The sequence below is a fragment of the Antechinus flavipes genome, chromosome 3 (genome assembly GCF_016432865.1).
Source record: "Antechinus flavipes isolate AdamAnt ecotype Samford, QLD, Australia chromosome 3, AdamAnt_v2, whole genome shotgun sequence".
Classification (NCBI taxonomy): Eukaryota; Metazoa; Chordata; class Mammalia; order Dasyuromorphia; family Dasyuridae; genus Antechinus; species Antechinus flavipes.
Window position 1 is genome coordinate 109,459,325 of NC_067400.1, and position 144,179 is coordinate 109,603,503.

Consider the following 144,179-nt stretch of genomic DNA (forward strand, 5'->3'; position numbering starts at 1 on the left):
TATTGTTTTAATGAGAGTAGTTTTATCCTTTTGATTTTATAGTGTATGTATATATGTATGTATAACTTTACATGTATGTATTTGTACACATACATACACAGAGGCACATATATATCTAATCTATATTATTATGTATGAATATATTTTCTATTAAAATTATGAAAGCAAGATCCTTATATTTTTATTAAGAAAAGAAATAACTGACAAAATTCAATCTACTTATTAAAATTATTTCATGTACTATTTATATTTAGTGAGTTATACCCACAAAAATTTCAAGTAGAGAGAAATACAAATCTTTATATTCAAAAGCAATTTATATTTTTAGTAATGTTTTCAATTATATTCCTTAAATTCTTAATTGGTGGGAAGTTGGAAAATAGAAACTAAAAATAGCTACTATAAATTATTTGCAAATGCATCATTTTAACTATTTTCCTTCCAAGAATTCCCACAATAGTCTAGCCTGTTGTAATGTAGTCAATACTTTCCTCTAGAAGATATTCTTATTTTCTCCATTTAGTCATTAACAATTAGCAGATTATTCTTTATAGTTTTATGTTAAAAGGTTTGTCTGGCAGTTGGGGAAAATACCATTAAATCAAATGTTAAAAGAGCTAAATGAGGTCTTAAAAGTCCTCTCTCTTAAAACCATTTTACAGATGAAAAAACTGAGGCCCACTTTACCAAGTGACTTGCTCAGAGTCACACAGATAGTAAATGGCAGAGCTAGGAACCTAGGTTCTCTTGACTCTAAATACAGTACTCTTCGTTGCACTATTTAAAGAGCAAAAAGTAATAATAAATCTTTTTTTTAAGTTGGTAGAAGACTGCCAGTATTTAAATTATTGGCATATATATTTCAATTTGGGTAACACTGATAAGAATGTACATTTGTTAGAATGTGAGCTTCTTGAAAGCAGGAACTGATTGCCTTTGTCTTTGTGCCAAGCTTTGCACAGGGCTTGGAACATAGTAATTAGGAGCTTACTACTTAATAGATTGAAAAGCTTCTTAAAAAAAAAAAAGTTTTTTAGAAATGAAATCAGATTTTAATGGGGCTGGAAGAAGCGATCACAATGGAATACTGAAAAAGTAATCAGTCATCTAAAATGTCGAGTTACAGAAATCTGAATTTCTTAAAAGAAAACTCACTAATTTTAAGAGTATATATTCAAGAAATAAAATTCTCATTATTTTTTCCCAGTTACACATAAAATGATTTTTAACATTTGTTTTTCAAGCTTTTGAGTTCCAAATTTTCTCCCTACACCTTCCCATCTCCAGCACCTCCCACCTTATTAAGGCATATGCAAAATAAACCAAATTATTAAAATAAGTTCATGAAATACACAGCTAGAATTTTTGAGCCCATATAGTATCTTTGTAGCTGCCAAAATAATTTCTCAAAAAAAAAATGTATCCTCCAAAAATATCCCTATATAAGAACCAACAGTGGTTTATCTTTCATTATCTTTTGAACGCTTGACATTCAAAAGTCCTAAAGTAACTTATAAAATTATATGTATCTGCTGGCTAAGTTATTTCGGTTTTAAGCCTTTTTGGTTTTGTTTTGCCTTTTGGAATATCACAAGATCTGATTACCTTTATAATAGTTACACAGAATGGGCCTATTTAATTTTGATTGTAGTAGCCTAGTTAATTAAATCCTTTTCAATTTTTGTTGTTGTTTTGACTTGGAAGCTGTGGATTTTGGCTATGATATTCCTGGATTATTTTCAATTGAGAATTATACTTAGGAGATGATTAAGGGATTCTGTTCTCATTGTAATAAATTTGGGCAAGGTTTTTCTTTAAATGATTTCTTGAAATATCCAGATTCTCTATTTGATGCTAGTTTTTAGGGAGTTGGATGATTAATTTTTTTTTTTTTTTACTTTATACCATTTCTAATCATTTGTTTATATGAGAAAAGAACATATAAAATTTTCCAAATTTCAATTTTGTTCTTAATATTTCTTGTTTCATTGAATCATTGAGTTCTGATTTCTAATTTTTTTTTCAGAAAGACTACCACTTGGATAAGGCTTTTCTATTTGTTCTGAACTATTCTTTTAACAATTTTTTTTTTCTGCCAGAGATCTTAATTTCAATTCTAATTTTATCTTCCATCTCTTTTGTTTCAATTTCCTCAAATCATTCTTGAGTCCTTGTGGTAAAACCATTTTTTTCCACCTACTGTTTTAACTTGTACTTGTTATTTTGAGTTTATTCCAAAATACAGTATTTAACTATGCTATATTTTCTTCTATTGTCAATATTTTTCTCATACTAATTTTTCTTTTGAAAAATATATTTTGATTTTCCTACCTCATCTGATCTAGCTTATAAACATCTAATTTGAGTTAAATAATCTTATGAGAATTAACAAATGATTCATGTGTTGATGTTTTTCTTTGAGGACTATTTTACATAGTAAAGCCATTACATAGTGAATCAATCATTTTTGATAATCACAATAAGATGAAAGTTATTGTATTATATGTTGGTACTATTGATTATATTCTAGGACTTCTGCTCTTCTTTCCTGACTTATTTCTCTGGAGGTTTAGCAATTCAATTTAATTGAGCAAACCATTTATTAAATACATAATATAGTCATTAAAGGTAATAGACAACATGCTATATATATATAGTAGAGAAAAGGTATTGGGAGTCAAGAAGTAAATTAAACTCCTTTTGCTGACATCCCATTAGCTATGAAATCCAGGAAATTCTTTAGGAATATAAATTACAGATGAATTGCCAATCTGTAATGATGCAAGGATTTTTGCTAAACAGAGTTGTCTACCGGGCTGAAATCACAGGACTAGATTTTAAAGTAAATGTTTAATGAAATATTACAATTGGAAGGGATTTTCTAAGCTTTTTGCGCCATCGTATACTGGAGAGCTCTCCCCAGACTGATACTAAACATTGTGAAAGGGATTTAAGTGTTCAAATCATTATTCTTTATACTTAAAAACCATAATAAGGCTATCAAGCCAATCAGTTTGCTTTTCTAAGCCTCAGTTTCCTAAAGTTGTAAATATATAATAGCTATAAGCTATAGAGCCTCTTCACATTTTTGTGAGGAATCAGTGTTAAAATATATGGAGAATATTTTGAAAAACTTGAAGTACTCTATAAATGTCAGCTGATCATGTTATGACTTGGCCATTTCAGTTTTAAAATTACCTATCATCTGACCCATAATCTTTATCACAAAGATATCACTTAAAAGGATGTCAGATAATTTGGAGAAATCCAGATTTATGTCTGTGATACTTCCCTGATTTAATAATACAGTAACTGTAAAAAAGAAATGAGGTTAGCCCTGGTATAACTTGTCCTTGATGAACCCATGCTGGTTCAGAGTGAGCATTAGTTTCTTTTCTAAGTACTTACACAGAACAGACATCTAGAATCTAGCCAGAAATCAATGATAAGGATACTGACTTATAGGTTGAATAATTAATCAAGCAGCAAAGCATCTGTACAGTCTGACTTCCTCTGAATCAGGCATGTTTTTTATACCACTCCTCAGGTTTCCTGGATACTTTTGAGAAATTTAAGGTTTGGCATTTTCTCTACTGCCATTGGATCTTGTCCCCACCAGTGGGGCCTCCTTCCCCTTTGTGACTAGTACAATACATTTTATTTAATCACCACATCAAATAGCCTTTTACAAAGGAATATTTGCTTAGACCTTATAGAGAGGACAAATTGGCACTTTCCCCAACACTTTCTTAAACCACCTTAGTATTGAGTGGCTCTCAGCTCAGTTCCTACATAGCACTGAGTCTTCCCAGTTCATGTCCATAGGAAGCATTGCTGCCAAAGGAGACCTTGTTCAATCCCCCTCTGGGATGAAACTCTGATGGTCACTCCCAAAGTTCACTTTTTTGTTCCTCACCATGAGGATGCTAAAATGGCTGCCAAACATGGACCCTAGAGCTCTCTGGATCTCTAGATCTAGTTCCTTTATGACCTTTTGAAATTCACAAAGTTGAACACTCCAATATCCTTCACCTAAAATGGTAAAGTGCAAATGCAAAGGCCAATGACAGGGTGGCCCGTCACATGGTCCCATGGTGTTCGAAGGAAAAAGATCTCAAGTTTTCTTTCCCTTACTACATTGTGTCTCACCAGAAGCCTTGGTAAAGGAGTCCAACAGATCCACCAAGAGCACAGCAAAAAAGAGAGTTGCTCAGGCTGACAGGGCTTTTTCAATGTCTGTGTGGCCAATCAAAGAGCCTCCCAAAGAGCCTCCCATTCACCATATGGTTAACTGACCAGAATGAGTTACACAGTCTGTGTGTGCTGTATGGCTTCTCCAAGATACTTTAAATCAACATCATCACAACTCTCCCAGAAACAGAATCCTATGCTTTTCCACATAAGGAGACTACACCCAGGCCCTCTACATGTACCAAAAATAGGCTATAAATTAAGGGCTTACCATGTTCCAGGTACATGTTAAGAACTGAGGAAACAAAGAAAAATAGAAATTGTCCCCACCTTCAAGGGGCTTACATTCTAGTAAGGAGAGAAAACATGTAAATAATTACATACATATACAGACTAGAAGAAAGACAGCCTTATAAGAAAAGACTTTATCTTGGATGACTAAGAAACCTCCTGCATTAAGTGATGTTTTTGCTGATTTTTGAAGGAAGTCGGGGACTCTTAGAAGTATAGGTGAGGAGGAAGAGAATTCCAGGCATTGGGAAATAGCCAGTGTGGCAAAAAGGCCAAGTTTGTCTGGACAAGAATACATGAAGGGGAGTAATGTGTAAGGAGACTGGAAAGATAGGAAGTAGCCAGATTGTGAAGACCTTTAAATGCCAAACTGAAGAGTTTGTATTTGATCCTAGGGCAATGGGGAACCACTGAAATTTACTGAGTAGGAAGTTTAACGTGTTTGAAATTGTGCTTAAAGATAGATGGAGGAGGAATTAACAAAAAGTGTCAAGACATTTGAGGCATAGAGATAAAATTAGGAAGCTATGACAGTGGTCAAAATGAGAAGTTATGAAGGCCTGATAGACCTGAAATAGCATGGTGATGATCCAAGTAGAGAGAAGCATATACAAGAGATAATTTAAATGTATAAACCTCAAGATGTGCTAACTGATTTCATATATGAAATAAGGGATCATAGTCAAAAATGATGCAAAGGTGGTAGATCTGAGTGACGAGAAGGATGATAGTACCCCTGACATTAATAATAATAATGTTCAAAAAAGGAGTGGGGTTAGGGGAGATAGTTTGGATATGTTGAATTTGAGAGTCCCATGGAATATCCAAGTGTAGAATGTCCAGAAGACATTTTATGATAAATGACTAGAATTCAGGACAGAGATTAAGGCTAGATCTGTTGAGTTTGAAGTTATATTCACTGCAGCAATAACTGATTCCATAGAAATTAATGAAGTCACTATATGAGAGCCTATGTAAAAGAAAAAAAGAGGGAACCAGAAAAAAGCCTTGCAGGGGAACACTCTTGTAAGAGTCCAGAGAGAATATAAGAGGAAGTAAAGAGGCTTTGATGCCTGAGGCACCCAGATGTGATCTCTGCAGCCGAGAGCCATCCTCAACGGGAGCCGTCTCTTTCCCTTATTGGCTGTGCGTGTGAGGTATATAGACCCTATATAAGCAATGGGGACCAGGAAGATGAAGGGGAGTTCAGTAAGAGTGAAGGAGGAAGTAGAGTTGTGCAGGATGTGATCACACGGAATAAAGCCCTGGGTCTGGGTGCTCTGTTTGACAGGAGAACCACCGCTCCGAGAGGCGGTGGCGGAGGTCTCTGACTAGGTCAGGTTTCTGAAGGCCGGGGACTAGGCAAGCCTGGCCATCAGGAACCTCGCGGGAGGTTACAGAGTACCCTAAGAAGTTGGAAGTTGCTCAGCATTTTCCTAACATCATAAGATATTTCTTTGCTTTCAGTTTGGCCTTTTTCTTTGAGGAACATACATTAGAGCCCTGCTAATGTTTTAAGAACCCTCATTCCTCTTGGTTGTGAGAATTCCCTGACAAGGGCTTGATAACCTGGAGTCAATGATAACTAATTCATTGTAATTTTGTCTCCACTAATTTTTTTTTTTTTTAGACATTTAAAAACATTCTAAGAAGAGGCCACTCTTTTCAACAGATTACCAAAGGGGATCCATAACAGAACAAACTTTAATAAACCCTGTTATATGGAATTCAGACAAGAATGAGAGAAGTGGAAGAACTATGTATATGTATTTTATTTTTATAGCTTTTTTCAAAAAATTCAGCTGAGAATTTCTTGAGAATTTAGGGAATAATAGAAGGAACATTAGAATATAGTGTATTTTTTTGTTTTAAAGATGAGGGACTTTTGGCTAGATTTTTGGCAGTAGGGAAGGAGCCAATTATTAGGAAATAAATTTCTCATTTTGAAAATTGAGAAAAATATTTTTTCATCTCTAGCACATTAGTACATCCTTTTATGACTTTTAAAAGATCATTGAGTTGATTCCAAAGTCAAAAGCTTATCTGTATAATTTTTTCTAGATTTCTTATACTATATGTCTATCTTGATAATTTCATTGAGAAATTTTGAACTCTGGCTAATCCCTATTATTTTTAGCTTGATTTTCTAGTGACTTATATATTTTCCAGTTTCAACATCTTTTCTCAGTAGAAGAGTAGAAACTTAGAAATTTTGCCTTTTCTATATCATCTTTTATCATTGTCCTGTTCATGCCTCTGGAGCCTCTAACAGTTATAAAAGCCCTTTTATTTTACTTAGACCTCATCAAAAAGCTTCCATTTGTTCATGTAGCATTTCTATAGTGCCTTATTCTTATCAATGACAATAGGTGAATCTGTTACATTAAGACTCTATTAAACAATATTTTGTGCTATGATATACTATGCAGATAGCACTTAACATGTGGTTAAGTAAAGTGGTTTGAAAATGACCAAATAAAGGAGAAATTTTAAAACCACTTGAACTTCTTTTAAAGATCTTTCAAATAGAAGATTCTGAAAGATTGGAAAGTTGAAAAGATATCTTTGAAGATTTGCGTAACGGTATTCTGACCTTTTTATGTGCATAAAATCTTTATTCAAATGGTTTATTCCTCAAAGATTACATTCTTAAGAACATAGTTTTTCTCAATTTTTCTAAACTAGATTATATTCAGTCATATAACTGATTTAATTAAGAGTGCAAAGAATTACAATATTTGTTAATTATTGTAAAGTATTTCACTTGGTAAGAAAAAGTACACTCTAGAAAGTCATACTTTTAAAACATGTCTTCCAAACATGTGTTAAAATCTTGCAAGTATATATGACAGATGCCACCTTAGAGGTAAACTTTTCATTGAAACACTGAAAATTTTTTGTATCAAGACATAAATAAAAACTTAGGCTGAAGCCAAATTAGGCTGAAGCCAAAGTGTTTGTGCCTTTTTTACTCCCCAGATATAGAGCTTGATTACCAACTTCCCTGTGAGTAATGTAGGCAAAAACTTAATTCTACTCTTTCAATTTCCTCTCATATTTGTTTAAGACTAGTTGATAATAGAAGGGAAAAAAAAGAGTATCTTATATGTTTAAATGAAGAAGGTAGGACACACTGATGAAGCAGTTTAATTTGCACTGCAGGTGCAATCAGTATTCAAATGGCTTCAACTGGACCACAAACATCAAAGAAACTTATTTTTGTATAGATCAAATGTGACACTAAAGAAAGTCATTTGACCCAAAACAAAGAGGTAGAAGAAATTGGACTGTGGATTCAAAATCTGTATTTTGAAATTATATGTGAAGTGAAAATAAAGATATCAGAAGTGATAATATTAAATACATCTGGAAAAGAATAATTGTAAGAACAAATAGTATTGTTCAAATGACAAAAATCATGACAGACATCACAGATTACAAAGGTTTGTCTATTATGTGAAATAGCTCATCAGGCTCGGGAGAATCATACTGATTGAGCAACTTGCTTTTGAGGGGAATGGCAAATTCTCAGGGGAATGGAGGAGGGTGAGATGGAAAGGGCAGAATTTAAAGAGTAATTTTGAGCTCTGGGAGGGGATCAAGGGAGGAGGCCAGGTGTGGCTGTTCAGGCCTCAGATTTGTCTATATGCTGATCAAGGGAGCCAAGATGGCAGAGTATAAGGTTAGAAAGTTGTTTGAGCTCTTCAAATTTCCCCAAAAAAAATCACCTGAAACTAAGCCTCTGAACAGAGTCTGACAGAATGAAACCATTCTCCAGCTCAAGATAGACTGAAAAAAATGTCAAGAAAGGTCAGTCTCACTGGAGTGAAAAGAGTATTCAGCCCAGGTCAGATAGACTCTGCGAAAATCTGTGAGAGGGTCTTAATCACAATAAATCAATAACTAAGACCCTCAGTCTTGGCTCAGTAGAGGAACAGATCAATGAGGCAGCTTCCAGTCTCAGCTCAGAAGGCAAACTCTTGACACCAGCCTTTTTCCTGAACAGAGCAGGCAAAGCTACTCCCTACAAAACACAAAAGGCTCCTGTGCTCAAAGCCAAGGCTCAAAGCTATGCAGGAAGCTTGGGACAGGGTCCCCTTTATCCTGGAAGTGGAGTTCCACCTTAAAAAGTAAGATATGCTAATCAAGACAGTCTCTGAGGCTAGAGATTGGATGAATGGATAAGAATTTCTAAAAGTGGGAAGCCAGATCAACTCCAGCTTCACATCATTTTAGGCTTAACACAACAATCAGGGCTTGTTTTATTATTCCTGATAACGAGAATCGAATGAAGAATGAATTTGGTTAAGAGTTCACATAATATCATAGTAGTATTTGCCAAAATTCATGGTGTGCCATTGTTACAGTAACCATAGTATGGGGGGGAAAAGATGATGGTGGTACAAGGCTAAAAAATGAGGAGCCTTGTTCTATGGGGGCAATTTCTAATTTTTAATTTTATTGCACCTCTAAATCTTTTAGGAAATGCAGGAATCTTGGGATCCTTGGGGCTTGGCCTTTGCATTACTTACAAATCCATATTCTTATAAAATTACATAGTGACTCTCTTTCCCCTTCTCCCCTCCCCTCAATATAGCTAATTATAGAAAGCAATTTTCTTAACTATTCTTTAAACTTCTAAAAATCTTAAAAGTGTTTGCATATATATTGTCAATAAATACATGAAAAAAATTATATTCAAATGGTGAAATGTTTCTGCAGACTATTTTGTTGTGAATTTTTTGGTTTCATGGTAGGTTCTGAAGCTTCCCTTTCTCCTTCTGCAATCTCTACAGCTGTAATAGTTTCCTCAGGTCTTCATTCAACAATTCTTCAAGAGTCAAGGAACTTTTCACTTCTAACTAGAAATTCTTCTACTTTGACACTTGTTACTCCTTTCTTCAAAGTTTCATCTTTGTTAAAAATCTATAAAAATTGAGAATTGCAGGCACACTTCTTCCCCCCCCTAAAAAAAAAAAATCAAATTCAACACCATCACCCTTTATATTTCTGTTACATCTTCCCATGCTTTAGCAACATTCCAGATTGCATGGTTAAATATTGTAGGACTTCCAAAAAACACTCAATGTCAAATCCTTATCTTCATCCAAAGCTGCAATTGTCTGGGCAAATGTACTGTAAATAATATACTTTGAAATTCACAATCACTCCCTGATCTTAGATTATAATAATGAGGTAGTTTGGGGGAAAGTAGACCACTATTACATTTTCAATAAAATAATCCAGTAGGGGAGGGATGACCTGGGGCAATATCAGAAATAAGTAGAATCTTGAAAGAATTTCATTATCATTATAAAGCTCTGAATGAAGCAATACATAAACCATTTTTCAAAGATGATAAGGGTTATCCATGCCTTAGGGTTAGCAAAATAATGCACAGGTAGTGTTGCCTAGCTGATTTCTTTCAGTGCTCTGGGATTTTCTGAGTGGTGTACAAGAACAGGTTTTAATTTGCAAGTCCCAGATGTATTTCCTCCAAGCAAAGAGAGTAACTATTTTTTGAAGCTTTATGCCCTAGCATAGTTTTTTCCTCCTCTGAGATGTAGATTTGAGATAGCATTCTTTGATGAAATAGGTTTGGTTTCAGCTACATTAAAGATTTGCTCCAGCAAATAGGGGCATTCATCTATTATTTTTTTTTTGCAGGAACTCAGGGAACTTCTTTGCTGTTCTTTGCTGCTTAATATCTGCATTATCAACCTCTCTCTCCTGACACTGGCACATTATGAAATTCTGCACGATTTTTAAATCATGCAAACCATGGCTTGCTGTAAATACCTATGTTGTTGCAAGGTTAAATTTTCAAAGAGGCTTTGAGATTTGGCTTAAATGTCATCAAGCTAAAGGAATATTCCTCTGAGTTTCCCAATTATATAATGGTTTTTCCATCAAAAATTCTACATTCTCTTTGTTTTCTATTGATTTCATGCAAGCACTGCTTTTTGCATACTGTCTGGGTAACATCCTTTACTATGGTGATCATAGTGGACACCATGAGATTTAAAGTTCACATGCTATGAAATATCTTGTTTTTGAATTATTTTCATTTTCATTTCCAAGTCTATTGGATTACACTTAGAAGGTTCATTTTTCCCAATAGCAAGTTTGCCAATCACTACTGAACATAAGAAGAGAGATACAGTAAGTATCACTGAAGTGTTTGAAGAAACAAGGAAACTGACTTAAAGAGAGATTTTTCAAGCTTCCCAACACCATTTTTGCTGCTTTCAGTTTTACAGTGTCTTATTGTACATCATATAATCTGTGTAAGGAATTTTTGTTATTTTTTTTCTTGTAATGTGGATTTCTTTCAGAATTGTTTGTGTCAAGTCTAATTTGCATAATTTCAATTTATGTTAAAGCAAGAACTGTCCTTAGTTTTGATCTAGAGCATTGTTTCTTAATCTTACTCTGTAGATAAGATTTCAGGGATTTGTAAACTTGAATGGGAAGAAAATTAGCTCTTTTAAAAATATTTTGTTTCCTTTGTAGTCCTACATATTTTGTGCATTTAAAACATTCGAGAAACTGGTCAATAGGTTCATGAGCCTCTCACATGAGTCCACCACATACAGAAGTGGTAAAGAACCTCTTTTCTAGAGAAGTGTTCAAGTAGGATAAATACAGAGGGAAGATGTCTTATCTCAATAATGAACATTCTAATCTAGCCTAAGTTTGAACTTTCAAGCAAAGGGATCATTAGAGGAATCATTAACTAAACATTCATGCCTCAATAATGATGTCTATATACTAAATATCCAGAAGAAGATGGAGGTAATATAAGAGCACTGGATTTGGAGTCTCAGGACCAGGGTTAAATTTTTTTTACCTTGAGCAAATCATTGGACTTTTCTTGACTTCAGTTTCTTCATTTGTACAGGGAGTTAAACCAAATGGCAAGAAAGGTTGATTCTAGCTCTAAGTATATGTTCCTAAAAATCTAGAATAATATATAATTATCTCTTATAAGAGCATTGAACAGATTTGCCTCTCCTAGGTCCAAGTTAGCCAATCATGCATTAGACTTTCCTATGTCATACCATGGAATACCAGAAAAAAGAATTAAAAAAAAAAAAAAAAGAAGGAATCAGATCATAAATTTATGGGGAGAAAATACTACATCCATTAAGCTTGTGTATTGGCTCAACTCCAGCTTAAGAGAAGATTCAGGACAGCAAGAAAGGCCTGGAGGAATGAAACTAAGAAAGAGCTCAGCCAAAGGTTTGCAGAAAGAAAAAAAAAATGAAAAATAGAAAAAACAGGGCCTTCTAGGTCCCTATTCCCTCAGCAGTCAATGGAGAAGACAGTAGGAAAATAAAAGCCAAGCTTGGTGATTTTCTGTCTTGGTGCCAGGAAAGGAAAAAATCCTTGAACTCAGCCCAGTGTCTTTTTTTTACTACTATCACAATGGGGACGGGAGGAAGGGAGAAAGGGATTGTTGATATTTAGCTGACTACAAAAACTACCCTTCTTCCTCATATCAGACCCCCTGAGAGAAGTGGATCTACTCTCCCAACTCCTCTCCCTTGTAGTTTTGACTTTCTAGTTCTTGTTTCTTTCCTCCACTTTATGAGTGAAGAGATTTCTTAGTTCTTTTTTTAAAGAAAGAACAATTTTCATTAAAAGTGTTAATTTAATTAAGTGAAGATGACCTTAGACAATCCTTGGGAGAAAGTTTTTCCTTAGCAAGTTTCTGTAGGACCTGATGCTGCTAAACTCATCTGTGGCCAGGGGTTTCCATACTTGTCCAGATTAGAATGGCTTATTCCTTTTATTGATTTTTGGAGGTTTAATATTTATGAATAAAATCACTTTTTAGTGATCAAAAAGATTGTGGACTAGACATTTTCTTCAGTTTTCTTTTTTTTTTTTGAAAATTAAATTAATTTTTATTTTCAAACAAATATCTTTCCCATTTCTTTCATCTGCCCTGTCCTCCAATGAGAAAAAAAAAAAAAAAACCTGTAATTTAAAAGTATAGTCAAGCAGAACAAATTTTCTGCATTAGCCATATCCTATATATATCTATATATGTATATATATATATATACATATATAGATATATATAGATATAGATATATACATAGGACATGTCTCAGTCTGCAAAAATATGTCCGTAAATTACCTATCAGGATTAAGCAGCAGGTTTTGCCATGAGTCTCCCCCAGGATTTATGGTTGGTCATTTTGTTGATCAGATTTCTCAAATTTGTATGTGTGTTTTCTCATATATGCATTTGTATGTATGTGTGTGTGTGTGTGTGTGTGTGTGTACACACACACATACACATTGATTATATATTTATATTTTGTTTTAATAAGTAAAATTCAGACATCCTTTTACTTTACATCCTTTTAACTTTACATCTTTTTACTTTACTCCATTTGAGAATTCAACAAAATCTAGTATTAACCATGCATATTCATTCAAAACAAATGTCCATAATAACTGTGCCTAAAAATAATTGTTTCATTCTGTATTCTGAGTCTTTCACTTTTCTATCAAGAAATATGTAATATGTTTATTATCATTAGACCTCTAGAATCCATCATATTTATATATCAAATATGGTGTTATTATATGCTTATGGCATATAAGATAAATTGTAATTTATTCATTCTTTCCTGATTTGTGAACACTCTCCTTCCTCAAGATTCCCTTTTTTTGCCATCTCAAAAAATGAAAGAATTAGTGTTTGTGCTTGTGAGAAGGAAGCAAGATTTATTTTTTGGATAGAGCAGGACCTAAGTGAGGTTAGGGAGAAATTAAAGCTTGTAGGGAATCTCTCTAGAATACCCAATCCACCCTCCCAGCTCTTCAAAAAGCAATGGAGCTTTTTCAACCCAGAGTAGAAGATGGATCTAGGAAACATGACTCTGTGTGTGTGTGTGTGTGTGTGTGTGTGTGTGTGTGTGTGTTTCTCTGGGCTAATCTAAATGGGACTAGTTATTTTCTCAGAATCTAGGGGGAGGATGGAGAACCAAGGAAGGTAAGAAGTAAATTGTCCAATATGGAAGGAAGATGAGATAATAATCAAGTTCAGGTTGACAGTATGTCTCCCTAATAAAAAGGAATCAAAGAGTGCCAGATGGTAAAAAGGAAAAATGGCTAAAAAAGATTTTTCAAGAGGAAGACTATACAATTAAAAATTTAGAGAACTATTAGAATCAAAGAGAGAATACTCAAATTAGGAGAAGTGCCAAACATCTAAAAGATTACCTTCTAAATAAAGATTACAAGACAAAGAAACAACCATTCCTGATGAAAAACAGAAGCCTATGTATTATTTTAAAGAGCAGGAAACATGACGATTTTTAGTATTCAAAAGAGAAATTTTTAAAAAGCATAAAGGAATGAATTTAAAAAGCAAATAACTCATGTTCTGTCCAGCAGAAATAATTACCATATTAAGCAAAAAAAGTGAATTCATGTTGGTGATCCTCTCCAAAAAAGAAATCTTTGGTTTCTTGTGATTAATAAGATGGAGGATTATATACTTTCTTCAGTTCCTTTAACTCTCAAAAAAAAAATCCCAGAGAGGTTGTAACCAAATGTAGAACAATTGCAGCTGTTTCCAGAGAACAAGAAATCAGGAAGCTAAAGAACTGGAAACTAACTTTTGATTTTATAACTGAGAACATTATACTGTCTACCTGCTTTCTGGTGTACTACTCTCTTACCAACTGCCATGGTTTCGGTATGTATATAAACAATCCAGCTAATTTTGTTCTGTAGCCCCCTTGAGAATTGTCCAACTACTATATATCTAGTCTCTTCCCTTATCCTGAAATTACATTTCACCAAGTATGAGACCTCATGTTTAGCCACATGGATAGGACCATGTTCTAATGAGGGAAAGACCAGAGATGTGTTGGGACAAGTAGTTGCTAGTTAACACCAAAGGCAGCAAAAATTCTTCCTTGAATGCCTGTACCATCCCTCCCAGTAACAAACACTTACTCAGCCCAGCCAAAGAACTAAATAATGGAGAGAACTGGGGAAAAAAAGCCAGTATATGATTCTGTAACTAGGCTTGAAAGAAAGAGAAATGTTACTTTTCTTTTTGGTTAATTTTTCCATCCAGAAACCAGATAGTCAAGTCAATAAACATTAAGTGCTTTCTTCTTTCTATTAAGTGGGTAATAAGCACTGGGGATACCAAAAAAAAGTAGCAGAAAAGTATAGTCCCTATCCTCAAGGAGCTTACAGTCTAATGGGAGAGAACATGTAAACAAATATATAAAACAAGCCATATACAGGATAAATAGGAATTAGGAAAGAGAAGGCTTTTGAATGAAAAGGGTCTGGGGAAAGCTTCCAGTAAATAATGGGATTTTAATTGGGATTTAAAGGAAGCCAATAAAATCAGTTATCAGTGAAGAGAAAGGAGAACATTCTAATCATTCTTAACCAGAGGAAGTAAATGTCCAGAGCCAAGAGATGAGTGGTTTTGTTCATAAACAGTAAAGAAGCCAGTGCTGCTGGATCAAAAAGTATGGCAAGAAGTAAGGAACAAGAAGATTGGTAATATAGAAGGAGACTAGGTTATAAAAAAATCTTTGAATGTCAAACAGGATTTTATATTTGATCTTAGACACAATTGGAAGCCATTGGACTTTATTGAGTAAGGGTGTGTGGTAGGGTTGACAAGATCAGACTTACACTGCAGGAAAATTATTTTGGACACTGAATGGGGGATGGATTAGTATGGGGTAGGGGGCAATCTTTTAGACAGATAGATGCACCAGTAATCTATTGCAATAATCCAAGTTTAAGGTCATTATTAGGGCTTAGAGCAAGTAGTGAGAGTTGGGAAGAGAAAGAAGCATGTCAAAGGTAAAATACACAGGCCTTGGCAAGAGTTTGGAATTGGGAGAGGTGGGTGTGAGAGGGGCATTGACATGGCCATTAATTCTATTGGAGCTGAAGCGTTCACTTGAAGTATTACTGAGGGAGAAGAAAAGAGGGTCCAGTATAGAACTCTCTGGGAAAACAATTAGAGGATATGGTCTGGATGAGAATGCAGCAAGAGACTGAGAAGGAAAAGTCAGATAAGTAGCAGGTAAACCAGGAGGGAGGGGGTGTTGTCCCCAAAACTGAGTGAGAGTTATCAAGGAAGAAAGGGTGATACCAAGTGTCAAAAGGTTATAGAAAAGTTGAGGAGAAGGAAGCTTGAAAAAAGGCCTTTGGACTTGTCAGCAAAGAGATCATTGGTAGCTTTGGAAAAGTACTTTTGGTTAAAATGATGGGTCAGAAATAGATCACATAGTATTAAAAAAGTGAGAAAAAAAATGGAAGTACCTATCACTGACAGACTTTTAAAGGTTTCTAGCCACAAAGAAATATATGATGATTGTTAGCTGAGATAGAAGGATCAAGTGAGGTTTTCTTGAGGATGCAGTAGACAAGGCCATATTTGTTGGCAATCGGGCAGCAGTCAGGAGACATGGAGAGATAAAAAAAAAAAAAGTGATAACAGCAGGGACAACAGAGGATAAAGCAATACAATATTTTAAAAAGTTTCATTCTGTTATTTGTTGCCAACCATATAATCTCTCAGCACGAATTATATACTGGGCAGGTATGCACTGAGAATATAGTTTTATATGAATATATCAGTTTTTTGAAGTTGGATGAAAATCATATTAAAATAGTGATGTAAACCAAACCAAACAGTGATGTGCGTTAGGACATATAAACACTCTTTGTGGGAAGCAAAAAGGGAAATTTCATCATAGGTAGTTCTTGGCAAATACAGTAATAGTCTTTACTGTTTTGGTTTGAAATGGTCCCATATCTCACCTTTGATTATAAGAGCATTATTAAGGTCAATGGTAGCAACTATGAAGATGATGCTTAGAGCCCCAGAAATTCTTCCCATTTCTCTACTGGTTATTCCATGAGAGAAGCCAGACAATTATTCATCTTCTAGTCACCTTCTGGTTCAAACTGCTTAGGGTATAGAGGTGGAGGGCAGGGGAAACCGGTCCCCGTCCTCTCCCCCTCTCCCCATGATCTTCACATGTTATTGCAGTTGCAATCTCTCTTTTTTGCTCTTAAGATCCAGGATCTCTGATCCTTGTTAATTTTCTCAGATTGCTTAGGTACACTTCCATGTTGGGGGAAAAATCTACTTTTTTAGGTACAAAGTCCCTTGACTCTGAGGTATTTGCATAAACAGCCATTGGAGACTAAGTTTCTGCTAGTGAACATTGATATAAAATACTCTTCTGCCCCAATCAGCAGGAAAAAGAGGTAAACTCATCGTGGAGTCATGGGAGTCCTATGCCCTTAGCAATTAGAGATAAAGAGGAATAATAATGTCTAATATCAAAACTCGAATAAAGGACCTACATATTACCTTTAACCAAACTAGGTCACAGGCAAGTATTCAAATTGACTCTAGTTTTTTATCTTCTTGGAGGTAAATAAGAGTGATGACCTTTACTGAGAGTTTGATAGTGAGGTAGTCAATTTAGAATATTGAAAATCCTGTCCCCATTAGGTGACTAGAATGGAAGTCTGACCATGTACAATCTAGCTGATATAAAATTTGAGGTTATTACTCAATTTGACAATGGATAGTTTTAATGACCCATTGGTTAGTTAGGTAGAGGTAGGTAACTATTGCTCTCATCATCTCTTCTTCCTCATATTTAATTTGATCTCCTCAAATAGGAAAGTATCAAGGAGAGAGGGATCAACCATATCAAAGGCTGAAGAGAGAGGCTGAGGAGACTGAGAAAAGGTGTTTAATCTTAAAGAGGCCTCTGGGAACAGTTTTGTACCTTCAACTGCTATTCCCAATATCTCCAAGTTTAGGAATAGCTGAGGATACAGCTCTTAATTATTATAATATTACTAAGGAAATGATATCTCATACAAATTTTAAAACTGGGGAGGGGTTAGATGGGAAGCTAGCAACATAATAATATCTGATGAGAAAAATTCATGTTTTTTTTAGTGATAAGGGAGGGATCTGAGATTACCCAGAAGATAAGGGGGTATTTGTAACCTTATTTCATTATAGGAAATTGTGCCAAAAATATCCCACTTACCCCCCATCCCCAAGAAACATATAGATGATTTATTCATTAACTCTAAATTTATTATTTGTTGTTCATTCAACATACTAATAATTTCTGGTTTTTAGTAATGACAATTTTGTGAAAAAAATATTTTTAAATTTCTCTTCCTTATGTTGACATTTAATATCAATTAGAACTCTGGTTAGTATTAAGATTGGACAGCTAGATTTTTCAATAATTAGAATTGGATATAATCCATAATACATGCAAAAACCGATGCTATACTAAAATAATCACAATCCTCAAGGGCTTAGGGAACCTGCTTTTAAAATTTTAAATGTACAGTTGGTGAATATGGTTTAAGAGTAGGCTTGTTTATCTTTAAAGAAAGAAGTTCAGGAATGATGAACTAATATTTGCAGAGTTGAAATGCAGTGAAAGTATTAACACTTTTACAATGCTATTTTTAATGATTCAGCTATCATTTCAAGATTTTAAGAATTTTTGATAATAACAAAATGTACATTTTAAAAATAGACTTTAAAAAATATATTCAGCTTTGTTCTCATTCTTTTCTTGCTTTTTTGGAACAATTCATTCAGGCACAAGAATCTATGAAATGGGATAATTACTCTGGCTTCACAAAACTGGTAGAAAAGGGGCTCCAGAGTGGACTTTTTGCACAACAGACTCAAATCAAAAATATATGTGATGTAAAGGCAAATTAGAACAATTTATTTTTATATTTATCACATTTTGTTATTTTTAATAGAATTCCATTTGCCAAGATTTGGCTCCAAAATGTAAGTTATTTAACAGATATAATTATGTTGCTAAGCATTAACACTTAATTATCATATTAATAAACAGTTATTACTCTCTCCTACACTGAGCTATGTCTTTACCTCATTAGTATGCATGCATTGCTCTCAGGAAACGTAATTGTCCTTAAAGGAAATCATTACAATTTAAATGAAATTGGGAGCTACTGGTTAGGGAAGTCTGTAGGGCATACACAATACATACTAAACAAGGAACTGTAATTTCCCCAAATCACATCTTTTGAGTAATTTCACATCACAGTGCTATATCTATTTGGTTAAGGGGAAAACAGTTTATTTTTTTTTGCCTTGCAATTTTACAAGGGCAACATTTAATCAAGGACACACAAGCCTCTGAAATGGAAGCAAATGCAGCTTCAGTAAATCAAATCATTTCACTGGGACTAGTAAACTGTTGTTGGTACTTGGAACAGAGTTACTGAAGCAGTAAGGCATGGCATAGAGGGCAGCCATCAGCCACCATGCCTGCCTCAAGGATGTAGGGTGGCTGAGGGCCAAAAATCCTTAGAGGAATACACTGAATAAATTCCAGATGTTGGAATAGCTGCCCATATGGAGTCAGCTGTTACATCTCCCCAAATATGATTTGTTTGTTCATTTCACTGTTGACTTGCTTTACGTGCCATTATACAAATAAGGAAAAGGACCCATATCTTGCCAAACAGTACTTATTTCTCAAGAGTCAAGAGCTCATTATTCTGTCCCCCCATACAGTAAAGTGATTTGAGTCAATTGCTCCTCTGTTATTGTAATACAGTTGAATAAAACATTTCTGTACTTATTTTTTGAGAGATAATTTACCAATGTTTTCCACAATCTTAAATAGCTCTTCATTTTAAGTGAGTGCCTGATGAGGAAAACTAATAGAATCAAAAGTTCATTTTATTAAAAGTATTGAAAATAGCACCCTGCCCCCCCCCCCTTCTTACCCTCTTGTAGACACAAGGGTTTATTGGAATAACTATTCTAAAAAGACAGTTGCTATAGAAAGACTTAAAGCAGTGCAATATTGTTTCATTTTTTTTCAGATGAAAATGGAAACTGCTAGATGAAAATAATAGGTATAAGCATCAAGAAGTGAATTATATTTCTTTGTTAGACTTAATATACCACACCAAACAAATTCCATGCAATGTTCTGGATGTATATTAAATCCTCCTTGCTAGAAACTAAAAAAAAAAAAAAAAAAAAAAAAAAAAATTGCTTATGAAACTGTGCGTCTCCCCCCTTCCTAATGGGTTTATGAAGTCATTATTGAAGGATATCTAGATACCATCTGGCTATTGAATAAGAAACTGAGTTGCACAGACTAATAAGTTGTTGCAGTTAACACTCCACCAGTAGAGAACTAAATATATTCTTATTTTTACTTTCATATACTTCAAACTCTATTACATCTCTTTGGTTTTAGTATTGATGTGGATAATTAAAAAAGATAGTATATAAGGAGAACTAGTTTTATATTTCAGAATAACTGAATCCAAGCAAATACTATTCTTTTAGTTTTAGGAAAAGGGTAGCCTCTTGTAGAGTTATCAGAATTTTTTTTTTTTGGTGGTTGTTCATCTTTTCTAAGAATGTATTTATCAATTCATAGTTGGTAAATGGTCTAGTGATTTCCAAATATCAATACAGAGTAAAATGCAAAGATTTTTGGCCTGGTATTTAAGGCCATAATTTTGGCTCTTATCTACCAGAGAGTAGTCTTATTTTATGTTACTCCTTTGTGTGAATTCTGTTGAAATCAAAGAGGTCTACCAATTGTTTTCTGACGTCATTATTCTATCCCTCTTCTATGTGTCTTTATACACTTTTAAACTGGCTATGATGTCTGACACACTTTCTTACCTTACCCTCAAACACTCGAAATCCCTGCTTTCCTTCAAAATTCAATTTGTCCCTCTTCCTCTCCCTTTTCCTTCTCATTATTATACTTTTCTCTATTTTTTCAGATTATTTTTTAGTTACTTGTCTATGCACATGTTATTTATTCTCAATAAACTCTAAACTTTCTGAGGACAGAGTTCTATATGTGTGTGTATCACTTTTCCTTGCACTTAGCATATTGTCATATTCAATAAAACCAATATTTATTGCATGGAAAATTTTCACTGAATTGTTATCAATATCCAATACATGAGAATCTATAATGACAAAAAAGTTAACATTGTTTCAGTAATGTTTTTGTGCATTTGTTCACTAAACCATATGTATATGTATATGTGTTTATGTATATATACATACATACATGTATGTATATATACAGATATGCGTATATGTTTGTGTATGTATCTATAGATACAAGCAAAAAATAAAATATTTAGGCAATGTGTTATTTATACTATCCAAAGAATATCACATTTTTACTTGCTATTTTTTAATACTATCATGCTGTATATTTTGCTTAAAAAGCAATTATTGGTATGCATGTAACTTTTTTTTAAAAATTCAATTTGTTTTGTTTTCAGTTTCAAATTTCCTCCCTTCCCCAACAAAGAAAAATAGAATGCATTATTACAAACATGTACCTATATATATATAATATATATGTATTTGTAGCCATGCCAAACCAATTCTTTCAATAAAAACACCAATTCACACACAAACACATAAATGCACACACATCTTCAGACTACAAATTGGAAACCACAGATTTAAAGAAAAATCAGTATTATATGAGGTTGCATGACTATAGCAATCTGTTTTCAGGGGTAATTATCTATTACAATGAAAAGTTCTTAGATTCAAGAACTAATGGCTTTTGAACAAGAAAGAGGATCATGATGGTAACTTGAAGTTTTGTAACTTTCGAAGTTTTTCTAAGGTTATGGCTTGAGCCAATAACTGAGCCAATAACATAGCTCTAGAAGTATCTAATGCTCTAGTTTTCATACTATGTATAAATACAATATAGTAAGATCTCTCCCCTCCTACCCCTCCCACCTCTGCCTTATAAATGCTGTCATTTCCTTTTAAGTTTTCTATTGGTTCTTGAAAACCAGATTTTTATTTGAAGTTGCAGATTTATGACAGACTATATTAAAAACAGTTTTCTCCCTCTGACATTTGGATGTGTTTTCTCTAAAAACAATGTAAATAAAGCTTTCAGTTAAAAAGCTATGTCATTGTAAGGCTGAAACAAATTTTGGAGGAAAAAAGTCCAATTATTTATGGATCATAGACCATGTACTATTTGAAATGGGTATGTGTGTGAAAATATTAATTACCTTAATAGATAGTAGTATCTATCTGTAGATACATACTATATATAGTATAGTAATAATGTTATTCTCAAAATTATCTATGGCACCAGTATTCTACTGAGTTTGGAAATCATAGGATAATTTTTTTTTTTTTAAATAGTGCAGTAGCAATTTAAAAATAGTGAGGAAAAATAAAGAGTCTGACACATATGCAGTGTTTCAGACTAATATGATGGAGGCTAGGAAGCCTGTTTTCTGGGAGAGTCATGTGGTTGACTAAGGAAAATGCCTTGGAGCTTCTGAGGAACATGTGTAGACATTCTCTACATGGTTCTGAGTCTGCCAGGTAAGTGGTGAATGAGAGACTCTTTGATTGGTTGCAGAAGCATTCAGAAGTCTCCACCACACTTCCTTTATGTTTGTCTTGTCTAACTAAATTTTTTTCGAAAGTGTTTTTATTTGGACTTGAGTTCAGCCACTCAAGTCAATCTGGTAAGAGACCATGCCATAAGGACCTTAGGGCCTTATCATTCATTGCTGAGACCACGCGGCCCCAAGAAATGGACCTTAGTCCTGGGCCTCTGTGTTTGTTCTTTTCTGTTTTAGGTGAAGACAATGGAGTCTCTGAACTTGTGAGTTTCAAAAGGTCAAGAGAGTGAGCTGCAGGAATCTAGAAGTTAAGAGTCCAGACCAGGTTCTGCAGCCACCCTGGCATGAATAAGATAGATTTTCTGGACCCAAGCCAACTAGAAGCTGAGAGAGGACAGTCATACCACATTTGAATGTGAACTTGGTGGAACCAATGCTATGTAGGAACTGAGTTATTCCCCCTAAAGACTGAGGTCAGTATAGAGGAAAATGTATCCCTAGGTGGGGGGGGGGGGTGCCCTTATTGAGGAATGTTCCTACATTTGTTCTTGCTATATCTTTGAAGTAAAACATCCCTTTGTAAAAGCTAATTGATGTTAAGTGGCTAAATGGAACCCTGGCTTTAGTCCCTGGTGCCTAACAACTGAGGAGGAACGCAAATGGTTGGGTTCTTTGTGCAAGACAGTAGTAGAAAAGGGGAAGAATTACTTTCCAACTCTCAGGATACCCTTAGGAACAGATGTAGCCAGTCTGATTCTGCGATACTGGACCAGAATATCCTTATTACAACAGGAATATAACATTTAGAAGAAATTTTCAGCTGTTCTAAATTCACCCCCTAATTTCCTAACTGAGGAAACAGAGACCCACAGTAGTTAATTTTCTTTCCCATCAACAATCACAGGTGGAACTTAAGGTTTCTGACTTCTAGTGCACTTATTTCTAAAAGGTGTGATTTATTCACTATTTGTTAAATGAACTTCTATAATTCACTGGATTTGTGTTCCAATCTGCTAGTTTACCCTGTATTTTACTTTTGAATTATTGTTTTATGCCCTTCTTTAGGGAAGCAAATAGGTCCTTTTGAGGAAGCAAATAGTCACATGGTGGGTTTTTTCTATACTTAACATACATATTCGTTTGTTTTTTGTTTTGTGTGTGTTTTGTTTTGGCCTGGACCTATGATTTTATTGATCTATGGAACTCACAGTGAGGAAACTCCCTCTACCAATGCAGATCAGCAACTGTTCTGCAACTCACAATCTTAGAGAGTCGCTTGGGGGACTGAGAAGTTCAGTTGCTCAAGGTGAAAATCTCCTTAAAACTTTTCTTTTATCATGCCATTTCCCAGTTTGGGGATAACTTATCTTCCATTTTCAATCTGGGATAGAAGCTAAATTCTGTTGCCCCAATGAGAAAATACAATGATTCTGTTCCCATGGGAGTTGAATTGTAAAATAAGGGTATGAATGTCAATATTAGGAAATTCCTGACAGGTACCTAATTAGCAGATTAGTTAGCTCTGCTTGGAAAGCTGTAACTTCAGATTAGTAACATTATTAGGTTTCCCATAAGAATATGTAGATAAGGTTGAGTTGGGGAGAATATTTGTGGGAGACAAATTGTTAACAGTTTTTGCTTTTCCCTCTGTTTGGCTTTCCAGATTTTATTCTGCTGAGGCCTTTTTTCATACTTCCTCTTCATTCAGTTTTGAGAATCTATTTCACAACTATTTGCTTAAGCTATATAGAATATTTTTGCACTCCTTGGTTTTGGTATGACTTAGGGTTCTTTTTAATTCTAGGTTGAGTCAAATCAATTTCTCCTCTCTTTTCTTTCTCTAATCACTTTCATGTATCACCTATCTATTGTTTTGATTTTGTCTTTGTACTTCCATGCCTGGCACATGACATGGTAGGTCCTTATACTTAATTTAATGAATGGAAGCCAGGGATATATCCCTAAGGAGAAAGCGATAGATTCTGTGGGCAGCAGAGAAAATACTTGTTGGGTAGGGGAAATCACTATAGCCAACCTAAGTCTTGGGGTGACCATACTGCTTTAGTGATCATGACAGTTAAGAGCAGTGAGCCTGTCATTCCAGCAGAGTGCTCTGTGTAGCAGATTCTGAATCAGTCAAAAGGCTCACAAAATTCAGAGAGGTAAAGATAGTTCATCTTGGGACTCTGGAAAATACTCATTACAAGACTCTTTGGGACTTAGAAGTTATATAGTGATTCATTTGTGGCAGAGAATATATTCATTGCTTTTCTTTATCTTGAATAAAACTTTATTTTGAAACATTTTGGTCACATGCTTTCAATTTGGAATTGATGTTAGTCTAGAGAACTACTGAGAGGTTTCCTTATGTTTTTGGACAGTGAGAAGTGTGACACATATGAAATTATTTTGTATCTCAGGGCTTTAGGAAGAAAAATAAGAAAGTTGAGAGTCACTTTTTATTTGTTAAAGTATTAGAGGGACAGCCAAATGACAGGAATAAAAGTAGGATATGGAGAGAAATTTACAAAATCACTCATATTACATTTTCCTAAAAAGCTGCTTTTCATCTGCCTTAGTGTTAGGGTGTTTTTTGAGCAATATACTAGCTTCCCTCTCCTACACAAGATAAAAAATTTTCCTTAAAAGGTCTTGAAACTATACAAAGGATTTAATTGCCTCAGAGGACAAAAAATAGGCTTAGTGGAGTTACTTCCTGATAACCTGATAAAGTAAAAAACCTTTAAGACCATATGGGTGTTCTCTGAAAACTTGGCCTGAAGACCATTAGGAACTCAAACAAAGAAGCTTCACTCACTAAAGCATGTCAGTGTTTTTGATAATGACTACCCCACCCCTTCTCTTGATAGTGATAAATCTTTTGTTAACCAAAACCTCTGGCTTGAATCAGTCCCAGTCTAGAACACAACAGATGAAGGTAGGCCTGATTATTTTACTTGGTAGATTACTGTCATTCTAGATAGAATTATAATAATAATATGTTTAAGTTTTAATCTTTAAAATGCCTTGTGATTAGCAGTGTTTAAGTGTCAACCCTCACATTTAGCCCTGAGACTAATCACCTTTTCCTCTACTTTCTTGCTAGATCATTTTCCTCTTAATATTTTCATTCTAGCCCCTAAAGTACTTTAGAGGTTATTATGGTATTTTCACATTACTAAAATTACAATAGCTCTCCCATTAAACTAGTTAGTACTGACCACCCACCCCAAATACATTTTTATTTAGCCATTTATTTGTAAATGTTTTAAATTTTTTAAAAAGAGGAATTAGAGCCTGAGGGAGACAGGAAGAAAGTTACAGGTGCTATGGACAGCCAAGAGAGCAAATTTGCTAAGAGATGCCACTATAAAAAATCATGGCCATGGAGTCATCCTGCCGCCAAAGCAGCTATAACAATTGAGAGCAATCAATCAATAAACATTTATTAAGCACCTACTATGTGCCTGATAATAATCTAAGTGCTGGGGATTCAAAGTCAACATATCCCAACAACGGGCTCTAGAGACAGTCCTATCATTTAATTCTACCAGGATATCAAAATCTCCTTTCATGAATTCTCATGTCTCTTCAGAAGATAAGGGTTAAATTCACTTCTCTCAGGAAATAGTATCTTTGTACTATTTTTTCCTCTTTCCCACCACAGCTCTCATAATTCGGTGTTTCTCCAACACACGTATGCTCCCAACACGAAGTCCCAACAGACTTCTTATAGAATGATGAATCAACTGTAACTGTCCAAGATTCTATTGCCTCTTAAAGAAACAGTAACAGTAAGGTGTCTTGTTGAAGCAACTATTGAAGCTGGTGTTTACAATGGTAAACTAATTTTGGGGCTTCTCCGATTGTTTGCTTGGTGATGTCTTTCAGATAATTTTTATCTTTGAGAAGTCTGCTCAACCTAAACTCTAATTAGAAGTTTAATGGCATTAATAGAATCTAGAGAGGAACCTGACATTTACCAGCTCTACTAATTTACTTATATTACCGCTATACCATGAAATATCTCATAATTAAAAATGTATGTTCTCAGAATTAGGGAGGATTGTGGGATAGGCTGTATTTGTAATTCACCATTCTTATTAAGGAATAGTTTCATTTTCCTGACTCCTTGCTATTATTATTCTTTTCTATACAAATGGTCTCAACAGGTAGGTGGTGCAGTGGATAAAGCATTTAACTTGGAATCAGGAAGATTCATCTTCATGATTTAAAATCTGGCCACACACACTTTCTAGCCATGTGACCTTGGGAAAGTCACTTAACTTTGTTTGCCTCAATTCCCTCATCTGAAAATAAGCTGGAGAAGGAAATAGCCTTTCCAGTATCTTTGCCAAGAAAACCTCAGATGTGGCTGTGGAATAACAGCATTCATATGGTGGGCACTTCCTTTAAAAAGAGGTCTGTGATTCGCTAAAATTCCTCTTTCCCTAGAAAACAGAAGTTAGTATTAAGTTGCTACAGAGATTTAATTCCTTAATTCTGATTTTAATATATTAGAACCTTCTGAAAACTCAGAGAAAGAAATAAATCATTAGAATTTTCTGATAGCTTATTTTAAACAAAATAGGTGCAGAGTAATCTCAAGTGCAGAATTAAGCTCATTTCCAAACAGCATCACTGTAAGTTTACAAAACAAAAGCCTATGGTGCAGGAAGTCATTACTGCCTTATTTTCTTGATTGAAAGGTTGTATAAACAAATCAAACACCCACTAGAGACTTTGTTGACTGACTTAAAATTTAAATTTGAAGATCCAATTATTTTTCACTATAATTAGACCTGCTTAGCTCTTCACATTAACTTCAAGACTATCATGGATTTATCCTTTCTCATATCCCTTACTTTCCTCTTCTGCTGCTCTTTTGCTCAATTCCCAAAAGCATGCCTTTTTCCTTTTGCATTCTTGACCTGCTCCATATCTGTGCTTGATTTTATCCCACTATATATAAATATAGAAATATCTAATATTCATCTAATTATTCAATACATGTTGATTGAATGTTATTTACACGTAAGATACTATCCTAGATGGGGCCATACATATCGAATTGGACTCTACTGATTCTCAATTCAGTGCATTTCAATGTGTGTGTCATAGCCTTGATTTTTAGAACTTTATATATGAAAAAAAAAAAAAAACTGGGTTTGTTTTAAAAACATACATTAAAGAGTAAGCTGTTTACTTTGTGAAAAAATATTTTTCAGATTCCTTGCATAGTAAATTCCCCTTGGAATTTAAAATGCAATTTTACTTATCAATTATTCATATTTTCACTTGTCACTAACACATTTATGAACTAAGATCTAGTTCTTGTCCTTTAGAAGCTTACTAAGTTCATCATCCAATAAAATATTGTTTCATTTCACTTTCAAAATTTCCTATTTTGGTGGTGCAGTGGATAACTATCATAACTATCATAACAAATAGAGGACCCTCTGGGATATAGCAGACTTTTGGGTCATATAGTAAAGCAATTTTTTTTCTTGATTTTGTGTATCTTCATATTTTATCAAAATGTCACTCAAGTTTTCTTGAGTTATTTTCTAACTAGTTAATTGTTTTTTAGGTATTTATGATGACAATTATGTTGAAATTAGATATATTAACACTATAAACAAAATTTAAAAATACATTTTCATATTAAAGATATTTATAAGGTTGTATGATTGATTTTGATGAGAAAAGCAAACAATCTAAAAGTGATGAGGGCTGAGGGTACTAAAGAAGAGATTAGGCAGGAATGGGTGAGGGTCAGTTGTCCAAGATGAGAGTTTAGGGTGAAGGGATTTCACTAAACCCAAAGGCTATGGCAAAAGAAGCTTTATTATTAAAGAAACATCAAGAGGGATTCTCTTGGAGGGCAATCATTCTCAAGAGAGAAGTGATCTGCTAAGAGTAATTTTCGAAGACCCATTTTATACATGAGTCTAAGGGAAGTCTGGTGAGTGAATGTGAAATCTTGCCAGGGTCGGTAGTGACTTCCTCCAAGAAAGCTTATCTTGCTCGGAGAGGATGCAAAACCATTTGGGTTTGTTGATCAAAGAAGACATTTTGTTGGTGATTTTACATAATTTTACAGGGCTGACTCAGATTAAGCAGAGTTTTACTCTCATCAAAAGGACATTTATACCCAAATGAGCATTTCTTATCTAGATTAATTGTCTTGGGATACTATATAATTATTTAGTGAGGTCACCATTATAAATCTTTTTTGTTTTTAATTCACATAACACATTCTTTTTTTTTTTTTTTCCTGAGGCAATTGATGTTAAGTGACTTGCCCAGGGTCACATAGCTAGGATGTGTTAAGTGTCTGAGATCACATTTGAACTCAGGTCCTCCTGACTTCAGGGCTGGTACTCTATCCACCTAGCTGCGCCCCACATAACACATTCTTGAGGAAATCATTTTTGGGAAGGAGTCCTTTTTGAGATGATTTTTTTTTTTGAAACAGCCAAGAATTTTTCAGTGCTCCCCAAATAAGTTTGTACCTTTTGTACTTTATTGAATAAGAGATTTGATCAATTGACCTTCAGAGTCCCTTTTTGTCTGAGGTTCTAGCAGGATTATTTAACATTTATTTATGCTTTATCTCTCAAACTAGGTGATGAGAAACTTAAAGTCAGGTGATATATCTTGTACTTCCTCATATACCTCTCTCTCCATCATCCCTCTCATCACTTTTCATAGTGTCATGCCCACAATAGGCACTAGTTATATATTTGGTGCATTTGATTTGATCCATTAATCATTTATCTAAATATGAAATTAATGTTGGCAAAATAAATGCTAAATATCTTACTCTTACTTATTTTAATAGTTAAGTTTACAGTTTTAATTTTGTAGGTAAACCACTGTAATATAAATAAATTTTATATGGCAATAAACGTTTATGGCTTTTTCTCCTTTGTTCTTTTTTTTTTTTTTTTTTTTTTCTCTTTCCTTGTTGCTTCTGCCAATCATGGATAGCATAAATTGATTCCTGATTTACTTTTGGGTCTGACTCTTAGGACATTACTTCTATAGTTAAGTCTCTGTTATTCTTGTATTTTGCTCATTTGGCTCAATCTCTCTCTCTGTCTCTCTCTCTCTCCCCTCCCCCCTCTTTTTGAGTGTAAATGTTATAGATTAATAGAAAATATAATAGCTGCCCAATTAAATTATAGAAAAGATGCTGAAAAAGTTAAAATATTGAAACAAATGATGATAATTTCTGTAATGTATAAAGCCTCATTGTGGTATGGAAGTGACCCTGGATCCTCACAGGCTATGCCAGAAAACCATAGGTTCTATCAAACTATAAAGGCTTCTAATATCGATCCTGTGATAGACTGTATATTTAATGTCTACATAAGGGCATTATTTAAGGAACTGGTTTAGTTATATAAAGAAAAGCTCATCACCAGAAAAGTTAATTTGGTGATTTAAAAAGAAAATCAGTTTTGGTTTTTAGTCCTGACAACCCAAGAAAAGGAGAAAGAATAACAAATTATTCTCTATCTTGTGTAGTCAGTTCTCTCCTGTTGCTACAGAAATGGTGTTGGAGTCCAAAAGGAAGCAAAAAAGGGAGAAGATTGAAGCAATGATTAGATCAATTATAAACATTAACTATTGAAACTCTTAATGTGAAATTTTTCATTTAGTACTCAACAGCTGATAATAGTACTATAGGAAATGAACCATGAATATCAATGAGAATAATATCAGTTTATTTATTTAGTTTATTAACTTATTTACAAATAGCTTAACAAGTGCTAGTTAACTATTATTCTTATTGATATTTCCACAATTTGTGAAACCAGAACACATCAAGAATTAATTGAATATTGATATCAAGTAAAATGAAAAACCAGGAAACACATTCACGATGGGTATTTGCTAGGGTCATAGCAGTCCTGTGTACAATATCAAAAAAAAAAGAGAGATTTCCTGTTATGAGATTCTCCAAGTCCTCTCCTTCACAGATGTTATTAAGATACCACTGTCCTTTTCTCCCTCTATTGTGCCTCATTTGGTGTTGTTCTCAGCTCCCCTGGATTTAATTACCATTTTTATGTTGATGATTCTCAAATCTATTTATCCTTCCCTAATTTTTCTACTGAGCTCCAATCAAACATTTTTATCTACCATTGAGATATGTTGAGCCTGATATCCAGCACATATTAATGGTTCTGATCTTAGAACACTAATAATGATCACTAATATTTATATAGAATTTATTATGGCCCAGGCAGGCATTTTGCTAAAAAAGTTACGATTCTCTCATTTGGTTCTCAGAACAATCTTAGGAGATAGGTACTTTTAACTTCACTTTACAACAAAACTTCCTCCCTGAAAGTTTCCAACAGTTGGTCCTATCAATCTATGTGGAAAGACCAAATCTATGACAATATCATCCAGGCATTCATATGTAGTTGAATAAACAGCCCAGAGAGCTGGGCCATCACATGGAAAATGACCTCCAGAATGAAATGCTGGGAAAAGAATGAGCTGAGTTGTCTTTGATTGTAATTGTACAACATTTTCAATAATCTTAAGGCTTTTCCTAAAAGAAAAACATCCTTCTGTCTATGTGTTTATTTATGTTTATATCACACACACAGAGAGACACACACACAAATATTTCAGTCATGCAATCTGGCCAGGAATCATGAAACACCATAATCTCAGAAAATTCAAAATGGATGGCAGTTCAAATGATTATGACAGGCATAAATAATTTGAAACAGGGTAACAATGAGAAATTGTCTATAAATATCTAGCAAAAAATAAATGACCAAATATGATTGATGAAGTTAGTGGGTTGGTCAAGCAACAGCAAGAAATATTAGATGATGAACTGTACTCATTTAAATTTAATTTTGGTACATTGTTGCTTTATATCATGGTCATTTCCTCTGATTAACACTTCTTTTCTCTAACCTCTTCTTTGTAACCAACAAAAATATTTAAGCAAGACCAATCAAAATATAAACAATATGCTATGGTGTGTATGACATACAGTTCATTTCTGCAGTCTTTAATCCTCTATTGGGATGAGAAAGATGGGTTTCCTTATCAGTTTATTTTAATAAATTTTTTTGTAAATTTAAAATATAAATTATTTATATATGTACATTCATCCATTATTTATTTATTTATTTTTACATATTCCCATATGAATCATGTTGGGAGAGAAAAATCAGAACAAAATTTTTAAAAAAAGAAAAGAAAAAACAAAACAAAAGAAAAAAATGTGGAAAACAGTATGTTTCAATTTGCTTTCAATCTCCATACTTCTCTTTATGGATGTGGATGACATTTTCCATCTGCATTAGGATTACCTTGGATTCAATCCATCACAGTTGATCATTCCATAATCTTGCTGTAATGTTTTCCTGGTTCTACTCACTTCACTTGGTTCATATAAGCCTTTCCATGCTTGACTAAAATCAGCGTATTCATCATTTCTTATTCCTTTACTTTCATATATCATAACTTATTCAGCCATTCCCCAATGATGGGCATTTACTAATTTTTTTGTTTATTTATTTTTAATACACATTGTTTTATGAATTATGATGGGAGAGATAAATCAGAACAAAAAGGAAAAAGTCATGGAAGAGATAAAATAACAGAAAAAAGAAGTGAACATAGCATGTGTTAATTTATATTCAGTCTCTTTAGGTCTTTCTCTAGTTGCAGATGGCATTTTCTGTTCAAAATGTATTGGGATTCCTTTGAATTATTGAACTACTGAGAAGAACCAAACCTTTCATAGTTGATCATGGCATATTCTTGCTGTTATTATCTACAATGTATTCCTGGTTCTGTTTGTTTTGTTCAGAATCAGTTCATGTAAATCTTTCCAGGCCTTTCTATAATCAGCTTGTTTATCAGTTTTTATAGAACAATAATATTCCATTACCTTCATATATTGCAACTTGTTCAGACATTCCCCAAGTGATGTGTATCTACTTCTTTTCCAATTATTTCCTACAACAAAAAGAGCTACTATAAACGTTTTTTGCATGTGGGTCCTTTAACCTCACTTTGTGATCTTTTTGGCATGCAGGCCCAGTATTGGCATAGCTGGATCAAGTTCCAAATTATGTTCCAGAATGATTGAATCAATTCACATCTCGACCAACAATATTTTAGTGTCCCAGTTTTTCTACATCTCCTCCAACATTCTCACTATTTTTTACTGTCATCTTAGCCAATCTAATAGATGTGAGGTGATATCTCAGAATTGTCTTAATTTGTATTTTTTAAATCAATAGTGATTTATAGCAATTTTTCATAAGATTGTAGATGGCTTTAATTTCTTCATCTGAAAATTATTAATATCTTTTGATTATTTATCAATTGGGCAATAACATATCCTTATAAATTTGACTCAGTTCTCTACATATTTTAAAAATGATACCTTTAATAGAAACACTATCTGTAAAAAAATTGTTTCCCAGCTTTTTGCTTCCCTTCTAATCCTGGCTGCATTGGTTTTATTTTGTAAAAAAAAAAAAAAAAAAATTGAAATTAACATTATCAAAATGATCCATTTTTTGCATTTCAAAATGTCCTCTATTTCTTTTTTGGTTATAAATCCTCCCTTCTCCAAGGATCTAACAGGTAAACTAGCCTTTGCTCTTTTAATTTCCTTATAGTATCACCCTTTACACTTAAATCATGTGCCCATTTCAACTTTACCTTGGTATAGGGTTGAGATAATTGGTATATGTGTAATTTCTGCTATACTATTTTCTAGTGTTCCCAGCAATTTTTGTCAAATAGTGAGTTCTTATCCCAGAAGCTGGAGTCTTTAGGTTTATCAAACACTGGATTACTATAATCATTGTGTACCTAACCTATTCCACTAATTCACTATTTTATTTCTTAACCATTATCAAATGGTTTTGATGACTGTTGCTTTATAATACAATTTCAAGTATTCTATTGCTAGTCCACCTTCCTTTGCATGTTTTTTCCTCCCTACAAATTCCTTTATAATTCTTGGCCTTTTTTTTTCCAGCTGAAATTTGTTATTTCTCTAGCTCTATAAACTATTTTTTGGCAGTTTGGTATGTCACTGAATAAGTGGAATAAGTTAGGTAAAATTGTCATTTTTATTATATTAGATTAGCCTACCAATTGATATTTTTCTAATTGTTTTGATCTGACTTTATTTGAAGTGTTTTGTAATTGTGTTCATATAGTTCCTAGCTTCATTTTGTAAGTAGACTGCCAAATATTTTATAACATCTACAGTTATTTTAAATGGAACTTTTCTTTCTCTCTCTTGCTTCTAGGCTTTGTTGGTAATATGTAAAAATGATAATGATTTTATGTGGGTTATTTTATGCTGCAACTTTACTAAAGCTATTAATTATTTCAAATAGTTTTAAAGTTGGTTTTCTAGGAGTCTCTTAGTGTACTATCATATCTTCAAAGAGTAATTGTTTTATTTCCTCAATGCCTACTCTAATTCCTTCAATTTCTTTTTCTTCTATTACTAAAGCTAATATTTCTAGTTCAATATTGAATAATAGTGGTGAAAATAGGCATCCTTGTTTCACCCTTGACCTAAATGGAAATGTCTCTAGCTTCTCCCCATTACATATAATACTTGTGGATTTGGATAGATACTGTTTATCATTTTAAGGAAAACTTCATTTATTCCTATGTTCTCTAGTGTTTTTAATAAGAATGGGTGCTGTGCTTTGTCAAAAGTTTTTTGCATCCATTGAGATAATCATATGATTTCTGTTAATTTTTTTATTGAGATGGTCAATTATGCCGATAGTTTTTCTAATATTGAACCAGCCCATTCTTTGTTTAAATCTCACTTGGTCATAGTTTATGTACATCATATTATCCTATTGATAATAAGTTGTTCAAATCTTTTTGTTAATATTTTATTTAACTAAGGAGATTGGTCCAAACCTTATCTTTATCAATTCTTTAGGACCAGAATTGTTTAGTTTCTGAAAGGTAGTTAGAAATGCTTGATTGGAGGTCAGCAGAGAATTTAAGGAAGAACATGTAGATTTGAGAATCATGAGTAGAGACGTGATAGTTAAATCTAGGGGAACTGAAATCACCAAATAAGGCATGATAGAGGAAGAAAAAGGAAAGGATTTAGAAAATCTCACCCTCAATAGAGAATACATCTTTTGTTGTATCATTATGATCTTAGCAAATATCTATGGTGAATGTGCTTTCCAGTTTTTCATTTCAGTTGATATCAATATTCAATTAATTTTTGATGTGTTCTGGTTTCATAAATTGGAAAAATGTCAATATGAACAATTTAATTAGCATGTGTTAAGCTATTTATAAATAGCTTAATAAACTAAATAAACTGACATTATTGTTATTGATATTTATGGTTCGTTTCCTACAGTACTATTATCAGCTATTGACTATTGAATGAAAAATCTCAAATTAAGAACTTCAATAGTTAATGTTAGTAACTGATCTAATTATTTTAGCCTTTTTCCTTTCTGCTTCTTTGTGGAATATTCCCACACTCAGCTCACCTCCTGGAGATGATATCATGTCTGAGTATATCTCTCTCAGCTAAAATCCTAGATATTTTACTGGAAGCTTTTTCTAACTCATCTTAATTCTAGTTCTTTCTTTTTCTGTATATAGCTTGTTTTGTTAACATCCATTTGCATGTTGCTCCCAGACTGATAGTATATATATTCCATTACCTTTATATACCACAACTTATTCAGTTATTCTCCAACTGATAGTAGGTCTGGAATGGAAGATTGGACAGGTTTTTATGAGGGTTCTGGATCGAGAGGTGCTGGGGAAAGAAGTTTATAGAATAGTAAAGCAAGTTGAAAGTAGATGTGATGTCACAGGAAGAGGAAATAAGGAAGACGCAGGATGTAAACATAAAGAAGCAAGAAATAGACATGATGAAACATGAGGAGGCAGGGATAAGATGAGGAATGAGGAAGTAAACCGAGGGAGATATGAAGAAATAGCTGGGGCAATGGAAGGAAGCAGGGATAAGGGACACTTGTCATGTGTTTGATGGCCCCCAGAGAAGGACATGAGCCCCATTAGAATGGAAGAAATTTAAGGAACTGAAAGAGGCAGTTGTGAGGTTGAATCTCCATATGTTAAGGGACTGTTGGCTCTCCTAGCCTCCACCAATATACTAACCCAGAATGATTGGGAGACTATTGCTTAAAGTATGCCTTACACCTGGGGAATCTCTGCAATGGATGACTGCAGATTTAGCAAAAAAATTTGTAAACAAGGTCCAGATAAACCTTTCTCTGATTTTGTGGCCCACCTACAGGTGGCTATTGAGAGGTTAGTAGGTAAAGGAGAAGTAGCTTGTCTTCTTATCCAGAAATTAGCTAGGAAGAACGCTAAGAGCCACTGCCAAAAAGTCATGCTCTCTTTAGATGGGGTACCGACTCTTGGGGATATGATAAAAAGATGTAAGAATGTTGGCTCCAGTGTCTTTCAAATGGATGCCCTTACAGCTGCTGTTCCTAGAGGAGTCATGGAGGGATTGAAGGCTAGTGAAACTAAGATATTTCAATGTGGGAAGACTGGCCACTTCAGTGCCCAGTGCTGTCAGGCAGGTAGGGGAACTTGCCCAAAAGTGATATGTCATAATTGCAATAAACCAGGACATTATGCAAAGGAATTCCGCAAAAATAATTCTGGAAATGGTTGGTAAGGGGCTCCTTGAGGGCCCTGCAACAAGCCTATCAGGTGGAGGAAAGGCATTCTCCAGCGACTCAGTCAGGACTAGAGTAAGAGTACCTCTGTCTTCTGCCAAGTGGTTCAGGTTTCCCTTTTGCAGTGGGGAATTTCCAAATTGACCCAGGACATACAACCAGGCTAGATCCAACCTTAGGAGTGGTGTTTGTGGTGGGCTTGCATTTTATGCCCACACCACAATTATTACAACAGAACAGTCTCAGAATGTGGTAACTAATCCATATCACACACCAGCATTTTTAGATAAGGGTGAGCTAATAGTACAGGTACTCCCTCTCTTAGATGGTCCAGACTCTGATATGAACTGGGTGCAGCATACAGAGCCAGGCAAGCCTTGCTAAAGGAAAAGCATTTAAAGGGCTATTTGACACCAGAGCTAATAGGTCTGTTATCTCACAGCTCTTCTGGCTCCCTTTATGGCAGGTTTGTGCAGATGCTACGATGGTTAATGGGGTGGGAGGAGCATAGCAGGCATGATTGCAGCAAGAAACCTACTCTGACAGTTTGCAGATAAAAAGGGGATATTCAGACCCCTGGTGGTCACAGGTCTCAGGTATACTCTATGGGGTAGAGATATATTGAAGGCTTGTAGAGTCTCAGTATACCATCGCCACAGGATTTTTAATTGGAATCATTGGGTGTTTGGGTGCCACCTTTCATATTAGGCCCATACCATTAACTTGAAAATCTAACACACCGGTTTGGGGACCTCCATGGCCCTTCCCAGTGGAAAAAGCCCTAGTGAAATGGCCCATCGCATCCTGAAGGCCACCCTTGTTAAACAGAAAAGGAGAGGAAGTAGACAGAATCCCCAATGTCCCACCCAGGCTGACTTGGATAAGGCCTTATATACTTACAATTTTGGGGGCTTGGATAGGAATACAGGTCTGTCTCCAGGAATGATACATTTTGCACAATCTTATAGACAGGTCAGAAAACTAGACCCCATGAAAACAGTACTTCAAGTGCTGGAGAACATTCAAAAGGTCCTTTGGAAGGATGTGGAAGGATTTGGCAAGGTCCATCCTTAGTACTTTGGAGAGGGCCAGGATATTTATGTCTTGCAGGTGTTGATGCGGAAGGCCACTGGATTCCAGAAAGAAGAACAAGAAAAGTTGATTCTTCCAGACTCTGAATCATGAAATGGGAGCCACTTGGTCATCCTGAAATCACCTTAGACCTGATCCCGACACTCAGCACTAGAGGCTGCTGCCACTGCCTACAACTCACTCCTCTTCCCTCTTCAGTCCAGACCCCATTGGGTGGGCCCAGCTCTACTCCCCTTGTCAGCCTGAAGCAGTTCCAGATGATGAGAACTTCGTCCCTTTGCTACAGAAGAGTCTGCATCTGGACTGCTTTAGATTACCTCTTATAGAAAACTTGGGAAAATCCTTCCCTAGCTCCCCCAATACTCTGGTACCAATACCTGCTTTGGTGCTAACATGAAGCTGATGACAGCAGCTTATTGGATCAACATCCTTCCATTCCCATCCTCTCTATTGTGTATTATTGCTGCTTCTGCTTTCACCTACTATGTTTTATACATATTTTTTTAGAAAATCTCTAGAGGTACTTAAGGCATAAGCCTTATTAATAAAAAAGGGGGAGATGTTAGGGACATTTTTCTCTCTCTGAGAATTGCCATGTTGGCCACATCAGCTGGTAGGGTGGGCCCAGGAGGTAAAAAGGGGCTTGGCCTCTGAGGCAGGAGGTTGTGTCTGGCAGGAGTTAAAGGAGCTGCTAATAGATTCCTTGAGATGGTGAGGGGAGAGCTCTCTTGCTAGATCTCCTCCTGGTATGCAGCACTAACTCCAGGTGTCTCTTTTCTGCAGATCCACCCATGTGGTACTGAATGAACTGGGCACAGGATAATCCTGGAAGAGAGTAAGTATAAATAGCTAGCTTTGAGTCAAACTCAGGGAGAGATGCAGGCCCACTTGCTCTTCCTCTCTCTTGCACTTGCTTCCTGCTAACCCCTGCTGAAATTACTAATAAAAAAAGGCTGTTTTGCATCTCAATATCGGCTCATCTCTGTGTATATCTGGGTGGCTTCCGCAGACTGGTATGTATGGCCCTGGAAGTCTAGGATAGTGTGCACAGATGATCCGGCACAGTTCATAAATATATAAAAACGAATACCCATTCATGAAGAAAGACCATCTTGGCCCAGGTCACCTAAAGGTGAGGGGAGGAGGGAAGTTGGGAGAAGAATACGTAGGATGTTCTCCATTCACCAGGTAAGAAGCTCTGGTGAACCCAATGTACTATAGACAGGGAAAGCAGATTATTCCATGTCTCATTGAGCTAGATTAAGACAGAGGTATCAATTACAAATAGAAATAGGAACCATTAAACTGAAAGTAAGGATGCCTGTAGGCAATATATTAACTTATGTTTAAAATGTAGTATCATCTATGTCATGTTGTATTTATTTTTTGTTAAATATTTGCCAATTACTTTTTTTTTTTTTTTTTTGCTCAGGCAATTGGAGTTAAGTGACTCACCCAGAGTCATACATCTAGGAAGTGTTAAGTGTCTGAGATCAGATTTGGACTCAGATCCTTCTGACTTCAGGGCTGGTGCTCTATCCACTGCACTACCTAGCTGCCCCTTGACAAAAATCTTGCAAGCCAACTGGGGTTAAGTCATTTGGTCAGGGTCATACAGACCCTGTATTAAATATTAAGTAGTAAATATCTGAGGTCATTTGAATTTAGGTTTCCTAACTTGAAAGCTGGTGCTCTATTCACTGTACCATCCAGCTGTGCCCTGCTGATTACATTTTAATTGTGTCTGCCCTAAAGAATCTTGCTGGCCTCATGTTTGACATTTCTCAGTTTAGAGATTACTTCTTGCAATTGGGTAATGTTGTCAGGTCATCAAAAGCCTGACTGGTTATTACCATGGGTCCTGAAGACTCTGGGGACTTGCAGGTTGACCAGGAATCCTACCAAATCATGGGACTTGGAGTCACTCAACATTCTTAAGTGGAAAGAGGAATGTTTTCCTAATTTGGGTCTCTTGTCACAGCACTTAAAACATTTCCCATTTTCATTTTTTGTCATCTTTAATATTTATTTCTCTTAATAATATAGATAGATATAGACCAGAGGCCAAACTGAATATGAACATGGGTCTCTTTAGGTAACTAAATTCTATGGGGCTAAGACAAAACAGAGAAGATATTCATGGGAAGTATTATTTTGAGAGACAAAATAAAGAATAGATTGTCAGCTTGGCTCAATGTATCCCCTAATGTGCTGCCCTTTAATCATGGCAAGGTTTTCTTTTTTCTTTTTATAATGAATCTAATCACCAGCAAATACATCGAAAAATACAAAGGACAAAAATACAAAGTAGATTGTATATGAAGCTGTGAACTTCTATTAAATACAGTTTTTAAAAGTACATATTAAATTCAAAAATTGTCCTATTTCTTCTATGTCTTCTTCAAAACATTTTTTTCCTTCTGTGCATTTAAAAAATCTTTTTTTATCAAAGCTGTTTTCTTTTTTCTATTATCATACATACATTTGGAACAAATAATCAATTCATTGGTAACACTTCTTTTTTCTGTTTTTTTTTTTTTTTAATTTCTGCCATAGTTTTTCCTTTTTGCTCTAATTTTTCTCTCCCAACATAATTCAAAATTCATAAAGTATTAAAAATAAATATACTAAAAAAAATACATTTTTGAGAGCCTTTTGTGTTTAGCATTTCTTTTGTGTGGAGAAAAATAAATATTTGTTCCATACTTAATTTACATTATACATTAAGTATTTTATTTTACTGCTCCTCTGGGGAGATCCTAAACATGAGTCAATCTAATTGGAAGTAATTTTTTTAAAGTACATAGATGGGAATGAAACAACTCTCTCTCTCTCTCTCTCTCTCTCTCTCTCTCTCTCTCTCTCTCTCTCTATATATATATATATATATATATATATATATATATATATATATATATATATATATATATATGTAAAAGGATGATTATCGTTTAAGTTGGTCAGGCGTTAGTACTGAACCTGGTCTGGTCACTGAATTCAGGTCAAATGTACCAATTTAATGAAGAGGGAGAAGATGCAGGGTTCCAGATGCCTCAACAAAGCAAAAGTTCTAATAATCAACAAGTTTCTTGGCATACTTTATACATATATATAATATATCATTTCTTTTAATACTATAGTACATATTCAAAATTTCTCTGAAATTCTTTAATTGATGGATGCTCATTTGCTTTTCCAATTCTTTGTTACTATAAAATAATTATAAATATTTTTATACATATGAATCTTTTTTATTTCTTTGACTTCTTTGTTATATATGCCTAATAATGGTATTATTGGGGCAAAGGGTTTTTATAGTTTAGTTACTTGTCATTTTTTAGAACTATTGGATCAATAAACCGTTTTATCAACAGTGCATTAGTGTAGCTATCTTGCCCATTTTCCCATTTTCATTTTTATCATCCTTAATATATATTTCTCTTAACTATTAAAGATTTGGAAAATTCTTTCATATAATTATTCATCATATGCATTTTTTTTAAAGACTATATGCTCATATCCTTTGGAAAATAATTCTTGTTCATATATATTTGTTGTAATATATATGTCCATACATGCATATATATTCATTAAAATCTTAAAGCTTTTATCAGTTACTCACTGCAATTATTTTTCCCAATTAAATAATTGTTTTCTAATTATAATTGAATTTGTTTAAATTAATAAAGCATTATCAGTGTGTATATACTGCCAATGTAAATCTACATGCAAGTGATAATTAATAAAAATATAATTGTCTTCTAAATTTACTATAATAGTTATGACACATATGACCTGAAAAAAGAAGTCCCAATCATTTAATAAGACTAAAAGATAACAGATAGAAAGTATTGTAACCCACAAAATAATAAAATAACCAATGGAGATCTTAAATGCATTAGGTATCTTGATGGAAAATTGATAAAAAGAAATGGACATGAATCATACAGAATGAGAAAGTATAATGTGAATTGAAATTGGAATCACTGATCTGAACCAAAAAGATCACAGAGATCCAGAGAATAATTTAACTAAATATAAAATCCTTCATGGAGGTTAAGAAAAATCAACTGTCCAAGTACTATTGGGTGAAATATTAATTTCAGAGGTAGTGTGGAAAAGTATCAATGCAAGGAAATAACAGAGAGAAAAATCAATCTTAATCTTTATTAAAGGACACAAATTCCAGATGAATAAAATTAAATCCTTGTAAAGGTCTGAAACTCTGAAATAGGTGCACTTGAATGAGACAACTCAGCACTTAAGGCTAATTACCTATTTGAAAATTACTCTATTAGCATATGTTTGGAATTGCTCTTCTCCCAGTTAATGCTGGCTCAATATTTGCAGTTAAGAGAATTGTAGGTAAGGATTAGAGGGTGGGATGAGAGAGATGAGAGAACTTCACTTTGCAGTAGGACCAGGAGGAGAAAGATTGGTGGTGTGCTTGTAGCAATTTGTCTGTCTCCTTCACTTCTCCCCCTAAAGACCAAGGACTTTTACTTATCCTGACTCTAGCTGTTCCTGAGATCTCCAGGGAGCTAGTCCTAACTTTACATTTTGTCACCCAACTTGTGAACCAAGGACTCTAATTTCACTGAAGAAGTTCCCGGTGACCAGGAAATAGGGTGAGTATTTTGATTGACAAAGAGGGAACTTACTTTGTTAGGAGCTAAACTAGTAACCTTTTCCAGCTGAAATGGAACAGATATTAGGAAAAGATTCTCCCCACTCCCAAACTCACCCCCATTCCCACCCTGAGGGAGCTCTATAGAAATCATACTTAGGTTGATAAAGAGACAAGGTTTGCTTGTAACTTGGGAGCAGATCATTGGACTCTTGGATACATTAGAATGCAAGTCCCCTTGGTTCTTCAAGGAAGGAGAAATAGAGGCAGATAATTGGAAACTTGTAGGAGATCAACTATGTGAATACGACAATGATAAAGGTCCTGATTCAATTTCTAGGGAAACATTCTACATATACAACATAATACAATTGGCCTTAAAAAAATCCCACAAGTTATAGAAAAAAAGAAAATTTTAAGAACAGCCAGATGAGGAAGTGTGAGGAAAAAGAGGAAGAAAAAAGAAAGATTAATGGCAATATGACCAGAGGGCATGAGGACTTAAGTAAACTTGAAGGGTGTGGTGATTCTCACTCTCACAGTCCAGTTTCAACTCCACCTACACTAGAGCAGATCTTTGACCCTCCCCATCAACTTCACCTTCCAAGGTGGAGGGAGGAGGAGGAGTGAGAGGGGCAGTGATATCACTAACACCTCCCCTCCCAGCAACCACCCCCTCCTATGACTAGATTGCTAAAGGCACTACTTAAAGCCACAGAGGAAGGGCAAAACATGGCTGATTTAAGAATAGAAATGTATCCTGTGATTCAACAGTTTAACTCTTCAGGTCAAGGCAGTAAAAGATATACTTCTTTTGATCTAGAAATCCTCAAAGACCTGAAAAAGGCTTACACTCTTTATGGAGCTACATCATGTTATGTTAAGATGTTATTACAGAATTTGGCTTATGAAGTCTTGACCCCTAGTGACTGGAAATCTAAAGCAAGAACATGCTTAGAACCTGGACAAGACTTGTTGTGGCTTTTGAATATAGTGAGTTCTGTAGGACACAAGCCCAACAAATAGTGGATTTAATACTCCAGTCACCTATGACCACAAATAGGTGTAGATTCTTATGCAGACACTTCCGTACAGATTAATTACCCCATAGAAGCATATGAGCAAATTGCTTCTATTGCTATCAAAGCATGGAGTTTTATCCCAGATAAACAGGACAAAGGAGAGGCCTTCACAAAAATAGCACAAGAGCCAAATGAACTCTTTGCTGATTTTGTGGGATGTCTACAGATAGCTGTTATATGAACTATTGGTGAAAATGCAGCAATAGAAATTATAAGTCAATTTGCTAAAGAAAATGCTCATGTAGAAGAATTATACTCTGACTACACAAGGATGCTCCTTTAGATGAGATCATAAGACACTATGCCACAGTGGGCACAAATACCTTTTATAGCCAGGCTATGATGCAGAATTCCCAAGATCCAAACATGGGAAGATAGGGTCCCTTTTGGCAAGGGACTTCCAGAGAGGCTCATCAATGCTTTCAGTGTGGTAAAGTAGGGCATCCAAAAGCTCAATATTGGCATAGAGACAGAGTGAGAAAATAGGGTGAAAGAACAAGACCCAAAACCCATGTCCAAAATGCAACAGAGACTTCTATTGGGCAGCAGAATGTAGACTGATTCAGGGAAACAGGGTGAGTGGCCCATCCCCAGGGCCCAAGACAAAAAACACCTGAGGCATGATGGCAGCCGATGCTACACCCAGAGAGTCTTTAGAAATTCAATACCCAGACATGAACAATCAGCCAGAAAGCAACCTGATGGGAGAAAGGGATTACAATTGGGGAGAATAGAGTTATATGCAGCTGGGATTACTAGATAACCCCTGGAGAAGTGAAATCTGTTCCTCTCCAGCTTATGGATCCCTTGCCTCCAGGCACAGTAGGTTTGACCATTTCACCTCCTGAGAGCACTTACAAAACAGTGTCATCCATACACTGATGTGGGAAACTGGGGAATGTGTAGATAATATCCCAGTCACTAATACAGGTAGACAATGTGTGACTTATCACCCAGGAGAAGTAGCATCAAGTTTTCTGATACAGATTCCTAATAAGCAATCTGGTGATAGTCACTCAGATTCTGACTCCAAGCAACAGAATCCATGAATATTCTAGACTGCAGCTGTGACAGCTGACCGACCTATGTTCACTATCTATATAAATGGCATATCATTGGAAGGGTTGGTAGACACAGGTGCATATCGTACAGTCATTAGAGGTGACAACTGGCCCAGTCACTGGCCAAAGATTAAGGCAGAAACCTACATGTCTGGCATAGGGGGATCAATAGCAGCTGAAGTTAGTACTACCCCTTGGAGATGGACTTTTGAAGGTGAAAAGGATGGACTCCTTTTGTGCTTGAGAAAATCCCCATCAATCTGTGGGAAAGAAACATTTTATAATAATTAGGATTACAATTGAATACTTTGGTTTTTTTAGGCAGGGCTGCTGTTGAAGGCTTGCCAACACTCTTACCTGTTCCTATTCAGTGGAAGATTGATACACCAGTGTGGATAGAACAGTAGTCCTTAGCCAAAGATAAAATTCAGGCCTTATTAGATATAGTACAGGAGCAACTTGACCAAGGACACTTGTAATCTTCTCTAAGTCCTTGGAATTCCCCTTGTATTTGTTGTAAGAAAGAAATCTGGAAAATGGAGGATGTTGACTGATTTAAGAACAGATGGAAACTACGGGAACTCTTCAGTCTAGACTTCCATCTCCTACTCAGTTACCTAGAGAATGTCCGCTTTGGGTTATAAACATTAAGGATAGTTTCTATTCTCTCCCTTGAGATAAGGAAGATATGAAAGATTTGCCTTTTCAGTGACCAGCATTAACTTAGCTGAGCCTTATAGAAGATATGAATGGAAAGTTTTGCCACAGGAATGAAAAACTACTATGTATTAAATGTATGTTGCTGCTGCTCTTACTCCAATAAGAAAAGTTTTATTCCCAAAAGTAATGTTATTGCATTACATGGATGATATATTGGGATGTGCACCTGAGGAACAAATGTTAGAGGCATGTCTACAAAAGACCATAGAAACATTAAGGAACTACAAATTGCACATAGCTCCAGAAAAAATTCAAAGACATGCTCCTTTTCAATATTTAGGATATGAAGTATACCCTAAGGTACTTACAGTACAAAAACTTTCCTTAAAAACAGAGAAACTAAACACCTTAAATGACTTTCAGAAATTGATAGGAAATATCCAATGGATGTGTCCAGTGTTAGGCTTGACTACCCATCAATTGCAACCATTATATGACATTTTAAGGGGAGACAGTTCTTTGAACTCATCACGCCAGCTTACAAAAGAGGCTCAAGAGGCTTTGAGAGAAGTTGAATTGGCTTTATCCAATGTGATTGAAAGAGTCACTCAAAAACCCTTGGAAATATCAGGTTTTGCTACAAAAGAGGCACCCACAGCAGTCCTTCATCAAGGAGACAGTGTGATAGAGTGAGTGAACCTCCCGGCACAACCAGAACAAAGCCTTACTCCTTACCCAGTGCTTGTGACTAGAATTTTATTAAAGGCCATTAAGCGAGCAGTACAATTATCTGGGATAAGATCTGACAAGATATACACCTTTTATACTAATGAACAAATAAATGTATGCTGTGAAACCATGCCAGAGTGGCAAATTTTATTGGCCATGGCTCCAAATTTTACACATGGGTCTCCATTAAAGATAACCAGACTATTATATAATTGGCGATGGATTCTTGAAGAAAAAGTTCCTAAAGTTTCTCTTAAAGGACCAATCCAAACACACTATTTGTGCTGTATATTCTCGTGACTTAACTATAAAAAGAGTAGTCAGAACTCCTTTTCAGTCCACTCAGCAGAATGAAGTGTATGCAATCATTCTAGCTCTTACTTATTATCCAGGAGATATAAATATAATATCTGATTTGGCCTATTCAATAGATGTGGTACAAAGAATTCCCACAGCCCAAATAAAATTTGTAGCCTTTAATATATATCAGCTCTTTAAAGAACTTCAAGAGCAAGTGAGAAAACATCCAGGTAAGATTTATATCTTGCATGTCCACTCTCAGAGTAGGCTTCCAGGTCCTATTTTTGATGGTAATTCAAAGGCAGATAGCCTTCTAACCATGTTGGCCAATACTCCTTTATTTCACGAAGTCCAAGAATCTCATTTTAATATCATCAGACTGCTTGAGCTTTACATGTACAATTTGGAATAACAAGAGAGGAAGCAAGGAGCATAGTAAAAGCCTGTACAGCTTGCCTTCCTTTCCATGCTCCTACACTGCCTCCAGGGAAGAACCCTCGTGGTTTGAGACCCAATGAAATTTGGCAAATGGATGTGACCCATTATAAATCTTTTGGTCCCCTGTCTTTTATCCATAATGTGGTAGATACCTTTTCAGGATTCACTTTTGCAAAACCAGCAGCAAAAGAGACAGCCCTAGTGGTCACTGAATTCCTCACACACTCATTTGAAATTATGGGTGTGCCACAAGCAATAAAAACAGACAATAGACTTGCATATACTTCTAAACAGTATCAAATTTTACACACCACTTAATCCTCAAGGACAGGCAATAGTAGAAAGGAGAAATAGAGACATTAAGACACTCCTCCAAAAACAAAAGAGAGGGGGAGCCACAGGTAACCCTAGAGAACTTCTAAATCTAATCCTTTATACTATTAACTTCTTGATTTTTGACAAAGATGCACTGGCTCCGACAGACAGGTTTTATAACCCACTAGAAGGGCAGTGTCCAGTGTGAGCAGTTCCACTATCTTTAGATAATCACCAGGTGATGTGGAGAGACCCAGAAAGTGGTGAATGGAAGGGACCAGATAGGCTAATTGCTTGGGGGAGAGGGTTTGCTTGTATCTCTATAGGTGGAGAAGGAATCAGATGGGTGCCAGTGAGCTGTATTTGCCTTGTCCATGGGAGAGAGACAGAGCAGACCCTTGAAATGAAAGAGAAGACATAAGAAACATCGGGTGGTTCCATTGCTGACTGTGCCCACCACTGAAAGAGCTTGGCAGTTATGGCATTTGATTCCTGGACATAAAAAATTGTTGGACTTCAAAACCCTCAGGAATCATTGGAATCCCTGAGACATGAAAAGATTGTGGCAGGACTTCAAAAACTTGCAAGGATAATTGGATTCCCTGACTTGTGAAGTAATGGACAATAGATTGGTTTTGGACTTATCTTGGTTGAGGAAAGAGGCGTATGTTTGATTATTATTTACATACCCTCCTTTTAGGACTTCTGGATATCTTTTACAACACCATGTTGATTCATATTGTTTGTTATATCACTATTTGCATGTACAATTCATATTTGTTGCACCACATTGAGCCTGCACTGGTTGTGGGGAGAGTCATCACTAATAACCCCTGTGTTATTGCTATGTGTTTGTGTAATACCTCCCATGCTGATGGCTTTGTGCATACCTGTTTCTAATAAGACCCTTTAGCTCAGAAACCTGCTAACAATATCTGGCTTGACTCCCCACTTCCCTTTGGTGTTCTTCATCTCTCTTCCTGAGCAGTCAGGGATGGTGTGACCATCTGTGTTCTAAAACAAAAACAAAAAAAAAGTGGGATGTATAAAGGGCTGAAACTTTGAATAGGTTGAATCAGACAACCCAGCACTTAAGGCTAATTACCTATTGGACAATGACTCTATTAGCGTGTTAGAAATTGCTCTTCTCACAGTTAATGCTGGCTCAATGTTTGGGTTAAGAGAATTGTAGGTAAGGATTAAGGGCGGGGGTGGGGGGAGGTGGGGAGGGGGTGAGACAAGTGAGAGAACTTCACTTTGCAACAGGACCTGGAGGAGCAAGGTTGGTGGCGAATCTAGTGGCGGTTTGTCTGTCTCCTTCATTTCTCCCCCTAAAGACCAAGGACTTTTACTTATCCTGCCTCTGGCTGTTCCTGAGGCCTCCAGGGTATGTGTGTTTTCTGTTATGTCATAAAAGGAATTCCTACTTCATACTTGAGTTTGAATAGATTACTTTGATTTCCTTCCAAATTTGATATTCTTTGATCCATACTGTTTTAGAATTAGTGTTAAGTGAGAACAGTCAAATAATTTACCCTAGGTTACAAATAGCAGAACTAGGATTTTACCCAGATTTTCTGAGTTCCATTACCTTTTGAAATCAACCAGCTTTTTTTGATTAAGAAAGATAGTTAAGAAGGAACCATGATTCATACACAAGTAGGAGTAATTTTTAATCTCATTGTTGTGGTTGTCCATTTTTTTTTTCCTTCAGTGTTTCACAGGGGCATGAGTTTTATCTATTCATACATTGTACATTCTACTGAAATGGAACATGGTATCCATTTCCATAGACCTAATTCATTGCTGGGCAAAACTATTGTCATCACCACAGTGGATATTTTCATAATACCTACTATGTGGCAAGCATGATGTTAAGCTTTTTACAAATGTATCACTGAGTTCTCATAGCAATCAATGGAAGTAGATGCCGTCATGAGCTTCATTTTTTTTTTAATTTTAATTTTAATTTTTTTTATTTAATAATTACTTTATATTGACACTCGTTTCTGTTCCGATTTTTTTTTTCCCTCCCTCCCTCCACCCCCTCCCCTAGATGGCAAGCAGTCCTTTATATGTTGGATATGTTGCGGTATATCCTAGATACAATATATGTTTGCAGAGCCGAACAGTTCTCTTGTTGCATAGGGAGAATTGGATTCAGAAGGTATAAATAACCCGGGAAGAAAAACAAAAATGCAGATAGTTCACATTCGTTTCCCAGTGTTCTTTCTTTGGGTGTAGCTGCTTTTGTCCGTCATTTATCAATTGAAACTCAGGTCTCTTTGTCAAAGAAATCCACTTCCATCAAAATATGTCCTCATACAATATCGTTGTCGAAGTGTATAATGATCTCCTGGTTCTGCTCATTTCACTTAGCATCAGTTCATATAAGTCTCGCCAGTCCTCTCTGTATTCATCCTGCTGGTCATTTCTTACAGAACAATAATATTCCATAACATTCATATACCACAATTTACCCAGCCATTCTCCAATTGATGGGCATCCATTCATTTTCCAGTTTCTAGCCACTACAAACAGGGCTGCTACAAACATTTTGGCACATACAGGTCCCTTTCTCTTCTTTAGTATTTCTTTGGGATATAAGCCCAATAGAAACACTGCTGGATCAAAGGGTATGCACAATTTGATAATTTTTTGGGCATAATTCCAGATTGCTCTCCAGAATGGTTGGATTCGTTCACAACTCCACCAACCATGCATTAGTGTCCCAGTTTTCCCGCATCCCCTCCAACATTCATCATTATTTTTTCCTGTCATCTTAGCCAATCTGACAGGTGTGTAGTGGTATCTCAGAGTTGTCTTAATTTGCATTTCTCTGATCAATAATGATTTGGAACACTCTTTCATATGAGTGGTAATAGTTTCAATTTCATCCTCTGAAAATTGTCTGTTCATATCCTTTGACCATTTATCAATTGGAGAATGGCTTGATTTCTTATAAATTTGAGTCAATTCTCTATATATTTTGGAAATGAGGCCTTTATCAGAACCTTTAACTGTGAAGATGTTTTCCCAGTTTGTTGCTTCCCTTCTAATCTTGTTTGCATTAGTTTTATTTGTACAAAGGCTTTTTAATTTGATGTAATCAAAATTTTCTATTTTGTGATCAGTAATGGTCTCTAGTTCATCTTTGGTCACAAATTTCTTTCTCCTCCACAAGTCTGAGAGATAAACTATTCTATGTTCCTCTAATTTATTTATAATCTCATTCTTTATGCCTAGGTCATGGACCCATTTTGATCTTATCTTGGTATATAGTGTTAAGTGTGGGTCCATGCCTAATTTCTGCCATACTAATTTCCAATTATCCCAGCAGTTTTTATCAAATAATGAATTCTTTTCCCAGAAGTTAGGGGCTTTGGGTTTGTCAAACACTAGATTGCTATAGTTGACTATTCTGTCTTGTGAACCTAACCTTTTCCACTGATCCACTAATCTATTTCTTAGCCAATACCAAATGGTTTTGGTGACTGCTGCTTTATAATATAATTTTAGATCAGGTACAGCTAGGCCACCTTCATTTGATTTTTTTTTTCATTAATTCCCTTGAGATTCTCGACTTTTTATTGTTCCATATGAATTTTGTTGTTATTTTTTCTAGATCATTAAAATATTTTCTTGGAAGTCTGATTGGTATAGCACTAAATAAATAGATTAGTTTAGGGAGTATTGTCATCTTTATTATGTTTGCTCGGCCGATCCAAGAGCACTTAATATTTTTCCAATTATTTAAGTCTGACTTTATTTGTGTGGAGACTTTTTTATAATTTTGCTCATATAATTCCTGACTTTCCTTTGGTAGATAGATTCCCAAATATTTTATGGTATCAACAGTTATTCTGAATGGAATTTCTCTTTGTATCTCTTGCTGTTGGGTTTTGTTGGTGATGTATAAAAATGCTGAGGATTTATGGGGATTTATTTTGTAGCCAGCTACTTTGCTAAAATTATGAATTATTTCCAATAGCTTTTTAGTAGAATCTCTGGGGTTCTCTAGGTATACCATCATATCATCTGCAAAGAGTGATAGTTTGGTTTCCTCATTGCCTACTCTAATTCCTTTAATATCTTTCTCGACTCTTATTGCCGAGGCTAGTGTTTCTAATACGATATTAAATAATAATGGTGATAGTGGGCAACCTTGCTTCACTCCAGATCTTACTGGGAAAGGTTCCAGTTTTTCCCCATTGCATATGATGCTTACTGATGGTTTTAAGTATATGCTCCTGACTATTTTAAGGAAAAGTCCATTTATTCCTATGCTCTCAAGTGTTTTTATTAGGAATGGATGTTGGATTTTATCAAATGCTTTTTCTGCATCTATTGAGATGATCATATGGTTTTTGTTTGTTTGGTTATTGATATAGTCAATTATGCTAATAGTTTTCCTAATATTGAACCAGCCCTGCATTCCTGGTATAAATCCTATTTGGTCACAGTGTATTATCCTGGTGACGATTTTCTGTAATCTTTTTGCTAATATTTTATTTAAGATTTTAGCATCAATATTCATTAGGGAGATTGGTCTATAATTTTCTTTCTCTGTTTTCAGCCTACCTGGTTTAGGTATCAGTACCATGTCTGTGCATGAGCTTCATTTTATAGCTGAAGATTGAGACAAAAGATTGATTAAGTGATTTGCCCAGAGATCAGATCTGAATTCAAATCTTCTAGATTTTAGTTCTGAGAGCTCTATATGCACTGGGCCACTTAGTTGCCAACATTATCTTTGTCTCCATGGTCCTCATCATTTTTTATAATTATCATAATTTTCATCATGTAACAGAAATAAGCATCTTGGCCAGTCTTCTCTCCATATTAACCTATTCAAACTGAACCAGCTTTAGGATAAATATCTATTTCTTTCTAGACCTATAAATCGTTTCCCACCTCCCAAAAATTGGCGGAAAGGATTTGCTCTTTGTCAATAGATCCTTCAAAATTCAAGAATCACTTACATGCCATATTACAAATAAATAGAATAGGATTTTGTCATGTAATTTTGAATTATTATTTCACCCTCCAAACCTCTCCCCCACAATATTATATTCATTTGAGCTTTTACTTCATTATATTTAGGCAAATGATATAGACTTTATCAATAATATATATATATAAACATATAAGAATAACTTATGGCAAAGAATTATTATTAAATTTTTTAAAGGTGATATGTAGAAGAAGTCAATCCAACTCTACTAACTCTACATGGGTTATATAAATAAATCATGGTATTTATTTTTCACTACCATAAAATATAGGACAAGGGCCTTATTAAGTTATGAAGTGAACATAAGTTAGAAAATAAGTGAAGGAACATACCAGCATTGTAATGCCCAAGGTATAATGTAGAGCAATGCAAAAAGACAAATATCTGGGTTCTTAACATCATGATACTGAGAATCATGATTATAATAATTTGAAATGTCTTCAAGTTTACAAGTTTAAAAATAAGACCATTGAACTCTAGTGGAAAAAAATTATGACTTTATAAACATCTTTAAAAACTTTATAATCACAAACACATAAATACAAAGCATTATAATATTGAGAAAGTCTAATGATTTTTATTAAAGCCTTTTATTTTCAAAACATATTCATGGGCAATTTGTCAATACTGACCCTTGAAAAACCTTGTGTTCTAATTTTCCCCCCTTTTCCCCCCACCCTCTCTACCAGATAGCAAGAAACCCATTATATGTTGAATATGGTAAAATATATGTTAAATCCAATATATGCATACATGTTTATATAATTATCTTGCTGCACAAGGAAAAATCAGATCAAAAAGAAAAAAATTAGAAAGAAAGAAAATAAAATGCAAGCAAACAACAAAAAGTGAAAATGCTATGTTGTCATCTACACTCAGTTTCTATGGTCTTTTCTCTGGGTGGAGATGGCTCTCTTCATCACAAAATCATTGGAACTGGCCTCGATCATCTCGTTGTTGAAAAGAGTCACATCCATCAGAACTGATTATCATATAATCTTGTTCCCAAATATGATGATTTCCAGGTTCTGCTCATTTCAATTAGTATCAGTTCATGTAAGTCTCTCCAGGCTACTCTAAAATCATCCTGCTGACCATTTCTTATAGAACAATAATATTCCATAATATTTATATTATGTATATATATAATCTATCTATCTATCTATCTATCTATCTATCTATCTATCTATCTATCTATCTGTAACTTATTCAACCATTCTCAAACTGAAGGGCATCCATCCAGTTTCCAGTTTCTTGCCTCCACAAAAAGGGCTGCCACAAACATTTTTGCACATGTTCAATTTCTTTCCCTCCTTTAAGATCTCTTTGGGATATAAGCCCTGTAGAAACACTGCTGGATCAAAGGGTATGCACACTTTGATTTTTTTTTTTTTTTTGTGAAGGCAATTGGGGTTAAGTGACTTGCCCAGGGTCACACAACTAGGAAGTATTAAGTGTCTGAGATCAGATTTGAACTCAAGTCCTCTTGATTTCAGGATTGGTGCTCTATCTACTGTACTGCCTAGCTGCCCTCTTTGATACCCTTTTGAGCATAGTTCCAAACTGCTCTCCAGAATGGCTGGATCTATTCACAGTTCCATCAACAATGCATCAGTGTCCCAGTTTTCCCACATCCCATCCAACATTCATTATTATTATTATTTTTTTTGTTGTTGTTGTTATCTTGGCCAATCTGAGAGGTGTGTAGTGGTACCTCAGAGTTGTCTTAATTTCCATTTCTCTGATCAATAGTGATTTAGAACACTTTTTCATATGACTAGAAATGGTTTCAGTTTCTTCATATGATAATTCTCTGTTAATACCCTTTGACCATTCATTAATTGGAGAACGGCTTGAATTTTTATAAATATGAGTCAATTCTCCACATATTTTAGAAATGAGGCATTTATCAAAACCCTTAAATGTAAAAATGCTTTCCCCATTTATTGCTTCATTTCTAATCTTGTTTGCATTAGTTTTGTTTGTGCAAAACCTTTTAACTTAATATGATCAAAATTATCTATTTGGTGTTCAGTTATGAGTTCCAGTTCTTTTTTGGTCATAAATTCCTTCCTTCTTCACAGACCTGAGAGGTAAACTATCCTATGTTCTTCTAATTTGCTTATAATATCACTCTTTATGTCTAAATCATGAACCCATTTAGACCTTATATTCATATAAGGTGGGTCAATGCCTAGCTTCTGCCATACTAGTTTCCAATTTTTCCAGCAGTTTTTGTCAAATAGTGAGTTCTTATCCAAAAATCTGGGGTCCTTGGGTTTGTCAAACACTAAATTGCTATATTGACTATTTTGTCCTGTGATCCTAACCTGTTCCATTGATTGACTACTCAATTTCTTAGCCAGTACCAAATATTTTGACAACTGCTGCTTTATAATATAGTTTTAGGTCTGGCACTGCTAGGCCACCTGCATTTTTTTCATTAATTCCCTTGAAATTCTTGACCTTTTTGTTCTTCCAGATGAACTTTGTTATTATTTTTTCTAAATCTATAAAATAATTTCTTGGGAGTTTGATGGTATGGCAAGGAGGATTCTAATTTCAATATACTGAAATTTAAGGCGAGAAAATTTTACTGGCTGTTCTATTCCTCTTCCATACAGTAAGTATAATATCAAAACTTTTATGTTACTTGGTTCTAGTTTGTCATTCATATGTGAAATATAGAAAGGAGACTGATTGATTAAATATTTTAGAAATTGTAGTCACAGTATGTACTAGTTAGTATATACAAAGTACTTTAAGATTTACAAAGCACTTTGCTTATATTATTTCATTTGATCCTACCAACAGTCTTGGGAGATAGGCAATACTATCATACCCCTTTTATGGATAAGGAAATTAATGAGACATATTACTTGTTCAAGGTCCCACAACTAGTGCCTGAATTTTTGTTGGGGGGCTGAGCTCTTTGAGAATTTTTTATAGTGGAAGAAACTTTTGTGGTACAATTTGGGCTTGTTGCTTTGTGTGCTCTGCAAAACAAAGAAAATAATTAGATAAAGAGAAATTGCTTTGATTTACATGATCTTGATTGTTTCTTCTTAGGATGAGGAATTGGGATAGAACATTTCACAGTAATAATTGGAAATGAATAAAGAACAAGTAGAGGATTGTTCCTTATAAAAGATTGACTGTAACATGAGGTAATGATCCTTGAGAGGATTGAAAACAAGCAAATAGTGGGTAAGAGTTCCTGCTCTTGGGGTTGGACATTAACTATAATCTATTTTTTTTCTCTTTCTGGGCTATTGCTTTTGGGATAATATTATAGTGTTTTGCAAACCTTAAAGTGGCATATAAATTACTATTATAGCTATTTTTGTTATTAATAGTAATAAGCATTAGCTTAGCTTTGCACTTTTTCCTCTCATTGGTTTTAGCCATTTTGTGGCTCAGGTCAAATACTTAACTATGTTATTAATATTTTCATATAATTAAGTGACCTGAAGTAAAAGAATATTCTCCTTTATACGACAGAACTAAGTAGGTATGTTTTCAGGCATATTAATAGCAATATGTGGATGCCAGTTGTGGTAGCAATATCTTACTTGGGTGTCTGCCATGTAGATTAAATTTTTAAAAATTGTTTTGTTTTTCTGTAACAGGCAGGAAACACTACCTTTCCCTTTTAGATATACTTTATTGTCATGTTGACCATGATGTCAAAGGCCTAGGAAAGGGAGGGCCCCAGTGCCAGAGAAGGAAGAATAGAAGTGGTCATGGCTCTTTGGATTGGGACCAGATAAAACTAAGAGAATTAAGAGAATTGTAGACAAGGAGGGATTGCTTGGTAATGGAATTTAATCTGGATTAGCTCATTTGGGCAAGATTAGCCATTTGCTACTGCTTTTTCTGGTCCAGTCAAGGCTGTCAGTATACTTCCAGTAGATTTTCTTCTAGGGTGTAGCTCTCCAAGCTTGTTAAACCATCCTTTATCCCCTTCAAGGAAGTGTTCTTGAGGCAGACAGACAGATGAAGCCGAGTTCAATCATTAGAGTTTCCATTCCAGGGTTACAGCCTCATCATTGAATGGCTGACATCTCCTTATAATTGATCTTCACCGTGCATGCAGGGCCTCTTTTTAGGGATAAGATGTTTCATTTGGTACCTATACATATAGCGTGTAGCATCCCAGAAAAAAACAGTATGAAACTTATGAGGTTCAGGAAGCTAAAACTGGTACCTTTGACAGGGTTTCCTAGTTGCCTAGCAACTTTTCATGTAGGCTGGGCTAGTTTTTCCTTGAAAGAAAGATAAGTGGTCCCCAAGACTTGATTGGCCTAATTCGCTAAGACTTATGGTATCAATATGATTTTTTGGTCACATAGAAAATAAAAACAAAACCTTGTCTACAAAGAAACAGTATCCCTCAGACTTGGATACACCAGCCTTAAATATTTCAAAACAGCCTGCTGACTAGTTGCATTTCCATATGAAAACTGATGGGGACTAAATATACTTGAACAAGTGCTGTGTCCTTGCTTAGTATGTTTTCCATACTATCATTTATTAACTTTTTGTTGTTAATTACAGAATTATCTCTATCTCATTTTAATCTATCAGGCAAATCTGAGTTAGGTATATAACAACACACTAGACAACTAGTAAAAATTCCTTAAATGCCCATAGAGCCTTATATCCATCCTTTCCAATTTATTTTAGCCTACAATGGGGGCTAAATGAATTATATATATTTTAAAGCCTCTAAACATGAAGGAAATTATTAATGGATTGATAACTTTTGCTGATGGGTTTAATACTCTTTTCCATTGAGTCATCAGTAGAATAACTCTGGAGAAATTTATAAAACTAGAGAAGCAGAAGGTAGAGTGAATCTCAGGTAAATTGGGGAAGCTGAGACATTCTATCCATATCATGTACTAAGTATCCTTTCAGGCACTAAGAATTACATCTTAATTTCATTTTGTATATGATGCTTAAAACTCCCCACTATTAATACATTAATACAATATTCAAGAAATGTTTTAATTAATCTTACTATTCTATCTATGGTCATTTCTAACTCCTCTTGTTCTCACAAAATAAATCTTCATTCAGCATTCAGAATTTTCTGCTCAAAGTAAAGCCAAAGGTGACAAACAAATTTTAAATTATACTTTTTTTCTTAGTATTTGTAGACTACATTTAACCAATAATACTAAATAATTAATAGTAATTCACTTGACAAAAGAAAACTGGCAAGAAAGATAACTTTATAGTCTAATATTTGATTGATGCATCTACAGTATTTAATATGAAAAACTATCTCCCTGTGATATTTCAATCCCTGGAGTACTGCTAAATACATGGAACAATTGTGTAAGCATGTAGCTCTTAAACCCAAGAATTCACAGCAAATCAAAATATTTAGTTAAAAGAGAATAAAATGAGTGTGTCTTAAATTATGTGAACTTTTAGTGGTAATACAAAATTATGGAGATTGATTTTTATTTGGATAATTTAAAGATATTTTTATAAAACAACCTTCTTTGATGCTGAATAAATTAAAAAATGCAAAAAGCCTTTTATTAAATACTTGTTATATGCGAGATATTGTTCAACATAATAGGAATATAAATACAAAAGAACTATAGTCCCTGTCTTCAAGGAGTTTTTATTTAAAAACAAACAAAAGAATCTCTTTGCATCAGCATGGACTTTACAAGCATAAGTAAATATGAACATTTCCTTAAAAGAATAACATAATGCCTAAAACAGGAAGTGTCTTGAGTGAAATGTGATAAAAAAGTAAATTGAGGCAATCTCTGCGCAACATGTTAGTGGACAACAAAAAGATAACATGTTATTTAGTCCAGACTGAGGGTCAGCAAACCAGATATCCTTGAAGGATAACTTGGTGGAGTAAAGATGTTAGGTCCAATTCCTTTTCTTTCACACAAATTTGCCATGGTTAGAAAAATTCCTTGAGGCAAGAATTAGATTTTTAAACTTAACCCAATAAAGGCACGCTGAACTCTGAACAAAGTTCATAAATAAATTAAAAAAAAAAAACATATGATTTCAGAAGTTATAGGGCAAAAGCAGTTACAGGAGAAAACCAAAAACTTGTAAATAGGATCAATAAGAAAATGATGAAGGATTGATCTTCATCTTCTCAAAAAGACAAATCAAAGTAAGAAAACTATTCAGTATAATTTTAATGAATGTAGCTTCAAAATTTCTAAATAAAATCTTCACAAAAGACAATATACTTGTGAGAGAGTATGTCCCATTGTTGGAAAAAGGTTTTTATAATTACTCTTCTTGTTCTGATATTTGAGAAAATGTCTTCACAAAAAATTAAGATTATTAGGATTGTTAAAGGAAAACATAGCAATATGTGTTTGTGAACTAACATTAAGGAGGGGGACTAGCAAAATAGTTAGTTGAAAACCAAGGGGGTAAGTAATTCCCTCTTAGGTTTCTCTCACACAATGCATATATAAATATAAGGAACATATGAAGTATTCCAGGAGGACTAGTACTTCTGGTGTGAGAGCCAGCTGAGCCCATTTCAGGGCTTCTCATTTACTTCTGGTGCCCTTCTTTCACCCAACTCCTATCTGTGACTCCAAGAAGTTATAGCCTGTGCAGTGGCCACACCTTGGTAAATAGTCTCCATAGATAGGTTACAACAGGTTGGAAGTCAATGACAGACCTCAAACCCCTCGGTGTGTTAAGGTGTGTGAAGACTTTCCTTGGCAGAATGGAAGATTGAGAACAACTTGTTCTAGTAGTCACGAAGGCAGCTAAAGCAGAAACTGTGGAGCACTTAGAGCTTGGTTGGACAACAGAAACGTCAAGCTCATCCACTAAATCCAGAGCCATCACCAATCATCTTGACTTGTCCTGATACTGACTTTTGTGACTCTGGAAGAGACAGTGAGACTGTGCAACTCTGCATCAACTAAATCCAGTCATACATGAGTCAAGACCTCACCCTGTGATGCCATTGGTTCTTTTTGAAAATGAGGGACAAATACTAACATCTAAGCATAAAAATAAAAATAAATATAAAGAAGTAAATATAAACATATGCACACATCTACCTATTTTATTTAATAATCAGTGAATTTATACCAAGGATATAAGAATGCTTCCACATCTATAAAATACATTAAAATCAGGAATAATTATATAATTATATTAGTAAATATGGAAAAATTGTGTATACATATATGTATATGCATATAGATATAAATATATAAATTATGTGTGTGAATGTAAAAGACAGAGAGACAGAGAGAGAGAAGGGAAGAAAAAAAAAGGAGAAAGAGAGAATGAAAAAGAGAGAAAAGAGAGAGAGAGGAAGAGATGGAGGGAGGAGGGAGAGAGGGAGAGAGAGAGAGGGAGACTGGAGATAGGAAAAAAGTTCTAAAACTAATAAGCAAACATTATTCTTAATTGAAAATCCTTATGAGCTTTTCCAATAAATAGAGAAATAAGACAAGGATGCTACCTTTTCTTACTATTACTTAATAATTTCTAGAAATACAAACAATAGCAAAAAGACAAAAAAACAAACAAAAAGTTATGGTTATAGACAAAGAAAAAATAAAACCATTCCTATTTGCAGCTGACATTGTAGTTTACTTAGAAAGTCCCATTAACAACAACAAAACTATTTGAGACCATTAATAAGTTCAGCCATATAGGAGGCTATGAAATATATCCCCCAAATCAACAGTGTTTCTTCATAATAACAAAACTGTGAAGTTAGTAATAGAAACAGAAGTCCTATCCAAAATAATTACTCAAACTTGCAAAAGTATTCTCAAATAAAGAACAACTCAAATGCCTGTTGGTCGTGGCTGAACTTTATAACTAATAAAATCAACAATATTACCAAATTTTTATGTATGTATATATATGCATACATATATAATATATAGCTATATATAAATGTGTGTAATAGAAACATGTAAGATCATAATGCAGATAAGTAGTCAAGCGATATGAACAAATAATTCCCCAAAGAATTATAAATCATTAGCAATCTTATAACAGAATGCTCAAAATCATTAATAATAAGAGAAAAATAACCATAAGATTTCATTTATCAACGGCCAATGTGGGAAAGGTTGTAGAATGACAGCAAACTAATCCATTATTGTTAAAGCTATGGATTACTACAATTATTGTATGAAACAATTTGAAATTATGTGAAGTTACTAAACCATTAATACTATTTTACTTAAAAATTGTACAGATAGGATTATAGACAAAGTAGATTACTGAGGCTGTATTTGAACTCAAGGTTCCTCCTGACTTCAGGACTGGCGCTCTGTCTACATGTACAAAATTTTATAGGAATGAATGAAAAGTGAAATAATAAAAACCAGAAAATTAATAATACAACATCTAGAAAAATGCAAATGTAAAGATCAACAACCACAAAACAATTGAAACTGAATGGTTCAAAAGTATAAAAACAAGTTTGTGGCTAAGGAATTAATATGAGAACATACCTTCTTCAAGCCTCTTACCAAACTGAAGGCCTATGATATGTATTACTACATGTAAGTTCAGATTTTTTGATGTCTTGATTGGTTTTGTTGATTTTTTTTTCTATTCCTTGTTATAAAAATTGGCTTTCCATCTTTTTCTTCCTGTACTGGTTAAAAGATCTGTGCAGGTTATTCTAAGTTTCATAATAAAACATCAGTAGAACAACTCATATATTCACTCTCACCCATTATCAGTGAGATGACTTTTTATTCAAGTATTCACTCATATTCTGTCATTCATAGAACTAAATAAGAGATCAATATCAGAATAAACTTGGTTGTGTTTTTATATCTGACAATTTAAAGAGGATAAAGAGAATGCAAATCTTGAGAATGGCATTTTCTTGTTACCAGAATCATTTTAGAAAGAAAGTAAAGCTGTTGACCTATTGATATTCCAATAGTGGTTCATATTGAGAGATTCTGAAATTTGTTCTTAAAGTGTCTTTTTGTGACTATCCAACAAATCTAAAATTTATCAAGAAGAAAAATTGATGTTTTGCCTAATATTTTTTCCCATGATGGTTACCAAGACACCATAAAACTATTAGTCAATGTGTGTGGGATGGAGCAATTATATTTCAAGAATTCAAATTGCTTTCCAAAATGTTCCTAAATGCTTCCAGTCTGATTTTCTTCTCTCATAGAGAGGACAGATTCACATAAATATGTTCAGAGTAAATGCATGTTCATGCTGAGAAGTATAAAACATCTTTCCCTCTTGGGAGGATGGCAAGTTTTTGTTCAGTCCAAGAAGGGGGTATAACCTGATACAAGAGGCCAGTTGCTCACATTTTCAAAGCACCTCTGTTTTTCTAAGCATCCTACAAAGGTCAAAGCTCTGGACTGAACCGACTATAGATTTCTACCAATTTCTATCTTTTATGTTTTAATGAAGGGGTGCTTAAAGTAGCCATAGACTTCTATCTTAATTCCCTTGGCAGGAAAAAAAAGATGACTGGCTGGAAAACTTTTATTGTGAGTGTACTGAGGGAGACTACAAAATAAGATGTCTCTTCTAAAAGGCTGTAACAAGAACAGAGAGGAAACTGTAAACAACACCAAGAGATTCTGCTGAGTCCAATTTCCTTTGCATTTTACAGTAAAATTACCACCAAAAGTTTATTATTCAAGGAAGTATTTATTTTCAAGAGCTATCAAATATATCTTTAAAATTTTTTTGGCATTGACAATTTCAGTTTTTTAATGAAAAAATGTTATCCACCTCCAAAAAGAGAGAAGTAGAGAACTGATGAACTCTGCACGAATGCTTTTTTCACTTTATTTTTCTTGGTGTGTGTGTGTGTGTGTGTGTGTGTGTGTGTTTTATTTTGGAAAATGGCTAATATAGAAAATATTTTGTATGACTTCACATGTATAATCAATATCATATTTTCTGCCTTCTCAAGTGGTAAGAGGGAGATAATTTGGACCTCAAAATAAAAAAAAATGAATTTTAACATTTAAGAAAAATATATTTAGGAAATATTTAATGAAATAAAATAAAATATATTTAAAGGCTAGGGAACAATTGAAACAAAAAAATCTCCTCTTTCACCTAATCTAAAAAAAAAAAACAAAAAACAAACCCGAAACCCTAAATAAATAAATAATATGGAAGGGGAATATTGTTAGGATTTCTAGCCAAAGAAGAAATGATTGCTATTTACATTCAATCTGAATCATTCAGGACCAAAACAATGACCAAATGGGGCTTGGCTTGGTACCTATTGGTTTTGGTTCCAAGCATGGTCCTTAAGAAGGAAATCTAGCCAATAAGTCCAGAATAAGAATTCCCACTATAACTCCCCCATACTGTCTTCTTGAAGGCCTTGAATGCTGCAGAAATATGTAGTATTTGCAATATATTGCATTGTTGAACACCTCTGATTGCTTAATTTTTCTATTGAACCAACATTTTCTTCCCTATTATTTCTACCTGGTTAGGTGGCAGAGTATATAGAATACTGGGTTAGAAGGCAGGAAGGCCCAACTTCAAACCCTGCATCAAGCTCTTAGCTATGTGACTTTGTTTACCTTAGTTTTTTCAACTGTGAAAAGAAAATAATAACAGCATCTACTTCTCAGGATTATTGTGAAGATCAACTGAGACAATATTTGTCAAAAGCACTTAGCAAGTGTCTGACACAAATACATATACACATGTATACATATATGTATGTAATATATAAAAATATGAGATATATAATAAACAAAGCATAAATAAATATGAATAAAAATGAATGCTCTTTTCTTTCCCATTGGTCCTGGTTCTGCCTTGTAGGGAACATTAAAACCTGCTATAATTATTCTTCAACATGACAACTTTTTAAGTTTTTAAAGATATCTATTATATCCTTTCAGATTTTACCTAAACTAAATATTTACAGTCACTTCTCTTGATTCTCATATGACATATAGTTTTCAGTCGTATCACTATTATCTAAATTTTTATAATGAAATTTCCCCCTAAAATGTGGAACCCAGCACTGAACAATACTCCAGATCTGGCTTGACTATTGTGGAGTATATTTAAACTACAAGTGTCATGGATCACATTGAATAGAGCAGACATGTGACAAGAATTAGAAAAATTACTAGTCAAGAGAAGTGTAATTCTCTCCTTGAAAAGGAATATGAGAAATGATTTGGGGCAAAGAGATATGGGACCTTAATGGAGTGAGTGAAATGAGATTTAAGACAGATCAGGTAGGTGACACAGAGTAGGAGATATAGTGCTGGTCCTAGAGATAGAAAGATTCACCTTTCTGAATTCAAATTTGGTCGTAGGTAATAGCTATGTATCCCTGGACAAATCACTTAACCTGTTTGCCTCAGTTTTCTCTTCTATAAAATGAACTGGAAAAAGAAATGGCAAACCACTCCAGTATCTTTGCCTGGAAAGCAGTATATGGGGTCAGGAAAATTTGGACGCTACTGAAACATGAGTAAACAACAATAACATATGAGATCTGTGTTGGGAAGAAAGTAGGGTAATCTAAACAGCTAGTTTAAGCTAATTTCTAGAGTATTGAGGCATGCAAAGATGCATGAGAGTGAAGCAAATGGTTGAACCTGTTGTGGATCACAGAAGTCAGCACTGAGGAGGCCATCTGCCAGAGATTAGGAAGTGAAAAAATCACACTTGGCAGCCCACAAATGTTGCATTAACTTCAGAGGAGATTGTAAGAGAAGAACTTTGAAAATCTTAAGGAACTATGTAAATATGAGTTTTTCTTGTTACTTGTTTTACAGAGAGAGAGAGAGAGAGAGAGAGAGAGAGAGAGAGAGAGAGAGAGAGAGAGAGGAGACAGAGAGAGAGAGAGGAGAGAGACAGAGGGACAGAGAGACAGAGAGAAACAGAGACAGAGAGACAGAGAGAGACAGACACAGAGAGAGAGAGAGACACACACAGAGACATAGAGAATTGAGAGAGAGAAAGACAGAGGGAAAGAAAGACACACACACATATATAATATATTTAAAGAGAGAGACAGACAGAAAGACAGAGAGAAGTGAGAGAGACAAAGACAGAGGGAAAGACAGAGAGAGAGAGAGAAGAGAAGAGAAGAGAAGAGAAGAGAAGAGAAGAGAAGAGAAGAGAAGAGAAGAGAAGAGAAGAGAAGAGAAGAGAAGAGAAGAGAAGAGAGGGAGAGAGAGAGAGGAGAGAGAGAGGAGAAGAGAGAGAGAGAGAGAGGAGAGGAGAGGAGAGGAGAGAGAGAGGAGAGGAGAGGAGAGGAGAGGAGAGGAGAGGAGAGGAGAGGAGAGGAGAGGAGAGGAGAGGAGAGGAGAGAGGAAGAGGAGAGGAGAAAGAGAGAGGAGAGGAGAGGAGAGGAGAGGAGAGGAGAGAGGGAGAGAGGAGAGAGAGAGAGAGAGAGAAGAGAGAGAGAGAGAGAGAGAGAGAGAGAGAGAGAGAGAGAAAGGGGGAGGGATGCATTTTTAGATGCAGATAGAGGTGAGGATGGAAACCTTGACTAAATATATCCAAAACCTGTAGAAAAGTGATTTGTAGAAGGGGTGTATACTTTCTGTCTCAGGATCCTGGACTATAAAGGGAAAGTTCCTTATGCTTAGTAGTCAAATGGGATTTGAATAGCTTCAGTCTTCATTTGTTCAGAATATTGCTGTTCCATGATATGCTACTGCTTTTCATTTTAAATGACTCCCACTTATGCCAGGATCCCCACTCAAAAGTTTGGTTCATGATGCTGCAGTTTTTGCTCTCCCATTCTATACTGCCATCTTAGAGCAAGTTCCACTGAAGGTCAATGGAAGGAAGAAGAAAAGAGAAAAATAGAATGCTTCAAAGTACAGTTGGCTTCTCATCTGCTAAGTTACTACTTCTCATACTTCAATTAAGATCTCTGTGGAGAGAGGAAGGAGTAATGCATTTCCTACAAGAAAGTCTTCAACCCAACACTTTCTATTTTGGCTGCCACTGAAGAAAGGCATGCTAGGCTGCATTTCATCCATCCCTCAAGGTCTTCAGTACCCTGGAATGTAAAAATCATGCATCAATGGCTTTATCCCTCATTTATGACTCATTTATGATGTTCTCTCTGATTATAGGGGTGGTCTCCTATACCTTGTTCTATTTAAGCACCTAACAGTCAAATTTATTTTTATAAAGGAATTTACAAATGTTTAAAAATAACAAATATATAAAACTGACTTTCTATAGGAATTGGGTTTCCGTGGGAACGGCTTAATCCTCTTTTCCCTTTGGACTACCTTGGTGTTTGGGAGGAAGAAGGAATTAAATTCATAGTTTACCTTAGTTCTTCTAGTGCCTAGGTTATTAAAGTGCGGGTTATGATTCCATATGGGTTCTTGTAACTGAATGTGCAATTGGCAAAAATTTGGCAATAGTAAAAGGTGTCAAATAGTCTGCCAAGATGTAATTCTTTATGGAAAAATAAACAAGCACATCCATCTCATTAATATGTAAATTTGCTTTCATTTTTAATAAAAAGCAAAATTATAGTATGCCAAAGAATTGTTTTAAAATAAATTTCTTTATGATTTATTATCAGTAAATGTTTGATTTATGTAACTCTTTTATATACTTATATACCCACGGTTGTGTAAAACTTCGTGTGTGCTAGTAAAAAGGTGTGCTAGTGGAAAAAAGTTTAAGAAGCCCTTTTCTAGAGCACATATTTTTAATTCCAAGACTAAAGCCCCATTTAGTCTTGAGTCCTAGGTACCTGGCTTCTTTGCTGAGCTGGCTTGCAGCAGCATCTCACCTGGAATCCAGGCTCACCTGGAATCAAGGCTGCCATGGCTTGAACTCCCTGCTCCAGCAATCTGCGGACTTAAAACTGTGAGGGACAAATGACAGACAACAAAGTAAACAACCCTCAGACTAAGAGAAATCATTGTCAAAGTAGGAAAAGGTTTGGGGGATGAAAATCTTTCTCCATTCTCCCGTGATCTTCGTCCTCTAGAGGCAGCAGGAAAAACTTTAACTATTCCATTCTAGCCTGTTTAAAAAAAACGCAGCCTACTGTGGTCCAAAAGCCAATAGAAGATTACTTAGACCTAAGTGTGAGGGGACTCAGGGTACCCTTCTTTTAGGCAATTTGGACATGCTCCAAAGGCAAGACATTTATATATTTTTTCTGTTTGAAATCTGTCATCACTGGCAAATTGGCAAAGATACATTTATGAACATAATTCAACAAATTCAGAAGAGTCCTCTATGATCTTGGGGGAGGCATAAGTTCATTCACTTGCTTCCTCACCCTTAAACACTAAAGTCCCAAAATGATGTATGATTATGTACAATAATACTTTGTATACAGATGTGTATAGCAATTATTCCCCAATACAAAGTTTTACCCATTCAACAAAATAGGAAGCATTTTTACAAAATTGACTAAATGTCTCTGTTTGCTTAGTTTATATAGATTTTTTATATATACAAGCAAAAGAAACAAATTCAACTGGCTTCCATTGTAGATAGAAACTTGGCCCATATCATGTTTTCCAAACTACAGGGAGTAGTAGTTTTCCCACAGGGATTTGGGATGTGGAATAAATTCAGTGTCACATCTTTTTCACATAAGAACACCCCAAATTTCCCCTATGGATCTTTGCCACTGCCAGGGTAAAGGAAAAAGATTTTCAAACCCAATAGCAAAGATAAGAAGACAATAAAGAATGTCAGCAACTTGTGGATTTTAGATACAGGTATCTCATTCTTAGAAGTTGCAGAACATTTTACTTTCACAAAAGATAAGCAGTCTGTTTATGCAAAATAACATTATATATTTTTCTATTTGAAAACAATCTAGTGATTTTAGATGTCTCACACTAAACTAAATATAAATACTCTTACAGAATTCAGCAATACAGAATAATATCTATATTAGATATCAGGATTAGATATCTATGTGTATGCAAAATTCAAAATGTAAAAAAAAATTAGTATTTAAACAGTTAAGTAATCAACAAATGAAAAATTTGCTCAATTATACCAATAAAGCTGAATTAGAAGGGAACATACACTAGAAAAAAGAGTATATGTTTACAGTCTTTAAAAAAATGCCCAATTTCTCTTGGATCTAGCAGTCTAGATATCTCTGCAATCAAAAGTCTTAACCAAAGAATCTCTCCAAGGGTCCCATTAAAAGCAAAGGGTCCATTTTGTCCCCCAAGCAAGGCTCCACATATAACACTGACTGCCCTGCTTCCCAAAGATTGAAGGCCAGTTTTACTACATTTCATCTCTTCTTCAGTGTCTCTAGTACCCTTAAAGGTTGTTTAAGCTCTCTGCCCTATTCCCCATCAATAGCATTCCCCCAATTGTAGGGGATCATCCTTTGTAACCCAATTTCATTTAATTACCAACATAATAATGGAATAATACAGATAAACATACTTTTACTACAACTAATCTCAGTATTTTAACATGTAGCTCAGACTTCCCTCGAATATGAGTTTCCATAAAATTGTCAAAGCTTCAAGGAACACTTTGGGTCAGTATTTGTGCAAAACAATGGCATATAAAGCCCAATGATCAATAAGCATTTATTAAATTCCTATTATGTGTCAGGCACTAAAGTTGATGAAATGACAATGATGACAATAACTAGCATTTATATAGCATTTACATGTCAAACTATGTGAACAATTTATAAATATCTCATTTGATCCTCATAACAACTTTGTCAAGGTAGGTGCTATCATCATCCTGATTTTACGATTGAGGAAACTTAGATGTTAAATAATAATAATAATAATAATAGTTAACATTAATATAATACTCCTTATGGGCGAGGCTTTATGCTAAGTTTTTGCAGTTATTATTTTATTTAATCTTCACAACATCCATGGTAGGTGCTATTATTTCACTCATTTATAGATTATAGATAAGAAAGCTGAGGCAGAGTTTAAGTGACTTGCTCAGATTTTCACAGCTAGTTAAGTATCTGAGTTTTATTTGGAACTCAGGTTTTCCTGATTCCAAGTCCAACTCTCTATGAATTGTACCACAGTTGCCATTATGATATCATTCTATCAAAGAAATGATTTCACCTTTTAAATAGTCAAAACAGTACTGGTAGGTAGCAAATTAATTGTAATGCTCACAGTCCAGATAAAATTATATTGTGGGCTCAGAGCACTTGGCTTTAGTCACCTTCCTTATTACACTCTGAATGGGTCAGTTTGGCGTCTGCACTAGTTGTAATAAGACTCCTGTCCAAGTCTTAGTTGCCACTCTTTCTCCTCAATCTAGGCATTAGTCAGCCAGCCAATAAAAATTTATTTTGTTTACTTTGTACTAGTCACTTAGCTTAGAGCTGGGAATACAGCTAGAAACAAAAAAGATACCCCCGGTCCTTAAGGAGCTTATGTTTTATTGGAGAAGAATACATAAAAGGAAGTTTAAAAGGAAGAGGAAGAAAGATGTAGAACTTGGAGGGAGGGCGTGGAACTGGGGTGGACTATTGGAGAAGTCTAGCCGATAATGAAGAGTTGGCTGTCCAGGACACCCTTCTTAAATGGATGTTCTGGGAAAAGCCTTCCATCCTAAAATCAGGAGGAGAAGCTCTAAGGACAGAGGAGCTGTGAATACCAGGATTGAAATAGTCTTCTACGATAAAGGAAGAACTTTCTGGGACCTAACAGAGAAACCCAGAGGACTGCAATCTGATGGGGATTGAAGAGATGGCTGTTTTGGACATCCTCTTACAATGGAGATTTTGATAGAAGCCAACCATTCTCTTATCAGAAAAAAAGAAGTCTAGGCTAGCAGGGACACAGGCTACAGTGCTGTGGCTGGTTCTGGAAGGAAGAGGGGCAGGCTCTTGTTTTTCTATCTCTAAGCTAGAAGAGTAGGGGTGAAGCAGACCAAAAATGTTGGGTCAGGTTCAGAAAGATAAGGGTTCCATGCAAGGGCCAGGGGTCACCCATGTCTACTTCTCTAGACTGAGTAGATGGTGTGATAAAACTGACCAGATCAGGTTGATTTGACACTACCAATACCTAATCAATGAAACAGAGAAAGGAAAACTGCAGTTTAGTGCCCTTGGAGTGCAGGTTACACTGAACACTTAACAATAAATCAATGAGCTCTGTGTATCAGTTTAATCTACCTCATGTAGGATTTTGCTACCTAAGCAGCATGAGTACAATGTAGTTTTATAGAAAGCAGGAGCAGATAAAGATTTCCACATCAGGAAAAACAAGAAACTAGTAGCTTCAAACTGCAGCTATGGTTGATGTCTCTAGTTTGATTTTTGTTTTTAGCAGTGTATGTTATATATTTACTTAAAGCAAATATTGATGGGAAATTTAAAATGGATTCTGAGCTGAAGCTTTTCTTATAGTGATGTTGAAGCTCCTTCTGTCTGAAGAGGGTACTGAGGATGGCTTTAATGTCCTCATTTCTCCTACATTCTTCAGGGCTGGGTGAATAGAGTTGTAGCTGCGTACAGTCTTTGCTAGGCTACATTTTGGTCACCCTACCTCTTCCAAGTTGATTGTGTTGATCACTGGGCAGCCAGAAAAAAGTGGAGGAGGAATCACAATCACTGAGACCTGCTTCTTTGGGCAGTGAATAATAGTTTTGCAGCCTCCTTAGGCAGAAAGAATATTCTGGGCAGGGCTTTAGACATCCCACCTGCTCCTAAGGGATCTATGGCATTGTTATTATTGAGATTTTGTTACTGCTAGAGCCCTTCTTTGTACTGATGGTTTCTTCCTTGTTCATGTCATATACTGAAATGTTGTCTAATTGATATTATTTTTATAAGAAAAATTAGAAGGTATGATATCAGGAGGTCTTAATTCTGTGTGTGTGTGTGTGTGTGTGTGTGTGTGTGTGTGTGTGTTGGACTTCATTAATAGTCTGGTAAAAACATAGCATTTCCACTCTTTCTGTTTTTGTTTGTTTGCATTTTTGTTTTTCTTCTCAGTTTATTTTTACCTTCTTTCTAAATCTGATTTTTTTTGTGGAGCAAGATAATTGTATAAATATATATACATATATACATTGTATAAATATATATACATATATACATGTATATATACATATATACATGTGATTTAACATATACTTTAACATATTTAACATGTATGGGATTACCTGTCATCTAGGGGAGGGAGTGGAGGAAAGGAGGGGAAAAATTAGAACAGAAGTTTTTGCAAGGGTCAATGTTGAAAAATTACCCATGCATATATTTTATCAATAAAAAGCTATATTTAAAAAATAGTCTGGTGAATACTAGGGACTTTTTGAATGTTGTTAAATTCATGAAAGATTGTTTTACAATTGAAACTAATTATATTGAAATATAGTTATCAAAAAAAGACATAAGATTAAGAACACCTGGGCCAGTTCAGCATAAAGATTAACTGAGGAATTGGAAGTTCCACTGTTGTCTGAAGTATCAGTATCCAAATTTCCAATGCAATGCTCTAATGGCTATGTAATCTCAGAGTCAGAGTCAGAGCATTTATTTAGCATATGCTATTTGCCAAGCACTGTGTTAAGACCTAGGAGGGTGCAACAAAAAGTGAAAATACTCTCCTTGCTCTATAGGAGCTCACATTCTAATGGGAGAAACATCTTGTAAAAACCTGTTTGTATAAAATATACACAAAGTAGATGGAAGATTATGTTAAAGGGAAAAGACTAGTAGATGTGATGTAAATCCTCCAGTGATGGCAAACATAATCCTATCTTTCTTGCCTAACTCTATAATTCTTATAAACCTGCAACAAGCAGTCCATTCAATATGTCTTTTCTCTTTCATTATATGGATAGCAAATGTAAGACTTGTACTATCTTCTATCCAGTTCTTTCTTCCCTCTCCTTATACCTCAGTGTATAGCTGTCTCAATTTTTCCTTTTTGGGCAGGGGTAGGGAGTGAGGAGTCAGGTATTTTCCTGATAATTTCCTTTGTGCTTTTACTGCATAGTTCCTTGTATGTCTCCATACCCACCCCAGATCTTTCTATTGCTCCCTCCCGTCAGTACTTTAAAGGTCTTTGTTCCATGATTTACAACCATACAGTATCATTAGACACTGGTGTCAAAAAAGATGGACTTTGTTTAATTGAGATGGTACACCAATGAAATCAGGGGTCCTTGAATTAGTGAAGAAATCCATCTTGATTGCACAGAATTTCTTATCTAAAGATTTTCTTTTATATTCTGTCTCTTCTGACTTTTGTAATTTCTTTGAAACATGATATAGAAACTCATAAATAGCTGTTTTATTGACATACACAATTTTTTTACCTAAACAATCTCAAGAATTATTCCATTTAAGAGAGTGAAAATAAAATATTTTTCTTCCATTTTATTCTTTAATTAACATTCATCTATTCAATAAGGTTATCCAAAAAGCACATATTTGAACATATGTGATTTTATTGCTATTCTCTATCTTTAGAAATATCCAGTATGTTTTAAAAATTTCATCATTGCTCCTTTTTCTCATTTTGTTAAACTTCACATTTTCTGTGCAAGTCTATTATAAGAATAGGTTTCTCATTAACTATATATAATGCTCTATTAAAGGGAACTCTTCATGCAATAAGAACAAGTTTATTATCTCCACCAGATTCCTCACTGATGTTGATGCCCTTTCAAGAATCTTATGAGATACAGGTGTCTATTTCCTAAGGGCCTTGATTCAGGGACAGCAACAATATATCAAAAAGTCCTTATTCTTCAGATACTTATTCACCCATCACATTCTTTCTAGGATAGATGGAGCCTTAGGAGGTTGTGAGTTGTAGCATCATTTGGTACATCAGAGTAATAAGCCTGGGTTTCAAACTATTCACATCCAGTGATGCACTTCTGGTACATGAGTCCCTCTACTTAGGCTTACCTTAAAGTGGCTCATTATTTAGAGACTGTAAGAAAAGTATTTCCTCTGGATAGGGAAAGGAGTCCCCTTCAGAGAAAAAAATTGTTTAATGACTCCCAGGTGTGTAAGAAAAGTGAAAAACTGCAGCTCATCTGATGTAGTGTTCATAACTTACTGTGCTTATTAGTTTCTTGAATGAAGAGTCATCTGCCCTGCATTTTCTTGGTCTAATTTAATGGACAGAACAACTCCCCTTCCCCAGTAAAAGTGGGTTTAAATAAATGCATTAGACTGCTCATGCAAGTAGCAAAAGAAAAGAGATTTAACAATCTTTTTATATCTTCAAGATGATATGTTGTTTCAAACAATCCCAATTTCTCTTGCTAACTTTATTATTCTTTTATCTGATTTTCATTGCCATCTGGCTCAGTGTGTGCATGGGAGGATTGTAAGGGGAAAGCAGAGCTAATTTTCTGTGTCAGCTTAACAAATAAAAGCTTTGCCGTATGGATAGCAATCATTAAAGGTATCTATCATGAAAAATTGATCCGAAATGGGCTACTTTTTCCAATGTTTAGATATGAGGTAGTAATTAGGATTGCTTGAAGAAAGGGGAGTGTTAATCTGGAATGTGGCATGTTGTATTGATTTAGGAGGATAGCTTATTTTTAAACACAACTGATAGTTTTCTAAGCATTTCTCTGAAATGAATCTTTCAGTAATTTCATATAGCTGATTCTATTAGTTGCAAATACAATTATTGCCAGCTTTGGATTTGACAATCTTGCATATAGATCACATTATTTATGACATTTTAGGGGGTAGAAAATATTTTGGGTGAATAAATACTATTCTGAAAATAGGTACAATTGTTTATACTTGGTTCTTATTTCAGTTTAAAACTAAATTTAGGGGTACCAGTGGTTTTTGTAGTAAAAATACCACTCAGTTTTTGTTCATCTCCTACCTCATCAGCTTTCTGTGGTACCAAAGGTAAGTCATAATTTTCCTACCTATCTGTTTTCTGCCTTGAGAGAGATATTTATTCTACATTAGAGAAACTTATTAAAAATTAACAAGCTAATAGTTGTGAGCATATTGAGATAGTTGTTAATAGACTATAATTATGATGAAATATTATTACCATTAAACACCCATTCAAGAGGGTCTTTCCCCCCCATGTTCTCTAACAGTGTTGAGTTTCTAAATAATTGTGGTTATTCATTTTAGGACATTTTACAAACAGCAGGCAATGACTTGCAAACTTCAAAAGATTGTTTCTTAATTTAAATTTGCATAATTCATAATAATGTATATGTTATAGCCCATTAGAAGTAACTGTTCCATTTGCAGATAAACTGTTCTCTTTTCAGATGGGCCAATCTTCTCTGACCAAATGTAGCGAAAGCATTTGGGGCTCTTCAAAATCTTTAGAATTCTTGGTTCTGATTTCAAACAAAGGGTCTCTGCTCAAATGACTTAATTCTGTTGTCCTTATAATTCATCAAAACTGAGATTTTTAAAGTCAAATGTCCCATAAATATCTTCTAATTCAATTACATTTGTCATTTATTTATCACCTATTAGGTGTAAGACTGTGCTAGATGCTGATGAAAAATGGTCCTTTACTATTTATGGAATTTATGATCTTAATAGGAGAGGGAAAAGCAAGACAAATCCACAAATAAATCTGAAACAGAGAAGACTACATTAAAGTGCAAAGGAAATGTTAAAAGTTTGGGTGACTAGGATGGTAGTCAGTACAGTGAAGGAAGAGAAGGTATTGAGTAAATATTTAGGCATGTTCTATTTGAAGTACCAATGCTTCATCCCCATACAAAGTTCACTAGCAAATATAAGACTGGAATTGAGGAGATAGAAATTGTGGCTGAATATATCTATCTATATTATCTTCATAGAGATGATTATTGAAGCCATGAGACTGTAAGAAATATCCAAGGTAAGAAGTAAAGAAAAAGACAGAGTTTGGGGTTGCTTTCTAGATTTAGGAGACAAGTGAAAAATAGTGCAACTGTGAAGAAATCACAGATCAAAGAAAAAAAGTAGGGAACAATTTTACAGAAGACAAAGGAGTAGTTAAGTTTCATGAAGAAACAAGAGGATCAATAGTATGAAATACAGAAAAATGCAAAGTAATAAGTACAATTAACAAAAGGCTGTTAGATTTGGAGTTTGGAGTCCAGTGGTTTTATTCTTTTATTTTCAGCTTATCCAAAATGTAGATAAATACGTACTTACATTGGTAACTTCATTTAATGTGTGAACAAATTGCAGTTGATCTGTGTCATTTTAAATTTATTCCTGTATTTAAGGATAACTTACCATATCACTAGACTTACTTTTAAAGTCGGTAATTTTTAACATAGAATATAAAATAGAAAATAGAATAATGGATATAATATAGATATAATATAATATAGAATAGATATTATAGATATAATATAGAATAATAGAGGACCTTAGAGATAATCTAGATTGACATACTCATTCTGTGGATGTGAAAACTGAGACACCAGTTTTTCTCAGAAAATCTGAGAAACCAGATAGAATAAATATCCAATATCATACAAATAATAGCAGCAGGAGTAATGGTGATTAATATGCTATTCTGCACCCTTCCCTCCTCGCATTCAGCAGGACAAGTGAACTCTTTTCTAGTCATTAATTTCCATTTTGTAATTGCAAAATTGAAATTTTGAATTCAATAATATATATATATATACATATATCTGTTTTATATATATCCCTATTAATTTCCAATTTATTCTATTTAAACCATCACCCTATTCTATCAAGATATTAGATTTGAAATATCATTCAATGTATTAGCTATCTCTTCTTCATGTAATCTACAAATCTGACAAAAATATTTTGTAGATGCATTCAAATGATAAAATATTCTCAACAGTAAACAAGCAGGGAAGGTCCCTGGAACACTGTCTTAAACAGCATCTTCTAAATCAGAAGTCAGCCATTAAAAAACAAATAAAATAAAAGGGTCAGATAGTAAATATTTTGCACTTTGCAAGTGAAAATGAAGAGGCAGCTATGTGGTACAGCAAATAGAGTGCCAGACCTGCAATCAGAAATCCTCATCTTCCAGTTTAAATGTGGTTTCAGACTCTTTACTAGCTATGATTCCTTGACATTTAATCCTATTTGCCTCAGTTCCCTTATCTGTAAAATGAGTTTCAGAAAGAAATGGCAAACCACTTCAGTTTTTTTTTTTTTTTTTGTTTTTTGCCACAAAAATCCAAAATGGGTATCACAAAGAGTCTGACATGATTAGAAAAAGACTGAACAACAGGCTAAGAAGCAAAATCAGATATACACAAATATAAAAATAGAGAAAATAAATATTTACACAGTTTAATGAATTATATCTACTAATGATAATACAATTTTTTGGGGAGGATATTATTTCATTTAATTGAAATTCAAAGTTTAAGTTTCATGTCATCGAAACTATTTGCAAATGTTCATTTGTTAATGCTGATCTCTAACAGATTTTACACATTTCATCTTTGAAAATGTCTTTTGGGGCAGCTAGGTGGTGCAATGGATAGAGCACCAGCCCTGAAGTCAAGAGGACCTGAGTTCAAATCTAGTCTCAGACACTTAACACTTCCTAGCTGTGTGACCCTGGGCAAGTCACTTAACCCCAATTGCTCAGGGGGGAAAAATATTCTATTGGGAAATATCTTTTGTACATAGTCAGATATTACCAAATACTAATATCAGTCAACCAACCTATATTTTTAATTAAGTTGAAGGTTTATAGTCTTAAGCAAGTTCTTCTCTGCCAATTTCTTTAGCTCTTCCAACTAAACATGATTAATCATATCTAGGTTTTGGAGTCATCAAGCAAGTTTTGAATCTGACTAATTATTTTATCATATTGCTTACCTATTATGAGTCCATCTGTATCAAAAGGAGGATAACTTGATACTTTGTTAAAAGTTTTGCTGAAATCCAAGGCATTTATGTTTACACCATTTCCTATTATAAAGAAAATTAGAATAGTCTAGCATTAATGCACTTGATTGTTGTATTTGCTTTTAGTGATCATTGCTTACCTCTCTATAGATTAACAAATTGGTTTTTAATCATTAGAGATATTTTTTGTAAAGTGTCAAAACCAAACTCATTGGCGTAGAGTTTATATACAGATTCTACTTTTTTTTTTCTTTTTTGAATAGAAGAACATTTGCCCTCCTGGAGTCCTATGACTCCTTCCCCTTTTTATAAGGTCTCAGTGATTTCAGTCAATTGCTCAGAAAGTTTAATATGCTGGTTCTTTCAATAAACCACCATATAGTTGCCCCAGATTTGAAGACATGTGAGCTTAACATATCTTTTATCTTAGATTTCCACTTTCTGTTTACCAATTCTGTTGTTTTACCTGCTCCAGAATGATTATTCTCCTTAGAAGAGAAAATATAGAGTAAGAGTCGTATTTATCTTTCTTATCATCCATTATCATTATCCTAATCACATTTGACCCACTTCCTTTTTTGAATCTTTTCTTAATTCCTTAATTCCTAATTTAAAAAAAAAATAATTCTTTGTAAATCCTTTCCAATCTCTCCCCACCCACACTGCACAAGGAGAAAACAGCAACAACTGGAAATAAACATTTCATTTTTCTTGAAGGAAATTAAACTTGTGAATACTTTTAAGAGAGAGGTTCTACTTTGGTTATTCATATTAGTAAATTATTGTTGCTGCCAGTTGAGTACAAGCTTCTTTTTTAATGGAAGTTAGGAAAAAAGACCATAATGGAAATCATGCCATTGCTATCTTAAGAAATTGAGAATAAGTGATCCCAGAGGTATTTATTCATTCTCCTGCTTTGTACAATTTTCTATCTCACTTTTCCAAGGTTTTTTCTCATTTTATGGGGTTTCTACCTCTTTTTCTTTGATTTTGTCCAGACTGAAACTCACTAAATCAATTTTGTACTATGTAAACAATCCATCCAGTAATGTCAAACAAATTCTTTTCCTTTATTTAAAAAAAGTTAAGAAAACAGAAAAAAAATGTATCATCTGTTGGTTTTTGGAAACACACAACAGAATAAATACAAGAAATTCTGGTTCACTTTACAGAGTAGGCATAATGCTGTAGACTGATAAGCCTGAAGAAGACAGGTCATGTCCTAACTTGTAACCTGTATATTCAGCTGAAAGCTTTTCATCTGCAATGTAGAATTGAAAGCTGTTATTGAATTTTGCTACCTGTAAAGCACAGTGTCTGTTGATGGGCAAAGTAGGAAATTAAATAAAGAAGCAAACACTTCAGGAGATTTACAAACAGTGAGTAGAGCTCTAACTTGGCATTAAGCTTCTTGCCTGACTAAGAATTTACTGAGTGATAAATAACACCCAATTTTCAATATAGATGTGAATATTAAATCTGCTGCAGATGCCATATACAATTGCTTTATGCATCCCACCTGTTACAGTTCAAAATTAAATGTCAAAACTGGAACCTCAACAAAGTTCTTGACCCATAGTCCACAATGGAAAAGTCACACTATGATGTAGGGTATATAAAAGCAGAATACTTAGAGCATCTGATGTAGCACATAGGTGAAGAAGATTAATAATGAAATGTGAAAATACCATTTGGGCATAAGTGGTTAGATCTGAAAAAGATTCTGTGAATAAAGGAATCTGAAAGTACCTATAATGGGTATCCATAGTGAGATGGAAAAGAAGATTGCACTATAATGTGATTTTTTTTTCTCCTTCCTATAATTCTTTTCTATTTCCATTATCCTTGAGCAGAAAAGGGGATGAAGATCATATGTAGATAGCAAGCTGAATGTGTGATACTAGATTGGAAGAGCATAGACTATCCTGGCCAGGAGTAAATCCTAGGCCTGCATTTTCATCCTTCCAAACCAGATCTGAAATTTCCACTCACATAGTGGTTAAGTATGAATGTCTTGACATGATTTCCAGTAGTATGCTAGTTTCACCAGTATTCTAGAAATAATCTTGCCTCTAACTTTCTTGGGTTCCATAAGAATCCTAACAAGTTACTGTTTTATCCATTTGATTGAGTTTCCCTTCTTGTAGCCCAGTGCCACAAAATTCCTTCTTCCTTTCTCCACTAATCAAATCTCCTAGTTACTGAGACCTTGTCAGCTAAGAGTTGGTCACAGGAAAATAGTAATAATGAGTAAATGGACAAGCTAAGTGACAGAGTTGATAGAGTGCCAGGCTTGGAATAAAAAAAGACATCTTTTTGAGTTCAAATCTGGCCCCAGTCACTTACTAGTTGTATGACCCTGGCCAAGTAATGTATCCCTGTTTGCCTCAGTTTCCTCATATGTAAGATGAGCTGGAGAATGAAATGGAAAATCACTCTAATATCTTTGCCAAGAAAACAATAGAAAATTTTAGATTATTTTTTATTCTACCTATAAGACTTGTTAACCTAAATCAATCTCTGGTTGAACTGATGTGGTTGTAAAATATTTATCTTAAGTGATTGTTTTAATTCCCCACAAATAAGTCTGACATTGTGTAGTTAGGGAGTAAGATATGATATGTATAAAGTTACATAAAGATAAAATAATTTGAAATGGGAAGAGAAAACACTAACAACTAGGGGGATTGGGAAAACGTTTCTATAAAATATGGCACTTGATCTGAAAAAGAAAATCTTTGGAGAAAGAGATAGAGATAAAAACAAGAATGGATTGAATTCCAGGCACAGGGGATAACATTTTCAAAAGTATTTTCCAAAGATAGAAATAGAGCTGTGCACTAATAAAGATAAAGAAGTCTGATCATAAAATTGCCTGCATCTTCTGTATGTAGATGAAGATTTTTCATTAGAAAAATAGTACTGAAAAGTATAATTTAATTTACTTCCTCTTTTGCTATTGACACTGATCCACAGGGGGAAGAATCCCCAGTTTTGCCCAGAAAAACTTTGGTTGATACAAGAATATCCAAAAAGCCAATAATATAAAATCCTCCTACATTAAGAGAAGACCATAAATACTTAGTATGATTTAATCAAAACATCTCACATATCACACAATTTCAGTCTCTTTTTTAAGACTCTATAGTTGTGTTGTGAATATTTAATAATATGCTTATTGATGAATGTCTCATGTATCTTTTGTTGAATTACAACTTTCATGAGGGTAGGATTTATTTGTTAAATTTCCCAATGATAAGTATGTATATATATATATATATATATATATATACATACATACATATATGTAGCAAAAAATACAAATTCAAGGGAGAACTTTTATTTATTTTTTTAAATGAATTTGTAATAGTTTTTGAAAATTATTCTTGGAGTTAGGAACTAAGTTAAAAAATAAAAAAGAAATGAGGTGATAAGGGGGAAAAGTCTGTCAAATATTTGAAAGCCTTTTCATTAAGACCCATTACCTTCTCAAAAAGAGAACATTATAAGAACAGAAATCTGGGATAGAGAATGTTTCAAATATTTGAATGAAAAAATGATAGTTTTATTTTCAGTGTGACAGCTATAGTGTCCAAAGCAGAAAGGAATGTAGAGTATTTGATGTAACAAAAAATAATTATGAAAACAATTATTCCTTGGTCATTTAAAAGTATTAGAGCAGAATGGACTAGTGGGTACATAATAAATACATTTTATTCTTAAATATCCTTTTGACATTTTTTTTTCAATTTGGACAGCTAGATAGCATAGGGGACACAGTATTGGGCCATAGTCAGGAAGACCCAAGTTCAGAAACTAGCTGTGTAACTCTGGCCAAGTCACCTATTCATTGTCTGATTGAATTTCCTCAACTCTAAAATGGGAACAATAATGGCAACCAGGGTTGTTCTGTCTCAAATGAAATAATATTTGTAAAATGCTTGTCATGGTACCTGGCACATAATAGGCATTTTATAAGTACTTGTTTCCTTCCTTTCTTCTCATCATTGTCCTAGCTGTGTTACCTTCATCAAGTTACAGAACATTTGGGTGGCATCCATTTTCTTATCTATAATTCAAATGGACTGGATTCAATTAGATGATCTCAAAGGCCTCTTATAAGTAAAAAATTTGATTCTACTAACATTGTAATAACATGAAGTAGCAACTTAGGATCAGATAAAGTACTAAACCTCATAGCCTATAATTGTTCCTAAAGACTTGACTTTATCCCTCTGCTACCTAGAGTTTAAAAGCCTTATATTTCGAAGAAAACCCATCAATATTGCAAACTCTGGAATAGGTTTACTTTGTACATTTCTAACAATGTCATACCACACTTTCCAATTCAGTTCTTACTGACTTACATACAGACATACTTTGAGTATGAGCAGTAAGCTCACAATAACTCTTATTAAACTCTCTTCTTAAATTTAATTGCTCTCTCCTCTTTCTTACTCCACTCCATTTCACATCCTTATAACAAATTTCCATTTTAAAGGGCCTTGCTATAGGTATCTGGACTACTCTTTTGCTTTTGCAATTCTCATTTACATATATATAATTATTATTCATCTATATTATATACATTTATATATATATTTTTTACTATGGGGCAGCTTGTTGGTATACTGATTACAACATTGAATCTGGAGTTAGAAAGGCTCAATCCCTGAATTCAAATCTATCCTCAGAAACTTTACTAATTGTATGACCATAGCCAACTGATTTAACCCTGTTTCCCTTACTTTTCCATCTGTGAAATGAGGTGAACAAGAAAATGGCAAACCAGTACAGTATTTTTGCTAAGAAAACCCCAAATGGGACCGCAAAGAGTTGGTCATTATTGAAAAATGACTGAAGAATACCAACATTTTTATTTTTACTGTAGTTCCAATACTTAAAAGTACATAAGTGTTATAGCAAATAAAGTACTGCCTTTGGATTCAGGAAGATCTCAGATATTTACTGTCTCTGTACTTCAGTTTCCTCAATTGTAAAATGGGGTTACTAATAGCACTCGCCTTCCAGGGTTGTTGTGAGGATCAAATAAGAAATTTGTAACGCATTTAGCACAGTGCCTGACACATAGTAGACACTTAATGTTTCCTTCCTTTCCATATTTCTGTTTCACATGGACTTTCCTAATTTCTTCAACCAGACTGCAAGCTATTGGAATGCAGGAGGCATGTTTTCCATTCTTTTTCTATCCTCCATAATATTTCTTATAGCATTGGGAATACAACAGAATCATAGACTATTATAGCTGGCTAGACCTTGACTCTTCTCTGATTCAGGGTACTAATTTTTCAGATGAGAAAGTTGATTAAAGAGAAAAGTGACTCATCTGACTAGGACTAGAACATAGGCATCCTAATTTCTCTTTCTGTTTTGTCTTGCCATTCTCAATATATGATGGAATAGATGATTATTTAACTATGGATCTAGTTGTATATTATGTCTATATAGAAGAGGCTAACTGGATTGCAAAGGAGTACTGTGGTATGTGGTGAGAAGGATAAAGATGGAGGAAGTAAAGAAAATAGGTGACATGGGTATCTATGACCTTGGTTATAGGGAAAAATCAGCATAATATTGCTAAAGATACAGTGTCCAAAGTTGGACTGAACATATGAGATTATTATATGAAAATAATTGTCTTTTTTCTAAGAAGTTCAAATGTAGGCTTTGATTCTTAGTAATCAAAAGAGATTTCATGTTGACCCTCATTCATCATGGACAAAAACATCTGAAACCAGACTAACAAAATAAGAAGATTTTTTATAAAGGAAGGAAGATAGTTTCTAAAGGGAAGTGAATCAAAAACCTGATGAACAATGCAATGAGATATGTCTCTCATTTGCTCTTTCCCATGAGGGTTAGTTTTTCATTTTTGTCTGTATCCCTAGAATATTATAATATATTTTGTATAGTAGGTATGTTACACATGTTTTTTTTTTTAATTGAATTGTTAGGAATGTGTACTTGAGGTAGATTTTGAGAGGAATATAAAGCCAAATTTTCCTTTTATAACTGTTCTCTCATATTAATGAACTCTAGTGCTCTGTCTTTGAACATAAAAAATTTGTATCTTTCTTTAAATCTGATTATGTGGTGGGAGGTGGAAGGTCAAAGTAGACAGTAACATTTGTCAAAGTCCAGGGATTCATCACATTTATTACATGTATCCTGAATCAGTAAATATGTTTGTACTCTATATATTCATATGTTTATTTAGAATATTAGTTAAATATACAAGAAAATGAATAGAAGTTTTAAAAAATTTTGTTTTACATGAGGCCAGCATTTTGAGTTTGAGGTTGGTACAAATATCTGACTTTCTTTGGGTTGCTATATTGTTTTCCCTTTGAGAGTAAATTCCACAAAGCATGGGCTAGGTCTAAATTACTCTGAGAGGAACACAGGTGGTTCAGTAATAAATGCTTCTTTCTAATGTAATGTTTTCTATGAAAAACAAAGCCTCTGATTGCTTAATGTTTTGAAATTATTTTTTAAAAGATGAGCCAGGAATCCAATTAGTGTACAATGTGTGCATGATATCTAACTAGTCGCTTGAAAAATGGCATTAGGGTTAGATCAACATGACAATCTGGAACTTAAGACTTTACATTTTTAAGGCCAATAAATACTTTAATAGAAACAAAGCCAGATAAGACTGGCTGCTGGCCCAATAGGAAGTTTTTCATAAAAAGCTGAACAAAGAAATAATGTTTTAAATCTTTCCTTTATTTTATTTTAGTAAATAATAATTATTTGCATCTACATAGCAATTTACATAGAACTTTACATAAATTATGCTCTATCTAGGCTCTTAAAACATGTATTTAGGTGATGATATTGAACCAGTAAAAGTATAACATACTTGTACTTTTTCTGTGCCTTATCACAGTGTCAATTTTTATCAGAATGTAAATTTATTAATCTTTGGAGGTGGTGATGGGGAGGGCACATAGTGTGGGGTAGCAGAATAATCAGGAACAATTGGGATCCACATCCTGATTTAACAATTCTGTAAAGCTAGGCGTATCTGCTAAGTTATATATAAGTTGTGAGTTGCATTGAAAGAGGTATTTCTCATTCTAGGAGTTCCCTATGCTGCTGAATAAACAGCTTATTATTTGTGAATATTATATATATCATATAATAGATGTGGATATGAATAATATATATATATATATTGAATATTAGGTATGTATGCATACATACATATAAACATACATGTATGTATATATACATATCAGTATCTATATCTAAACTTTATAAGGGTATGTTCTAGTCTAATTCAAACAGCTTTCCATCTAAGAGATCTTTCTGAGCTCCACTTTTGGTTAACAGCCTCTTATCTTTCATTTAAGCTGGGTACTTTGTCTCTTTCTGATATACTTATCTTTTTCTATTACATATTATGTGTACTTCTCTGTGTTACATATACACCAGACTCTAGGAATCATGGTTTATTTAAAATAATTAATATCCCTAATGTCTAGACAATAAGATAAATTAAATTGATGAAGATCACTAATTATGCCCTTGTCACTAAATGATTTTTTCCTATTCTGATTTTTCTTGACCTTTCTATAGTATGGGACATTTCTGACCACCTCCTTATTCTTAATCTTGGCTCTTCCCTTTACTCCAAGATACTTAAATAGTCTCATGACTTTGTTTTTACATCTCTGACCACTTCCTTTCTCTTCTTCAGTTGCCTCTTTATCTTCATCCTACTCTTTGAACACAAATATATCTCAATAGTCTGTATCTGTACTTCTCTTTTTTTTCTTTTTATGTAAAAAATTTTATGGAGTAAAAATACCCATTTTCATAATATAGTATAATAAAAGAAAAATGATCGCACATGAATCTGCAAATCTATTATGTATAATTTGCTATTCCTTTAGAAATATTATAGTTATTAGGTAAAATTTTATTTTTCTTATTGTTCCCCTCTTCCTCCCCACCCTAGAAATGGCTACTATTAGACATAAATATGTATATACAAATATATATTTATGTGTATATATACATATTTTTGTAAAATTATTATATACATACTTCTATGTATCTCTTTTCTTATGCTCTCTACCATATCTTTTGGTGATCTCTACTATTTCCATTAATTCAATGATCATCTCCATGCAAATGACTCCTAAATATTTATCTGCATCCCAGGACATAGAAGCTGATTACAAAATATTTGATGAATGAAAAGTTGAAACAAACATTTATGAATACTATCTAATTTAACTCAAAACAAAATTTTATTGTCCTCATTTTAGAATGGAGAAAACAAATGCTAAATTAATATGATAATATCATGTTGCCTCTCATGCTTTATTATGAGAGAAAAAAAAATGAGAGGAAGGTAGTTAGTATTTATATAGCATCTGCTGTGTACAGGAACTGTACTAAACACATTATAAACATTAATTTGATCTTTTGAGGTAGGTCCTGTTGTCATTACAATTTTACAGATGAGGAAACTGAGGAAGACAGGTTAATTGACTTATATTGGATCACACAGATACTAACTATCTGAAGCTGTATTTGAACTCAGGTCTTATTGACTCTATTATTTTCTATTATGCCACTTAGGTATTGTGGTATTATGATACTGTGGCAGAAGACATTAAGAAATAGTCTGGTTCAGGATATGGATAAAAAAGGAATATTAATTCATCTTAATAGTGTGTATATATATATATACATATATTTATATATGGCACACACTATAAATATATACATATACATATACATATACATATACATATACATATACATATATATATATATATATATATATATATATGTATATATATAGTATGGCATATGGTATATAATATATATACTATAGCAATATAATATGTAATATAGTATATAATTTAATATATAGAATATGGTATATGTATATAGCATAGTTTTTATTTTATTCCCACTTATTAGACTATTGTAATGATCTTTTGAGGTAGGTCCTGTTGTCATTACAATTTTACAGATGAGGAAATGTGGTGAGCTTTTTCTTCTCAAAACACACCAGGTGATAAAAGTTCAGTTTCCAATATAGCCCGGTTAGCTTAGAGGCCTATCTCTCTGCTTGGTTCCAAGAGCTCTCTCCAAATGTCTTTAAATCCAAAGGTCTGGTCCTTCAGCCTCTGCCTCTGCTTTCTTCAGCCTCCCCAGCTCCAGTCTTCATGTCATTCCGGTGAAATCTCGACTTGTAGCGTCTTCCTCTCTGAAGAACTCTCCGACTGGCCCATTGGCCTATTTATGCTCCTTCCAGAGAGAGGGATTATGGGTAGTTCTACTTAGTACCTTGTTTCAGGTTCTGGCCAAAACATCTTCTTGTAAGATTAGATCAACTCTAATTAGTTAGCAGTTAGTAAGGATTCCAACATCTCCCCCTTTCTTTTGTTTTAAAACATAGGGGGTTTCTGAGGGGGTACACCTTAAATGATTTCCAAAAATTAATAGGAGATATCCAATGGATGCGTCCAGTATTAGGTTTAACTACCAATCAATTGCAACCCCTATATGACATTTTAAGGGGAGACACTGCTTTAAATTCACCACGCCGGCTTACAAAAGAAGCTCAAGAGACCTTGAGAGAAGTTGAACTGGCTTTATCCAATGTAGTTGAGAGAGTAACTCAAAAACCCTTGGAAATATCAGTTTTTGCTACGAAAGAAGCACCCACAGCAGTCCTTCATCAAGGAGACAGTGTGATAGAGTGGGTGAACCTCCCAGCACAACCAGAACAAAGCCTTACGCCTTACCCAGTGCTTGTGGCTAGAATTCTATTAAAGGCCATTAAGCGAGCAGTACAATTATCTGGGACAAGACCTGACAAGATATATACCTTCTATACAAATGCACAAATTAATGTATGCTGTGAAACCATCCCAGAGTGGCAGATTTTATTGGCCATGGCTCCAAATTTTGCACATGGATCTCCATTAAAGATAACCAGACTACTGCATAATTGGCAATGGATTTTTGAAGAGAAGGTTTCTAAGGTTCCTCTTGAAGGACCAACCATCTTTACAGACGCAGCCAAACAAAATATTTGTGCTGTATACTCTCATGATCTAACCGTAAAAAGAGTAGTCAGAACTCCTTTTCAGTCCACTCAGCAGAACGAATTATATGCGATCATGCTAGCTCTCACTTATTACCCAGGCGACATAAATATAATATCTGATTCAGCCTATTCAGTAGGTGTGGTACAAAGAATTGCCACAGCCCAAATAAAATTTGCAGCTTCTAATATATATCAGCTCTTTAAGGAACTTCAAGAGCAAGTGAGAAAGCATCCAGGAAAGATTTATATCCTGCATGTCCATTCACATAGTGGACTTCCAGGTCCTATTTTTGATGGAAATTCAAAGGCAGATAGCCTTTTAACTATGTTGGCCAGTACGCCTTTATTTCAGGAGGCCCAGGAATCCCATTCTAAATACCATCAGGCTGCTCGAGCTTTGCGTTTACAGTTTGGGATTACAAGAGAAGAAGCTAGGAGCATAGTGAAAAGCTGCACAGCTTGCCTTCCCTTCCACGCTCCTACACTGCCTCCAGGGAAGAACCCTCGTGGTTTGAGACCCAATGAAATCTGGCAAATGGATGTGACTCATTATAAATCTTTTGGTCGTCTGTCTTTTATCCATGTTGTGGTAGACACCTTTTCAGGATTCATTTTTGCCATACCAGCAGCAAAAGAGACAGCCCGAGTGGTCACTGAATTCCTCATTCAAGCATTCGCAATTATGGGTGTGCCACAAGAAATAAAAACAGATAATGGACTGGCATATACCTCCAACATTTTGAACACTTTTGTGCACAGTATAAGATTCTACACACTACTGGCATACCCTTTAATCCTCAAGGTCAAGCAATAGTAGAAAGAAGAAACAGAGACATTAAGACACTCCTCCAAAAACAAAAGAAAGGGGGAGCCACGGGTAACCCTAGAGAACTTCTAAATTTAGTTCTCTATACCATTAATTTTTTAATCTTTGATAAAGATGCACTGGCTCCAGCAGACAGGTTTTATAACCCACCAGAAGAGCAGTGTCCAGTGCGAGCAGCTCCACTATCTTTAGATAATCGCCAGGTGATGTGGAGAGACCCAGAAAGTGGTGAATGGAAGGGACCAGATAGGCTAACTGCTTGGGGGAGAGGATTTGCTTGCATCTCTACAGGTGGAGAAGGAATCAGATGGGTGCCTACGAGCCGCATTCGCCTTGTCCATCGCAGAAAGATGGAGCAGACCTTTGAAACAAAGGAGAAGACCCAAGAAATATCGGGTGGTTCTGTTGCTGATTGTGCTCATAAGAATTATTAGATTCCTGGCACATGAACTAATGGACAATAGAATCCTATTGGACTGTTTCTAGGACTTATGGACATGTGTAAATTTTCAGATTGATTCTTGTTATTTGTTACATTACTACTAGCCTGTGTTATATTGCTATGTGCTCATGTAAATTATGTATAATGCCTCCCATATTGATGGATTTATGTATACCATGTATATCTGTTACAAAGTTCTGGCCCATATTGATGGATTTATGTGTACCCCCTCAGAAACCCCCTATGTTTTAAAACAAAAGAAAGGGGGAGATGTTGGAATCCTTACTAACTGCTAAGTAATTAGAGTTGATCTAATCTTACAAGAAGTTGTTTTGGCCAGAACCTGAAACAAGGTACTAAGTAGAACTAATCAAGACAAGGCTTGTGTTCCCACCTTTACTCATTGGACTCCACAAGTATGCTAGCTTCACAAAGTACACTTTCTAACTTCAAGAGAGTTCACACCTCCCTTAAAGTCATTGGGCCAGAGAGCACTATGGGAGAAAACCCATAATCCCATTCTTTCAGAAGAGGCAGATAAAAAGCCAGCGATGAAGGATCTATGGCAGAATACATTTTTTCCTCTTGGCTGGCTGATCGCGCTTGACTCGAGAGAAACGACTCTGCTGCAGAGAACACTTTTGGGATTTCAGTGGAGCTACGCCAGAAGCCCTCTCTCCGCGGCAAGTTGGTGCTGGGCTCCCCAGAAGGAGATAAGAGAGATCTTCCATCTCTGTTGGAGGCAGAAGAAAGCAGAGGCAGAGGCTGAAGGTCAGAACCTTTGGATTTGGAGACATCCGAAGGGCTCTAAGCCTCTAAACCGGCTGTGCCCTGAGAAGAACAAACTCCAACGTTTGAACCCTTAACAAGGAAACTGAGGAAGACAGGTTAATTGACTTATATTGGATCACACAGATACTAACTATCTGAAGCTGTATTTGAACTCAGGTCTTATTGACTCTATTATTTTCTATTATGCCACTTAGGTATTGTGGTATTATGATACTGTGGCAGAAGACATTAAGAAATAGTCTGGTTCAGGATATGGATAAAAAAGGAATATTAATTCATCTTAATAGTGTGTATATATATATACATATATTTATATATGGCACACACTATAAATATATACATATACATATATATATATATATATATAGTATGGCATATGGTATATAATATATATATACTATAGCAATATAATATGTAATATAGTATATAATTTAATATATAGAATATGGTATATGTATATAGCATAGTTTTTATTTTATTCCCACTTATTAGACTATTGTAATGATGCATTCTAAATAAGAAAATTCTATTTTCAGTGTTAATAATTTAATCCTTACATATTAAGAAAGCCTTTCTCTCTAGGGAAACATTCTATTTTAACCATGCTTCTGTCTTAAAACTGAGGTTTCCAGCTCATCTTCTTGATTACATTTATAGAGGATTGTGGAAAGATTTATGAGGATACAATAGCACTTCAATTTTTAATTTTCATTTATTCATTCATTCATTCATTTGTTTATTCATTTTTTGTTTGTTTATTTGTTTGTTTGTTTTTAATAGGCTGGCTCCTTTCTTTTCTATGTCCACAAATGATTTAAGGAAATTAGAAAAAAAATTGTGTTTCAGAACTTGAACATGAAGGCACTAGAACCTTTGTGGAAAAAAATATTTGCAGGAGAAGCAAAGAGAATGAGCATTAACATCAATTGCCTTTCCCTTTACAATCTTTAACTTTTTAATTTCCATCCTTGACCTTTATTTGATTAGTTGTTCTTCCTGTATTATTTTACTGCATCTGATCAGTTCTAATCACAGCTCCCTTTCCTCTATGATTGTTTATTAGCTAGGAAGTTTCAAAATATTGACCAGGGATCAGAATTTATAGCATATATATGATAAAAGACATAACATCCAATTTTTTAAACTTAATGTTCCAAAACAACAAAGATATTAATTAAGCACAGAACCTGCCTTTGTTCCTCTGTAGAATGTTCTGTTTGATGCAGTGTGAGATATAAAATACAATAGATAGTGGTACCTAATTCTTTCTTCAAAAGTCTGCTAAAGTCTTCAAACTTTACTGGTAAATTGTACTGGAACATAATCCACAGCTCTAGGTTTATGGATTCCTGATGGCTGGGAAACTTTCTTCAAAAATTTTGTTTCTTCTTTTGATTTCTAATTTACTATAAAATCTGCTATAACATGAAGGATTGTTATACTCCCATCCATGGATTTATTCATTTACCTCACTGATTGTTAATGTCATCATCATTTTGTAAAGGGTTACTGTTTTCCTTTTATGATTCCTTCAGTTCATCAGATAACAATATTAATATAAAATTTTTTAAAAAGCATGCTGCGATAGTAATCCAGTTGATAACTTGCATGCATAGAAGGTTGATTTCAATGATAAATCTTAACATTGATGGATGTCGTAAATGGATTGAGCCTTTTGGGTCTTTGATATTATATAAACATATTAGATGACAAGCCAATCCTGAGAATCTCTATCTATATGTGTGTGTACATGTACTTATGTAATGTGTATACATATATAATACACCTATTTTTATACTTATACAATACACAATGTATATAAGTATATATAAATATATACATTTATCTATCTCAAAGTATATATATGTATATATATGTAATATATATATACTATAGCAATATAATATGTAATATAGTATATAATTTAATATATAGAATATGGTATATGTATATAGCATAGTTTTTATTTTATTCCCACTTATTAGACTATTGTAATGATGCATTCTAAATAAGAAAATTCTATTTTCAGTGTTAATAATTTAATCCTTACATATTAAGAAAGCCTTTCTCTCTAGGGAAACATTCTATTTTAACCATGCTTCTGTCTTAAAACTGAGGTTTCCAGCTCATCTTCTTGATTACATTTATAGAGGATTGTGGAAAGATTTATGAGGATACAATAGCACTTCAATTTTTAATTTTCATTTATTCATTCATTCATTCATTTGTTTATTCATTTTTTGTTTGTTTATTTGTTTGTTTGTTTTTAATAGGCTGGCTCCTTTCTTTTCTATGTCCACAAATGATTTAAGGAAATTAGAAAAAAAATTGTGTTTCAGAACTTGAACATGAAGGCACTAGAACCTTTGTGGAAAAAAATATTTGCAGGAGAAACAAAGAGAATGAGCATTAACATCAATTGCCTTTCCCTTTACAATCTTTAACTTTTTAATTTCCATCCTTGACCTTTATTTGATTAGTTGTTCTTCCTGTATTATTTTACTGCATCTGATCAGTTCTAATCACAGCTCCCTTTCCTCTATGATTGTTTATTAGCTAGGAAGTTTCAAAATATTGACCAGGGATCAGAATTTATAGCATATATATGATAAAAGACATAACATCCAATTTTTTTAACTTAATGTTCCAAAACAACAAAGATATTAATTAAGCACAGAACCTGCCTTTGTTTCTCTGTAGAATGTTCTGTTTGATGCAGTGTGAGATATAAAATACAATAAATAGTGGTACCTAATTCTTTCTTCAAAAGTCTGCTAAAGTCTTCAAACTTTACTGGTAAATTGTACTGGAACATAATCCACAGCTCTAGGTTTATGGATTCCTGATGGCTGGGAAACTTTCTTCAAAAATTTTGTTTCTTCTTTTGATTTCTAATTTACTATAAAATCTGCTATAACATGAAGGATTGTTATACTCCCATCCATGGATTTATTCATTTACCTCACTGATTGTTAATGTCATCATCATTTTGTAAAGGGTTACTGTTTTCCTTTTATGATTCCTTCAGTTCATCAGATAACAATACTAATATAAAATTTTTTAAAAAGCATGCTGCGATAGTAATCCAGTTGATAACTTGCATGCATAGAAGGTTGATTTCAATGATAAATCTTAACATTGATGGATGTCGTAAATGGATTGAGCCTTTTGGGTCTTTGATATTATATAAACATATTAGATGACAAGCCAATCCTGAGAATCTCTATCTATATGTGTGTGTACATGTACTTATGTAATGTGTATACATATATAATACACCTATTTTTATACTTATACAATACACAATGTATATAAGTATATATAAATATATACATTTATCTATCTCAAAGCATATATATGTGTATATATATATACATAATATATATATATACATACATACATACATACATACATACATATGCTTCTTCAAGTATTCAGAGAAGTCCATCTCCAGTTCCTGTTTTTGGAGTCTAAAAACTGTTTTATACTGTACTTGGTTTCCTGATTTTGTGTTCACTATACTAGAGATGTCATACTTTTTGCCTACTGAGGCAAAACTCCATGGGAAGGCATCCATGTCTATTTGAGTTTGTCACCACTGCACTACACCATTGATGATGGGGATACCGATGCCTTACAGCATTTTGTGGAGCTCATCAATGATTACACTAATGAATATTAAATTGAGGTGACTGAATGGAAGAGCTTGTTTTATTCAAAATCCTTCCTGGCCTTCAGGCTTTCAGACTTCACAATCCCCATTCACCAGATGGTGTTAATCATCTTGGAACTAAAGGGTTTTCTTTGTTAACAAACTATTAGACATAAGTAGCATGGAAATACAAGTTGAGTTGTTCCCATAGAACAGTTATTAAATGACCTTCCAGCTAGTTGTTTCCATCTTCTCCCTCCCTTTCTTTTCTTTTAACCTTTCATATCTTATTTTTTAAAATTTTTATTTTTTTGGTTATTCTACATTTGACAAACACCAACTAACTGGAACATTTCTGTATGCAAAGAAGGAGGAGGAGGAGGAAAAAAAAGGACAATTATAAAATTTTTCTATTATCTTAAAAAGAGCCCCTTCCTAGACCAAAATTGCCTCATCTCCCTGGTTCATGAATCAGTGACCTGTGATTGCCTCTGCCTCTCCTACAGAGGCTAAAAGAAAGGAGTTGATAGCCATTTCCATTTGAAAAGATTGCTTACCTCCTAAGCTATAGTTTCTTATGTGATATTCCTGTATCACATAAGCCTGTTTCAGCAGACAAATCTAACACAGCTGTCAGAGAGCTAATCCTTTTAGTTACAAGCTAACTAATTGATTAATATGAAATGGAGAAAGGAAGTAGTTTTGATGCTATTCTTCTCTGAGCCTCAGGTTCCTCATTTGAAAAATGTGCAGAGGTCTGAGCTACATCATTTTTATGGTCCTTCTTGTCCTTAAATGCTACAAATCTATAAAATAATGTAGTATGCTTAGCTATCCTTGCCTCACTGGGCAGTAGCTCACAGTAGTTTCAGGCTGATATAGCTTTTGTTAGTTTTTAGAGAAAAGCGTAAGAATTGAAGTCTTTTACTTGGTGCGAACATGGTATGTGGATTTTAAAAATCAGGGGACAAAGTAGAATACAAAAATAAAAACTCCACAAAATTTGTTCTCATGCAATGGAGAGAAAGAGAAAGAGAGACAGACAGAGAGGCAGAGAGAGACAGAGACACAGAGACAGGAAGACAGAGAGATAGAGATAGAGATAGACAGAAAGACAGAGGCACACAGAGGCAGGCAGACAGAAACTGAGACAGAGATAGATGTACACACACACACAGAGAAAGACAGAGAGACAGAGACAGAGAAAAACATGTTTTCTATTTCTAGAGAGATAGAGAGAAACAGGGAGATGAGAGAGACACAAAAAGACAAAGACTAAGATAGAAAGATAGACTAAATGTATCATATACATAATTATATATGCATAAATATACATATTTATTTTTGGGTATATATTATACATATATGTATGCATTTTAGTGCAGTTTCAAGATTTTAAATATATGCTTAGTACAATTTCAAGTTATTAAATATATGTACTCATACATGTTTGTGTGAATATATATACATGTGTATAAATATTTAAACACACACATATAATATATATACATATACATATATATATATATATACATATATATATACACATGTGTATATACAAAACATCTCTCTTTTTCTATCTCATTGTCTCTGTGTCTCTTTAATACCATTACAGAATCTCAGCAGACACAGTGATGCCCATGGTATTCATGTATGAAGGTTAAAATGGACAAAAGCAGGATTTCATGGATGAGCTATATTTCTGAAAATAACACTTGAAGAAAACTGCAACCCTTTCCCATTTTAAGTGTGATAGAAGTGTCAGTTGTAAATATGCATTCTTCCATTAGATCTATTCTTTAGCCTCACAGCTATGTCAGTATTAGAAGACAGCTGCTAACTCATTGAAATATGCCGGACTTAATGTCATAAAAATCAGTTGCAATTGATGCTCTAATGCTGACTTACTTAATCTTCATACATAATTTATTCATTGTACCCAGCTATTGCTAAATCATTTAAGAACAAATTTTCATTGTGAAGAGTTATGCTATATTACCATATTTTCAAGAAAATAGGGAATCTTTAGAACATTTTAACAAGTCCTCAGTTTCCATATTCCTCAGGCTTCTTTATTTTATCTTAAAAAACTCAAACAATTTATGAGCAGGAATTTGCATTTTTTTTCTCTTGGCCTCATTTTATTTCTCATGGTTTCTAAAAAAATGTTTTAAGGAAACCAGAAAATATTCCACTAAATAAATGTAAAATACTTTCCAAATAACCTAATGCCATTAGTTACGTTAGAATGATAATAGATGTTTTCCTTCCATCTGAGAGGACCCATCTCTTCGTCCCCTCAGTATGCTGCTATGGGCTAAAAGATAACAGGAACCACTCATTTCCAAGAATCATTCTGGGGTCATTTCTGATCTCTTCTACCCTCATTTCATCCATATATGATTTTTCTAGCTAAGTCAAGTCAGCATGAATTTACTAAGTATTTACTATGTGCCCAGCATTGTGTTAAGCTTTGATATTACTTTGCACAGATTTCATATTTCATTATGTATATGTTGAACGTGAATATAAACTTCTTGATGGCAAGGTTTGTTTCATTTTTATTTATATATTTAGTTCCATGCACAGTATCTTGTTTATAATATGCACTTAGTAAATGTTTGTTGAATTTAATTATGTTTTGTCTATTGAGAATTAATCACTACATATTATAAATTCAATTCCATGTCAGCCATTTCTGATTTGTATGTGTGTCATGTGATCTGGAGACCAACTTCTCTAATTTTGGATGTGAAAATTTCAGCTTTAGAAAAACTCTATGGCAAATTCATTTTTTAAAAATCACATTAAAATATCATATCCTTATATTTTTCCACTGTTTCTGACTTTTTTGACCTTAGATTATATAACCTTCCAAAGCAAACCTCAAGGATAATATCTAAAAGTTGAAAATAAGCTTACTTCCTTGTTGTAGTCATTCTGATTCAGGTTTTCTATATAAGTTGCGTTTCCTTCTACATTCTGAAGAAGCCCAAGAATAAGATATTCAAATGAAAATATAGGCAATTCATATGATGGCATTACTTCTGTTTGTTGTGCTTTGTTTTGTTTTGCTTTTTTTAGTTTTTGGCCATGTGAAGGGGCAGTGCATAGTATGCTATTTTCCTCATGGTACTGTTGCAATGTTTAACTATTAGCATATGGCTTGGTAAGGCTCAAGATAAGAGAACAATTTTAGATTTTTATTTCATCTACCAATAGATGCCAGCATTCATTCAGTTCCCTCTAAGAATGGCAATTGTTTACATAAGAGCAAAATGTTCATCCAAACTCATTGCTGTGACTGAGAAATCATGTCCTTCTTAGAATTTTGTCCAGAGTTTTTAACACTCTGCATGTCAGTGCACGGGCTTGAATCACAGTTGATTTATATATACATACACATACACTCGTATATATGTATACACACACACATTATATGTGTGTATACATATATTTTATATATATATATATATATATATACACACACACATTTTAGATAGATAGTCATCTTTGAGTTCTTTCTGGCACAAATTTTAATCTTTCAAATTTTATTATGCAACTTTTTATAGGTATACAATATCGTATGTAATAAAAATAAAATCAGTTTAATCTATGAAAATCAGATTTTAAACATGTGCAAAGTAATCAGGCTTCAGAAACTTGCTATCAGATAAATAGGTAAGCCACAAGACTATGCAAGTGCAAATATAGAAGAGCTTTTCACCAAAGGAAAGAGAATAAATCCTGATTTATATAGTTTATGTGGATTCCTGACTAAATTCTAAAACATATTTTTAAAGGGATAATGAGATTTTTTTCTTTTAAGTAAAAATCATGATACACTATTATCTTTTCCTTTTTTGAGTAAATTACTAGATTGACAAATAAGGGGGATACTATAGATAGACGTTTCCTAAATTTTAGCAAGATATTTATCAAAGATTCTTGTGATATTCTAAATGACAGAGCTGATAATGTTGGACCTGGAGCAAAGAAATCCTGAATTCAAATCTGGATTCAAGATTCTTATTAGTTATGTATCTTTGGAAAAGTCATGTTACGGCTGCCTGCCTCTAATTCTTCATCTGCAAATGACAGCACCTACTTCTCAAGATCTGGAGATAATTTTTGCATGGCACCACCTGTTCTACTGAGATCTACATCTTACTTATAAGCATATACTTCTCAAGAGAAGATTTGTGGTGGGGTGGTGGTAGTGGGAAGGAGTAGGGAGGGATAATTGTTATCTTAAAGTATTAAAAAGATTTTTATGTGGATTCAGGTTTATTTTTTTCAAATTTCTTCCCCAGAAGGCACAACCAGGAGCAATGGGAAGAAATTTGAAAAGAATCTAATTTAGACTATTATAAGGAAAAACTTCCTAATCTCAAGTTATGAGGATAAAAATAAGATAATATCATGCTTTTCAAATCTCAATGTGCTATTTAAATATTTGTTATTATTGTCACTATTCAAGAGTCATCACTCTACACATAGTGGATATCTTGGCAAGAATGATAATGATTTTCTGGCTTCTCGGACTTGGGAATGTAAAAACAACAACAAAAATGTTTTATGAACACTATCCAAAAGTTTTGAGTGAAGATGAGGGTTTAAAAAAATCCACCTTTATTCCTTATGTCCATTCATTTTTGTTTTGGTTAGTTGCAGATTTATGACTCCTGAGAAACTGGAAAGCTCTTGAGCCATCATCAACATATAGGATTTTATTTTTCCAAATAATAATTTCTAGCTATTATATAATTCTTTAAGATTTGTAAAGCACTTTGCTTATGTTACTGATTTACCTTGACATCCTCAAAACAATTCTCTGGCATAGGTGCTATTATCACCTTCATTTTACATATATGGAAATAGGGGTACAAACAGCTTATATTATTTGCCCAGGTTCACACAAATAATAGTTGTCTGTTGCAGAATTGTCAAATTTTTCTACTGAGTCTAAAGCTTTATTTACTGTGCCACCTGTATTTTGCTGTATAAAGGGAAAGCTGATGCTCTCTAATGCTACTAGCAACTATAGTCAAGAATAAGAACATATGTCTCCTTTGAAATCTTCTGAGAGAACCATGGCAGGTGGATTTTTCAGAGACTCACCCTTTACCCTAAACCTGGACAGTTGTATCTTTATATCCTTTGAGTCAATTTTACCAAACTACATAAGTATTTTGCAAGTCTTTTTTTCCCCCCCAGTTTTTAGGATGCTGATTGTTTTACTATACAACCACCTATTTAGACAGCGTTTGCTACTAAATGATAGGATATGAGCAGGAAAAGCTGATCCCCTTTGCAGCACCTGAAAATTAATATCCAGGACTAAAATAGTCCTGCTATGTATTTCCCTAGTAAAACTATATCTGGCATGTGGTGCTCATCTCTGGGTACCACATTATAGAAGAGGCTATTATTATTCTGGAAAATGTCCAAAGGGAGGTGATCAGAATAGTTATGGGCATTAAGATCATGCTATGTGAAGTGGTATTGAAGGAAGTGGGAATGGATTAGCTGAGGGAAGAGAAGATTTGTGGTGGGGTGGTGGTAGTGGGAAGGATAGGGAGGGATAATTGTTATTTTAAAGTATTAAAAAGATTTTTATGTGGACTCAGGTTTATTTTTTTCAAATTTCTTCCCCAGAAGGCACAACCAGGAGCAATGGGAAGAAATTTGAAAAGAATCTAATTTAGACTGTTATAAGGAAAAACTTCCTAATAATAATTAGATATTTATAAATGTAGACCAGACCAGTTTGGAAAGTAATGGGAAGCCCCTTATAATATTTAGGCTGCTTGGCAGAATATTAGAGACAGTATCCTTTTTGGATGGACTAGGTAGTTTTTGAAGTCCTTTTCATTTTGAGATACTCTGAAATGTCCCAAGTTTAAAATGCCAGACCAGAAATAAATATGCTTTTTTCAGAGATCCTGACATAAAAGTCTTGGGTACTTTTCCAGAGAGTTTTCTTTTATCTCTTGGCATATACACCTCAGTCCAAGAGATCTGGAGATAATTTTTGCATGGCACCACCTGTTCTACTGAGATCTACATCTTACTTATAAGCATATACTAATCATGATATAACAGAAAAACAACAACAACAACAACAGCATTATTTGCTTGTTTTTGTTTTAAAGACTAAAACACAAGAGAAAAACTTTATGAAAAGTCACTGGTCCACAAGATGACCTTCTGTAAGTGTAGAAAATAATTTTCATTCTCTGATATGAAGTTTCCTTTAGGTGAATAAAGCCTATTTTTAATTATTGAGTTTTTTTTTTTCTGTTCTACCAGGTGACCACAAGCATTGTCTTCTGCTTTCTTCCCCTCACATGGTTCTCTCTTGAGGTCAAGTTCTCTCAAGCAGTTTCTTGCTGTTTCCAGGTGGATGCTCCAGGTGTGGCCCTCATTTGCTCTTTGCTTATTACACATCATGTACTCCAGACTTCCCTCTTTCAGCTGGCAGTATGGCTCTCTTTGGAAAGCAGGGGGAGGAGATTCAAGAACTCTTTGTCATTATGTATGACCTCTTCCAACAAGTCTAGGAGCTAAAATGTTGATAAGATTTTTTTACAGATCTCCCTGTAGTATCATAAAATTAGGGATGTAGTACCTAATCAAAGAGATACCTTTTTACTGATGCTTTTTTTTTTTTTGCTATTGTTTTTGTTTCAGCTTCTGAATAGTCTTAAGCAGAAACGGGAACTCAGTTTCACAGGAATCTGTGTCATAGCAAACACCAGGTTCAAGTTAAATTATGAATACAAATTCTCTGATATCTATCTTGTATTTTTTTTCTCTTTCTGAAATTCGGTACAAGTATATTCTTTTCAAGTTCCACCCTATCTCTGACCCATTATTCCTTTCCTCTAATTAAACAGTTGGGTGGGATTATTCAAATCATCCCAAACTATTAGATATTTCTTCTAATAGTTTTTTTTTTTGAGACTTTATTTTTTTATTTTTTAAATTTTTTATTTAATAATTACTTTATATTGACACTCGTTTCTGTTCCGATTTTTTTTTCCCCTCCCTCCCTCCACCCCCTCCCCTAGATGGCAAGCAGCCCTTTATGTGTTGGATATGTTGCAGTATATCCTAGATACAATATATGTTTGCAGAACCGAACAGTTCTCTTGTTGCTTAGGGAGAATTGGATTCAGAAGGTATAAATAACCCGGGAAGAAAAACAAAAATGCAGATAGTTCACATTCGTTTCCCAGTGTTCTTTCTTTGGGTGTAGCTGCTTTTGTCCGTCATTTATCAATTGAAACTCAGGTCTCTTTGTCAAAGAAATCCACTTCCATCAAAATATGTCCTCATACAATATCGTTGTCGAAGTGTATAATGATCTCCTGGTTCTGCTCATTTCACTTAGCATCAGTTCATGTAAGTCTCGCCAGTCCTCTCTGTATTCATCCTGTTGGTCATTTCTTACAGAACAATAATATTCCATAACATTCATATACCACAATTTACCCAGCCATTCTCCAATTGATGGGCATCCATTCATTTTCCAGTTTCTAGCCACTACAAACAGGGCTGCTACAAACATTTTGGCACATACAGGTCCCTTTCCCTTCTTTAGTATCTCTTTGGGATATAAGCCCAATAGAAACACTGCTGGATCAAAGGGTATGCACAATTTGATAATTTTTTGGGCATAATTCCAGATTGCTCTCCAGAATGGTTGGATTCGTTCACAACTCCACCAACAATGCATTAGTGTCCCAGTTTTCCCGCATCCCCTCCAACATTCATCATTATTTTTTCCTGTCATCTTAGCCAATCTGACAGGTGTGTAGTGGTATCTCAGAGTTGTCTTAATTTGCATCTTCTAGTTAACTTTGCAAGAGAATACTTATAGCTGTTTTCAGTGGATGCCTCAGTTTATTATCTTTCTCCTATTAGTTCAATGTCAGAGAGAGAAGGGTTATCTTTCTCTCTCCCTGTCCCCCTCTCCCCCTTTCCTTCTTGCTCCTTCCTTCCTTCCATTCCCTTCCCTTCCTTCCTTCTTTCTTCCTTCCTTCTTCCTTCCTTCCTTCCTTCCTTCCTTCTTTCCTTCTTTCCTTCCTTCCTTTCTTCCTTCCTTCCTTCCTTCCTTCCTTCTTTCCTTCTTTCCTTCCTTCCTTCCTTCCTTCCTTCCTTCCTTCCTTCCTTCCTTCCTTCCTTCTTTTCTTCCTTCCTTCTTTCCTTCTTTCCTTCCTTCCTTCTTTCCTTCCTTCTTTCCTTCCTTCCTTTCTTCCTTCTTCTTCCTTCCTTCCTTCCTTCCTTCCTTCCTTCCTTCCTTCTTCCTTCCTTCCTTTCTTCCTTCGTTTTCTTCCTTCCTTCTTTGTTTTCTTCCTTCCTTCTTTCTTCCCTTCCTCTATTCTTTCCTTCCTTGTTTTCTTCCATCATTTTATGTTCCTTTCTTCCTGTTCTTTCCTTTCTTTCATTTTCCATTCTTTGTTTTTTTCTTCTATATTTTCTTGTACTTTTCTTGTATCTTTTTTATATGTATTTTATCATGTCAATCTTATCCTATTATTAATATGTCTTTCAAGGCCACTTTTGTGATGAAAAATTGTCCTAGCCATTTGCTTATATGTATCAGTTGGCTACATATGATCTCTTATTGAAATGGTCACCTAACAAAATAATATACAGGGTTTAAGCTTCACATGGGGAGGGAGAATTTTGAGAAAGAACAGAAACAGGATGCTTTCTAGAAGGGTACTGGCAGGCTCCTGGCAACAAATTATAAAGATTGAGACACTGAATATGTTAGGTATAAGATCAGTGGAATGGAAGATGGTAATGCTGGAAGGATACTTAATACCAGTTTCACTGGCTTTCCAGCCTTGAGAGTAGGAAATCAATTAGGTCACTATAGCAATGATGAGTGAGACAATATTCCAGCAGTAAAATATTCTAGTGACCTCAGTATAATATTAAAATACCTGAGTGAACCTAGAAAATGACTTCCAGGAAACCACTTAATCTAAGAATTATGGCTGATTTCATGAGCTTTTGAATATATGTATATACATATTTTTTGCTGTCTGCCCCACCACTACTGATTGATGTAACATTATAAATAGCATGGAGATTGGTTTCCTTGTTACTTTCAAATAACTTTAGTGAATAAATCAGTATAATTTCAAATTATTTCTATATTAATAAATCAAAAGATTTTGTTTAACAATAGAAATAATTTAACTATAACTTTAGAATGCATACCCAATGACCTTGAAATATTTGCTCCCAGATTTCCTTTGTCACTATTTAAGAATATAAAAATAGTGACTGAAAATGTCTTCATTGTTGCACAACTTCAATTTAATTATAAAAGACTTATTTCCTTCATGTCTCTGTTAGGCTTTTAAAGAATAAATGGGCTCTAGTTTGAGAGAAATTACACATTTAATCTTTTTATTTTCTAAAATACTTACCTTGTAAAAGCTATTTTTGCATTAATGGCAAAAGGAACTACATTGGTACATATGGATAGCCTTTATTTTTCATGTCTAGATTGGTCTGTGTCCCTAAAAGCCAATGACACAAAGTCCATGGCTTATGTGGAGTTAATTTAGGAAGAAGGAAAGAACTGTGAGAGAACTTCTCTCTCGAGTAAGCAATGTGTCACTTAAAATACAGCATTTCCATTTAGGAAAACGGATTGCACTGTAAGTACTGGGCAGCTGGCAGAGATGCAGCACTTTCCGTAGGTTTGTGCTTGATGAGCATTCCTCCAATGTTTCATTACTGATTCCCTCAGATTTGAACCAATTGGAATTCTTCTGCAGCTCCACATTTTTCAGGACTAAGTATTATAGCAAAATGGTTAGCATTGCAAGTCAGGACATTTGGAGAAAATACTTTCTAAGACACTCAAATTGTTATTTACAAGAAATATGACTGCTTGATGAGGGGTATACCTGATTTGAGATTTGAAATAATTTCACATTGGCAATAAAGAGGATGTACTTTATGCCACATATTTGTGATAGCCAGTGCTTTATAATGATCTGGCAACTGATATTATGTTGTGCATATTTATTTAAAAAAATCCTATCTGTCTTAAAATGATTTTGTTTTATTCAAATGCTTAAGAACAAACCTTAAACTCTGAAAGAAACAGAGTGGTTCAAGGCTAGAGTGCTAGATTAGGAATCAAGAAGACCTGGGTTTAAATGTCGTGGCAGATATTTCTAAGCTCTGTGTAACCATTGGTGAATCATTTACCCTCTCTGAGCCTCATGTTTAAGTGAGGAGGTTGAGCTAGATGACCTATAAGGTGCCTTCTACAGGAAGACATCTTCATGAGGTCAAATCTGAACTCAGACATTTTCTAGGTGTGTGATCCTGAGCAAAGTCTTAACCCCATTTACCTCAGTTTCTTCATCTGTAAAATGAACTGGAGAAGGAAATGGCAAAGCACTTCAGTATCTATAAAAAGAAAGCCCCAAATAGGGTCATAATAATTTTGTTCATGACTGAACAAAAAAGTGTCTCTAGCTTCAAATATGTAATCTTATGATAAAGTAGAAAATTAAGGATTGAAGTTCATTATGTTAGATAGAAAATAATCTTTTAATATTTTATATAAAGTTACTTTTATAGTAATGAATAGGTATAAATATAATTTCTAAGGAATGAGGTTAGATTGTTTCTGCTGATAATATACATTCTTCTATCACCTAGGTTGTAACCTGAGTCATCCTCAACTTCTCATTCTCTCTCAGCAAAGTAACTGCTTCATCTGCAAGTCATTTGCTGGCTGACTTCATCTCTACAACATCTCTTACATCTATCCCAATCTCTGTGCATCTCCTTTTACCTGGTCTGTTATGTTAATGAGAGTTTTTCTTAAAACACTTCCTTCTCCAATACATTGTGTATGTATCTGTCTAAGTGATATTCTTGAAGCCACAGGTTTACCAATATCAGTCCTCCTAGTCAATTATCTAATTCTAGTGATTTTCTATAATCATTTGGATTAAATACAAATTGTCATTTGTAATGCTTTACAACCTCCAACCTACTCTGTGCCTAGATAGCCCAATGGATACAGTGAGGGACATGGAGTCAGGAGGTTCAGAACTCAAATTTGACCTTAGATATTTTGTGGCTGTGTGATCCGTATAAAGTATTTGTACCTTCTATGTTCATTATCTACACCTTGAAATAAGAATGCTAAGAATCCATTCAGCTTTTAAAAAACAGAAGGTAGTATGGTCTGATTGTGGGCCTGAAATTAGGAAGACCTGAGTTCGAAACCTGCCTCATATCCTTGATAGGATGCTGGGAAAGTCACTTGACTTTTGTTTGCCTCACTTTTGCCACATAATAGAACCTCCCTTGTTAAGCAAATTAAGTAGTTGAATAGAGTGATGAATTTGGAACCATGAAACCCTTTAATTAACCATGGAATCCTATATCACTTAAACCTCCTTAAGCCTCAGGTTCCTCAATTATAAAATTGGAGTAATAACAGCACTTACTTTCCAGGGTTGAGAAGATCAAGTAAGATGATATTTATAAAATACTTTGCAAAACTTGAAGCACTATTTACATGCAAATTACTTTGTTTTTAGCTATTATAACTGCTCTTCATGCACCTTGCAGTTCAGAAAAATCAGGTTTCTTTCTGTCCCTCATATACTCACTCCATCAAATTGATATTGCATGCCTACAGTGAATTCTTTCTTCATCTTTTTGTCTTTGAATGGCTAGTTTCCTTCAAACTTCGATTTAGACACTATCTTCTATACAAAACTATTTTCCTGATCTTCCCTGATGCAAGTTGCTCTTCCCATTATCTCTTATTATTTTATATATAATACCTGTATCCCTATTCCACCCAATCAAGCTAATTTGATCATCTTCAAATCAGGGGACTTGAAGTCAGTTTTGTTTTTGTAGCTCCAGTGCCCAGCATTGTGTAGGAACTTAAGGAATGTTTTTTTGAGCTTTAAAATGAGGTAATTGGATCTCTCTAGCTTACAAATTATACCTGGCTTGCAAAAACACTCACTATAAAATGAACCAATAAAAATAAAGGGCAAACAAATCTATTTTTAAAAGAATAGAAAAAAATAGGTGTTTCTGGCATAGTGGACAAGCTAATTATGGAAGCTGAGCCCTAAATCTAGCTTTGAGTTTCCTGACAGCTAAGGCAAAAGGGAAACACATTGGCTTATACAATTCTTGTCTGAGAGATACCGAGTTATATAATAGTTGTCTTCAACTATGGTTTTACAAAAGACATACAAAAACTCTTTAAATAACTGTTTCTTATATCAATTCTATATGCTAAGAGGGAAAAAATGTGAGTATAATGTTAAATCTTAACTCTGTGAAGACATTTCTGCAGTGTGCTGAAATGATATGGCCTTGCTACTTTGTTTCCTGATAACAATAACTGTATTATAATGAAGTGATTTCTAATTTACCAAGCATTTCATATACTCAGTTTCTCATTTGTTTTCTTCAGTAGACTTGCGAGATATATAACATAAAATCTTGTATAACAAATGTTACAAATGAAGAAATGTGGTTTGGTACTCAGAGGAGTTAGCATGACACTAGCCTCTCTGCTCTTGTTACTTGTGGCTCTGGGAATTTTCATTGACTCTTGTCCTTCCTGCCTTTATCTTCTAACCTCTTCCTTCTGATTTCCCTAGTTTCCTTCAAGAGTGTATTGAAGTTGGACTTTCTGCAGTAAGCATTTCCTAGTCTTCCTTACTCAGATCATTGCCTATTTATCCTATATATATTATGTTTGTACAGAGTTGTTTACATGTTGTCTCCCAGGTCCTTGTGTTTACATGGTGTCTTGAGGGAGTTTTTGGTTCGTTTTGAATGAAAGTTAAATCAAGGTCTCATTCCCCAATGATTGAGTGCTGAAGTGCCAGTATATTGTGTTGTTGATTACAGAGGCACTCAGGTGCTTTAGATAACAAATATATCAGTAGCAGAATTGGCACTTTGCTATTAAAGCTTAAGGATCTGACTTATATTTTGACCCATATGGAAGTTCCTGCCTATAGAGCTATTATTTCCCTCCACAATTTTTTTGAATCTATTCACACACTTGGGTAAGTACTTGGCCAGTCCTTTAGGGAATCAGAATTTGAACTAAGACATCATGATTCTAAGCTAATATTCTTTTCATTTTACCATATCACCATATATATATATATATATGTGTGTGTATATATGTATATATATATGTATATATATATATAAAGATTAATATACTTTGGGCTATCAAAGATTCCTGCATTTCAAGTCACATAGATGATATGACTTATAAAGACTTAAAATAATATAGTTTAACCTGTATTTGATTAAGAATCTTCTAGACAACAACCTTATAAAGTGATCATACAACCTGTTTGAATGTGGCTAGGGAGGATGTCTAATACTTCCTTTGTTGCCCATTTTACTTGTTGATAGTTCTAATTGGTAGGCAGACATTCCTTACATTAAAGTCAAATGTGCTTTACTGCAACTCACATGCTTTGGCCATCACTCAGAAAATACTTGTTCTGGTCTCATTTTCAATTTATAAAATTCCTCTTTTTTCAATATGAGACTCAAAATACATTTTCTACAACTTTCTTGATCCTCTAACTGGTAGTGCCCTCCCACCCCACTACCTTGTTGAGGGTAATTAACAGGTCTCAAACATGTCAATTAGTTAGGGAGATGTCTGCATCAAATGTATAAATTCTTCCTCAATGGAAGGGACAGATGAGAACAATTTGTTCCAAAGACTTATGCAATGCATAGACATCAGGTGTCAAAGATGCTAAAGTCATTCATTGCATCCTGGGCCACCAGTGGTTTTAACTTTTGTCTTGACACTGGATGTTGATATTTCTGGAAGAGAGAGTGAGGCTGATGACTTCATGTAATTCTGCTTCATTTAAATCCAATTCATTTACAAGTTAAGATGTCATCATGTGATATCATTTTTCCTCTTCAAAAATGAAGGACAATACAACATGGTATTTAACTACATTGCATTCATTATTACTTTGCTATAAACATTTAAAAATTTTTGGAAAGGTTAATTATTTAATTTTTAAAATATTGATAAATTTCTTACTAAAAGTCATCATAAATACCTTTTACTATACATTTTTATAGCTATTTCTCAAATTTTGTAAAAATTTTGATTAGTTGCGACTCAGTGATAGACTGCATTTGAGATTTTAACCTTAAGATCACCCCAAAATTGAAATATACATAATATTTTTGACAAGACTCTGCAAGAAAAAGTCTGATGGAAAGATCAAGTAACTAAAGTGGCCAAGCAAGAAGGCCGTTGATTTACTAGTCTGAGAAATCATCCTAGAAACTGTTAAATATGAAACTATGAATAATGATAAGGCATGCTATCTTAATAAAAAATAAAATAAAATATACTAATGAAATATTTTCAAATACTTAAAAATAATTTACTTTTGTACATTTGTAATATTTGTCCTTCTGAAGTTATTAAAGCTTAAAAATGCACTAAGACTTTTGAAACATGCTGTATTTATTATTTTATGCATATATTTGTCTTCCTGTATAGAGCATAAGGTCCTGGAGAATAGGATTTGTTTTATTCTTTATAATTTTATATTTAGTGCTTAATAAATGTGTAGGCATGGATTGTTCCTAGCTCCCTCTCCTAAAATATTTTTTCCTCTAGGCAGCATACTTCTCTTCAACAATTTTAAAGTAATCCTTCCATGGCACAGACTGCAGAAATCTTACCATCTTATTTAGCATTTCTTAAGTATGTTCCAGGGTAACTAAGTGGCACAGTAGATAGAGTGCTGATACTGGAGTCAGGAAGACTCATTTTCATTAGTTCAAATCTGACTTTAGACACTTACTGTTACTTATTATGGCACTTACTGTGACATGTGACTCTGGGCAAGTCACTTCACTTTGTTTTCCTTAAGTTCTTCATCTATAAATTGAACAGAAGAAATTGCCCTCTAATATCTTTGCCAAGAGAACCCCAGATGAGGTCACAAAGTTAAATATAATTTAGGAATGACTAGATAACAAATGTGATCCAGCTTGTTTATAATATTTTTGCTAAAATATGGTGCTCAGAATGGAACACAATATTCAAGGTGCCTCTGATGAGCTTTATTATATCAATAGCTTCCTTTGTGCTGACCATGATAAGCCTCTGAATACTGCCTAATATAACAGTACTTTTTCTAGTTGCTTTGTCAAAATATTGATTCTTATTGCTCTTGTGGTCCACTAAAAACCTCAGATATTTTTCCAAAAGGATTGCTGTCTACACATACCATCGCTAATCTATTCTTTTGAAGATGGATTTTTGAACATAAAGGTAGGACTTAATATTAATTCCTATAATAGTTCATGTTATCTGAGCTGGTCTGCTTAAGTCCTTTTGGATCCTGATTGTGTTAGTTATTCTTAGCTTGGGACACAAGCAGACTTTGTAGGCATATCATTTATACTTTCAAGTAAAATTGTGAAAAAAAAATAGGACAATGGGCAGGTACCTAGAATACTTTATTAGTGATCACAGTCCATATTGACTCTGATGGGTTAATGACTCCTTGAATATGATCTTGAACAAGTTTCAAATTCACTTAACTGTACTATCTTAGTGATACATTTTCTATCCTACCCATAAATTAGCATAATATTTTTTAAATGCCTTGTTGTTAATGGTAAAATATATTTACAACATTCTTTCAGTCTCCAGTTCAGGTCTATTAAAAAAAAATGATTCTTCTACTTGTGTACTCTCTACTAATTGAGTATCTAATCTGCAACACTTTTTTTTTCACTAACATGTAAAGATGATTTTCAACTTTCACTTTTGAAAGATTTTGAGTTCCATTTTTTTTTCTCTTTTCCTTGCCGGCCCAAGACAGCAAGCAATGTTATATGGGTTATATATGTACAATCATTGCATACATATTTCCATATTTGTTAGTGAAAAGAAATAAACCATGAGAAACAAACAGAGAAAAACAGCAAAAAAGGTGATAATAGTATGCTTCAGTCCATCTCTGGATGTGGATGGCATTTTCAATCCCCAGTCTTTTGGAATTGGCTTGGATTATTTTATTGTTGAGAAGAGCTAAGTTTATCATAGTTGATCATCCCACAATTTTGCTGTTGCTGTATACAATTTTCTCCAAGTCCTGCTTACTTCACTCAGCAACAATTCATGTAAATATTTTCTGGCTTTTTTGAAATCAGTTTGCTCATCATTTCTTTTGGAACAATAGTATTCCATTACATTCATATACCACTACTTAACCAGCCATTCCTCAATTGATGGGCATCCACTAAATTTCAAATTTCTTGCTACCATGAAAAGAGTTGCTATGTGTGGGTTTTTCCCCTTCTTTTGTGATCTCTTTGGGATATAAACCCAGTAGTGGCATTGCTAGATCAAAGGGTATGCATAGATTTATAGTCCTTTGGACAGAGATCACAACATGTAGTCTTTTTTTAAATTTTTTTTAAATTTTATTTTATTTAATAATAACTTTGTATTGACAGAATCCATGCCAGGGTAATTTTTTACAACATTATCCCTTGCACTCGCTTATGTTTCGTTTTTTCCCCTCCCTCCCTCCACCCCCCCCCCCCAAGATGGCAAGCAGTCCTATATATGTTAAATATGTTGCAGTATATCCTAGATATAATACATATTTGTAGAACCAAACAGTTCTCCTGTTGCACAGGGAGAATTGGATTCAGAAGGTAAAAATAACTCGGGAAGAAAATCAAAAATGCAAATAGTTCACATTCGTTTCCCAGTGTTCCTTCTTTGGGTGTAGCTCTTTCTGTCCATCATTTATCCATTGAAATTCAGTTAGGTCTCTTTGTCATAGAAATCCACTTCCATCAGAATACATCCTCATACAATATCGTTGTCGAAGTGTATAATGATCTCCTGGTTCTGCTCATCTCACTTAGCATCAGTCCATGTAGGTCTCTCCAAGCCTCTCTGTATTCATCCTGTTGGTCATTTCTTACAGAACAATAATATTCCATAACATTCATGTACCACAATTTACCCAGCCATTCTCCAATTGATGGGCATCCATTCATTTTCCAGTTTCTAGCCTCTACAAACAGGGCTGCCACAAACATTTTGGTACATACAGGTCCCTTTCCTTTTTTTAGTATCTCTTTGGGGTATAAGCCCAATAGAAACACTGCTGGATCAAAGGGTATGCACAGTTTGATAACTTTTTGGGCATAATTCCAGATTGCTCTCCAGAATGGTTGGATTCGTTCACAACTCCACCAACAATGCATCAGTGTCCCCGTTTTCCCGCATCCCCTCCAACATTCATCATTATTTTTTCCTGTCATCTTAGCCAATCTGACAGGTATGTAGTGATATCTCAGAGTTGTCTTAATTTGCATTTCTCTGATCAATAGTGATTTGGAACACTCTTTCATGTGAGTGGTAATAGTTTCAATTTCATCATCTGAAAATTGTCTGTTCATATCCTTTGACCATTTATCAATTGGAGAATGGCTTGATTTTTTATAAATTTGAGTCAGTTCTCTATATATTTTGGAAATGAGGCCTTTATCAGAACCTTTAATTGTAAAGATGTTTTCCCAGTTTGTCCCTACTAATCTTGTTTGCATTCGTTCTGTTTGTACAAAGGCTTTTTAATTTGATATATACAAAATTTTCTATTTTGTGATCAGTAATGGTCTCTAATTCATCTTTGGTCACAGATTTCTTTCTCCTCCACAAGTCTGAGAGATAAACTATTCTATGTTCCTCTAATTTATTTATAATCTCGTTCTTTATGCCTAGATCATGGACCCATTTTGATCTTATCTTGGTATATGGTGTTAAGTGTGGTTCCTTGCCTAATTTCTGCCATACTAATTTCCAGTTATCCCAGCAGTTTTTATCAAATAATGAAATCTTATCCCAAAACTTAGAATCTTTGGGTTTGTCAAACACTAGATTGCTATAGTTGATTATTCTGTCTTGTGAACCTAACCTTTTCCACTGATCAACTAATCTATTTCTTAGCCAATACCAAATGGCTTTGGTGACTGCTGCTTTATAATATAATTTTAGATCAGGTACAGCTAGGCCACCTTCATTTGATTTTTTTTTCATTAATTCCCTTGAGATTCTCGACTTTTTATTGTTCCATATGAATTTTGTTGTTATTTTTTCTAAATCATTAAAATATTTTCTTGGAAGTCTGATTGGTATAGCACTAAATAAATAGATTAGTTTAGGGAGTATTGTCATCTTTATTATATTTGCTCGGCCTATCCAAGAGCACTTAATATTTTTCCAATTATTTAAGTCTGACTTTATTTGTGTGGAAACTTTTTTGTAATTTTGCTCAAATAATTCCTGACTTTCCTTTGGTAGATAGATTCCCAAATATTTTATGCTATCAACAGTTATTTTGAATGGAATTTCTCTTTGTATCTCTTGCTCTTGGATTTTGTTGGTGGTGTATAAAAATGCTGAGGATTTATGGGGATTTATTTTGTATCCTGCTACTTTGCTAAAATTATGAATTATTTCTAATAGCTTTTTAGTAGAATCTCTGGGGTTCTCTAGGTATACCATCATATCATCTGCAAAGAGTGATAGTTTGGTTTCCTCATTGCCTACTCTAATTCCTTTAATCTTTTTCTCGACTCTTATTGCAGAGGCTAGTGTTTCTAATACAATATTGAATAATAATGGTACAACATGTAGTCTTAAAATTTTCCTCGGGTGCATGAAGAGGTTAAGTGAATTGACTAGTATAACACATCCAACAAGTATTAGAGACAAGAAGAGATTCCCGATATTCCTGACTTTTAAGACCGAACTACCTTTATTTGATATGCCTTATTATCTCTCTTAAGTATCATTACCCAGCCAAAAAAAAAAAAAACGAAATTAGTTTAGTATGACCTGCTTTTGGAGAGGCCAGGCTAGCATTTTTGGTGATAATTGTTTTCATTTCTAAATGCTTATCATATCTTGATAGATAGAATCATTATTAATTCAAATAACAAAATTATTAGCTGATATAGTTTTAGCATTGAAAAAAATCCAACAGATAATTATCTAGGGTCTCCTAGATGAGGGAGGTCTCCTCTCCCTCATTACATACAACATCATGTTTCTATGATAATTGTGTGATATATTTCCCAAACAATCTGAACTAATTCCTCCCTCTGTCTAGGTTGGTTATAGTAATATTCCCAAATGGTATTCTGTACCTTACTTCTCCATTGATCATTACACAATTTCTCCCTTGGACTCTTCCTCTAAGTCTCAGTGATATCTGTAAGATCAAATTTTATTCCTTGTCAGTATCCCTGATTTATCTTGTTTGTTTCACATACTTGTGGTTTTGTGCATGTGATTCTTTCTTTCAGTCAATCACAAGCATTTATTAATGACTGACTACATACAAAGCACAGGACTGAGGATTCAGAGAAAAAAGATATCCCTATCCCCAAGCAGTTTAAAATCCTTGACTTTGCACAGACTGTTCTCAGTGCCTGGACTGCTTTCCTTTATACGACATACTTTTGGTCTTTTGAATATTTTTGCTGTATCTACCTTCTTAGAAAATTTTACATTTAAAAATAACTTTTAAAACCTCATTTTACTTCACTACTGGATAAATTTTATAACAAACTTTTATATAGATAAATATAGAATTCATAATATTTTAAAATTTGGATTATGTATGTATTGTTATTCAGTTGTTTCTAATTTTTAAAAAAAATTACTTTAAAAGTATATTATTTTTCCAATTTATACACACACATACACACACACACAAATACACACACACATATAAACTTCTATATGGTTTTCAGCTTTATTTTTCATATCATTTTGAATTCCAATTTTTTCTCCCTTCCTCTTATGTTCTTTCTTCCCATGTTAGTGAGCAATCTGATATAGGTTTATACATATCCATCAATTTTAAACATATTTCTATATGATCATTTTGGGACTGTTCTTTATACTGTTCTTTATGATACTTGGCTTGTCACCTCTACATAGATTTTTTAAAATTTTTTTATTCTTAATGTTTCTATTTAGTTCCCCTTCGATAAAATTCACCAAACTCTAGTTAAATGTATTTTTACATCATAATACTATAAATAACCTGATTGAGTAGTTTCATCTTTGCTTCAAGTCGCTATATCTAAAGAAAATTCCATCAAGAAAGCCATATTCTAAGTTTCCTGGGAATGATGTCTTTCCCAGTCCTTATATTTTGCTGTTCGTATGATTATAGGTTTAGAACTGGAAGGCCCAATTGAAGGCATCAAGTCAATCCCTTGATTTTACAGATGAGGAAACTAATACATGCCCTCTTATAAATTCTTCTACAGTGAGAGGACATTGGATTAGAGGGACTATCACAGAAAGCAAATACCCAGAGCTCCTTTGTACACTCTTGGGAATTCCAGACAGATTGTGACTCAGCACATGGACCATCTGGATGTGATTCTGGCTGCTTCTAGCTAACTATTACTCAGTGTGGAAAGGACTTGGTGCTTTGAGATAATCAGTTTTGTCAATGGTCACTGAGCAGGAAGAATTAATGACTTCGTTTATATTTATAAGAAATTGTCCCCAAACTCAAATCCTTTGCCTCTTCTAGCTATGGATCATGATGGGACTGATATGAGCCAGATTATTTCTGATAAACAGGAAATGGATAGCATTTTTGATCTTTCAGTCTATTTATGAGCATATGGTAGATAATGTACCTGCCATGCTTAAGAAAGTCTGAGCTTAGTTTTGGACATGTCTATTTTGTCTTTGTTCTTTCCCTATCTTATGAATAAGTATCTATTTTTTTAAAAAAAGAATGTATAGATTTGGAAGCAACCTTGTGAGCTCCAAAGGACTGGAATACCTGGATCCTTTTAGCCAGAACTAACTGGCAAGACAAAGACAGAATCCCTGTGAACTAATGCTCATGGAAATGCTCATGGAAAATATGACCATCAGTAAAAAGATGGGTATGCAACTAGTCTAAATTGGAAGAAGACATTGACTGGGAATTATTTAGATATTGTAGAAGCAAAGCACAACATAACAATGTCTATTCAGCAATCCTGATAGCTGTTTTATGTTTTTATGTTGTATAAATATTGACATTCCAGAAAAATGTAAATGTATATGTTGGATTATTGCAACATATTTTAATTCATTCTTCTAATTTATCTTGGGAATCTTTTTTTGTTTGTTTGTTTATTTTTCTTTTGCCATTTTTGTTGTTTGTAAGAAGTAAATAAATTTACTCCACATTTAATTCATATTGCATTGAATTCCATTCCTATTCTTCCTTTTCAGGGAAACCTAGGCATGAACCTAAACTTAGATTCTTTTTCTCCAAGGTGTCAGGGAAAAAGTTTAAATGAGCCTAAAAGTTTAAGAAAGGAAGTCCTAATATTTATTATTTGAGGCTGGTTTTCTCAGGACTCAACCTGATTTGGTCCATGTGCACAGGTAGAGGAGACTCTGTAGAAGAGGGAGTGTATGTGGTGACCCTTATTTTTCCTTCCTTGACTTTATCTTTCCTTCCCCTCCCTTTTCCAAAGTTGGCACCAATAGGTAATGACTTGCACAGGGTCGCTTACCTCGTATGTATCTCAGGTACAATTTAAAACCAGATGCTTCCATCTCTATGTCCAGTTTCCTTTGTCCTATATCATGTTGCCTTGGCATACTCCCTCTTTTGCTTTTTTGTCTTGTTATAGACAAATCACCAATTTGTCACATCTGCCTCATTTTCTATTGTGAAATAAAGTTTCTGATTAACTTACTTTATTCCTAAATGTATACAGTAAACATTCCATTTAATGTGCTTATTCACATCTGGTTTTCCAGATGTTTACTATAATAATTCTGCAAACATAAGCAAAGGAATTTTATGTTCACAAAGGAAGCTCCAGCAATAGGGCTATAATCAAATAATGAATGACATTTTTTTTTTTTGGCAATATACATGGCTTTAAATGTTAATGGAATTTGAGGGTCTTGAGTATGGAAATAGATTTGTGGATTTCAGGCATAAATTGACATCTTAGCTCCATTGGGAAAATTCCAGGGGATTTCAGGTACATGGAAAAGAAAAAAAAAGTGATAGGGCTTGTTAGAACTGGAAGAGAGAGTATTTTTGTCCTAGCAATTGACAGGAGAAATGGAATTGAGTTCAAATTTGGAAAATTAAATAAAAAATAGCACAATTAGATAAAATAATTGTAAGGTAGAAAAAGTAGTTAATATTATATGGTACAAAAATATTGAAAACTAGAGGTTTCAATCCTTATGCAATGGGTGATAGGGACGCATTTTATATGATAAAATAAATTTCATGCTTGTGATATTGAGAAAATTGTCTTTGGCACAAAGTATTTGAGATGGCATGCAGGTAGACATCATAGTTGTCAACAGAACTATTTTAGTGATAATAAAAATTTGATTTTTGTTTTTGCCATATTTAATAATGATAATTTAAAATGACTAACATTTTAAAAATATATGAAATTTGATTCTACACAATTGTAATAGGGAACTGATTAGGGAACTGATAGGGAACTTTTAATAGTATATTAGTTGAATATAAGGTAAATATATAACTTATAATGCTTTTTCTTCAATAAAGAAAGTCAGGGAACAGCACTTTGGATCAGGGATACTTTTATGGAATAGATAATAATGCTGCAAGCTTCTTGATGTATGGAATGCATATTTATACTTTTAAAAAAATCTCCCTCATTGCATAGTAGAGTACAGGGTATAAAGTAAGGATGCAATAAATTCTTGTAAGGCAGTCTTCTTTGACTTTAAATAAAATGCCTTTCTTCTCAATGGTTTTTTATTTATAAGGAGATCACTAGTCAAATTTTAAAAGCATTTTGCTAATTATTAAGAATAGTTGAGGACATCATGATACAGATATTTGTTTGTAGACTTTGGTTGCTAGTGCTATCATTTATATTACTACATATATAATTACTTTATTTTTTCTGAGTCTTGAGTGCTTTGTTGATAAGCAGTGGACTAACTTCCATTCTGTGTCAGTTCCCAAAAGTTTAGTTTTGACCATTTAAAATGACTATACCTGGGTATAATTCGATGTTACATTATAAAAATATAGAATCTGCTCTTATCAGAAGCTACCTACTTCTTTTAGTTCCCTAGAGATTTGGAGATAAAAGAATAACTCAGAGCTGATTCTGTATATTTTAGAGTAGATGGTGGAGGGAGTTGTCATTTGTGTAAACATTCAGATATTTAGATCAAGTATGAGTTTTAAGAAATTCTATAATGATGGTATATAGCATACTAGGGTTAAATCTTGAAGAGAGAGCAGTTAACAGGGAAAACAAAGTATAAAAGTCCCAAAGACCTGAGGTATGCTTTCTGTTTCAGTGAAGGCTAAAATTGAAGTACACACTGTCATAGAAAAGGAAGTTGGTTTGTTTATCATCAATGGAATCCACAAAAGCTAGAATGTGTGTATCTTGATACCATGAAATTCAGCAAAGCTTTATAAAATATTAACATAGTTTTGTAACATAGTCTCATTTTAAAATTCAGTGATAAATAATTCAGTAGTCTATAAAACAGATGTATTGTCTAACTATATCAAGGCTATATGAATTTACTTGAAAATTTCAGTTTGATTGGAAGTAGCTTTATCACAAAGGGAGACAATTAATTAATATACTCTTCTGTCCCCCCCTTTTAACCTTAGCCTTCCAAAAATCAAATTTTCTACTTGTTCTCTTATTTCCTAATAAAAATCTATTAAGTCATGAAAATATATAGTAGTACAGCATGGAAATATTTCCAAGAAAGAGAGATGTTATAAGAAAATAATACTTTTTTTTCCCCTGACTTTAGAAGATGGCTTTGAAAAGCTTGTTTCTCTGAATTTTTTTATATACCAAGAGACCCTTGCTCATTTGACATTGAATGTATGTCATATAGAAATGTCAAATGTCCATGTGTGTATAAAGTATACTCATTTGACTTAAATAATGCTTTTGAAGTTGTTTTACTGGCAGTAGTTTTCTTTCTTTTCATTTTTTTTCTTTTTTTAAACAACTCAAGATCTCTAAGCTCTCTGAAAAGTGAGAACCTCTCAAAATATTTAGTTTGTTTAAGATAGATCAGTTCTCTAGTACACACTAAAAATACTTATAAGAATTAAGGCAATTTACATTTCCAAGAAACTTTCAATTTCAATGAGCTTAACTCCTTGGTGACAATGATTCATGAATTCTTAAGCTGTCTCAAGAACAGGCCCAGTATTGGGCCATAGTAGGATAAAATCCTTTGTCATGAAAATTCATGGTTGTTTCTGTTATTCTACTTTCATAACTGTTACTTCTGTATTTATGTCCCATTAATTTCCCAGAGTTTGCAATTATTTAGGATAGTCATAGAGCTCACTGAAAACTTCAAAAGAATAATTAACAATAGGTCTATTTAGATTTTCTTTGACTATTGCCTTTAATATTAGTTGATATTAATTCTCCTTGTTTATATCATTCCAATTTTGCTACTTATTACCTTTATGACCTTGGACAAACTGTGTCTCATTTTGCTTATCTCTAAAATAAAGAAATTGGGTTAGATTAAATGCTTTTAACTGTGTCAGTGAACTTTTTTTAAATAAGTAATTTTTCATTTAATATTTTCCCTAATTACACTTAAGAGCAACTTTTTACATTTGTTTTTAAAACTTGTAAGTTCTAGATTTGTTCCCTTGAGTCTGTGAATTAGAAAAAAGTATTTTGATATATCTATTCTTTTTAGTTGAATGTTATTTTATTTTAATCATTTAAGAACATTCTTTTGAGAAGGAGTCCACAGGTTTCACCAGACTTTCAAAGAAGTTCTTGACACAAACACCCTCCAACAGACACAAACCCACATTAAGAACCTTTGGACTAGAAGATAAGAATAATAGCTTTAGGTTTGCAAAAGCTACCTTTTTGTTGTTGTTGTTGTTCATTCCTTATAAAAGCTCTGGGAGGCAGGTGCTATTATCATCCAATCCTTTTTAGGAGAGGAAAGTAAGTCTGAAAGAAGATAAATGACTTGTCTGGAGTCACATGGCTAATGACTCAGAATTCAAACTCAGTTCTTCCTGATTCCAAATTCTAGGTCTACTGCAGCAGCTAAGTGCCCCCAGATTCGATTTATAAGATTCATTTTAGATCCAAACTTTATTATTTTAGAAATATTGTCCAAAGTTGTGGGAGGATGGCAGAACAAAAAAAAGCATTTTGCATTTCATGACTTTATTGTGTAATGAAAAGGGTCCTAGAATTAGAAAAGCTGGTGGTGCAAGTCTGTTTCTGTTACTCTCTAATTTGGAACTCTCTTAGCTTTTTGAGTCTTGGCTTTATCATCTATCTATAATATAACAGCAACAACAATGGTACAGTCTATTTCACAAGGTTGTGCATTGTAAAAAAATCTATATAAAATTTGGCTGTTATGATTTTTATGATATTGCTTTGTTTTGGATTACCTCTTACATGTCTGATTCATCTTTGCAAATTCTCACCTATTCTTTGCCCCCATGAGCATTGATGTATCCAAGGGAAATTGGATTTAAGTGAGAGAAGGCTGTGCAAGGGCACCTGCCTCACTTTCCCCTCCAGAGCCATCAGCATCCAGTAGCTACAAAGAGAGCAGGAGTGGGAGACTTGGTCTTTTTAAATTAAGGTCTTTAACAAATCTCAGTTTGCCTAAGGCCACACCCATTCACTGCTTAAGGTTAGGTAGCCATTAAAGCAAAGAATAACCACTTTTACCTAGTCAAAAAATAAATAAATAAACAAACAACTAACTAATTAAAGAAATAAATCAAAAAGGGAGAGGTTCTCAGGGTTTCTGGCTAAAATAAAAATGATTGCTATTTACATTTACTTTGAATCAGGTAGGACCAAATCAATGACCAATTGGGTTTGGTCTAGAACTTGTTGTTGGCCAATTTTTGGGAATCATATAATAGGTAACCATTACTACTCATGCTGAACACCTACCTTATCTTCCATTTCCCTTTTACTATAGAAAGTAACACCATTTTCCCATTCACCTGGACTTGAGACCTAAGTATCATTTTTACTCTCTCATCTCCAATTTGTTCCCAAGACCTGCTATTTTTGCCTTTTCAAAATCATTCATATACACTCCCTTCTCTCCTCTGATAATACTTGGCAATATCTTGGCAATATCTATAGCAATATCTTGCTGATTGGTGTCCCTGATTTTCCTCACCCCAGTCCATCCTACACTCAACTGTCAAAACAATCTTCTTAAAGTACAGGTCCTCCCATGACATTTCCCCATTCAATAAACTCCAGTATAAAAATCCTTTCTTTTTGTTTAAAGGATTTCATAATCTGGCCCCTATTTATTGTTCTAGTCTTCTTATATGCTATATGACTGTTTTTCCAAGTATTAGTGGTACTGACCTGTGTGCTGTTTTTTGAACAAAACACTCTATGGACTGAATTAAGGATATTTCACTTGTTATCCATCAACCTTAAAATGATTTACCTCCTCTTCTCTGCCTCTTGACTTCCTTCAAGTCCCAGCTAACATCCTACCTTCCATAGGAAGCCATCCTGATTCTCATTAATCTTAGTCCTTCCCTCTGTTGATTACTTCTATCTTACACTATATAGAGCTTTTTCATCCATAATAATTTTCATACTATCTCACCCACTATACTGTGAACTCCTCAAGGGACTGTATTTTACCTTTCTTTGTATCCTCAGCACTCAGCATAATGCCCAGCATATTGTAAGAATTTAATAAATATTTAATCATTGATTGACTTACTGCCACCTTCTTAGTACTATGCAAGTCATATCACCCATGCATATGCATTACTCATAATGCTATAGATGGATCTTAAACTGTCTAGGAGATATATGTGTCGTTTTATGTAATTGTGATATTTCTTTAGCATATAATTTTCTGTTTCTTCTAATCCTAGCTCTTTTGTCATATGTGAATTATAAAGGGGGAAGGGAAAAACATGTCATGTTTTCCTTGGGAACTATATTTCCCAGAAGCCTATGCAGGATTCCCTAGTGTTAAGATGTCAGAAGCTTGCTTCTGAAAAAAGGTAGTTCAAATACAGCAGGGGAAAACTCCTGAGAAAGCTAGTAGACTGGAGGTGAAGAATAAGAGAGAGTATGTTTGGCTAATTTGGATGCTAGGAAAATGAGAAGTTTCTTTATCCATATGTAGCCTATTCTAATGTCAGCAAAAGAAAATATTTCCATTCAGTTGTGTCTAACTCTTGCTAGACCTTGATATCAGCTTGTTCGTTTGGCTGGGAGAAATGACAAAAGGAAGCAGAAACATTTCTGTGTTTCTCTGGTGCACAATTATACTCTTTAAAATTGCAGCATTAGTGTTTATTTCAAGGGAAAGGGTCTAATATGCCTTTCTCATTCTATAATATGGAGTATGAGAAGTGAAGATAAGTGGACTTTAGCCTTTTTTTCTAGGAGACTTGAGAGATAATAGTATTGGAAAATCAGTGCTATGAACAATTGCTGTAGAAATCAATCCTATGATATTTATCATGCATTGTATTTTAAGTAAATGTGTCTTGCTATAATGTCTTCCATTCTGGCTTGATTGAGGAAGAATCAATGGAAGTAGGGGCTTTTCAGTGGTTGATTAAGAGAGATGATTATTCTTAGTATTAGAAACCAGGGAATATTTGAGTAGGAGCCCTATTAGGAGGTATACATGCTATGTTTATTTGTTCTTCATAATGCTAATGCAAATTATTAAGGAAATGCAAAAGGAGGTAGGCTAAGTGATATTGAGAATTAAAGGTAACATGAACTGTGAGAGGGCTGTTTTGGTACTGATAAAAATGTTTAAAAATCTAGAATAAGGCTTTTAGTGTATTAGGTAGAATCTATGCAAAATTCATGGGAGAACATGGACAAGAGTCCTGCCAAATGAAAAAGTGTGAAAAGGTTGTAAACTACACTTGGAAGGACTTCTCATTTCTGAGAGAGCACAGATCCATGTAAGGGTTGAAGAAGCTGAGTTAATATATTTAGATATTTTCTCACAAATCTTACTGGTGACCTCCAGTTGTATTGATTTGCTTCTTGGTCACTCAAGGTGGATGTACCAAAACCACTCTAATCATCATACCTTGTCCTGCTGATCAGATGGTGTTTCAGTAAAGTAGTAAAGGTAGGACATATTTAATCAAATTCTGATTTGTTAAGAGAGGACAACTTGAGCTCTCACTTCCTTTATCAATCATGTAACATGAGAGTTTTATCAACTTTCAAGGGAAAACTAGAATAAGCTATGTGGCAGAGGGAGAAGATATCCTGGGAGAGACTGGTTCTAAGTCCTTCAAGTATACTTGAATGTCTTTTCTTATGATTTTCTAAAGTGACCCATTTTTGCATAGTTTTCAGTTCATTTTAACTTCAGTCTGAATCAGAACCATCTTGGGTTATATATGTAGAACCAGCAACCTATTCTGTATCTGAGGTGCAGTAGATAGAGTGACAGACTAAGAGTCAAGAAGGCTTATCTTCCTGAATTTATATCTGGTCTCAGACACCTATTAGTTGTATGTTCCTGGGTAAGTCACTTTACCCTATTTACCTCAGTTTCTTCACTTGCAATATGAATTGGAGAAAGAAACGAGAAACCATTTCAGTATCTTTGCCTAAGAAAGCCCCAAATTATATTATAACCAGGCTTATATGACTGAAGCAGTTGAACAACATTCAGAATCTAGCCCATTGAGTGGAAGAGAATTCCAAATTTGGGAGCGGAAGATTATCATGAGGGAGGACCAGAGAGAGGGTAGCAACTTTAGACAATGTATCAGGAGAGACTGACTAGTCATGACAACAAATCTAGCAGGGAGTAGAGAGGGGGATGTCAAGGCTCCTTACAAACACTAGATAGAGCACTCAGCTTGGAATAATAAGGTTTGAGTTCGGATCTAGACTCAGACACTTGCTGTGTGACTTTGGGCAAGCTACCTAATCTCTTTTGGCCTCAGTTTCCCTAAACATATAAAAGGGATAATAACAACAGGTTTGTTTTGAGGATCAAATGAGATAATATTTGTAAAAATTTAGCATAATGCCTTGTATAAAGTAAACACTATATTGATGCTTATTCCCTTTCCTTTGCAAGGGTTCAAAGAAAGGTTCTAGAGAAAATATAACTGAGTACTTCCATATTATTTGAGTTCACTTGTACATAAGAGGAGAATGGTCTTAGTTTGGGAAGAATTGTTTCTGTACCAAAAGTTCTTACTATATCACTTTAATCAATACATTTTTCTAAAAGCTAACTGTACTCCAGTCACTTGGTTATTAATTGGTAGCCCACCAGTGGGAGCTGATGAAAACAATGGTAGAAAGCTTATTTCTTCAGCATTATCCCTAAATCTCCAGAGTAGTAATTCAGACACTTTTCAGGAACTTAGGCTGTCTGTATGTACAGAGAGAGAAGAGAAGATAACAAATATTATCCAGAATCGACTAAGAGACATAGTAGATAAATTGTGGTACCTGGAGTCAAGAAGACTTGAGTAAAATCCAGGCTTAGATTCACTAGCTGTGTGTTCCTGGGCAAGTCATTAAAACCCAGTTTGCCTTAGTTTCTCCAAACTATAAAATGAAGATCATAATAACCTCCTAGGTTTATTGTAAGTATCAAACAAGATAATATCAGTAAAGTACTTAGCACAGTGCCTGGGATATAATAGGCAGCTATATTATTATGCTAATACACATGCATGTGTATGCTATCCATTATATTCCTTGGTCAGCAATCAATTAAAAAAATAAGATGATTTTTTTTTTTTTTGCCAGAAGGGTTACAGGAAGATTTCTAATAAATTAAAGTGTTATGTGAAATTATTATAAAAAAACATTGAATCACTCAGCTTATCTCAACAACTTTTATTTAGGACTTTATCACTTCTCAGGTGGGCTATTGGAACAGCTGCTTAATTGGACTTCCTGATAAACTGATCTGATCATGTCATCCCTGTTTTCAAAAGATTTCAGTTGCTCATATTATCTACTAAATAAATCCATTTTTATATGTCATTCATTTAATAACCTTAACTCCTATCTTGAGTTCCAAGCTTATCTTTTGGAATTTAGAGATGCAAGATACACGAGATAACTTTTTTTAATGCATCCATTTTACAGAAAAAGTAACTAAGGCCCAGGAAGTTTAATTGATTTCTCAACATCACATAGGTATCAAGAAGCATAATTTGAATGAAAGTAATTTAACTGTTACTCCATTAATACAACATACTGCCTTTCACAATTTCTTTCTTTATTAATTCTATGTTCCATCTACATTGGAAGACAAACTAATATAGAAGGTAAGATCTATATCTTATTTCATATTTGTTCCCTTTTCTCCTACTATATTGGCATGTGCATATTAGGTACTAAAATAAATGTTAATTAAATTTTATTATTATCCTAAATTTACATAAATACATGATAAATTTGTTATGTAGTAGAATGAGCATCTTCTCCAATGTCTGTTCTTTTGACCCCATGTATATCCTTTACCTTCTATAAGGATAAACTCCCTCTCCTCTCTCAGTTTTTTAATAATTTCTCTTTCTTCAAAGTCCTTCTTATTCATGAATTCTTCTCTGGGATTCTGTGCTAAAAGCTTTCCTGCTTCAGATTTCTGTTATTATTTTGTTTGCACCTTTTCCTTGCATTTATCCTTTTTTTCTCCTACAAAACTTATTTATACTTTATTTCCTCATTAGGTTCCTTGAAGGCAGAGATTATCTCACATTTCCTCTTCATCTGTAACACAGAGCCCAGAACTATTCATATAGTTGCTTGAATTTGAGAAGAATGGATGACTGAATTATTATTTTAAACTTTTGAGTACACATGTGGTATAATAGAATGAGTAGAAGCATGTGAGTCAGAAAACCTAGCTTTAAGGCCTAGTTCTTTTACTTAACTCTTTTTTCTGATCTCAGTGACCCCCAATTTCTTTATCTGTGAAAAGAGATAAAGTATCTTCCTGTTCTAAATAAATATATCTCAAATCTGCTATAAATATGTCTGAGCTTTAATCTGTAAACTCATTATTTCTTTACGATAAAAGTTTTGAAAACTTACCACTATTTTTTTAAAAAGGACAAATTAGGAAATGTGGATAAAAGTTGACCAACATATAACCCAAAGCAGTAAAATGAAAGGCATTTTCTTTTTATGAATCAATAAAAAGAGATTTTGAAAAGGCTCAACTCATAGCCCTATATAAAAGCAGGGCTTGTGAGCTGAATGAGAGATTGCCACTCTGTAAATGACAAAAAAAGAGAGCACAATCCTGACCTGAAGTTAATAGGTTAATTGCTTGAATCTAGCATTTTGCATTGGTGTTTGTTTAAATGTTATGTTGTATGAAAAGCAGGTCAGCGATATAAAATACAAGAGCTTTCAGGATTACAAATGCCTTCCCAAAGACATAATGAAAAACATCTTTTAGGTGATAAAATGAGTTGCATGCAAATGACAAGGAGACTAGATGTGCCCTGAAAAGATTCAACTCAGAGTGACCTATGGCCATAAATTACTGGCACAATGCATCAGATCCCAAGCTTGTAATTTCATCAAGATCAACAAGATGCAATCTCGAAGACTGTTTGTGTGGTGTGAGGACGAATTGATGCCCTTGTCCTTTCAGATGGTTGGATTTGATGCTCAGTAGCTGGACTACTTTACTGTCTCTAAGTAGCAGTATAGGGCCCTTGTAAATAATTAAGTAGAAATTTGTTACCCTTTTGTCAAATGTATTTCTGATGTTGTTCTTCCTAGCCTCCATTAAGAAATCCCTTGATTAAATTTTAAAGTCTTAAACAATTTGAAAGACTGAGAGCACGGGACACAAGTTACAATTTGAATGTTTTGCACAGGAAAGTCATATTCTCTTTGGGAGCTGGAAAAATAATGTCAGGTATTTAGTATGCAATCCCATGACTCCTTTTCAAGACCTGATGCTACAGATTTGATTACCAGCTCTGTAGCTGGTCCTTGTAGGTCATTTATTTTCTCAACTACTTTTCTTTGTTGAGGTTTGTATTTTTTCCTCTTTAATATATTTGCAAATGTTTTTTATTTAAATAGAATGTGTTTGTAGCTGGAAATTTAAACCAATTTAATCACATAAAGTGGTTACATATAGTGTATGTTAATAGAGAAAATATAAACAAGTGCTTACATTTATAACTCGAAATTCCCAATTAATCCTTCAGACCTGCTTCTAGAATTCTAAAATATGCAGAAAAAGAGTTCCAAATAATTTTAAAGAGAGAAAATAAATCAAGTATAAGGAAGTAAAAAACTGAATCAATGAATTACCTTCACCTTGATATCTGCCCCAGAATCTATGAGAAATTGTTTTGTTTTCTAGTACATTTTTCCTAAAAGGTATAAATTTAGAAGGAACTATGATTATCCAAAGCATGGCTTAGTTAAATATAAATATCATATGTACTAGTTTAAAAAAAAAAAACTTTCAAACTTAGAATATAGAATCTAATTCTTGAACAAAAGATGCAGAATGAAGGCAATCCAATATAGTAAGTAAATCAATAATTTTTAAATATTGGGTTATGTTTGAGAAAGTAGTAATTAATTTTGTTTTCTCCTTTTGCTTTTCTTCTTCTTTTCTATACAAGTAAACAGCTTCTAACTAGACGTTCTAGTGCCTTGGATCACACAGAGAGAAAGGTAGACTCAAATCAATTTTCTATGACAAATTCAGTTTGGGGGAGATCTCAAGAAGAGACATCAGATTCTGGGACATGGCCCATGTGTGGAAATTTTAGAACATCATTGGGGGCCTGGGGAAATTCACCTGAATTTTATTTAGGGGTGTTTGGGAGGGGGGAGGAACCAACCTATCTAATAATTTTCTCTTTTTATTAATTAATCTTGTTAATGAGCTACAAAGTTAAGTTGTTTCAGCTTGCTGACAGTGTATAAGTGTTTTCAGTGCCCTGGGCTTAAGTGATGACAGTCCTGTCTTAGTTATAATTCCATGGATAAATAGAAATCGTCCTCATCCCTCTCTTTGTATTTCCTTTTTCCTTTTGCTTCATTGGAGCAGAAGAAAACAGGAAAGTGCCTTTATCACATTTTAAAAAGTAGTCTTCTGAGTGATGGCCCCTCTGTTGTTACATTCACACTCTTTATTGACACTTCCATTATAAAACTGCTTTGATCAATGATTTCCCAAAATTACCTCTGCGGTCATGATATTTATAGATCATAAATAAACTAAACATATTCTTAATTATGTAGTTCATAATTACTTGCTTACCTATGATAACAATTCTAATTTTGGCTTTGGTCTAGGTTATTTTTAAAGGAAGCTCTAAAAAGGTTTTTCACATTTCTTGCCACCTTCCTTCCCATTTACTCCTGTGTATAAATAATCCATACCCTATTACTTTTTTTTTTGGTAACATCTAACCTCTGAAAGAGCCTTGAACACACAGGAGTTACTTAACAAATATTCATCCCATTGAACTTGAATCCAGAGACAGGCCAGGCCAAGCAAAACTGTGAAATAAAGTAGATTGTCTTTCTTCATCACACCATCAGACACTCAGTATTTCAGGCTACCTTCTGACTACCCCAAAAATATAGTTTTTCACGTGGTCCTGTTCTGTCTCCTCAGTTGCCCAGATTCTGAAACTTTCTGACTATTTCCTTCTGGTCTCTTGATCCTTCTACCCTGTTCCCATTCTACCCCCAATTCCCATTCTTGTCCCCCAAATAAAAATGCCTGTTTAATTCCCATTCAGCTCTGCTATCTGGGGCTGGCTAATCTGATAAATTATTCCATGTTATATAACTGATCTATTATATTAGTAATAGCAGTTATCTAGCTGTCAACTCTACCAGGTAATGCCTTAATATATCAATAAAGTAAATCTAACAAATGATTTATGGGCTAAAGTTATGGATTTATGGGCTAAAAGAACTGAAGTTCAGATTTTTTTTTTTTTTTTTTCATGTATTAGCTGCATGGTACTCCAGGAGCTCCGTTTCCTCATTTAGAATAATTAAGGGGAAATTACAATTTAGCTCACCTAACTTACCTTCTAAATTTATAATCTGATCAGTCCATGAAGAGTCCTCTTGGGATACAAAGCACTGTTTTGTTGTTGTTGTTGTTATTACTTAGGATTAAAATTTATAAACACTTACATTCATATCACTGTTTTCTTCACAACATCAAGTACCTACGTCTTTAATTTACAGCCTTAAAAAGCTGTTTCAGATTCAGAGGTTATGTGATTTGCATAAGGTTCCACAGCTTATATCAGAGGCAGAATTTGAATCCAGGTCTTTTGGACTTTAAATCTAACACTCTCCATTATGCCTTTCTTCCTTCCAACAATGACACTAATGGTGTGACATTCAAGCAGTGCCCTTCTCAAATCACTCTAGGTAGATGGTGACCTACTCTATTTATAGGGCTGTCCCTGAACAAAGATAATAAAACTCCAAACAAGGTAAGCTGCACTGTTATTCATCCCATCGATTACACAATGTTCCCAGTCTGCCAGAAAGTGCAGAAACAGCAGTGACAATTAGTATTTATTGAAAGTACATTGGGTGCATGTCTAACACCACATGGCAGAACATTGTGAAAGGTTTTGATGTCTACTGTTTCAATTTAGAATTTGAAAGTATATTTTAAAATATTTAACTTTTCTAACAAAGAGGAAAAGCCTAAGTCATGCATCTAGCCACTCTTCAGTGCTCCTGGGTAGCTAGGTTTATTTAGAAAATGCTCACAAATGTATTATTTCATGACTCCCAGAAAATCAGTACCTATAATTTTGAGATGTGAAATTGTTTTATTTAATTTGGCTAAATCAGTAGGCTAGCAGGAAATGCCAGAAGTGTTAATCCAAGAAATTCAGAAGTCGTCAAGATTATTATCAAAATCTTAACCTATGTGAGGAGAAACTATCAAAGATAAATTCATAGTTAAAAAGGAGCATGAGAACCATCTAGGTTAAGCCCTGCCTGAAGCATACATTCTCACTCCAGTCAGACTCTGATTGTTTCCATTTCTCCAGGGACAGTGAACTCATTGCCTATAAGGGTTGCCCATTCCATTATAAAGGTTGCTTATTCCATTTTTGAACAGTTCAGATTGTTACTAAGGTTCTCCCTTTACTGAGTCAAAATTGACTTCTTTGTCCCTGTACCTATTAATCTTTTTCTGCCCTCGGGACCAAATAAAATAAGTAAAATCTTTCTTTCACTTGAATGACCATGAAATATTGAAGATAGATATTATATATCACCTGAGATTTTTTCTTTTGTTTGTGTTTGTGTTTACTTTTTTTGGCTTTTTGTGCAAGGTAATTAGAGTTAAATGATTTGTCCCAGGGGTCACAAATGGAAGTGTTATATGTCTGAGTTTGGATTTGAACTCAGGGCTTGCTGACTCTAAAACTAGTCCACTATCTACTGTACCATATAGCAGCCCCTCACCTTAGTCTCTCCCCCCCACAAAGGTAAACATACTCAGTCCCTTCTTAAACTACTTAAAAACTATTTCATCCCCATTTATTCATTCATTTGTTCACCCATTCACAAACTCATAGAAGTGGAGAAATGGACTTCAGCAACCATCTAGTTTGTACCACACACAAAAAGAAATAGTTCTGTAACAAACTCCCGACTTGATTTATTAAACCACTATATTCAGACTTTCAAGAAGGAGGAACTTGTTACTTATTGAGTTGGCCCTTTTCACTTTTGATCAACCCAGATTATTGGGAAACATTTCCTGATAACAAAGTTAATCCAATTTTTGCAACTTTCACTCACTACTCCTGATTTCATCCGGTGGAGCCAAAAAGGACAATTCCACAATTCCTTCCTCCACTGGGTATCCCTCAAATACTTGAAGACAGATATTATATCCTATCAGCAATGCTCCTTTGGTCCCTCTAGGCTTTTCTTCTTCCGGGTAAACATGCCCAGTTCCATCAATTGATTCTTATATATGTTCTCAAGCTTTTCACCATTTTAGTTTGCCCTTCTTTTGATGATCTTTAGTTCATCAGTGTCCTTAAACTGCAGTGTTCAAGATCCCTAATCCTAGAAGCTCTGCTTCCTTTAATATACAATACTACCTCCCTTTTTACTTTTTATCCAGGGGGTTAAAGGCAACCTAGGTTATACTATTTCTTTTGTTCAGTCCTTTTGTTCTGGAAATGGCAGACACTCCCACAAAATTCAATGGTTTTTTTTTGTTTGTTTGTTTGTTTTTTGAGATGGCAAGACCTCTTCTTTGGCAAATAGGAGAGTTTGCCAGCACAGTCAACATGTATTTTTCCTTCAAACTCCATAGAAAGAAAAGTCCCCTTATATTGGGATGCCTGAATTTAGTATGGAATATCTTGACTTTCAACAGCAGTTTTGGTGATAATCTGATTATGAAATCTTTCAATAATATCCTTTGTGACTTGTGTAAATATTACATGGGCAGTAAACTTCAATTCATTCTCAAAGCATATATACTATAATAATACCACATAGAATATAAGGGAAGTTAGCCATTTAAATAAAATCAACTTCAGAATTTACAAAATCCCCCTTTATGTTGCTTTCCTTTGTCTTAATTTTCCAATGTTTTTTTTCCTAGGCAGACCCAGATAAAATAGGTACAGCGATATTTTCAGATTTTTGGAGAAAATTTACAATTTTCCAACTGATTTTCTGGCTATAGCGATACCCATTAACATCAGTTTTATAGTCTTCTTTTTCATCCCATCCTCAAACTTTGTGCTAATATTTTATTTTAAGCACAAGAGAAAGGGGGATAATGAGCTAATCTTATAGAAGAGCAAAAATGTTTACACTAGCTAATAGAAACCGAGGAAAAAAATAGATAAAATAATAATTATTCTTGAAAGTGCAAAAAAGAAGTAGCACATACTTGGCTTTGGAGTTAGCCTGAGTCATTTCCATTTGACTTTGAGAGCAGGGAGAGTTTTTTGTTTTATCTTTTATTTATCTTGTTTTGTCTTTTTTGTGTATCCCCCTAGTACTTACTATAGGGTCTGGCTTATAGTAGGCTCTTAGTAGATGTGTGTTGCCTTGATAATTTGTTACTAAATTGTCTGTACATTCTTGGGATGTCATTGTATTTTATTTTTGAAAAATCTCTCTTCACATTCTATATTTATTCTACAAAATCAAAGTTGCTAGTAGGTTCATGACTTGAATTTCTGATTTAACTTTTTACTCTCCTGTACGAGTCTCCTGTGAATATAGTCACTCAAGGTTTTTTCAATACCTTGTATACTGGGATGTTTCATATTCTAGAGAAGGAATGTAGAAAGGCTAGGTCCCATCACAAGTTCAACAATCTTGAAGATAAGATGAAAATCATTTGGATAGATCTGTGGTTTTAGATTTTTAAGGATCCACCAAAATAATCAAGGAAATATAGTAATGATAATTAGTTTTATATTTGATTACATTACAAATATTTCTTATTCTTGTAAAATCTACAAAATTGAATCCTCTTATATTATTTTTAACTTCCCAATGTGTATTTTGTTATTTAGCATACTCACATTAACTCTAGAAATACATACATTTGGATATTTAAGGAAAGCATTAAGCAGAACATTGTCTTCCAGACAATTTTTCTACTGTGTGATAACTAATTCATAAATCAATCAGAACATTCAAGTCAAAGAGCATCTTAATGTTACCTATGCATTATGCTTTAAGTATTGTTGCCTCATATTAGACATTTATAAACATCTAGTTCATATAAAATTATGTAAAAAAATGTTTTTAAACCAAAATGTTTAAAAAAAAAATCATTGCCAATCTACTCACATTAATCCAGTTGAATACATTTTCAAATTATCTAGATGGAAAAAGATTTCATAAATCAAACTTCTAATTTTGACATTCTGTGTTAGTTGAGATAATTAACCAATACAGAGTAGTTATCACTTTTAACCCCATTGCTACAAAGGTGTGATACTAGCAATTATTATCCAGATTACAAATCAACTGGACTATGAATAATAATTGTCCCCAATCAATTTATCAAATTCAATAAAAACCCAAACTTTAAACTGCTTAATTCTAATGGTTGCTCCACGATTCTAGCTATTTTCTAAATTCATGGTAGTTTCTATAAGGTTAAATTTGGAAATCATTAGAAATCTCAATACTAATTCTAACAGTGTAGAGGAAACAAGTGTCTCCAAGTATAGTTCACAGCTGCACAGGCAAGGCAATCTCTCTCTCTTTATTCTTTTCTTCCTATTTCACTTTTGTCACTTAACCTTAAAGTGATTTAAAAACAAAACAAAACAAAAAAAAAAAGCCTTTTGTGACAATTTTTTTTTTCCATCCTGGGTTTTTCTCTCTTGACCTTGTTTGTTCTAGTGTTAAGAACATCTCTAGGGAGGATTCTTGGAAGATAACAGAGTAGGTCAGTAAATTTCAAGCTCTCCAGATTCCCCCCACAAATAAAACAAATTTGCACCCCAGGGTGAACATAGACTGGTAAAAAAATCAAGAGGAGTTGAGGCAGAACAGGGTTTTTCCCAAGTACAACCCAAGAAGATCCTAAGAAAATCCCCAGACTGGGGATTAACCCCTGTGAAGTGCAGATATCTTCTGGAAACACCAAGTGGGGACTCCTGGGGCTAGCTGGGTTCACAGGAGCCTCAGCAGAAACCACAGAAACTTTCACTTTTCAGATACCATGCTGAGTCTGGAGTCAGAATCTAGGAAGACTGAGGGAACCTCGGCTGATTAGGCACACTGGGCCCAACCGTGCTGCAGAGACATTATCCTGGGTGAGAAGGAACCAGCAGACCCATGAATGCAGAGGCAATGGGAGAGGAGAGCTGCAGGCACTTGTAGGATGCAGGAGCTTTGGGTTTGGGGTTCTAGGTCAGAGGGGAGAATGAATTGAAGCAAAAAGAATCATCTCCCTACACCATGATTAAAGGGGCTTACACTAATACTTCCTATTAAAAACAAATTAAGTGGCAAACAAGAAAGAACCCAACCATAGAAACTTGCTATGGGAATAGGGAAGACCAGGGTCCATCTTCAGAGGAGAATGCTGAAGTAAATAAACTTCTCTACCCAGGGAGAATTTATAGAAGAACTCAAAAAAGAATTTTAAAATCAGATGACAGAGCTTGAGGAAAAACTAAAAAACTAAAAAAATAAATAAATAAAAATCATCCAAGAAAAACAAGAAGATTATGAAAAAAAGTTAACCAACTAGAAAAGGAGATATATAATCTTAAAGAAGAAAATACTTCTTCGAAAAATTAGAATTGACCAAGAGGAAGCCAGTGAAGCCACACAAGTTGAAGAAATAACAAAAAAAATATTAAGAATGAAAAAATAGAACAGAATATGAAACATCTTATAAGAAAAACAACAGATCTGGAGAACAGATCCAGAAGAGAAAATTTAAAAACAATTGGACTACCTAAAAGCTGTGACTGAAAAAAGAACTTTGATATAATAATGCAAAAAAAAAATCCAAGAAAAATTATCCTGGGATAATAAAACAAGAGGGGAAAGTAGAAATAGGGGGAAAAAAATCCACCATTCACCATATCAAAGAGATCTTTTGTGGGAAAAAGAATAGGAATATTATTGCCAAATTTGAAACTCTAAGATCAAAGAGAACATTTTGCAAGAAACAAGAAAAAAAATTCAAATATTCTGGAATTACAATTAGAATTATATAGGACTCATCGGCAGCCACAATAAAAGAGTATAGATCCTGGAATCATATACACCAGCAATCAAAAGAAGTAAACCTGTGGCCAAAAATGTCATATTCAGCAAAATTATCTATGATATTGAGAAAGGTAAAAAAAACAAACAAAAAAAAAAAAAACAAAAGGACATTCAACTTGCAGATTTTCAGGACTTTTGCTCAACCAAATCCAAAGTTAATTGAAAATTAACATATAAGAGCTAATATCAGAGATTAATTTCAAGGAACAAATTGTTTATGTTTTTCACATGGAAATATATACCTTTTTTAAAAATTGACATCAGTAACTGGGAAGCTCAAAAGAAAGATTGGAACAGAGTTGAGTATGATCTGATTCTAAAACAAAACTGTTTAGAAAAAAGGCAAAAATGGTAATTATGTTATACAAATGAAGTGCAGAGGAAGAAGAGACACAGAGGTATTCAATGGGGATGGAAAGCTCATAGTTCTGAAAACCCACTCACATTGGGAATGTGTTAAAAAGGCAATATTACATATATATCATGAAGTGTGTAGCACTATCCAAAATCTATAAAGAAATAAACTGAGAAGGATTGAGGAGGAGGAGGGGGGAAAAGGGGGAGGAAAGAATGGGGGAAGAAGACAAGGTGGGGATCTGTGGGTGGGAGGAGGTTAAGTTTAAGGCAGATTAAGGAGCAGAATTAAAGGAGAAGAGTTATCAGGGATAGAGAAGATGCAAATACTACAAGGATCAACAAGTAGAATTTATTAGGAAAAAAAAAAGTAGGGCTAATAGTAATCACTGATTTTATACAAAGTCAAACTTAAAGATTCAATCATGAGAAAAATCTACATTATATGTCAGTCATACTAATATTGTTTTAAATGTTTGTTTACATATAGCAAATACATGTGTGTATATAAATCTGAGTATATATAGGTATGTATGCATATAGATTAGATGTATATGTTGTGTGTGGGGCTGAATGTATATGTATATATGTCTGAGTAAGTGTGTGTGTGTGTGTGTGTGTGTGTGTGTGTGTATGGAAAACTATCTGTGCTTAATTGTAGTCTGCTTGGGAGAAGTAGGAAGGGTAAAAGGGGAAAAAAACATAAAGTTTAAAAAGTATGCAGCAGAGAACAAAAGAATAGGCTATAAGAAAGCAAAGAAAAGATAGGCAGTCATAAATATTATTTCTTCTATTATTATCTGTGCTTTGTTGAATTGGAAATTTATTCTTATATATTTTGAATCTTCCCTGATATTCTACTGGGCACATGACAATGTTCTGTTTGTTTTGTTTTGTTTTGTTTTCCTTTTCTGATTTCTTTTTTTTTTTCTATTTTTTTTTCTTATTGAAATGAAAAAAATTATTTAAAAAGAACATCTCTATACATTATAATTAAACTTCAAGACTAAATTATATTATTTCAAACTACCAATAGTTAACATTTAATTCTTTCTTTTTGTTACTGATTTTGATTAACCCAGACTGATTTCTTACAAATCAGAAAATTGCATTTCTCTTTGTACTGATTCAGAATTTCACTTCTTTTAAAAATAAGGTTAATTTCTTAACCTTTAACTTCTCCTGTTTCACATATTCCAATTATGTTGTTAGACCTAGTTTCCATTTTTTCTTCTATTTAATATGTCTCTTTTGCAAATTAGCACAATTTTCTTATGCATCTCAAATCAATTGCAAAACTTTGCCACTTGGTGGTTAGAAGTGAAACTTCCAGATTTATATATAAGCAAAATCTCTCTTTTTTTTAATCTCATAAAGTATTTCCACTTTGGTTTCTTAAGAACCTGCAACTGCAATGTGTATTTGAATTCATTTAAGAGACTTTCTTCTAATTTACTACCCAATTAAATTCTGTCAAATCATTCAGAGAAGTCCATCGTGATCAGACTAATCAAACTCTAACAATAAAAATGAAATATTGCCTATTTCTCAGAAGCATCTTGCTTACATTTCTCTTGAGGCAAAACTTGTTTCAAGGCTATTAAAAAAAATCTTTTCAAAGCTGAAAAGGAAAGAAACCAATTCAATGGTTAATTGTCCACCATCTGCACAGTGGGATTTCAAACACAGGAATCTGTAATTGTAAAAAATCTTCATATTTATTTTAAGGCAGATGGTATGACAATGGATTACTCATTGCTCCTACTCTAAAAGACGTGAGTTCAAATCCAGCCTCAGACACTGCCTGTGTGATACTGTACAAGTCACTTAATCTCATACTGTTTCACTTTCCTTATATGTAAAATGGGAATAAAAAAATAAGAACCTCCTAGGGTTGTTGTAAGGATCAAATGAGATAATATTTGAAAAAGTACTTAGCATAGTGCCTGGAAAAATGTAGGAACTTAAGAAATGCTTGCTTTTTTCCTTCCTTTCCTGCTTCTAGATTCACTGGAAAAAGGACAATAAATTGAATCAAATTTTGTTCAAGATTGAGAATCTCTTAATTCAATAGATACCAACACTTAATAAAATGTTTTATCAAGAAATTCAACTCTTTTTTTACATTAGCAACTATTTATTCTTACAACCAAAATTTCTGTGGTATATATTTCTAATTTAGACTAATTTATTCTTTATTTGAAAACTTTGGCAATTAATTTCATTTTAAAACTTGTAGATTTTATTCTCTTGTGGGTGATACATAAACGTTGGGTCAGATTTATCTGTCTATACTCGTTCCCTTTTCTCTGATTTCTCAACTTTTCCCAAAGTTAGTCAGAAGTGACTTCACTAGTGAAGGTATAGGATCTGAACTCAAAGCCTACTGACCCAAAGTGGCCTAAATCCAGCTTTACCCACCAACTCTGCTTTTAGATTTCAATTATCAGAGGAGCCTAGTACTATATATATGTCACTGAAAGGAATATGCCTTACCCCTGTAATAGGAAAACTGGTTTTGTGTCTATAGATTTTTGACCCTGCAAGAGACTTATCCTTAAGTGACTGAAGTAACTTAACCTTTTTGCCTCAGTTCTTCACATATAAAATGAGCTGGAGAAGGAAATGGCAAACCCTTCCAATACCTTTTGTCACAAACAGGAGCAGGAAGAGTTGGACGTGACTGAAATGACTCAACAACTACCACAAAAAATTTTTTTTTGGCTCCTATTTTGGCTCATGGATTTACTTCTACTTTAGAGGTCTCACTTGCCATCCTGGGGAGATGGCACTTAGTTTCTGATTACTATTGGAGAGTTTCTTTTGTCCTTGAGAACAGATGCTCCTTGTAGTAAGATGAAAGTACTTTTAACCTTGTCATCAGACACTTCTTTTCCTTTTATGCATAGTAAACAAGCCATAAAGAAATTTTTAAAAATTATTTTATCCTATTCAAAAGATAGCCAGCTATAGATCTCCCAGAGTAGCTGGAGCTAATTAAGTTCCTGATGGCTGTTTGGGGCAACATTACTAGGATTGAGATCCTGTTCAGTGCTGAAGAAAGTCTCCCTGTCACTGGATTATGGGTTGGGTCAATCAAGCCCCCTAGTTTTGGGAACATGTCTGCTCTTTCCCCTTTGGGAATACCAAGAGTCTGATATGATTGAAACTGGTTTAATCATTTATAGTTAAAACTGTTAGAGGAAGAGCTTATACAGATTTAGCCTAAGATTTACCATATGCAAAATACAAGCTCTCTACAAAAACAGAGACAGAGATATACCCAAATGACTGTGTCTGGTCGATTTTGCCTTCCTCTTAAATAGTCAGATTCCAAGAAACCCAAGGAATCAGTAAGATTCTACAATTCAATTCTGGGGGAAGATAAACCAAAAGAAACTTCCCCAAATGTTCAAAAACATGCTCTTTTCTTTTTAATTGGCCATAGGAGTGTTATGGCAGGATATGTTCTGGACCAGGATGGCACTTAATAGTTGCTATAAATCCAAAGGTATCATATAACTTTTGAAGAACAAAACAAATAAAACTCTGACCTCATGTTTTGGACACAAGCCTGCCAGAACCACTGTACTAATTAAATTACTCTAATTTTATAGACTTTTGCTGAGAATAAAGGAAAGAATGCAGGGGGAAAAAATAGGAAGGAGGGAAGAAAAAAGAAAAAGGAAAGGGGAACAAAATAGGAAGAAAGCAAAGAGGGAACAAAGAAAGAAAGAATAAAAGAAAGAAATAAGAAAGGAAGAAGGAAAAAAAGAATGAATCCAAAGGGACAGAAATCCATCTTTGAAAATTTCTCTCTGAATAAGATATTTTTGTTATAATTTAAAGTATTCCAAAACAATAGATGCAATTTTACAATAAAATAGAGCCTAGTAGCAAATTTCAGTTTAAAAACTTGATTCATTGAAAACCAAACCAAACCCCAAAGTAGTAGGGGTTAAACCTTCAAAAACTCAGCTCAGTTTTTAAATCATTTCTTCTATGGTGTCTTCTTTTTACTTGGTCACATAAACCAGCTACTCCTATCAAAAAAATTTGTATTTACTTGACTCTGGTCATTATCTTATTCTGGTCCAAGTCTGAGGAAAGAAAATACTGCTTATTTGTGAACTAAGCAAGAATCTTTTGAGCTGCTCTAGAAATTTCTCTAAAATTAACTTCCTTAATTTTACATGCCTGGGAAATAGAATTCCTCTGTCATTTTTGCCTAATTTTTTTTTCACAAGATATGGTTAGGTTTTTGTTTGTTAAGAGTGAAAAGTCAGGAAAACAACAACAACAACAACATTTTAAGTGCCTAATTTGTGCCAAATGTTTAGAAATATAAAGAAAGGCAGAACCCAGATCTTACCCTCAAGGAATTCACAATATAATTAGACAATATGCAAACTTCTATATACAAACATGGTATATACTAGATAAGTAGAAAGTAATCAATAAAAGAAAGGCACTAAAATCAAGAAAGGTTGGAAAACTTCCTATTAAAGGTAGATTTTTAATTGGAATTTTAAACCAAAGCCAGGAGGCAGAGATGAGGACAGTAAGCATTTCAGGCATGGAAGATAGCCAAAGGAAATGCTTGGAGTCAAGATGACCAGTGGCACTGGTATGAGGAGTACAAGAAGTGATGTAAGCTATAAGAAGTATCAACAGCAGCTGTTTTCTGTGGTAGCAAAAAATCCTGGAAAATAAGAGGATGCCCAATCATTGAAGAAAAATCTATAAGTAGTGGCTTATGGATGTGGTAGAATACTATGGTGTTGTAAAAAATGAAGGGAATATATGATTTCAAAGATGTAGAAATCCACATGAAATAATGCAGAGTGAAGTAAACAGAAAGAGAAGGGTCGTTATGGTATAATATCGCTAATATAAAGAATAAACAGTTTTGAAGATTTTTACAAACTGATGAAGAAAATGAGCAAAACTATAAAAGTTTATACAATAACAACTCTGTAAAAACAATCAAGTTTCAAAACTGTAAGAATTATTAAGTACAATATTGGATAGTTGGATGTACTCCTCCTTTAGTTTCTTGTAATCTACTTAAGAGGAAGGCAAAATCGCACATATGTAATTAGTTATTTGTGCATGTCTCTGTCTCTATTTTTGCATGTAGTAAATCTTAGGCTAGATTAGTATAAGCTTTTCCTCTAAACACTTTAACTATAAGTGGGACTAAGCCAATTTCAGTCTATCCAACTGTTAGGTGCCAATTACATACAATGACCATTGATAGCAATCCCATTGTGTCTCTGTGTGTGTATGTCTATATCTGTATTTATATGTGTATGTAATCACACCAGTCTCAAAGTCCATTCTTATGGGACTCTTACTCCTAGGCTGCATGAGGTTCTGGGCAGATTTGGCAAGCTACTTCAGATCTCTTCAGGTAATACAGTTGTTCAGAGTTTGTGGCTCTGGCTTTGAGATATCAACCCTGCTTCACATTACTGCGGAAAAAGATACTTGGAAGAAACTGAAATGAGGGGAACTATCATTTTCCACTATGTCCTTATTCTCCTCTTATGACCCTAAAGATTTTGGAAAACTTACCTTTGATGGAGACCTAATACTTAATAGAAAAATCTTTCATCCCATATTTTTTGATATATATTCTCCTATGTAGACTTTTTGATTTGTTTTCTGTTATTTGATTTGAATAAATGGGTTTGTTTATTTATTTATTATATTATTTATATTGTATACCTCTGTGTATAGATTCTAGAATTGATATTTGGTGGGAAAGGAGACAAACCTTCAATATAAAGTTTGGGATCTTGTTTTCTCTATGAATGAAATAGCAATCAAAAGTTATATTGAAACTCAAAATCTTATCTTTTTGACTAACACTATTTAATGGAGTTGATAGATATAATTCTAGCCCATTACCATGTCTCACTGAAGAGAACAAAATAAGTAGCTAAATGTCTGATTCCAACCTCTTGCTTCCTCTCTTGGCAGGTATTCAAATCTCCCTTGGAGAAGAGTAAGGAGAAAAAAGCTAGAGATACCTATTCTGACTTTCTTGGAGCTGTACAATGACAGCCCCTGTGCCATTTGTGGGGGATAGCTCTTGTACTCTCTCTCCCTTTTTACATAAAGCCACGGAGGGAATTAGCTTTGCTTATATATACATATTTGTTACAAGAAATGTATTCGCCTTTTTTTCCCCCCATTAGAATTGTCAATGACCAGAAGAGAAAACAGATTAGTTCATCTGAAAAAGAGAGAGGTAGGGAAGTGCTAACATTGCTTAATCTTCCATATACTTCTTGATGGAGTCACTGTAGTATTGATTTTGCTTATTTTTAACTTTGTTACAAGAAAGCCCTCACAAAGTAGAAGTATCTGTAAATATTTATTATGTACAAATAAAACTTCTTAAAAAAAAGAATGTTTCAGATTTTATTCTTGTGTGTGAGTGTGGGTATGTGTGGGGCTATGTTTTATAGAATATCACTTGGGATATGGCTAAGAAATCTTTTCGTATCTTTTATAAAAAAAATGTAAAGTCCTTTTGATTAGATATGCAAGATGTTTGTCATTTATTAAAAAAATATTTATTATAGATCAAAAGCATCTTATTAGGCACAAGTGATACAAAGACAAATCTAAACAATGACTGTCCTCAAGGAGTTTATGTTCTTTAGGAAGGGAAACCAACATATTTAGAAAATCAGAATGACAAATACACAAGTAATTATAGGGTATAAAGCACTAACATTTGGGTTTCAGTATTGTCTGATAGAAATGACTTTAACTGAACTTTGAAGGAAACTAGGCATTCTATGAAACAAATATGAATGGAGATTGTATTCCGGGCATAGTTTAACACCTGTACCAAGGTATGAGAGATGGTGATGTTTTGTTGTTGTTTGTCCTTCATTCTAAAAGAGGACTAACGACATCACAAGGATTATAGCTTGAATTGTGAGTGAATTGTGACTTGTGAATGGCAGAACTGTGCAGCCATCAGCCTTTTCTTTCCTCCTTAGTTATCCAGAGAGTCAAGATCATTGACAATGGCCCAGGATGTGGTGAGGGTTTCCCTATCCTTTTTTCTGGGGGGCCACTAGATGATACAGTTGATAGAACACTGGCCTAAGAACCAGGAAGACACTCATATTTATGAATTCAACTCTGTCCTCAGGCACTTACTAATTATGTGTTTCTGGGTACATCATCCAGTTTCTCATATGAAAATGAGTTAGATAAAGAAATGGCAAACTATTCCATTCTCTTTGCCAAGAAAAACCCAAAATGGAGTCATGAAGAGTTGGACACAACTGAAAGAACTCAACAATAACAGGCCATCTCTTTTGCCATTGATCCTGAAGAAGTAAATCCTGAGAAGGTGTCCACAACAATATGGATAAAGACAGATGACCAAAAGATTTATAATGGATCACATCCATCTGCCAAATTTCACTGGACCTCAACCCATGAAGGTTCTTCCCTGGAAGGAGCATAGGAGCGTGGAAAGGGAGGTACAAACTATGCTCCTAACTTCCTCTTTTGTTATACCAAACTGCAGACATAAAGCTCATGCAGCTTGATGATATGTAGAATGCGATTCTTAGAATGAGATGCAGCCTGAAATAGAGGAGTGTTGGCTAACATGGTGAAAATGCAATCTGCCTTAATTTTCATTTAAAAAAAATAGGTCCTGGAAGACCAGTATGAGACAGGATATGCAAGAAGTAATACTTACCTGGATGTTTTCTCACTTGTTCCTGAAGTTCCTTAAAGAGCTAATATATGTTAGAAGCGACAAATTTTTGGGAGGCTGGAGCAATTCTTTATACTCCACCTACTGAATAGGCTGAATCAGATATTACATTTACATCTCCTGAGTAATAAATAAGACTAGAATGATTGCATTCTGCTGAGTGGATTGAAAGGAAGTCCTGACTAATCTTTTTTATAGCTAAGTCAGGAGAATATACAGTACAAATATTATGTTTGGAAGCATCTGTAAAGATGGTTGGTCCTTTAAGAGGGAGCTTAGAAACTTTTTCTTCAAAAACTCATGGCCAATTATGTAATAGCTGGGCTATCTTTAAGGGGAACCTGTGCATAAAATTTGGAGCTGTAGCCAATAAAATTTGCCACTCTGGGATGATTTTGCAGCATACATTAATTTGTACATTGGTATAAAAGGTGGATATCTGGTTAGGTCTTATCCCAGATAATTGTATTACTTGTTTAATGGCTTTTAACAAAATTCTAGCTATAAGCACTGGGTATGGAATAAGATTTTGGTCTGGTTGTGCTGTTTTTGCTATGGATTTCCAATTATTTGTGGTTAGGATTTCATAAGCCAAATTCTCTAACAATATCTTAATATAAGATATTGTAGACTCATAAAGAGTGCAAGCCTTTTTCATATCTTTGATAACTTCCAGATTAAAAGGTGTGTGTCTTCTCCTGATTTTGCCTGGAGGCCCATTGGGGTCTAGTTCTTCAATTATAGATATGCTTCCATTCTCAACCCAAACCTATCCCTTCCCTCCTCCCTTGCTTTAACTAATGCCTTTTGTAATGTGGATATAGAAGGAGGGCAAATCTTCTGTGCCAGCTATTCAGATGGTGTCAAAGCCCCTCCTGCTCCTCCTTCACCCTCTCATGAAGGTGGATTTGAGGGAGGAGGATCCAGTGCAAGCTGGGCACAGGTGAAAGTGAAGGTAAGCTAAGAAATGTAGAAGCAGCCATACCCCTCAAACTTCTTATCTCTGTCCCTGGCCCTTTTGCGGCACCCTCCAGGGCTGTGGGCAACATCCTGCCTATTCTCCTAAACCCCAAGCTAAAAGCTTTTTCTTATGTGTGGGATTTCTTAAAGCCCATTTTATCACATTTTACACCAGGAATGTGTCCTTGGATTTGAGTCAGAATCCATAGTCTTGTAGTATTCAGCTACTTGTTTTCCCACTACCTTCCGCATCTCTGGCTTTCCTCCTCAGATAGCCTTGGAGACATGCACTCTGCAACATCCAAGAGCTTAGAGATCTGCTTCTGAGTCACCAACAAAGCTTGCTCTGTTATTAACCTAACCAAGCATTTTTCATCCTTCCCTAGAGGGAAGTTCTTTTCTTCACACTTGCCCATACTGGCTGAAAAACAAAAGTGACTAGATTAAACCTTATCAAATCTTCCCCTTTGCCTGTGTTTTTTTTTTTTTTTTTTTAAGTTTACCCTATACCTGGGTCATGGGGACACGCCACCCGAACTCACACTGATCTTCTCACTTGAGCTGCTATGTGCCCTGCTTTCCAGGGCCATGTGTTGAACGCTAATTGTCTGGACCTGCTCTTGCACTGCTCGCTGGAGGATTTCAGTACCAGTCTGAATCCTGATGATCAGTGAGGAGTGAAGGAGTGGAACTCACCAAGATGGTCAAACAGGAATCCATTTATTCAAAATTTTCTCAGCCTTATATACCCTAATACACTTACATAACTATAGCACACAGCAAAAGCACTAACTGTAGGATACTGCACATGAGAAACACATCAATAACTTGCTATTGTGTGCAGATGTCTCCTTGCTAGTATAACTTTGCTTTAATTACAAGGTTGTCACACCCCTTGACTACTCAGGAAGGCTGAAATGATCCTAGGAGTGATGAGGAGCCCCAGCAGACACATTGGCAAGGCTCCTTCTGCTGAACTAAAGAGTTTTATACCTCACCCAGGATTCCCTACTATCTGTGGCCCTCTATAGCTAGGGTAGTTGATATGTAAGTGAAGAGAATATGATGTAAAATAAATAGTGGAAGTGGAATCAGCACCACTTGGTGAATGATTAGATATGAAGAATTAGGGAAAAAAAAACCCATCAAGAATGACTCTGAGATTGTAAAATTTATTATATTAATAGAAATTCAAAATTTAAAGAGATGGAAAGATTTTGAAGAAAAGATAAATTTTGCTTTGGACATATTAAATTTGAAATGTCTACAGGTCTTCTTGATGGAGAAATCTCTCAGGCAGTTGGTAATAGAAAAGTGCAGTTAAGAAGAAAGAATGGGGCAGCTAAGTGTACAGTGGATAGAGTTCTGGATTTAGAGTCAGGAAGACTTAAATTCAGATGTGGTTTCAGATATTTACAGGCTGTATATTCCTGGATATATCTCTTAAGCTCAGTTTTCCTCAGTTTGCTCAATTCTAAAATGGGGATAATAATAGTACTTCTTTCCCAGGGTTATTGTAAGGATAAAATAATATTTGTACTTTGCAAACCTTAAAGCACGATATGAATATTAGCTATTGTTGCTGTTGCTATTGTTTTTGTTAACAAGTGATTGTTGTTTGTTTTTCCTTAAAAAGAACTTGGCCTTTTTAAAGTAAGATCTTAACCAGGTCCCAGTTTGACTGAGGGAATGCCCATTCAGTGATTAAGTCTAAATAAAAATGAAGGCAAAGAAAGTGTTTTGGTTTTTTTTTAAACAGTAAAAAAAAAAAAAATAAAAAAAATAAAAAAAAATCAATCTGAAAGGGAAAGACCCTCAGAGTTTTTGGATAAACCCCAATCATTTATTATTTTCAGCCAATTAGATCCAAGAGGCACTCAAACAATGACCAATTAAGCCTGGTCTGGGACTTGTGGTTGGCCAATCAAGTCAGAGTTATTTAGGTTTAAGATATAGTTCTTAAGAAACTGGTAAATCCCAAGATATCTTGTGAAGTTTCAGTGATCAAGATTTATATTTTTTGGGCAAAGCAGCTGCAGGTAAGGATATGATGCTCTATTTGGACAGCAGGAAGAGAAAGAAAAAAAAGGAAAAAAAAAAGGAAGTGAGAAAAAAGTAGAAAGAAAGAAAGAGAAAGGAAAAGGAAAGAAGGAAGTGGATAAAATAAATTAATATATTGCAAAAATATTGTGCACCTTTGTCAGAGCTCCAGCCTTCTCTCCAGGAGGCAAGTGCCCATTAAGAGGTTTTCTCTAATGGTCCTCGAGATCTGATTTCCAGCCTCTTTCTCTATGAAATATTGAGCCAACAAGTCTGTTGGTGAGAGAAGAGTCAGATAACTTATGTACATAACACAGAGGTAAGTGTCATTGCCTGTGCCCTTGGACTGACCTTAGGTTGAAAAGGGGTGTCTGGGGGCTTAATTACCCAAGGAAAAGGGTAGCTCCTAATAAGCTAGAAGGTAGTCCTGATAAATGGCACAGAGGAGGGGCACTCTGGGTGACTAGTGATGGGAACAATCCCTACCAGACTTGTTGATCTGATTTGAAAAGTCAGCTCTATATTTCACAGGATTACAAATTAGATTGGAGCTGCTCTACCAGAAGGGAAATCTTTAATAAAATGGGGAAGGAGTAGTCAAAACCCACATTTTCAGAGCAAAAATTTAAAATACCACTAGATAGTCCTCTAGGTAGCCAGCTACACAATTGGAATGAAACACCAAATTGTAAAGGAAAGATGGAAAGAAAATGAGAAAATATTGCTGGCTTATCTGGGAGGCGGGGAAGGGGGCAAGACATTGGAGAAGAGATGATTTGGCCAAAATTTGGGTTTTCTGAGGATTGGACGAGTCAGAAACTAAACTCGTATATGAATGGGAAAGATCCTCTAAATCTAGAGGAAGTAGATAATGCAGATCTCTGGTTGCCTGAGGCTCATCGCTTTCTTTCACTAATAAAGAAGTGTGGGAAGGGGAAGGCAAAATAGGAATCTGTCCCACCACACCCAGAGGACCCTCTTCTCTCTCTCTCTCCCTCCCCCATATGCTTCTTCTCCTCCTCCTCAGACTGTGTCCAACCCCTAACAATCCTCCCCAGGATTTATTAATTCCCTCCGCCTCTTCCCCTAGACATCTGAGGAGGGAAGTAGAGCAATTTAAAAAGGACCTAGTGAGTTTTGGAGCTGCCTCTCAACCTGGACATCTGGGGTATATTTGCTTTTGAGAGGGAAGATCTTGAAACTGGAAGAAAACAGCAATATAGGTGGTGTGACTTACCACAAGGATACACTGAGCCTCCAACCTTGTTTGGGTAAGTCTTGGAAAAACTACTGGAGGACTTTGACTCCTACCCAGGGATCAGATTACTTCAATATATAGATGACTTGTTAATAACTGGAAAAAGAGAGAGTCATCATCCAGGCCACTATTAGGATGCTAAATGCATCCCATGATCCCAGGGAGACTGTGAGTATCAAATGAAAAATTGTAATTTGTGGAAAGGTAAGTAAAGTACTTGGGTCATTTTATAAGTGAAAGGAAAAAGAAACTGGACCCTTCTCCAGTAAAAGGGATATTCCAAACACCTCAACCCAAGACTAAGAGGGAACTAAGGAAATTCTTAGATCTAATAGGAAATTGTAGAAGTTGGATTGATTCATACGCTATTTTAACTAAATCCTTTTATAACCACTTGCTTGAAGAGAAATCAGATCAGATACAATGGGACCTTTTTTTTTTTTTTTTTTTTTTTTTTTGAGGCAATTGGGGTTAAGTGACTTGCCTGGGAAGTGTTAAGTGTCTGAGGTCACATTTGAACTCAGGTCCTCCTGAATTCAGGCTGGTACTCTATCCCACTGCTCCACCTACCTGCCCCAAGATACAAAGAGATCTTAAGAAAGAACATCATTTTGAACAACTGGAAGAGAGCCTGGTTTCAGCCCTCTCTGGAGAAACCCTTTCGCCTATTTATAAACATAGATTTTAAAAAATGGGGTTGGAGCTCTTAGCTCAAATAAGAGGAGGGCAAAGATGCTCTGTGGCCTTCTTGTCAAAAATACTAGTTCCTATGGTTTGAGGGGCTACTGCCCTCCTGGTGGAGGAAAGTAGGAAAATCACCCTTGTGGGAGAGTCTAATTGTCAGTGTTCTGCATCAAGTAAGAACAATTCTAAATCAAAAAGCAGGCAGATGGCTAATTGACTCCAGAATTCTGAAATATGAGGCCATATTTTTGGAAAATGATGATTTGCTGCTAACCCAGGATCATAATCTCAACCTGGCTGATTTCCTAACTGCTCACCCTGGGGGTTCATCAGAGTCAGAACTTTGTTGTCTAGAATTGATAGACTATCAAACCAAAGTAAGGAAAGACTTGCAAGAATCCCCAATCTCTGGGGGAGCTAATTGGTTTATAGATGGTTCCTCACAGGTGGTGGATGGAAAAAGACTGAATGGATATGCTATCATACATGGGGATAGAATATCCCTCATTCTTCCAGGGAGCTTACTGAAAGCCTGGTCTGCTCAGACATATGAATTGTATGTCCTAAATGAGGCTCTAAAGTTATTAAGTAGAAAGGAT